This window comes from Theobroma cacao, chromosome 1 (genome assembly GCF_053813885.1).
Source record: "Theobroma cacao isolate CCN51 chromosome 1, ASM5381388v1, whole genome shotgun sequence".
NCBI lineage: Eukaryota > Viridiplantae > Streptophyta > Magnoliopsida > Malvales > Malvaceae > Theobroma > Theobroma cacao.
Genome location: NC_142639.1, coordinates 11,272,563 through 11,416,741, shown reverse-complemented (window position 1 = coordinate 11,416,741; position 144,179 = coordinate 11,272,563). Strand labels below are relative to the sequence as shown.

Genomic DNA, 144,179 nt, shown 5'->3' with positions numbered 1-144,179 from the left:
TTGTTTGTTTGTCCTCTTTGAACCTGGTAACAAAGCTCGAGGGTCACTCTCATCTTTATCCACCAATGTCCTTATCCATAAACTATTTCTCTCATTTTCAAGCCTCCATATCTATCTATTTAACATAGCTAAGTCTTTTGTCCTCAAATTAACCCAACCAAGTTCGCCAAACTCTTCATATGTGCAAATTGATCCCAGTCAACATAATGAATTTTCCTCCCATCTATAAACCCACACTATAAGAATCTCTTTTAAATTTGTTTCAACTCTTAACCCACTCCTATTGCATTCTAAACAACGACATGAAAAAGATTGGCAAGCTAGCAATAACTATCTTGACAAGTGTAACTTTACCCCTTAAAGACAATGGACTACCCTTCCATCCTATTAATCTATGTTCAAACACCTCCATAAATCTCCATATTTCTCTCGAGTTCATCTTCACCTCTACTAGTAATCCTAAATACCTAGAAGGGAACCTTTCAATCTTACACCTAATCTTACTAACCCACTCAACCACTCTCCTCTCCTCTAAGTTGACTCCAAAAAGACTATTTTTTGGGAAGTTAATACGAAGACTTAAGACCAACTAAAAGCTTTATAGGATTCTTATCTCATTCTTAATTTACTCCTATTCCGGTTTGCTCATAATGTTGTGTCATCCACAAACTGCAAGTGTGAGACAACAAGTCCCCTACACACAACTTCAATTCCTCTACACATTCCCACCCTAAATGCCTCACTCATAAGTACACTAAATGCTTTTGCAAGACAGTTAAACAAAAAAGAAGATAACAGGCATCCTTATTTAAGCCTTCTCCGTATCCTAAATTGTCTAGTAGTAGCCCCATTAACTAGAACTACGATTCTAGCTGTTGAGATACCCACTCTAATCCAACTTCTCTATTTTCCTCCAAACCCATTTTGCTTAGCACAAAGTCTAGAAAATTTCAACTAACAATGTCATAGGCTTTCCCAAAATTAACCTTAAAAAATAGCCTCCTTTCTTTCTCCCTCCTTGTGACATCAATCACTTCATTTGCTATAAGCGTGCAGTCAACGAGTTGCCATCTTTTGATGAAAACAAATTGTAGGTTACGTATCACTTCTCCTTTAACCAACCTTAGCCTATTTGTGAGAACTTTGGCAATGATTTTATAAATACTACCCACCAAGCTTATAAGTCAAAAATCTCTAATGCTTTTGGGGAAGTTACACTTAAGAATTAGAGAAATACAAAGGGTGTTGAAAAAACCCTCAATATTCATGATTTGAAAAAATTTTACAATCAAACTCATGAGCTCATCTTTGATCACTCTCCACTATCTTTTGAAAAAGTTCAAGTTAAAACCATCTAGCTTTGGAGCTTTATTCCCATTATAAGAATCTATGGCTTCACTCACTTCAACTTTCGTGATTTCTCTCTTTAACGTTTCGACTCTACCTCTTTCTAAGATCTTAAAAGCACCACTCATCTTCCTAACTTTAACCACTTTGTCTTTCCTATCAATCATCCCAAAGTAGCTTGCAATGTTGTCCTTAATCTGTTATGCATCCTTTAAAGTTTAATTCTTTATGTTGAGGCTTGGGAAGAAATTGGATCTCCTTTTTGTATATGTGATTGTATGGAATAACCTAGTGTTCCCGTCGCCCTTCACGTACCAATTCACCTCTAATTGATGACATTCTTTTTCTACATCTTTATGAATTTTCCACAGCTCTCTTCTTTTCATTCTTACCATATCCTTCCAATCTTAGGTTCTATCACCTCTAATTAAAACTCCCTCAACTATTTGAGTGTTCTTTTCAATGTCCTCCACTTTTCTTTGTGAGTCTCCTAGCTCCCTATACTGCCATTCCCTAATAATTGGTTTAACTTCCTTGAATTTCCCTCAAATTCCTCTTGAATTCATCCTATCTTCTCTTACTCCTTCCCAATCTCTTTCAAACATAGAATCAAAAGACCTTTCATCAAACCAATGATTAAAAAATCTAAAGGTTTTTGGCCCCTAATCCATCTTCATTGACCCTAAGCATATTAGATTGTAATTTGACAAAGAAGTTAATAATCTTCTTTGTAGCAAGTCTTTGAGCTTATTTAGAATTTTCTCTACCACTAAAAATCAATCCAACCTACTAAAAGTCTCTTCTTCCCTAAAATTTCTATCAGTGAACTCTCCTACACTCATTGGCAAATCAACTAACTCCATTTCTTCAATAAAGTTCCTAAATTGGTCTCTAGCATGCACATTATAGCTTCTCTAATTCTCCCATTCCTATTCATCGTAACATTAAAGTCCCTTCCAAGGCACCATAGGCCTTTTATAGATTCCATAATTCCTTTGATTGCTTCTCAAAGTGTTTGCCTATCACTGTCCACATTTAAAATTTTGTTTCTTCACTAACCCAGCAGAAAGAATGAATCGCCTAGAAACAAAACTTTGCTCAATGTCAAAAAAATCATTACTCCATACTATGAGTAAATTTCTTGAGGTTCCTATTGCAACTACCACCATATTCTGATTGCTACCCTTTCCCCAAATTAATCTGACCACCATCCCATGAACATTTTCTAATTTTATTTCTTGAAAAAACAACATATCTGGCTTTTTCCTCTCTATTAATTACTTAACCACTCTTTTTTCTCTCTATTCCTTAACCCTTTAATGTTCTAAGAAATTAACTTCATTAAAAGAATTAAAATCATAAACAAGGAAAATAGACTAACTTTAAAGAATTAATATCACAAACAAGGAAAATAGACTAACTTTACTACTTTAGAGTGTCATTGGTGTGACAAATGTCAATCACCCTAGTCCGCACCCTCTAACTCCACTAACCTTTGAATTATTGATTCTTTATCCTCAAAAAAAAAAAAAAAAAACAAGTCACAACCTATTCGACAATTCGCCAATCTCTTCTATGTTATTCCTTATTACTAGGTTTCTTTTTTGAATATCTAAGTATGAAATTAAGCCATCATCTTTAAATTTTTGCTGTACATTTCTAGCTCCCTTTTTTTTTTCTTCTTCAAGCTTTTCTTTACTTCTTCTTCAAGCTTTTCTTGGTTTTACTTGACTTTGGTGATTTCATTCTTACTTTTCTTGGTGTCTTGCCTTTCTTTGTCTTGTTTTAGCCCTTACTAGAATTCCCATGACTACTTAACATGTCTGGTGAGAATATTACTTCATTTCTTGTCATCTGAACTCACAACAAGACCAAGACCATTACCCGATGAACCTTTTTCACCACTATTTAGAGAACTTAATACACCCATGATGTTGTTGTCCTTGATTCCCTTAGCCTCTTCAATACCATTAGTCTTGGTTAGTTCAACTAACCCTTCCTCCTTGCTAGTATCTTTCTTGCCAGACTCCATTCCTGTCTTAACGAAGTCACCCTATTGACTCATTAGATAAGTCCCTTTACTAACCCCTGCAACATTAACCTTTTCCAAGGACATGCTCGTACCTTTATAAAGACATTCTTTCTTGCCTCGTTCCATTAATGGGCTTCCCAATGCAGAAAATGAGGCTAGACATCTATTTAAAAAATTAAAGCCCTCAACTGGGTACATTGGCTCGTCAAATGGAAAAGTAAAACCATCCACTAGGCTTTCAACAACAAGGCCCACATTTTGAATTTGTTTATCTTTAGTTGAGGTCACTGGGACATCAATAAGGCTAGTGTCCATGCCAACCGAAGATGGGCTAAGCAAAGGCTCGATCTTTCTATCAAAATCCTTAATGATCTTAGCCCACGTTTTCCTTTTTAGCATATTGTTCAGCTTTTTGTTCTATCATTTGTCATTTCTTTAGTCCCTAGGTTTTCTGCTCCCTTTTCTTTACTCTGACCAATTTTTTCTTCTCGATTTGACATTAGGTCTCCCCTACTCTAACCATCCAATACCCTAGGCATCAAACGTTCCCCCTTTGCCCTGTCATGACAAAGTTCTTACCTTTTAGCTTCACTTTTAATTTGAAAATTCCTAGCACATTGACAAATGTCGTGCACTTATTAAGAACCATGCCCTTTGTCTTTTCCAATTCGAACGGTGCTGCTTCCGCTGTGATCAAATCTACTTCAGTGATCCCCTAATTGATCCCTATTTCATGTGAATTTTCCTTCCTTAGAACATTAATTTTTTATAATAAGATAAAATAAAGTCGCAAAGCATATTGGATATCTCTAAAAAACACCATAGCAATTATGAATTAATTATTTGGCTTAAGAGGCATGGATTAATATTTCATATGTTATTTTATATTCAAATTTTGATTGTTATTAATATAATTATCACTCTAATTTGGATAATTGTTTTTAAAAAATAATAAATCTTTTTTAATTATATTAATTTTTATAATAAGATAAAAGCAAAATCGTAAGATATATATCAGATATCTTCGAAGAATACATTAGCAGTTAAAAATCAATATTAAGGTTAAATCTTTAAAAAGTCCTTGTACTATATCCATTTATACAACTACTCTCATTTTTAATTGCATTTAAACGAACTCTTAAACTTTTACTTTAAGCCATACAAGTTCTTAATCTAACCATATATTAATCATCATCAAATCAAACATCGGATGGCATTTTCTATCAACGTAACATATAACATAGCTTGATAATATAACCATGTGATAATTGATGTTGCATTTTCTCCTTTGTTTTTTTTTTCTCACCCCTTTTCAAAAATATATACTTTAGAAGAGGCTCTATAACCATTCTCATTTTCTTCTTCCTCTTTCTTTCTATCTTTCATGGATCTGCTCATAATCTAGTTACCATGCTACTTATTGTCAATGCCTTTTATCACCAACCAAACCTAGAAATTGAAAAATAAAAATTAAAAATCTATTTTTCAATTTCTCATGCCTTTCTTTACGTTTTAATCGATTTAATTTTTTTAAAAAAATTCACATTTCTCTATTTTTTCTCAAAAATAAAAAATTGCTCTTTCTCTCTCTTCCCTTTGCACTTCCATCTATTATTTTCACCAAATCTCAAAAACAAAAATTAGATCTAGAATTTTTAGTTCCCAATTGAAGGAAAGAATAGAAGTAGAGGAATAAAAAACTGATACTTTTTTTTGTGATACTAATGTCGATAGATAGTGACTATTGATGTGAATGGCCAACAGTGGAGGCAACGATTATGGTTCACCAAATTTTGGATTCTAAGTTCCAATTTTGTCATGTGGCCACATCAACTAGACATGTTATATTTTATGTGGATAAAAAATGATAATTGGTATTGAGTCAACTTACATTTTCTTTAAGTTAGAAGGTTTGTTTGACCTAAACTAAAAATTCAAAACTCCTTTAAATGTAATAAAAGGTGAGAGTCTGATTATGTCAATTTCAAAACCTCAAGTTTGAATATTGAGGAGGGAAATGTAGATTATGAGATCAAGATGGGAGTGCTTTACCTTTAATTAGAATTCAAAATTAGATGTAGAAAAAATAAAAAAGGTATACTTAATAAAAACCTTTTATTTAAAGGTGTTGGGATATTTCGATATTTTAATAAATAAAATTAAATTTACTTAGGCTTTTGTATATAGACCAATATATGGGTTAAGAATTTAGCATGGATAAGACCATGCTCCAAAATATTTTTTCCTGGGCCAACTTTTCCTGAGAAAAATAGAACTTTGGTCGGTCTTGGGATTTTACTTAAAAATCATAATTAATTTTTTTTATAATACTATAAAGGTGTGTTTGGTATATGGAATGGAATAGAGAGAAAATAGAATAACTATTCCGTAAATATAGAATAAGGAAGGAATAACTATTAAGTAATTTGGTTTATGGGAATAGAATATAACAAGAATTGCTATTATAACTTATTTCAATGTTTGGTTGGCAAGAATAGTTTTAAGAATAACCAAAGAATAAGAAATCAATGACCAAAATACCTTTTAAATATTTAAATAATACTATTAAATAATATAAAATAAAACAATAACTAAAATAATTAGGTAACATTTGGTACCTTACAATACAAAGTGATTATAGGTAATGTAATTGCAAGCAATGTAATTACAGGAAAAATAATATTACAGTGTTTGGTATATAAGCAAAGTAATGATTAAAATACAAGAAAGATAACAATACAATATTTGGTTTACAAGTACTTTGTTTGTTGGGAATGTAATGTCAATTTTCAGAATTACTCTTATTTATTAAAATGCAAGTTTAATATACTTGTATTTTTGTTGTTGTTAATTTTTATATAATATCATCTCTTAAATATGCTTTTAATTGCATATATTTTATTTGCATTTCTTATTATAATCTTATATATTTTATTTTCATTTCTTAATATAATTTTCTATATTTAATATTTTATTTTAATTTTATTTTTCTTTAAAATAAAATATAAATTTTATTGATAGCTACCATCCACTATCCAACAAAGAATGACCACTGCTATTAACAAAGAAACATTCCTCGAAATCTATATTATAAAATCAATTGCAATATTACAAAATATTTTAAATAAAGTAATATCTTTAATAACATTGCAGAGTGTAATGCAATATGATCGCATTGGTTTTGGAATGCATTCACATTCCAGCCAATTGCTATAATATGATTGCATTGCAATCTTCTATTATAGTAGTTTGTTGCAAAACAAATATTGCAATATAATATAATTGGACACATTGCAGGAAATATATTCTCACTTTTCTCATACCAAATGGTACCTTTAAAAAATCCTACTCTAGTAAGTAGTAACTAAAACAATGATTGTTTCAGTTTCTATTGTCATCAAAACAATAATAAAACAAATCTATATTATTAATCAGGGAGCAAAGCATAATATTCTAGATGTATTACCCTTTTTTCAAATTCCTCATTTTATAATATGTTGACTAACTTCATTTTATTAGTCTTTTCTTTTTTGTCCTTTGACAAATGGAAAGTTACACTTCTTGTCATGGTTTTTCTAGGTTGAATATATGTGATGGCAATCAATTTTTTTAGGTAAAATATCCAAACCTCTAACTTTTGAGTATAATTCCATGTAGATCCATTAGCTTTTGAAATGTATAATGAGACTCAAAAGTGCAAATACCGTTAATAGAAAATATGAAAAAAACTAAAATACCTTTTCTTCTTTCTTTCTTATTTTTTTCTCTCAAATAATGTGGCCGGCTATCGATGCTCCCATTCACCAACTGACCATCCCACGACCAAATCTCACCATCCATGGCCAAATCTGATTAGATCTAGTGCGTTCCCTCTAGGGAGCGTGATTTGGCTATGCTCTTTTAAGGGAGCACTGATTGCACTCCTATAATGCTCTTTGAGGAGTACGAGATCGTTACTCCCCATAGGAACGTTGTCAAATCGCACTCGCGGACCGATCACATTGATTGAGAGCAAAAAAAAGAGAGAAAGGATTTTTTTAATAAAAAACATTTTAAAATAAAAATTATAATTTATATATTGTGTAATTTTTGAAATTAATGAAAAGTAAAATTATTTGAAAAATATTGCCATATCAGCAAACTAACAGCAACATTATTTGAAAAATATTGCCATATCAGCAAACTAACAGAAACATTAACTAAACACTAACAAGTGGACTTATGTATCCAGTGAAAGATAATCTTTTGTGACGAATTGTCCATTTTCTATACTAATGGGCTTATGTGGAATTTTGCTTAAAATTTAAGAGGGTTTGAATATTTTACCTTTTTTTTTTTCTCTCCTTAGGATATTTCTATCTCTCCATCTCTCTATGTTCAAACATTTATACTATCTATGAAAATATATGTATCACAAAGATAATACAATGATGAGTAGAGTATCGATCTCACAAGGAAGTAAATTAATTTTTACTCTTAATTACTAAAATTACACACCCTAATTTTATCTAAACACTAAAAATTGAATTAAAAAGTAAAAATTTAAGAAAAAAAACTAAAACTGCTCTAAATTTACTCAGCAAAATTACTTTTCTAAACTTGATTAACTCTTAGACCTAAGATTATGATATCCATGAATACGTCATCTGATTATTGTCTCTCTTTCTTAACTCAGTTTAATGGATTAAGTTATTAATCTAGAGTCTTAAATTATCTATAAGTCTCTGTCGAGTTTCGTATAAAAATATCTCTCCCAATTAACTTAGTATGTGTCTATGCAAATTAAATTAAAGACAGATTTATTAAGTTTGTGCTCTAATACTGGCTACATATGGCTTATAGGTGTATGTTTATCCTATATGCAAGTCAAACCACCTAATCAATTAAGTGTATTCAATCATATGCTATTTTATTCACGGTCTACCTAAATCTCTTTTGTCAAGGTTTAGCCTAGGTTTTCAATTCAATCTAATTTGTGGCCAATCAACTAAAAGCATTAAGAACAAAATAGAATAAACAATTTAAACCCATCAAATAGAAGCAAAAGAGAGATAAATAAATTAGACTACGTATTAAGTTAAATCATAATCTTAGATTAATAATTTAGTTTCTCATCAAGTCACACATCACCATCAAATTAAATTTAAACACTTAGATCAAACTAAGAAAAATAAGAAAATAACAAAAAAATGATAAAACCCAAGATTTATAATCTTAATCTTCCAAATCTTCTTGAATCCCTCAAATTTTTCTCAGCTTTAATGACTTTGTGGCTTGACTCTCAGCAATCAATCTGATGTCTTGCTCTCTCTCTAAAAGTCCTCCAAAAGGTTCTTTTTATAAGATTTTAAAGTTAGGCCAAGTTACATGAAGAAAGAAGTAAATTTCAACTAGGATTTCCTTATCAGACTAGATGAGCTGCGGCTTTGACCCATTAATTAATAGAAATCGTAATTGTTTTAAGATTGCTATAGTGCTCCAACTTTAATAAGATTTTTTACCATCTATCAAGCCGAATTAGGTGAAGTGGTAAGCATGAAAATTATAGCTTTTTCTCTTAGCTTTTCAATGGTCCAAGAATTATCTCATTTGGAGTTCTGTATGAGTTATAGTTGAAATATCGAAATATATGCAGTGAAAGTCTGCACCTTGAAATTGCTCTCATTCTTTCATTAAACCTACAAAAGCACAAATAAATCAATAACAACATATCTTAATCACATTAACACCAAATTAAGCATAAAATTAAGTAAGATTAGATTAACTCACCTAAATTAACTAACCTAAAATAATTAAATAAATCTACTAATTTCTATGCATTATTACAAGAACTAAGCTAAATTAATATCAAAATTAAGCCCAAATAACTCCATATCATAGAGTTATTAATTTAACACCAAATTCTATTAAAAATAAATCATAAAACTTTGTATGGACTGTTAACAAAACCTGAATCTAGTTTAACCAAATCTAACATTAATATTTCATGATTCATGTAATCTTCCATTTGCAAGTTATTTTCAATTTTTTCTTGACTATACACAATAAATCATTCACTCAATTCCATTTGTTTTCTTTACTTCACCAAATGTAGAAAAATCGAGATACACAATGGGATTCCTTTAAAAGGAGAATGAGTGAGGAAGAGATAAAAAAAAACCATACATGAGGTTGCTTTAGAGAGAGGAGTGAGGAAGAGAAGGAAAAAAGAACCATAGATGAGGTTGCTTAGCTTGCTTTAGAGAGAGAAAGAATGAGGAAAGGAAAAATAAAAAATGGGGTTGCTTTAGAGAGGAGTGAGCAAAAGAAAGAAAAAAGAATGGGTTTGAAATTATACAAGAAGATAGTTTTTGACATTGTAAGGGGGTAATTTCATAAAATCATTTTTGCTTATTCCTGAATGGCTTGGAATAGACATTATTGAGGGATGCCTTGGTAATGTTTATTCCAATCCCTCAAGGAATGGCCATTCCCATGAACCAATAGCATGTTTGGTTGGGGGAATGGCTAAGCCATTCCCCCTTTATTCCCAAGGAATTTTTATTCCTTTGTTTGGTTGAAAAATGATCCAAGGAATAGCCATTCCTATGGAATGGCTATTCTTCAAAATCCTTCAAAACCAAGGAATAGCTAATACCACCCTCCCCTATGGTATTAGCTATTCCATGGTTGAGGAATAAATTTAAAAATTAATAAAGACAAAAATACCCCTTACAAGTTTAAAAATTTACAACTTTATTAGTATAAAATATTATTTTTCTCTCTCTCCTCTTTCTCTCACTTGATTCCAATTTTTAATAAAATATTAATATTAAATTATAAATAAAATATTAATATTTAAATTATCAATTATTAATAAAATAAATTATAAATTATTCCTATTTAAAAACAAAATAAATTAAAAATAAATAAACATAATATCATTTAAATTAGATAAACAATATTAATAATTAAATCATCAATTATTAATATTTAAATAAATTACCAATTATTAATATTTAAAAAATAAAATAAAAAATTAATCATAATAAAATTTAAATTAAATAAAATATTAATATTTAAATTATCTATTATTAATATTTTAAATAAATAATCAATTATTAATTTTCAAAAATAAAATAAAATAAAATAATTGATCATCATAATATTTAAATTAAATAAAATATTAATATTTTAAAAAATAAATAAATATTAATATTGAAATTATCAATTATTAATATTTTAAATAAATTATCAATTATTAATATTTTAAAAATAAAATAAAATAAAAATTAATCATAATAATATTTAAATTAAATAAATGTTAATATTTAAATGATTTATTATTAATATTTTAATTAAATTCTAGATTATTAATATTTAAAAAATCTAATAAAAATAAAATGTCACATAAATAATAAAAGGGTGTTTTTGTCTTTTTATTTTCTATTCCTTTCTTATTCCAAAATTATTGTTACCAACCAAACACTACAATAAGTCATAATAATTATTCATGTTCTATTCCCTTTGTCATACCAAACTAAGTAATAACTATTCTATTCTATTCCCATCTCATTCTATTCTCACATAATAACTATTCTATTTCATTCCTGTCTATTCCGCCAACCAAACGTACCACAAATGAATAATTTGGCTGGTAATAGGAATAAGAGGGGAATGGTATGTCATTCCCCTCAATCAAGCATGCTGTAAGGGTATCAAACTTTATTTGGGCCTAAATTCCTTCCCTAATGATTTTAAGAGTATATTCCCTCAAGTCTACTTGATACATTTAAATTTTACTCTTGTAGTGCTTTCCATAAAAATCAAAACTAATTGATTAGGAAATGGAGTTCCATTTATCAACTAGATTAATTGTGAAGGTGTGCAAATTCAAACCAAAATTGAAGAGTCGAATCAAACGAAATCGAAGTGAATTTGGTATTTTTTTTGTTTGGCTAGTTCAAATTTGGTTAATTAAGTTTGGTTTAAATGATTTAATCAGTTCGATTTTTTATTTTGAATTTTTTCAATCGAAGTAACTGAACTAATCGAATTGAGTAATACTTAAAGATGATAAGTAAGTATTAAGTTCAAAAACAAAACAAAATTCTTCATTCTTTATTATTCAAATAAAAAAACAAAACAAAATAAAATCTATACAATTAAAAAAACAAAACAAAAACAATCTCAACATGGGATCTTGTAAAAAAAATACCAAATCTTCACATTTTTTCCCTCCATCTTCAAGAGTTCGGTTTTAGATAACTGACCTAAACTGATCGAAGTAGTTCTGTATTCAGTTTTTCAGTTAGTAAACTACTTCGGTTCAATTTTGGTTTTCTTAGAGGAGGATTTCGATGTTTTTAAATTTAGGATTTCCAAAATTGATTTCACTAACCTAACCATTTGCACACCCCTAATTAACTAGATCTTAGAGTTCAACTTTGATTATAAAGGTTGACATTTATATTTACAATAAGAAAACAAAGCTAGTATAAAAAAATTGCCACATATTTATATAATAGAATATAAAAAAAGAAATAAAAAATAAAATAATTTGATTGCCATTTTAATCGAGCGGAAATTTATTGGGCCCATACCAAAACAAAAGGTGTCCAAAACCCAACTAAATGTTGGGTTGGGTGCTAGGGCCGCAGGCAGCTTGAGCCTGAGATTCATCCCAAAATCTCGTCAATCACCGTTGAAAAAAGGATCAGAGGCTGAAATTCAAAGTTCGATTAAGTCTCTTTCAGTGGACGGGTTGTTGAGCAACGAACAGTAGCAGTGTTAACTCGGCTGCCCCTATGCATCCAACAACGAACAGCCACGTCGTTCTAAGTGGGGTCTACCGAAAAGCAGAAACATCTAATACCGTTTGATTGACAAACTCTACATCAGATTAGCGGTTGAGACGAAGATAATACGTACTCCTCGAAGATAAAACAAAGATTCTATTATTCCTTGCTCTGTTTTCTTTTGATCTTCAGGCTCAGTCTTTGTCTCCTGCTCTTCGTTTTCTCCCTTTTTGTCTTTCTTTTCAGTATCGATTTTCCTGGTATGTTATTTTTTCGCTTAGATTATCTTTTAGAAAATCATATGCTAATTATTTTCTAGAAATTTCAGATATATTAGTAAACTTTGTAATGTTTCTGTTTGATTGTCTGGAAAGTGTGGAAACGAAGAGGAATTTTGAAAAAAAAAAAGAAGGATCGTATGATATACTCTTAGTTTTCTTTTTCTTTTATATAATCTGAGAGCTGAGTAAATGTTAACGCTGTGATTTTTTCTGGTATGTAATGTTTTAGTAGTTGACTTTAAGGGGAAATGGAGAAGGGAAATATTTCAGCTCTGTTTAGTTGTTGCTTTTGTTAATTTGTTTGTGTCTTTCTTAAGGATTGCTAAAAAGTCAAAATAAAGAATAAAAAGAAAAATTAATTTTGATGAAAAAATTAGCATATAGTTAGGATGTAACAGCTTTTCAAGTATGTTGTTTCTTTTAAGGGAAAAATCATGGATTCGCTTATTGGCAGAAGTTCAATTTTTAATGTTTAATTCCTCAAAATGTTAGTAGTGCTTGCTTTTGTATGCAAACGCTGTTTTTACTTTTCGCTTTGAGGAGCAAAATGTAAGTAGCAAAAGTGACATTTAAATGCTGTTTTAGGTGAACCACTCAACCTAAATGCTTATGATTATTGATAGGTAAAGGTCATACAAATAGTTTCACTTTTGAGATTGAAAGCTTCACTAAGCACAATCTAACCTGCACCTTGGAATCAAAACATTTAAGAGATTCAAAACGAATCCTTAGATTCTAACTTACAAAAATTTTCTCAGCAGCGGAGAATAAGGTTTATCATGTTTCGTGGCGTCAGCTGGCTTTCGTGAGTTATATCCAAGTTAAAAATAGTTGAATTTTTGCTTTGCAGCAGCGTAGATGGGTACCAAATTCAATGCCATTCGGGTTACACTTCTCCTTGTGCTCCTTCTGTCTCCTGCAGTATTTTCTGTGCCAAATGAAGGAATGGTCAGAATTGGATTGATAAAGAAGAAACTTGATCAAATCAACAGGGTTGCTGGAGACATTGACTCTAAGGAAGGGAAACTGTCAAGGACTCCTTTAAGGAAGTATCATCTCCAAGGAAATCTTGGGGCTTCTGATGACTCTGAAATTGTTGCACTAAAGAACTACATGGATGCTCAGTATTTTGGAGAGATTGGAATCGGCACACCTTCACAGACTTTCACTGTGATATTTGACACAGGAAGTTCCAATCTTTGGGTGCCTTCTTCAAAGTGTTATTTCTCTGTAAGTTCCAAATCTTGTTCTTCTTTATTTATATATTTTTTGGGTGGGAGTGAGCCTTTCTTTCTATCTTAATTTACTGAATTTTATTGTGAGCCCTAAATCCTAAACCCTAACCCAAACAAGAGTGAAAATATCTTTAAAACCATTTAACCTCTATTTTGAGATGCAGAAGAGTACCAGATGGGAGATGTTGAAAATAAGAATATTTACGCTTTTGCATTTGGATGCAGGTTGCTTGTTATTTTCACTCCAAGTACAAGTCCAGTCAGTCTAGTACCTACCAAAAGAATGGTATGTTTATCTACATTGTTAGGCCTGCAAATGAGATTATTCAAGCAATATCTGCTTGAACTCATTTGTTTAAACTTTTATGAACTTGGAACTCTTATTGAGCTTAAACATTTGAGACTGAGTTTGGTTAGTTAAGAAAATCTCAAGTTGTTCTCAAATAATTTATTAAAATAGTATGAGCTGAAGATCATTTCTGAACTTTGAATTTTATTATGAGTTTGATCACATCTTATAACTGGTTTATAGCACACTCCAAGCTTGTATATGAGTTCAAACTTGAACGAGATAATCATAATTAAAGACCTAAAATCTCAGAAAGAATTTAAGAAGTTGCAATTAGATTTAGAAGATTTATGCAAATATTAAAATTAGCAAATATTATGAGTAAATGTAAGAAATATTATGGTGGACCAGTTAAAGCTGTTATAAAATTTGCTAACTTAGCTAAAGCTCTTCAACTTTGTTTTCTAAATCATAATCAGCTTTGTTCGCACACTGAATATAATACGCTGAGAACTTTTGTACCTAAGCTAAATTCATTAGTTGTAATTTTGATTTAACTCTTGTAAAATAAAATTACTAAGTATTTAAATCCAAGCGCGTTTTGAGCAAACTCATAAGCAATTTTTGTTCATCTGTAACCTTAAATATTGCATGTAATATTGATTTGTATGCACATTAATGAAAACTTCATGGTCATCTTCCCATGACTGGTGCGTGCCTGTTCTATATGAATAAAATAGACTTATGGCTAAAAGAAACCTGCAAGCTGAGTTCCAAGTATGAAAGCATGGAAATAGTTTTCAATCTGTCCTTAAGTCATTATTTAGGGCATCTGTTAGTGAATGAACTTTATGAAACATCAGAAACAGAGTTTTAAAATCAGCTATCCCTGAACCACCTAACATGTCTTGACTCTTACAATAGTCACTGTTTCATTTTTTATGCAGGGACATCTGCTGCGATCCAATATGGAACAGGAGCAATTTCAGGTTTTTTTAGCCAGGATTCTGTCAAAGTTGGTGATCTTGTTGTGAATAATCAGGTAGTCCGAGTGCTATATTCACTGTGGTGGTCTTTAATTTGGTACCCTTTTTAGAATTCCCTTTATTAATTCCACTAATGCCAGGATTTTATTGAGGCAACCAGAGAGCCTGGCATCACATTCTTGGCTGCCAAGTTTGATGGCATATTTGGCCTTGGATTTCAAGAGATCTCAGTTGGGGGTGCTGTGCCTGTCTGGTAAATCTTGTGTCTACACCTTCAACATACTAGGAAATAGGAATTACTTTCAGGATAACCACTTCAAATTGCTCATTGTTTGCAACTAACATTGTCTATGGTTGAAATTGGTTTTTCTGTTTCCTATAATTTTTTTTAAATCAATATATGTGCAATACTTGTAGGTACAATATGGTTAATCAAGGCCTTGTTAAGGAACCAGTTTTTTCATTTTGGTTGAACCGCAAAATTGAAGGTGAAGAAGGAGGAGAAATTGTGTTTGGCGGAATTGATTCTAATCATTATAAAGGAGAGCACACATATGTTCCGGTGACTCAAAAAGGCTACTGGCAGGTTGGAGATGCAATTGGTTATACAGCCGGTTTCTACAATGGTTGACATAACTTCACTTCTTTTCTGATTTGTTTGTCTGTTTTGCCTACTTGCAGTTTGATATGGGTGATGTTCTGGTTGGAGGTGCAACAACTGGTACCCACACATAACTTGTTTTAAATCTTTCTTATGTGGACAAATACATTAACCTCAATGGGTTTTGCGAATTTGTTGCCTATGGTATTGAGACATGAGCATACCCTTTTTCAGGATTCTGTTCCAGTGGTTGTGCAGCAATTGCTGATTCTGGAACATCTTTGCTGGCAGGCCCTACGGTAAAGGAAAATCACTTCTCAATTTTTCTAATCTTTTTCTTGTAATGGAGGAGAAATTCCAAATTAATCTGAGTGTATGAACTAGATATGATTTGACAACACTGCCTCTGGAAAAATAAATAGCTCATATATGATTTCTATGCATTGCTTGATCTCTTGAAGCTCTCTATTGTTTCCTTTCTAAAGCAGTTTTACAGTGATGCTGAAAGGCTTTGCCACAGCAATATGTGGGTACAGGATCCTCCTACCTGTATGATATAGAGTTGCCAATGGTTTTATTTTTGGTAAATTTGGCACATTTAGGTATTTTTCTAGAAATAGACAACCATTTTCCTCCACCCACCACTCCCCTCCCCTTACCCAAAAGAACAGAAAAAAAAAAAAAAAAGAATCTTATTTTATATTCAAAATGGGCCTATCTTAGCAAAAGCAACATGCAGGCTTTGAACTCCCTGCATTAGCCTTGTCCTTTCTCTCTTTTGATGAATTTATACAAATTTTGATACATCAGATGTTTGCTAGAAAGTGATCCAAAACTCATCAACTTATACCTGTCTTACCATGTAAACCTGTTATCTGTTTGAAATTCATCGTCTATTGCTTGGACATAGCTTTACCTTGCTATAATTTTGCTATCGTGTGGTGGTACAAAAGTAGCAGATTTTAATTGATATAATAATATCATTTCCACATTTGCAGACTATCATTACTCAGATTAATCATGCCATTGGGGCTTCTGGTGTTGTTAGCCAAGAATGCAAGGCAATAGTTTCACAATATGGGAAAATGATACTGGAATTGCTGGTGTCTGAGGTAAGTTGTGTCTCCTTTCTTTCGCTTTTTCAATTTTGTGCAGATCACACCCTTTTCTTGAAGAGAAATAAAACTTTTCCCCCCTGCTGTCTATCCTTTGCAACCAATGCAAAAACCTTTGAGATTGAGTTAATTAAACTGCTCAGAAATAAGATACATTCTATAGATCAATTTTATTCTTTTCACAGTTATTCACCTTGGAACTCCTTGCTAGTTACTGATAGCTGCTTTGATTATTGGTGTTTTACAGACACAACCACAAAAGATCTGCTCTCAAATTGGTTTCTGTACTTTTGATGGGACTCGAGGTGTCAGGTCAGATTTAACCTGCCTTCTTATTGCTACTACTGTTAAAATGTGGCACAACTACAAAGATATATCTTCTGACATCTAAAATTTAATCAATTAATATCTGTACAGCACACGAATTGAGAGTGTAGCAGATGAGATTGTGGGCAAATCATCTGATGGTGTCCATGATGCTATGTGTACTGCTTGTGAGATGGCTGTGGTCTGGATGCAAAATAAGCTCAGGAGAAATGAGACAGAAGAACAGATCTTGGATTATGTGAATGAGGTGAATTATCATTCTTATGCATCTTGGAAAATTGCCTTACTGTATGCTTATTCTTCTGTTGTAACTGCAGCTTTGTGAAAGACTGCCCAGTCCAAATGGAGAATCAGTAGTTGACTGTAGCAGTCTTTCTTCCATGCCCGGTGTTTCATTTACTATTGGTGGTAAAGTTTTTGACCTTGCACCTGAGGAGGTATAGTTCTTTCAAAAGTATTTTGGTTTCATAAGGTTAAGTTTTGGTTTTTCATGCAATTCATTGATCACATGCCAGTAGGACTGGAGCAATAATTTTGTTTTTGTCTTGCCTAGGGAGGCAGAGATGGCCATAAATATAAGTAAAATATAGGTCATCCAATCAATATAATTATATCTTTTTCCAGGCTCTAAAAGAAAATTTTGTTGAAGCTACTATATTGATGGTTTAAAACTGGAGTTTGTAAAGCTTGAAACTCTCCCATAACCTTAACACCTGAAAGAGTAGGAGGGGAAGTATAAATCTCTGCCTCCTGCAATCATTCCTCTTTTTTTTTTTTATTCATTATTGTATATGATTCAAAAAGTTGTCTTTGCCAGACGTATAACTGAGACTATCCAGCTATAAGTGGGTGGAAAGCTAATGATCTAACTGAAATTGGTTTCTAGTAAAGCAAAGAAATACAAGGTCCCAAAAAAACAGGGCTTCACACCACATAGATCTGATTGTTTAAAAACATGTAAAGAAAACGTAGTGCCAGAAAAGAAAACGTGTGCATGAACAACTGTAATTTGAGGGTGGAGACCTAAACCTTCTAAGGCAAGGAGAAACATGGGCTTTGGCTGAAGGAAGAAAGTTTCTTTGCTTAGAATCAGGAAAATTCGAAGAAACTAATAATCGTGCCTGTATTTTTGTTTTCTTTTCTCATTATTCTAATGTCTGCTTCGTCCTTTTCCTTTTCCTCCTCTCCTTGTTCATCTGTATCCTTGGTGGTCTTGTGCATCAGTATGTTCTTAAAGTGGGAGAGGGAGCTGTAGCACAATGCATTAGTGGATTTACCGCTTTGGATGTGCCCCCACCTCGTGGACCTCTCTGGTACTTTTTTTTTCTCCCATCATCATCCGTTATAAGCCATCTATGAAGGGGAAACCTGTAGATTGTTGGTCTTTTAGTCTTGCTTGCCAGTGACATGGAGAGAGTAAGATACGACATTTTCTTATGAAGCTCAAATTCTTAACGATTCTGCTTTGTTCTATACAGGATTTTGGGAGATGTTTTCATGGGTCGCTATCACACGGTATTCGACTATGGGAACATGACAGTTGGGTTTGCTGAAGCAGCTTAAATGCTTATATTCTACTATACATGCCTTATCTATCTGCAATGACAGTTTGTAATATAGGTACATTATGTTATCATTAAGATAGAACTTAACCCGAAGAAGACCTTGGCTTTGAACTTGTATTGTAAATAGAATGCTTCATGAATATCGGTTGGCTTGTAGACATTAAACTCATATTTTAATTAAATAGTTTAGCATTTCCTAATGTTATACCAAAATGTCAAGCCTTCAGGTGGTTTCGTGGCCCTTTGGGCATTTGCAAACAAAAACTGCAGCACCTCCGATTATCGGCTAACCCTCATGATCCTGCATGGCAAAGATATCTCAATAATTAAAACGTGGAATTGATTCTTAGTTTTAGTTAAGAGGAAATTGTAAAAAATAACTTTCCTAGTAAGGTCATTTCAAAAATGATCGTTAATATAATTTTAACTGTTTTTAGATAATTTTTTGTACGGTTTGATAAGAATACCTTTTAAGTCAATTAACCCAAATGACGGCGCGTCTCGGTTTCTTTCTTTCTACTGTCTCGTCATTTCTTCAATTAAAAATTTTAAAATTAAATATTGATTTAACTATCCCTCCGTCTAACTCTCCAACAGCATCGCGGTATATATCTCGCTGTCTAGCTCTCCAACGACATCATGGTATATATCTCGCCGTTTAGCTCTCCAACGCCATCGAGGTTTATATCAGTAGCCAACTTTCTCACGATCCCAAAGTGCAGAGATGATATCAAGATATTTGTTATGAGTTCTTGGGTTTATTTAGGTTCATAGAATTTAAGAGTTTTTTAGGGTTATTCATACTTGTATAGTAGCAATAATATTATATTTTGGTTGATCTACCAAGCAATCGGACTATGATGCTTAAATTTCGAGAAAAAAAAAGAGAAGAGAAAGCTTCTCCCTTGAGCTTTTCTTTAAGCTCTTTTTTTTTGAAAATTTTGTTCTTTAAAAAAAACTGCTTTTTATTAAGAATTTCTCGAAAAATGATATTTGGCCTGGCTTTTGTTTTTAAGAGATAGATAAAATGAAAAGATGAAACGCCAGGGCGAACAGGTACTGAATAACCAATTCATCACCAAGAGTCATCATTCATGCCTATAAATAAAGGGAACCATTAACCATTTGAATCAAATTCAATTATCTAAAACAATCTTAGATAATTGTAATTGTAAAATGGCGTCCAAAAATCCAAGCGTGCAGAATGGGGAAAGGGCATCCTTCAAGGAGGAGGAAATGCCCCTGAGGGAGCAGTTGGAGATATTCCAGCAAGAAGTGCACGCCCTCATCGACAAGCTGATGGCCAGGACTTTTGAGCTGGAGGCTGACATCCTGGCCAACGAAAAGATTCTCGACGAGATATATGAAATAGTAGATAAACTTAGGAAGAAATGAACTACGGTTCATTTTTTTTTTATATCATCTCCTTTCTCTTCTTCTATTTCGAAGAATCTAATTATTAACAAAATTTTAAGAATTTTTCATTGAGCAGATATTTTCTTATGTTTTTTCTTATTTTCTTCGTTTAAGTTATATTATGCTGAATAACTGTGTAAGTGGATGTTAGGCATTGCGTGACCTATTATTAGGTATTGAGAGACTAGGTTATACGCACTACGTAAAATGTGCAATGCATATCTTCTGTTGAGACATTGCTTAGTGGTTTGTATGTATATGGTGACGTGTTGTTATGTTATTGCATGACGTTGGGGTAGTACGTGGATGGTTATGTTGGCATAACGAGACTGGCAGTGCATGACTAACTTGTGCAATTTATCTCTTGTTTTGAGGCTTTTGGTCACTAGTTTTTAGGTATTGCGTGACTAGTTTTTATATATTGCGTGACTTGTTGATATGTGTTGCATGACATTGGGCCATTACGTGAATGGTTATGTTGGCATAATGTGAGTGGATATTACACATTGAGTGACTTATTCTTAGGTATTGCGAGATTGGTGCTGCATGATTTCTACAATTCACCTCTTGCTTTGAGGCTTTTGTTCACTACTTTTTACGGTTTGCATGACTGATTTTTATGTATTGCGTGACATTGAGCTAGTACGTGACTGGTCCAATGTCATTGAGTGACTTATTCTTAGGTATAGCGAGACTGGCAATGTGTGATTGACTTGTGCAATTTATATCTTATTTTGAGGGTTTTGGTCACTAGTTTTTATGGATTGCGTGACTGATTTTTATATATTCCGTGACCTGTTGTTATGTATTACGTGACATTAGGCCATTACATGACCGGTGATGTTGGCATAAGGTGAGTGGATATTACGTATTGAGTGACTTATTATTAGGTATTGCGAGATTGGCGCTGCATGACTTATGCAATTCATAACTTGCTTTGACGCTTTTGTTCACTACTTTTTATGCATTGCATGAATGTGTATTAGACATTGCGACACTTATTTTCTGTTAAATTTCAATGGCCGGCCAAATGTGATTTAAGCATTGCGTAGGTGGTTTTTATGCATTGAGGGGTAATTTTTTATAAATTGATTGATTCTGACACTTATTTTCTATTAAATTTCAAAGACCTGCCAAATGTGAAGCTTATGATTACATACGGTGGTCATTGGGTTGATGACAGTTACAAAGGTGGTGAGACACAAGTGAGGGGTGTTGGGAGTGATTTGTCATTTTCGGGCCTACTGAAGCTGGTTGAAGAGGTTGTTGAGTTCAATTCACATAATAATGAAATTGAGCTACATGTATTGCCGAGTCATGAGGCAGGGCTTTCGTGCGCAGTTATCAGGGATGATGAAGATGTAGCAAGTATTCTGTGAGATGAGAAGGCAGTTGTTGTGTTTGTGACAGTTAAAGCACAAAATGCAAACGATATTCCACATGAACATGGTATCCAACATAGTAATCACCTACAACAGAATTTTAATTATTCTGACATACCACACCATGCATTTCCTAACAAACAACCATGGCAATCACGTTTGATGTATCCTCATGAGTTTGAGCAGCACGACACACACATGAGGTGACTGCAAATGATGTGTGCACAATTTTGATCGGAATGTGGATCGAATGAAATACTTGGTACTTTGCAACAAATGCAATGATTGGTCGAAAATGCAGTGGGTCCATCGTCATTCGTAAAGGACACTGTGATGGTTGTGAGTGATTACGAAGCATCTGATCAGATTGAAGATGATGTTGAAGAGGGTGACACGACGAATTGGAATGATGAGTTGCATGATGACTATGAAGATGATTACGTTGGCAGACATGATGACTGTTCATAGGACAACAAGGTTGAGCACACCGACATTCCTGATTCCAATCATGCAAATGGCAGTACAGGTTATACCACAACTGTTGTGTTAGAAGAAGTTGAGTTAGACGACCATGCCACAACTGTTGAATTAGAAGATGTTGAGGGTGCCGACCCTATTTATGACAACGCCATCGCACTTGAGAACGACATTCGTTCGCTTGATGACAGTGATCAAGAGAAAGTAAATATAGGGGTATGTCGTTAATGGATTATTCCCAGGGTAGATACGATATCCTTCCAAATAGTTGCGAGTGAGGAATCTGAATCAATTAATGACCACTTATATCGAGGAAAAGTGTTTCCATCGAAGGTCAAATTGAAACGAGCTTTGAGCATGTTGGCACTAAAAGAGCATTTTGAGGTTAGAGTTAAAAAGTCATGTCATGCTCGTTTTGAGGTTGGTTGTAAGGAAAAGGTATGCAAGTTTGCTTTGCGTGCAATGAAGTTGCCTGAGGGAGAATATTGGCAAGTTCGGACGTTCTAGAAGGTACACACGTGTACTGTTGATGGTTTGCAATGTGGGTATCGAACTACGAGTGCGAGGTTAATTGGTGAGCTTATCTCCACCAAGGTGTAAGGAAATTATGTAACCCTATTGAGACCAAAGGAAATAATGAAATAGATGAATCGCAAATGGGGATTGCAATGCCTATATGGTAAGGCTTGGCAAGCGAAGGAGTATGCAAAGAGTATTGTGTTCGGTCCCTCGGAAGAGTCATTCGAACTTATCCCTTAGTATTTTCATATGTTGGAACGTGAAAATCTCGGTACTGTCACAACTGTCACTACGGATGGGGAACAACGATTCAAATATTGTTTCTGGGTGTTCGGATCATGTATCCGGGGTTCAGTACTGTAATGCAGCCTGTAGTTGCTATCAATGCAACACATCTGAAAGGCAGATTTAAAGGTATTCTGTTTGTTACAGTATGCAAAAATGCGAATGAGCATATATATCCCGTTGCATTTGGCATTGGCCATGTGGAAGACGAAGAGTCTTGGTTGTGGTTTCTAAACCAATTGCGTCGTGTGATTGGATGTCCTAAAAATACAGTGTTCATTTCTGATCAACATCTCGGCATTAAAAATGCAGTTGAGAAAGTGTACAAGGATGCTCATAACGGTCTATGCAATTACCACTTAGGGAACAATGTTAAAAACAGGTTCAAGTGCGAAGATTTTGTCGCGATTTTCTCCTTGGCCGCCAACTGCTATAGGGTCACCAATTTTAACAAACATATGAATAAGTTGAAACATCTTTGCAAATCTGCTTATGACAGCCTTATGAGATTAGGCCCTGAGAGATGGGCACGTGCTCGGTCACTAGTAAGGCGATACAAGCTAATGACATCCAACATTAGGGAGTGTATTAACTCTTGCCTGAGGCATGCAAGAAAATTGACAATAACGGTCTTGATCGAGTGCATCAAAGGCATGTTTCAATGTTGGTTTCATGATCGGTACAATGAGGCATCGAATTTGACCACGCCCCTCAACCCTTGGGCTACCGATATGTTGAACACATGGTTCAATGAATCATGTCACTTTTCCATACAACCAATCGATCAGGTGGAGTTTCAAGTTATAAACGGACTAAGGATACAGTGGTCAACCTTTCGACCAAGACGTGTTCATACGGTGAGTTCAAGACTGATCTATTCCCATGCACGCATGCCATGGTAGCAATAAGGTATGAGTTTTCATGTTTCGTTATTTTGTGCATGATGAATTGAATTTTTACATTGTTTGACAACAGTGATTTCATTGCCTTGGCAGTAAGTGTAAATGTACAGCCATTGAATTCTGCTTGGACTATTACAAGACTCGGTCTTTGGTGGAGGGATATGCGATTCCCATTCGCTTGATTGAGCATCCTAGTGAGTGGGACATCACCCATGACGTTCAACAAGTTATTGTTTTGCCGCCAACTAGGGGAGGTCAAGTCGGAAGACCTAAGAGGAAAAGGATTTCATTAGCTGGGGAAGGTAGTCGATGACGTAGATGTTCACAATGCAAAAGCTATGGTCATAATAGACAAAACTGCCAGAATCCGTTTGCTGGTCCATCGACAAACGGGGAAACATCATCTACTCAGCCGATGGCTCGACGACGATGATGAGCCAAGGCATGTGCAATTTGTAGACAACTTGGGCACACATGAAACCGCTGTCCAATACGGACTACAAACTCTGATAACGTTATAGGTGTCGTACTTGAAGTTAATGGCCCTTCAAACGTTAGTAGTTAGGGATTGTTTTGAATTGGCCATTGACATTTGCATTGAATAATACTATTTAAACTTGAGTTTGACAGAGTCTAGAGATGATACTTTGACTTCTAAAAATAGCAAACAATAAGATATAGAGTATATGGCTCTTCAGATGATATTGTGGGTGAAGCAAATGCGTTGTACTTATTCATAATTTCTTTATCTTTGTAAACAATTAAATTGAAGCACAAAATATTTAATAATATTTGCACTGATTAATTTTTGCCTCCTGCTTCATTTTTTCTCGCAAAAAAATATGTATAATGATAGCATTGTTTGTTTATACAGCTAGAGTCGAAGGGTTTATGGTTTTTAGTCAAGAAGCGGAGTAAACCCTATTCATGCAATTCCATAATAATGACTGAGAACTAGTCACAATTTGAATTTAGCCACAGAATGCCCATCGACTAAGCACGCAAAGCCTTATGGAATGTGTGACTAGTTGATAACGTATTGTGTGACATATGCATCTATTTGCATATGCATACTAATGAACTCTGGAATGTAAATTGTGTAATCTTTCTACATAATATATGAATGAAAAATAAACAAAGTTACATAGTGGATTCAACAATTGTAAAGCCAATAGCTTCGTTACTGTTTTGGTTTAAGCCAACTAAACCATCACATGAAGGGCATAAGATACACAAATGACAATCATTCAAGCGAAACAAACTCAAATAAAAGCATGCCAAGCAGCAATAGTTCAATGTACCCAATACATCAAAAAACATTAGAGTCATTCCATACAAATATCTTTAAATACATGCACAATCTTATGCAGAGATAGACATCGTATTGAACATTTCAAACACTGAGTAATAGAGAATACAGTGAGAACTCATGATGGTGGTGGAAATTGAGAGCGAAATAGATCCTTCAAGTGTTTTTGGAGCTGAACATCTCATGATTCTGCGCCTCCAACAATTCCATTCGGGCATTCAACTTAGAGTCCATTGTTTTCATAAATGAGAGGAGTCTAGTGAAAGCTTGCTCAACATCAAATGTGGTGGAAATATGTGCACTAGATCGAGCAATAGACGGGCCCGTAGGATACGCATTCGGTTGACCTTCATTCCCATCGTCATCAAATTGAAGGTTCTCGACTGCCCCCTTCCTAACCCAAGTGTTGTTTTGAAGTCAAAACCTAGCTGTTTAATACTATGCTCATCGATATGATCGAACAAAGCATGGTTTTTGGGCGGATCACAACGGGTGTCAACTTTGAAGTAGTCTATGATCTCACTGATCACCATGCCATAAAGTAGCCTTTTAATGCCACCTTGAATGGTCCGGATAATGTCATCCATGATGAATTTAGCTAGGTCACTACGGCAGTTTAATTCGATGTTATGTAAGAACCAAAGCCCTCTGTGGTGACATTCAAGTACTTCGAGCGGTGAGGACGGATAGTGTGAGCGATGATGAGGTGCAAGACTTGATCAAAGATACTTAGCCTTGTCCAATTAGCACTGCCACTCTCATTTGGTGGAGGGTAGATAAACGCCGACCCAAGGTTCCCATAACCACTAACACAATGGAGCTTTTCTTAGAGGGAAGTAAGGTGAAGGACTCGTTCTATTAGCTCATGCGTAACAAGGATTCGTGGTCCCATGACGTGGGTGACAAACGAATCGTCATGGTTCATTACCTGAGCTGTTTCCAACTCAGCATATTTTTGTGTTACATTAAAGTAAAAAATTCGAATTAAATTCTCATAGTATTTCCTATTCAATTGTAAATAATGTGTCCACCTTAGATTTTCAAAGTTCGAAAGGTATGGGAAATCAATATACTTTAAATAATCAAAGTCAATTATACGTCCGAACATTACCTTGCGATCAGCGAAATTGGCATTGAATTTCTCAACGTGCGATCGATGGGTGAAATTTTACAAAAAAGAACTCAATACCAAGGCTGACCATGTTTTCGCACCAACAGAGTCATCTTCACCACTATTGTGAGTCACCTTTGGGTGTTTAGTTCTAGGACTCATTTTCCAAAATTAGAAAATTTTGGAAGGAGAGGAGGCTTCGAGACAAAACGAATCGACAGAGATGTCAAAGAGGATGACCCTAAATGATTTAATCGACCCAATCAAAATTTATGAATTTTATACACATTTAAAGAATTTAAATTTTATTTAAAATTTGTTATTTTTATTTTAATGTGATAATTATTACTTAAGCGTTTTAATATTGAAAACTAAGATTTTATTTTAAAATCTATAATTTTATTCAACTTATACCTTTTTTATTAAAGTCATATTGAAACCGGTATTGTTTTCTCTCCTGGTATCCTTAATACCCTAGACCCTAACCCATAATAACTCTAAAATCTCTTAAACCTTTCTCTAGTTGTAAGTTCAACCATTAAAGCTGAACCGTCTTGCACTATCTCAAGCAATGGTCGTATCTTTGAGCAAGGCCAATGTCGGTCACAATCGCGACCAAATTATGGGTGATGATGAATACTCAAGGCTACGATCAAAGAAGAAATGGAAACTATCTCTTCAACTGCCTATCGCATCAATTGGTTTTTCAACTAACTAGGTAATGATCTGTCCTTGTCCTCACGGTTTAGGGACAACACACATGCTACTAGGTATAGGGTAATAGAGAATGCCATCACATCATGTGGGATAGTGGTAGATTGGGAAAGCTTGAAGGAAAACATATACCTTGAAAATGACCTATATAAATTTTTTGACATGGGTAAACTTGAGGGTCTAACTACCTTTCCATATATTGATTATAGCCCAACTCTTGTTAGGGAATTTTGCTCCAGCATACGTTGGAGCCAAAATGAATTTGATAAGCGTAGTGATTTTTACCCATGTGTTTTAAACATGTATTTGGAAGGAATAAAGTTTACAGTGATTGTATTTGATATTGGAAAGCTCCTGAAAATGGAGTACAGAGAGGGATAAAACAGAAGTCCCCTATTTTATAACCCCTTCCTCATGTAGGTCGACGTGACAGGTAGAAAAGAACCATATAGGACAAATTCATGTTCTACTCGTCATTTGAAATCTGCACCCTATAGGCTGATACATAATTTTCTCACGTCCACATTACAGGGAAGGATCAGTCGTTTAAGACATGCTAGTGTTGAGGATCTGTGGATGATGGAATCAATTGAGACCTATTTGGCCTGAATATTACAAAATATATGATCATCAGAATGAGAGAAGCTGCCATAGGGGATGAGATGACCCTTCCATACAGGAACATCATATCGGCTCTAGTTAATAAGAAAGGGATATAGAGCAATATGTATCTAGCTAATTGGACCAGTGGTAGGCCTCATAATCTCTCTATTGGATGGCTCGTGAAAAGAGGATATGGCTTGAGTCTTCATGAGCCATTAAACTTTGTCGAAGGCAGCCCAGTTCATCCTACCAATGATACTCCATCCAGTCAACCATCTAGAGTTATTCCATGTCTTGTTTCCAATGATGTGATGTATAATATGTTTGTGAGGATTGATGAGAAACTCAGTAACCAAACTGCTAGAATGCAAACATTGGAATTGAGGATATAGAATGTTGAGAATCTTCTAATGCAAAGAACAAATACAGCTGTTCGGGTAGCAGAAGCGCGACTGAAAGAAACAGTCTTGAGATGAGTTTCTCCAACATGAACCTTAGAGAAAAAGAAAGTCAGTTGTCATTAATTCTGGCTAAGTCAACCATAGCAGATGAACATTCATATTTGAGAGTTGTGGGTTAACTGGATTAAGGATACTGTAGTTTGTATTTCTCAAAATTTGTGGTATTTTGTTTTCTTTAAATTCACTCAACATGTGCTTTAACTTTCATGTGTTTAGGGTAACTTTTGGTCGAGGGTTTAGGGTGTTCAACTCGATATTTTGTTATGATGGTGCTTGGGGTTTGGTTATGGTTTGATATTGTCCATGATAATTGGCTTACCTTTCTTCGAATAACATGACACACAATAAGTGAGTCACAAGATTCAAGATCAACTAGTCACGCGCTTCCATAATAAGTGGTAACGCCACTCCATATATACTACTCATGTGACTCCATTTCAACTAGTAACGTAATTCCATAATAACCAATCACGCGACTCCTTTTTTCTACCCATGCGATCTTAGAATAAATACTCATGCCATTCCATAATAACTAGTAACGCCACTTCATATATATTACTCACGCGAGTCAATATCAACTAGTTATACGATTTCACAAAAACTAGTCACGCGCTTCCATAATAACTAGTAACGTCACTCCATATTTACTACTCACATGAGTCAATATCAACTACTCATGCGATTCTAAATCTTAACGGTTCACGCGATCCATATTTACTACTCATGTGATTCCAAGTCGATTAGTCACGTAATTCCATTTTAACTATTGACGTGATTCAAAATTTAGTACTCGCGTGACTCCATATCAAATACTTTCGAGAATCAATATCAACTGGTGACGCGATTCCATCTCCACCATTCACATAATTCAATATCAACTGGTTACAACCCTATGTCACGCAATGCAACTCAACATGTCATATAGGGTATAAAGTAAAGAAGTAAAAGGGGTTGGTGTGACACCCAGTACCTTCGTATTGTGAAACCACGACCTTCATAGACCCATAACTAGAAGTAGAAATAACAACACGAACCAAGGGTAATTTCGTTATTTCTCATGGTGAGCTCCTGGAAGTAGATTTCTAATGTTATTACGGTCTAAGTAAGCCTAAGGAATAAATGAATGATGGTAAAATAAATGAAAAAGATAGAAACATTGATAATTTTCATAATATGGGCAAAATGGTCATTTTACATTTCGGGTCTAAATTTTTACATTTTCGTGAACTAAAGTATTTTTAGACAATTATGAACTTTGTCTTAGTGTCAAAAGAGTAAAAAGGTTGCACAAAGAATGGGAGGAAGACAAAGTGACATTGTTAAGGGCATTTTGGTAATTTATATAAGGAATTGGATAAACTTTATATATAAATATCTAAGTTCCAGCAACTTCCAACAGCTTCTTCTTTCATCCATCTTTTCTCTCCATTTCACGTTTTCTTCACCCTCCATGGGAAGAAAACCTTGAATCCTCCATAAATCTCTCATCAAAAGTCCAAGTTTCATGCTTTTGCCCACTCATTCATAAGGTTTTCATGCTCTTCCACTTTTATACCTCAACAGCCTTTAAAAGTCTTTCTTTAGTATATTCACTCACTAGCTAGACGTGTAGAGAGAGAGAGAGAGAGTGAGTGATTTCCCTTATTAGCTTGAAGAATTTTGAAAGATAATTCAACTACAAAGACCATCAAGGTGAGTATGAGTTAAAGTTAATCTCTTTAGTTGTTGATAATGTCTAGTAATTAGATTTGTGAGTGTTTTATTGTTCAAATTGTTTATTTATTTTTAGTGTGACTAGAGTAGTGCAAATAATAGCCATTTATTAATAGTTAGAAGTTAGTTAAGGATGACTAGTAGAACTTGATTTAAGAAACAGCTTTCGGAATGGTATTAATGCCTAGTTGGGTTGATGGTGATGTTGTTTTGTGTGATAGGTTCCAATGAAACCCCATACCTCTATTTGGAACATTAATCAAAGTTAGAGCCCACCGAAACATCGACAAAAATTGGTGAGTGAACTTGCATTTCAAAATATTTTGGGACGTGCCTACATGTTTAAATAAATCATTTGAAAGTTTCATTTGTTTTTGCCTTAAAAAAAATACTTGGAGAACAAACCCTTGATGAAATGTTTCTATCTTGTGTAATGTGCAATATGAATAGTTCATGCGTTATCACATTAAATTGATATGTATATTATGCTTTGGATGCTCCTTTTGTGTGATAATGATGACCCAGCTATGTACGGTGTGAGAGTGCACATGAGCTGATGATGACTCAACTATGTGCGGTGTGAGAGTGCACATGAGCTGATGATGACCCAACTATGTGCGATGTGGGAGTGCACATGAGTTGATGATGACCTGGCTATGTGCGAGTAGAGAGTGCACATGATGATGATATTGCATTGTGCGTGTAGGGATTGCACATGAGCTGAGTGTGGCGGGATGGTATACATGATGATGTATGTATATATATATATATATGTTAAAGAAAGTTTATGAAAATATTTGTGATTGTGTTGTATGTTGGCATTGTTAATTGCTCCCAAATTGCTTTTCATTTCAGCAAGAAAATGACTTTTCGATGTAACAAGACCCCTTCAACTAATTGCTTTGTTTCTCGTTGCAGCGAGATTCATTTTTGCTACAACAAGAAACTCTCGGGTAGGCAACCTTAATCCATGCTCTGAATTTCACTGCAGTGAGAATGGATTCTCACTACAGCGAAATTAAATCTCGCTACAGTGAGAATGGATTCTCGCTGTAGCGAAATTGAATCTCGCTACAGTGAGAAACTCTCAGGTGGTTCCAAAATTCTAGTGCAGTGCTTTTACTTTGGCACAGATTTTGACCACCTTCCAGTCAGAACTGAGCAAAGTGGTAAAATTAAAGTGGTAGCCCAGCCTCTTAGCTTTTTAATGACCTAAAACATGTCAATTGGATTTTTGTAATGGGAGATATGCTTGAAAAACCAAAACATATGCAAACTAAGAATGTCTTATCGCTGCAGCGAGAAAACCCTCTGTTTGCTTATCTTACTTGGTCATTGCTGAAACTTTCATTCTATTCAACTTCATGGTTTATCATGGATCTTGTAACATCAAGGGATTAAACATTCAAAGTTTGAAATGAGGGGTTTTAACCAAAAATTTGATTAAATTGCATGGTTTTATCGTAAGTGCATCATGTTTTCTAAAACATTCCTTATCGTTGCTTGTTTCCTTCTTATGTTCACTCACTGAGTTTACACTCACTCTTTTAAATTGCATGTTTTCAGATCCGTAGCTAGTTGGGACCGAGATTAAGGAGACCACTCGTATTCACCCCTTGTTAGGAATATGGCATTCGGTAGCTGTGCCTTTACTTAAGTCACTTCGTTGGTCATCAAGAATTTTGCATGTGGATTTACACTCGATGTAAATCGCTAAGATTTAGGCTATAAACAATAGATGTATATGTGATATGATGATGCCATTATGAGATGGCAATGAATGACAGTATTTTGGATTAGTACAAATATAAATTTTTGGTTGTCTTGTTTATTATCGAAATACGTATAGTTGAGAATAAAGATTTGTGGTTTGAAATGATGGTGGGAATAATGAAACAGAATTTCATAAATAGGCTTGCTTGGGCTTAGTGGGCTATGCCCATTGGGCCCTTCCGCCGATCATGGCCTGAAATTTAGGCTGTGATAGTTGGCATATGCAAATGCATGAACGCTGTCATGTAAATTGTGTAAAATACTAACGGACTTTATGATATGAATAAGAAAAGAACAATGTTGTTCTTATTAGACCCGTATGCTTATCACATGAATTTTATACAAAGAATAATATGTAAATGATACAACAAAGAATAATATGGAAATGATATAGAATAATGTTATTTACAGATTAAAAAAGAATAAACAAATTAAAAAATTTTACAACTTATGCTATTTGCAAAAATCTCAAGGGTAAACTTTTTTTGAATGCCTTTTATCGCGTTTGCCTTCAGCGTTTGATCCTTTGACCCGATCAACCACTGCAACGAGGCAATAACCCAATCCTCGCAACTGTACGAATCTTGTTGTATCGAGGTCTTTTCAGTTAACTTATACCTCATCTACGTCAAAGGTCACTTTTAACAACTCGAGCTGACAAAGTACCCTACCTGGTGGCATATAATGGGAAACAATGATGTTAGTGGACTTATATGTTTATCATGCAAGCTAGACTTCAGTGCTTTTGTTCGACTGTATGATGAGTCCACTAACATCATAGTCTATTTCAGCAAGTTGATGTGCATTACCACCCAGTGGTCGTCGAAATAGCATGGTACGAGAATTGAGTCAACCTCATGCCATGGCAAACCCCATGGAGGTCTCCCACCTCTTGCATACTGAAGCACATCGTCTGGCATTATCGCCTCACTCGGCTTAAATGTCTTCTCGGTGGGGGAAGGTTGCATTTCTTTTCTTAGCCCTAGCAAAATAAGCTGTCAATTATATTATACACAATAATTAGATGCAATTAAGTAATACATACCCCATACATTTGAATAATTATAACTTCGTAAAATATAATATACTTACATAGAAGGTGGCGTCAACGATGCATATTCTCTACTTGTAGTGTTGTGGATGGTGCTTGCGCACCCACTTACACAACATGCTGATGCATGCATCAATCTGTTGGTTGCCCATCAACTTTTTCGGCATCTCCAATCGCTAAAAAAAATCAAGGCCCTCATACACTTCAATGCCTAGAATGTTAACTCTGCATATTTATAATAGAGTTAAATTAAAATTATAGTGATAGTCATTTTTAAAGTGACCTTACTACGAAGGTCATTTCCCATAATTTTCTCTTTATAATAATACGTATATCAAAAGGTCTATGTAATAAATACCCTATAACCGTTAACCCTAATATCGTCTACTGTTTCATTTTACTTGGCTTGCTCGTTTTTTATAAAGGACTCATATATGTCCTTCAAATCGTCCTTCGTTTTGCATTGGACTAATAGCGGGTTAACGTATGGGCTTCAAAGGTATTTGCTGGCCAAGCTCACATGTGCATCTTCGGGGCTTAGGTCGAGGTGGAGCCTCAAGAGAAGATGTGATCTCACCATGCGGGGGGGGGGGCCTCTGCTGGAGTTGGGACAGAAGCAAGATGCGTGAAAGTTATAGTTCGACTACTCGTAGGATGAGGCCCCTCTTCGACCTCAGATGGAGGAGATAGAGCCTCGAGAAAAGGCATGCGATGAGAATGCTAGGTTGCCTCTACTGGAGATGGGATAGGAGTAGGATGATGTTCGATCGGGCCAGTGGGAAGTGAGCTTTGAGCCGATGCACTTGATTGATTTATGCCACATGTATCATCAAGATCAACCCTAGTACCGCTGCCCTCTTTGTCTTGCTCACCATCATTTTCACCCATCAATCGACCTTAAACGATTAAAAAAATCAAACACATTAGAACAGTGTATACATTGCACATGTTATAACTCACGCATGAATAACATAAAAGCTCATACCTCAAAATGGCCGATCAGTCGACAAACAATCTGATCCTCCAACCCTTACAGTGAGTGTTGGATATGCTCATGAAGTGACTGCATCTACATCTGCATCGTTCGTTGGATCTCCAACTACATTGACTGATGGATCTCCAACTGCATTGCATGCATCTGCATCTGCATATTCGTTTACAATGATTTGAGGTCTTTTTTCCACTGTGTCAGCATCTTTTGTAGCTCTCACTTAATGTTTGTAGTCATTTACGGACGCAGCGGTTGGTTACGCGGTTCAACATGAGGGGCAGCACCTGAAGCAGGAGAAGGGGCAACAGTAAAAGCAAGATAAAGAGCAGTAGGAGTAGCAGCATGATGAGTAGCAGGAGAAGCACCATGAAGAGCTGTAAGAGGAGAATCAGGTGCCTCAGCAGCACCTGAGAATGAACCTCCTCTTTTGTGGTGCGTCTTCGCTTAACAACTCTAGTAAAAGACTTTTCCCTTTGCGGTCCATTATTTTCCTCCTTTGCTGGGGACCAAATTCTGGCCGACCCTCCAACTTTCATAATGGAATGTATTGCTGCCCCTCGGAGATATTGACCTCAATGCCCGCCCAGTATGCGCTCAACATCTCTTTTGCCATTGGCTCCAACGTCCTCACTGTGCACAACTGCACCAAAACATACATTCCCATTAGGTATAACCCTCGCTACCTTATGACAATAAAAAAAAATTATTAAAATAAAAAAAAATATGGTTTCTTTACTCACCTTGCCCTCTCTCTCCAAACTTGCAATATTTGAGTGGAAGCCTGTAGGCCTCTCGTCACATTGCCATTTAAGCATTCTTGGCCAAACCTGTCCAGGCTATCACTGCCTTCAGAACAAGCTTCTGATTTTAGGTATTACTTCCAATGCCCAAAACTGCACATCAATTGTGTAACATTTTTACTCACCTCATAAATTCTTATGCAAAAAGAATAATGATAATGATAAGCATTAGGGTATGGCAAACTACCTGAAACGCCCATATGAATCCGTAGAGGTGGTAGCACTTCCTCTCTGCTACGCTCACAGCAGGAGGTTCGAAACCCCTCATCAAGTAATCCACAATCAGACTCCGAACATATGTGTCCCATGGAAATGTATTCCACTCGTCGATGTTCTCGACCAGCGATAACAACCATGGAACCACTAATCGTCTGTAGTCTTGACTGAATAAAACATTGGTCTCGATCAAGACGAGGGCCATCTTGGTCGCGTCTCCCTCCTGCTAAAATTGTTTTCCCTTGAACGTATCTAAAACCTGTTGGATCTTCACCTCTTCTCTTTCCCCGATCCCCAATATCGTAGGTGAATTTCTCTAGGGAGGGCCTCATACTGATTGACAATAAGGGTCGGCAAGGGACCAAACTTCAGTCTTGTCACCAAACAAAACTCCCTTTTAGAAAATCGGGCCTTCGTTTTCCCTATTGTAAACCATAACTCTGCCTCGATGGCGTCAGGTTCATTGATTATAAGCAGCATTAGGTTGTGCATGAGACTGATGCAGAATAAACTTTTGTCTGATTCGACATCCATCATGTGCCCAAAGCATGTTCTCTTAAAGTTTTCCAACTCGTTTACTTGACACAGTATCTCACATATCACGTGCAGATGTGACCACTTACAGTGGATGTCAATGCCCACGTTGAACCCCCACCAGTGCCTCGGTACACAAAGTAAAGACTCCATGTTATTCTGCTCTGTTCCTGTGCTGGCCATCTGCAACATAAAACAAATAACATTCTCATTTTAGTCATGTTAATACCATCATTGTTGATTAACAAAAAAATCTAGAGGAACTTTTTAGAAATAACCATCCTCAGAAGCTCACTCAAAAAATAACTCTCACAATATTTTTAATTGTTTTTAGACAACCATGAAACAGAATAATTAATTCAAGTGTGGAGCATGGATTATTAAGTAAATCAAAATATACACATTAAAGCACTACAGTTAACCCAAATAATACAAAATGAACCCAATGTCGGTCATGTAATGCCATGCAGATAAATTTCATGCAGTTATGACACTCGTGTAATTTCCTACAACAAGAGTCAAGCAATGCCTAATCAATTAGTCACGCAATTACTAACATTAAATCACGTAATGATTTATAAACAAGTCACGCAATTCTAAGAACAACTAATCAAATCACGCACACACTAACTGACGCCATGCCTGAACAATATTCACGTAACAACCTAGAAACTAGTCATGCAAAGACCTATCAATCAGTCACACAAAGTTAAACCCTTATGCAATCACGCAAAACTTACGTGACCTCAGGCCAAAATCCACTCATGCAAAAGGTGTCAACCACGTAAGCAAGCCCTCAGTCACGCAATATCTAAACCCTCAACCCAATTCCTAACAAAGGGTCATGGCACATACATATCAACCAATCACGCATGGCCAGTCACCTTTCCACCCCAACAACACCAACAATACCACCTTAATGTTTATATTCAAAAATTTCAAACAAAAATATCAATATGAACAAGCAATATGTATAGATTTATACTAAAAAACCTAAACCCTAAACATGAAGAATAACCATTTCTCCACATGGTTCAAAATAAAATAAAAAATTCATAAAAAAAATATTATACCTTTCTCAGCGTAATGTCAACTTCCTCTCACTGCTCAATATGTGAACTACCTTTATGCGAATAATAACCACTCCAAAATTCTCCTACCACTCCGAAAATGCTCGAAAGTTAAGCTGGCGAGGAATGCTTTTGATAGAATTGCTTCTGAGGATATGTACGATCTCTCGATGAAAACCGAGGAGTTATGGTCCATATAAACATACTTGACCTGTTAATAAGTTTCGGGTCGAGATGCGGAGCCAAACGAATGAGTGCGAATGTGTCAGTTTCATTAAGGACAATGTTGTCTAATTTTTTTTCTCTTGGCTAAAAACAATTAAAATTATAGGGAGGGTCATTCTCAGAAACGCTTTATGCATGAGGCCCATTTACAAAATGAACTCCTAAAATCATCTATCTAATTTTGTTCATTAAATTCTACTCTTCAGATATTATGGCTATCACAAATGGAGGTAAAAAAAATAGAAATTAGAAACTGCAAGAAAAAAAATTTTCCCCAAAAAAGATTTTAAAAGGTTAACAACAATTTCTTTGACTAACTTGATTGAATCTCTTCAATCTTTATTTCAAATTTCGCATTGAACACTGTCCTAAAATTCTCTCTGCATCACACAATTTTTAGTTCTCCTCCATCTCTTTTTCTCAAACACAATTGGAATGTTTTTTCAACTCAATATTTTGATAGAATACAACTACTAAATTCAAAATTTGACCTATTAGGATCAATGATTAACATCAGGTCAGTATAATTGACCACAACCTTAAGTCAATAACTTTAGAAAAAAAAGCTTGACGGTTTTAACGATTGGATAGACATTAACAAATTTTGAAAATAAAGAGATTTAATTTATACAAATTATAATAAAGGATTTAAATCTAAATTTTAATAAAATAAAAGAACTAAATTCAAAATTTGGAAAAAAATTTTGAGTTGGATGGACCAACTCAGCAACCGATACCATAATTAGCATGTATCCTAACGTCATCATATTGAAAATTTGATAAGTTGTTATTAGATTATGACCGACCGAACAAAATGGACAATTAATCATTTCTTCTACATTCAACTTAAGTTATTATCAAAATACGTATTGAGATTCTTAATTTTACATGACTACCAAGTTTTCAAATTATCCCCATCCTTTGATAGACGTCAGATTTCTAAGCAAAAAAGTCAGCATATAGATATAGCTAGGACAATGATGTTTTTCCCCTCGAGTTAATTGATCATCCATTATGGATTGTGAAATTGTCCCCATTGCTATTATCAAACATTAACAAGTGTAATTATTTCCGCAAGTTCGGCTTAAATCTCTCTCCATTGTTAGTTTTCTTTTCCAATTTTTTTATTCCTTCTTCTTCTTCTTCTATCTTTTGTGTCTTGGTACGTTTTTTTCTTTGACCGGTGTTTGGTTTTCCTTGTCACCCTTCCAAAGATGGAGAGGTCCATCTCCCTCGTTTTCCTTTCATTGTTCTTGTTCTTCAATCATAGTTTCTTCTTTCAGGCTCATGCTTCCGAAGCTATTACTCCTCCAAATGAGAAGGTTCGGTTTAAGCTGATCCACAGGCATTCACCTGAGCTTGGAGAAGACCATGGAACGACCCTGGGGCCCCCAACCAGTACAAGAGAGCGCATAAAACAGCTCGTCCACAGCGACAATGCTCGGCTACATACAATCTCGCAAAGGCTAGGCCCAAGAAGGATGACTTTCGAGATGAAGATGATGGGAAGCAGCAATCTGGTAGAGCTCCCAATGCGATCGGCCGCTGATATAGGGACAGGGCAATACTTTGTTTCGTTCAGGGTAGGAAGCCCTCCAAAGAAGTTCATTATGATAGCGGATACAGGGAGCAGTCTTACCTGGATGAGATGCAGTTACAAGTGCAAGAATTTTTCCATGGACAGGACCAAACTTCATGAGAGGATATTTTACGCTAATCAGTCACGTACCTTTAAGCCAATTCCATGCTCCTCTGACGTTTGCAAGGTTGAGCTCTCACAATCTTTCTCTTTGGCCCTTTGTCCTACGCCAATGGCTCCCTGTGCCTATGATTACAGGTAGATCTTCTATGTCGCCTTTAATTCCTTTCTATTTGCTATTAACCCCTGCATAAATCTTTCAAAATGCTGCCAATTAATTGTTGTTCGCTTTGCATTCCTTTCTTAATTTCCCTTTTTAAACCCATAGGCATCCTGGTTCTATAAGATATGATTTAGATGGAATTAACTAAGATAAAAAAAAATACTAGCTAGATAGGATCATATGATGCATGCGATTTGATGTATAATGAGAGTAAAATGCAATTTTTATTCTGTCTTATTTGGTGTAATGATTAATAATATGATTGATGTAAGATAGAATGAATTTCTCAATATATATTGTCATGAAAATTACCTATCTGTATACTATAAAAATTTGTAAAAGAAAATTTAATCAAGAAATTTTTAGAGAAAATTCTTTTCGTCATGAAAATTACCCAATGTTCCTCTGGCTAATAAATAACGTTACGTTGTTGGTAGATATGCAGATGGCACCAGAGTGGTCGGAATCTTTGGAAATGATACTGTTAAAGTCCGCCTTAGCGGCGGCCAAAAGATAAAAGTGACGGACGTAATGGTCGGGTGTAGCGAGGCAATACGGGGAAATTTCCATGACATTGATGGAGTGATGGGGTTAGGTTTTGACCAGCACTCTTTTGCAGTGAAAGCAGCTAAGGAGTTTGGAGACAAGTTTTCATACTGCTTGGTTGATCATCTGAGCCCTAGTAATCTTGTCAACTTTCTTGTCTTCGGAGGAGTTACTAGTTCTCCATTGCCAAACATGCAATTCACGCAGTTGATCCTTGGAATAGTAAATCCATATTATGCAGTAAATGTTTCTGGCATCTCAGTAAATGGTAAAATGCTGGATATCCCATCATATATATGGGATGTTAAGGGTGACGGTGGGGTTATTATGGACTCAGGTTCAAGCTTAACATACCTGGTGAAACCTTTATTTGATGAAGTCATAGCTGCTTTTCAGGCCCCTTTAAGCAAATTCAAGAAACTGGAACTGAACTTGGGGCCCGATTATTGTTTCAGTGCTGCAGGATTTGAGGAGTCATTGATGCCAAAACTGGCATTCCATTTTGCTGATGGAGCTAAGTTGGTGCCGCCAGTGAAAAGTTATCTCATCGATGCTGAAGAAGCGGTGAAGTGTCTGGGCTTTTCATCCACGAGTTGGCCTGGACCTTCCGTGATTGGCAATATTTTGCAGCAAAATCATTTGTGGGAATTTGATCTTTTAAATAGCAGGTTGGGTTTTGCTGCTTCAAGCTGTACATTTGACTGATCATATAAATAAAACTATAGTCCTTCAGAGTTACTCTTTTAAAGCCAATTTGGGAATTATCCTAGAGTTGGAGTACTCTATTTATTGGAAGTCTTGTCTGCAGCTTTCAGGTGTATCATTATCATGGATGTATATTCAGTGAAGTGAAGTGAAGTACTTACCATATGGATTTTATGTAATCGTTGAACCCTTTTCTTTTCTTTTCCATTTTTTTCTGGATCAAATCATTTCCATTTCAAGAGAAGCTTAGTTTAAAAGAAATAATAATGATACACATAAAAACACACGTATATGTGTAAAGGAGAAACATATCAGGTTTGTCCTTTGTTGACGAAAAGACATGCAATCAAATCACAAGGGCAATAGAAATTTAAAACTTTTTCACTAAGTAAATTCAAATTTTTGTTATTTAATAGATATAAAACCTAATTAGAGGAGAAAAATCATTATACCTTAAGATCTTGGAGTCGTAATCACAAGGTTTTTACACAATAACAGTTCTTTGCATTGAGTTCGGATCGCAGCAAATCACAAGTTGTCTAAATGTTCAGTCTCTAATAGTGATTCACAAGAATGTCTCTTACCATTATGCTAAAGCAGATTCAGTAAGTTTATACTTGTAGAGCCTAGTGCTAGCTAGGGGAGATCAGGCTTCCAAGGTTCCCTCTTCACAAGGAGTCCAAACACAGCCAAGAATATGGAGGAATACCAATTAGCTGTAAGTTATCAACTTCTCTTAGTGCTAATGTCTGTAATTCATTAGATTCTTAATATGTTAACAACAAATATAAATATAATTTAAGATAAATTAAGATTAGATGAATTAAAGTGTTTTACATTCATCATCAATTCTCAAATAGATTAATTCATAGTTATAAATCAAGATTGACATTGAGTAATACATCATAACTATCTAAGTGTCAAGAAGAATGACAGTGGTTTGACTCAACATATTTGTGCATAGTTTTACTGTGTAATTAATATATCGACAAGAAATAAAACATGTTGTAGTGTCTATACCATATTATTGTTTTGCCATTTTTGTTCTTGTAGCTAGTCTTTTAACTCCTTAATGAAATTTGAAAAAAATCATTTTTCAGATTTTCATTCTACCTTGACCAAGGATTTTCTCGAGTTAAGATATTCCAAGAAATAATTGAATATTCTCTCTAGTATCACTTAGGATAATAAATCTTTTATTGATCATTCAGCTACCTTCATATGCTTTATGTTGCACCCAATGTCCATCTCTCTATGAGCATCCTTGATTAAGACCACTTTAAATAGTACAAAGTATAATAGTCCACAAATAAGGCAACCTGATGATTTGAAATCAAAGGATCACTTATACGATTGTCACATGATAAATTATTCCATAGATACTTGAGTAATAATACCAAATAAAATTCTCATTGTGGGTCATGTTTAATGAATTTGTTCATGTAACAAGTATTTGCATGTTAGTTCATGCATCCCATATTTCAATTTATGAGATCAATTACACACTTTATAAATGAGGAACATAACATTATGCTAGTCCCTCGGTTTTATCAATATCTAGTTCTTTACAAAATATTATCTAGGAACTTTTAAGAAATCTAATTTCATGCAATAATGATTTCATAATTATAACACTTTACAATTCATTTTGCATAACATATATAATTCCATGGATTTTATTTAGTCGGTTATATACAAGTTTTACAAAAGAAAAATAATGTCTTTTATTAAAAGTAAATACTTAAAATACATAATCTCTATACAACCAAATAAGATGATAAGCCTTTGAACTTTTATTACGTTCAATTAAGCTCTTATACTTTTATTTTAAACTAAATAAAATATTTTTCTTATATTGTGAGTCAAATAAGTCATTATGATTAGTGATTGACTTAATTTAAATATTATTTATCATTCTATACCGTGTGACACTGACGTAACATGCTAACATGTCATAATTAACAATGATGTGGCATGCTAACATATCATATTTACTAATAATGTGATATGCTAATTTAGTACAATAACATGACTATGTGGCATTTTTCACCTCCACATTATCGCTATATTAGTGTTATGTGGATATAGAATGATAAGTGACATTTTGATAAATGACAATTAGTCAATCATTAGTAATAAAAACTTGTTTGACTTAAAATAAAAGAACAAGAATTTATTTGAATATTTTAAATAGTTTAGGAGCTTATTTGAGTATTATGTCTTATAATTTTATATTAAATGTTGTAGTTAACGATCAATGTACTACATTTCAACAAATAGAGTACGATATTATTTAATATAATAATCTTTCCAAATGTCCTTAGGATTCTCTTTAGCAAAATTCATAGCAATACTTACCAAGTCAAATTAATGTAAAATTAATAAAAAGTGTGACAAATTTTTATTAAGTGTCATATCTTGATTTTTTGGATTTAAAAATTAGAGTCTATTTGATAACCGTAAAATAAGCTGTTGAGGGAAAAAATTTTTTGTGTAAAATATTTTTTAGGAAAATTTAATATTTTTTGTTGTTTGAATAAACTGTCAAAAATATTTTTCATTATTTGGATCATCTTTTGAAAAATATTTTCCCTATCGTAAAATTATAAAAATGATATAATGTTATGAATAAATATGTGAATGTCCATAATATTATGACTCAAGAAGTGCAGACCAAGTCAAACAGCCTAAAAGGTAAGTTACAAGAAATGTAATATGATTTGAACTCCTAGATAGAATTAAATTAGGACTATGATTCAAGGGGTTGTTAGCCTATAAATAGACCCATTCACTTCATTTGTAAATATACACTTCAATAATATCTCTTTTCTCCCCTAAATACTTTCTTTCTTCTCTTTAAATATTCTTTCAAATTATTTTTATTTGTTATTTTAAGATTTATTTCATAACACGTTATCAGCACGATTCTCTGATCTCTCAAGTTTTGAAATTATTTTGTTTTCATCATCTTCAAGCTTTAAATGGATTTCAACGATTTGGTTTTGATTTATAGTTTTAGCAAATCAGGTAAGTGTTGTTATTATTTTGTTTTCATCATCTCCAAGCTTTGAAAGAATTTCAATGGTTGATCTTTAATTATTTTGGTTGTAATAAATCAAGTAAGTGACTTGATATCTCTTTAATATTTTTATTTTCTAAAAATCAACTTTAATATGAATTTTACTATCATATAGTATATATTATATTCTGTCCCTTGATTGGAAAGTGAATTTTCTATAATATAACTACTAATGAAAAATTACAATATCTATTCCTTGAAGTGAATGTGACAAACAAGCTATTAATAAAAAAAATTATAAATTTATCTATTCCCTAAAGTGAATGCGACATCATTTAATACTTATGGTCATTGTCATGAATCTATCTATTCCCTGAAGTAAATGCCACATTATTTAATAGTTATGATCATGGATATGGAAGAGGTCGTTATAATAATTTACACTATCACTTTTTTAATTCTAATAATAATTTTACCACCATAAGTGGATAATAATTTTACTATAAGAATCTAAGAATAATTTTATTATTAGAAGTGGATGGATAATTTTACTATTAGAATCTAAGGATAATTTTTCCACTAAAAGTGGATGGATAATTTTTTCACTAAAAGTGGATGGATAATTTTACCACTAGAAGTGGATGAATGCTGTAACCCACTGACTCACCAGAAGTGAATAATCCATAAAAAAAAAAAAAGTGGATGAATACTTTTAACCCACTAGAAGTGGATGAATAATGAAAAGAAAAAAAAAGAAGAATATAGTAAACATATTGTCATTGACGTGGCATGAAAGACCATTGGTTACGTACCTGTTGTACATCTTGAATTGAATCAAGCATCACCGAAAACTATAACATCTTGTGATGATTTTAATCATGGCCATGTTGATATAGCACATCAAGATATTTATCCATCTTGAAAGAGGACTTGATTATATGATTGGTAACAGAAATATTCATGGTTGATTTTCTTGTCTTGTAGAAGGAATTGATCATTTAATTAGTAATGGGAATATCCGAGAATTAACTTAATAGTAATTGATATGTTTTAGTATAACTATATTATGAAGATGCTTTAATATGTTCTTATTATATTTAAAGGATATGTTTTTATTATGTATTTTAATTATATATTTAATGTTATTTCATTTTAACTTCTAAATTTCTTATTGTATATATGTTCTTATTTAATGTTAGTTCCTCTATTACTTGTAAATATGGATATTCGTATTGTTGGATCCAAGATCTATGATGTAAATATATATCTAGTAGATATTGCTATAACACACTATATTTAAAGAAAAGAAGTATTTTTCCTACTTAACAACAAAAAGAAAAAAAAATCAATGTCAATTCAATATCTGGTAGTACAAAATTAATTGAAGGCTCTAAAAGAGCTAACATTTTACTACCTAGAGGAATAAAGTAATAGAGGATGTGTTATTTTCTATTAAGTCTCACAGAAGTTTATTAAGATATTTGTTTGAATAGATATCATATTGAGACAACGAATGAAGGAGACACTTAATACCTCTATATTGCAATTCTCTCAAGTAGAAAGTGTGTGTTGAAAAAAATTACTCGTTTTGTTCTCAGAATTAAACTATACAAATATTAGAATAATTGAAACTCATAGTAAACCAAAAGTTTACTAATGATGTTGATGTTTGGCATGACCGGTTGGACCATCTCAGATCAATAATGATGCAAAAGAAACTGATTGAAAATTTATATGATCATTCATTGAAAAACCAAAAGATTTTTCAATCTAATGAATTTTATGTGCTGCTTGGTCTGAAGGTAAATTATAAGGCTATCACCAGCTAAAGTTGAAACTGAATTCCCTATGTTTTTTTAATAATATTCAAGGTTATATGTGGATTCATACATCCACCATGTGAACCATTTAGATATTTTACGATTTTAATCGATGCATCGACTAGATGGTCACATGTGTGCTTATTATAGCTTGCAATTTGGCATTTGCAACCATTCATTTGCAAGCACATTTTCTTGGTTATGTAATTAAGATTATTTGTCTTGATAATGCTGGTGGATTTATATCTCAAGCCTTTAATATTGCATATTAGTTGGAATAACTATTGAACAGCCTATTGCTTATGCTTATACATAAATGGTTTAACAGAATTATTTATTAAATGCTTCCAACTGATTGCAAGCTTATGAAATTCAAACTCCCAATGTTGACTTGAAGGCATGTCATTTTGGATGCAGCAGTATTTGTATGCATCAGGCCAAACGAGTTATTATAAATTCTCCCTATACAATTGGTTTATGGTCAGGAACCAAATATTTCCTATATAAGAATTCTTTGAATGTGCGGTATATGTTTCAATTGCTCTACCACAACGCACAAAGATGGGTCCTCAAAAGAGGTTAGGAATATATGTTGGATACAAATCTCCATTTATAATTAAATATTTAGAACTATCGATAGGAGATTTATTCATGACAAAGTTTGTCAATTGTTATTTTGATGAAACAATTTTTTCAACATTAATGAGAGAAAATAAGCAGCTGAAAGAGGAAATTTCTTAAAGTAAATTATCATTATCTAGTTTTAATCATCACATAAAGCAATATGAAGTTGAAGTTCAAAAGATAATTATTTTACAAAATATAGTAAATTAGTTGCCAGACGTATTTACTGACCTAAAGGGAATAACTAAATCTTATATACCAACTGCAAATGCTCCTATTAGCATTGATATTCCTGTAGGACAAGGCACGCCAGAAGCGTGGAAACCAATTGATTCCAAAGGTAAATCCTCAAAAAAGAAAAGGAGCAAATATTTGAGATGGTCAGAAAGAGGAAGTAGAAAACTCTAGAAGAGACTCTTGACATAATTGAGAAAAATTTCAGAAGAAATTCAAGTACCTGAAATTAGTGAAAATAAAGATATCTTAATAAATTATTGCATGATGAGAAAAGATGGAATCGGTAAATAAACATCGATGATATTTTGTATATAATATAGAGCTCACTATTATGAAAGAAAAATGAAGATTTTGAACTTATATAAATGATTGGCCAATGTGGAAAGATGCAATCAAAGTGGAATTGAATTTAATTGCAAAACGTGAAGTTTTTGGACCTATAGTTCGTACATCAAATGATGTAAAACTAATGAGATATAAATAGGTATTTGTGCAAATACGAAATGAGAAAAATGAGATTATGAGATATAAAGCACGACTTATCACACAATGTTTTACCCAAAGATTTGGTATTAAATATTAAAAAAGATATTCTCTGTGATGGACACAATAACAATTCTATATTAATTAGTCTGACAATAAATGAGAAAATGAAAATGCGTCTAATGAGTGTAGCTACTGCCTATTCATATGGCTCATTTGATATCAATATCTAAATGAAAATCCTTGAAGGATTTAAGTTGCTTGAAGCACAAAATTTGAACTCTCAAGAAATTCACTCGACTAAATTAAATAAATCTTTATATGGATTAAAGCAATTCAGACACATGTGGTATAATCGCCTTAGTGCAAATTTTTTAAAAAAAGGCTATAGTAATAGTCCTATATGCCCATGCATTTTATAAAAGGGATTTAGATATGAATTTATTATAATTGTTGTTTAAGTTGATGGCCTGAACATTATTGGAACTCTTGAAGAGTTATTAAAACCGTGGATTACTTAAAGAGAGAATTTAAGATGAAAGATCTTGGAAAAACAAAGTTTTGTTTGAGTCTTTAGATTAAACACTTGACAAATGGAATATTTGTCCATTAATCTAATTTTATAGCAAAAAGTGCTAAAACGATTTTATATGGAGTTAGCATATCCATTGAGTTCACCAATGGTTGTAAGGTTATGAGATGTGAAAAAAAGACATTTTTCGATCTCGTGATATAATAAAAAACTTCATGGTCCTAAAGTACCATATCTTATTGAAATTGGAGCATTAATGTATCTTGCTAGCAATACATGACTTGATATAGCAATTGTTGTGAATTTATTAGCAAGATATAATTCTTTTCCAACTCGAAGACATTGGAATGAAATTAAACATATACTTTGATATCTTCGAGGAACAATGGATATGGATTATATAATTCAAATGCATCAAAATAAATTTTAATTAGTTATGCAAATACAGAATATTTATTTGATCCACATAAAGCTCGGTCCCGGATATGTTATTTGTTCACATATGGAGGTATGGCTATTTTATGGCATTTTATAAAGCAAACTGTTGTTGCTACTTCTTCTAGCTATGCAGAAATTTTAGCAATTCATGAGCAAGTTATGAATGTGTTTGGTTAATATTTGTAACATGACATATTCGAGAAATGTGCGGCATGTCAACCAAGAAGAAAATTCCAATAACGTTATATGAGGATAATACTACTTGCATAGCACAGTTAAAGAAATGATACATTAAAGGCGATCAAACAAAACATATTTCGCCAAAAATTCTTCTTCACTCATGATCTCTAAGAAAAATGTGAAATTATTGTTTAACAAATTCAGTCAAGTGACAATCTAGCAGATTTGTTCACCAAAGCCCTTTTTATTGTAACAGTTAAAAAGTTGAAATGTATCATTTTAAAGATCTCTATAATGCAGTCATCAGGGGAGTAAAATATGCATTGTACCTTTTTCTTTCATCAAGGTTTTTCCCACTAGGTTTTTCTTGATAAGGTTTTTAATGAGGTAGTAATTCAAAATCGTATTCTTGAAAAGAATTATGTACTCTTTTTCCTTCACTAGGATTTTTTTCCTATGAGATTTTTTCCTAGTAAGGTTTTAACGAGGCATATTCTTAATACAATTGGACATTCAAGGGGGAGTGTTATGAATAAATATGTGAATGTCCATTATATTATGACTCAGGAGGTGCAAACCAAGTCAAACAGCTTAAAAGGTAAGATATAAGAAATGTAATATGATTTGAACTCTTATATAGAATTAGATTAAGATTATTATTCAAGGGGTTGTTAGCCTATAAATAGATCATTTCACTTCATTTGTAAATATACACTTCAATAAGATCTCTTTTCTCCCCCTAAATACTTTCTTTCTTTTCTTTAATTACTCTTTCAAGTTATCTTTATTTGTTCTTTTAAGATTTATTTCATAACATATAAAAACTAATTCTCTAAGTCTGAAAATATTAATAGTCATTAATTATCTATAATCTCTAAAACTTAATTTTCAACATTAAAAATAAGATAAAATACCTCTACCTCCTTAAATTTTGCCCATGTCCATTGATATTTGAAATAAATATTTTGGTCAAAACGTGTGAATAATGTTAATGACAAACATGAAATATCTAAAATGCCCATCACATTTAGATTACAATGCCTTATTATTTTAAAGGAAATAAAAGGATGCTATCTTGGGATCTTATTATTTTGAAAGAAAAAAAATATGGATATTTCAAACCATGTCATTTTGAGGCTTTTAGATCATAATGTCTTATTATTTAAAAAAAATAAAAAGTTTTTAGGTCACAGTGTCTTATTTTTTTAGCGTGGTAGAAATTATCTTACGTTCCTCAAACAAGTAAAACAATTTTCACAGTAAACAGGACTTTTACCCGTTGACTCGTAGAACTTGTTTCCTTAAGATTTCATTTTCAGTAATTCAAATGCCATTATGTCCTGAAAATATTTTCGGAAAAAATTTTTACTTCAAAATAAACGCACCCTAAATAGAATTTGGATTGGTATTGGACCAAACTGTGTAATTGGGTCGAATCAACAAAAGGCCCAACCAAAGTTTAACAAAATGGGCTCCCCTTATATCACTTCGACTCCCACCCAACCCAAAAGAAAGGTAGAAAATTAAAAGAAAAGAGCAGCAAGTAAACGCTGCAAGAAAGAGAGGAACTTTGCATTCGTTCACTTCTCCGTTCCTGGGGAGGGTTTTTGTTCCTCATTTCTCTCTATCTATTCTAACAAAAAGGGATTAATTGCAGAGCTTTGTTTCGTTTTTCCCGATCGAAATAATCCGGTAATCATCTCTCTCTCTGAGCTCTCTATTGCTTTCATAATCTAATTTCTTTTTCTTTCTTTCAGGAATTTTCATTCTTTATGTTCTTTAAACTATTTCAGTTAATACAACAAAAAGTGGGTTTACAGTTTATTACGGAGTCGGTTCGATCCTTGATCACATTTCCATGCCGTGTCCGGAAAAAATATATTTTTTTTTACTTTTTCTGCCTTTATCAACTGTGTCGGATACGTATCCCGGAGTGTCTGTATGAATGCGGATACGACACCTGTGCACAAGGTGGTGTCTGGTGTCTCTGGAGGCAGTGGCAAAGTTAGCTTTTTTTTTAGCTACTGCTTGTGAACACTGGAGATATTTATACTGTAAATAGAGACTTATACAGCTTATTGACCAATAAGTATTATGTTGTTGTTCAATTGTGGTTATCATGTTTCAAATTGGAAACTTTGGGCAATCCTTATGTCACTTGAACAATTTGAATTTTGCATTGATGAGTTTTGCACAAACAGGGTGTGCAGTAATGGCGACTGAAAACGTGAATAATGAAGTTAGTGTGGGAGAAATTGAGGAGTTAGAGACTTCAAATGGCATTGAGAAATTAGAGATTTCGAATGGCAATGATGAGGTCTCTGAAAATTCTTCATCAATGCAAAAAGATGAAGATGGGGGAATAGGTGATGAATTTGTTGTTGGATAATTCTATAGCTTTTCTTACTGTATGCATACTGCTGCTTGTCTCGATCATTTATGTATTTTTCATATTCAGTAAATGCTGCAATGGCATTTTAATGTTTTCTGCGTGATTCTCTTCCACAAGAGGTTCTCCAAGTAACTTTTTAAGTTGCTCTGCCAAATTATATAAACTTATTTCAAATGCTAGTTAAATGATACTGAGCAACTCATATAAAGGGGATTTGCAGGTTTTAAGAGACTAAGATCCTTTCTGTGTGTGGTAATTAAGAATGATTGCATTTTCTTTGTAAATGTGATGCTTTTGTCTATTCTTCCCAAACTGACGGTTATATTGTACTCATCTAGTTAATAAATCATTAGTATAGTCTTTTGTGTGAGCTTTTCATACTCTGATAGAAAACATAAAATAACAACATTTTCACTATGTACATTAACATTGGCACAATCTACAGATTTGTTGGAAAAGAAGAGTGAGGGAAGCTTCTGGTTGATTTTATTTTGTTTGTGGGGAGTGCAGGTTTGAAAGAGGATAAGTTCTATCTTGGCAATATGGGTTTGTAGCGTAGGAACTTAGCTGTATAATTGCTCTTCTAAATGTTAATATTTGAAAGTTATTATTATGTTGTAAGATTAACACAGGATCATCTATCATGTGACTGAGAATGGTAGATGCCTAAATTGTGATTATGCTTCTATATCTTTCCAACCTCCAATTCCCGATCCATTTGGTTTTGATTTAAGGTATTTTTCTTCGAATAAGATGATAGTGCTTCGCTCGAAGGCTTAATGTTTCAATGGTATTTTTCTGATTGTAGTTTTGAGTTTTAAGGGAGCTTAGTTATGATGCTTTTTTAATTTAAATGTCATGTTGTAAAGGTGATTTAACTACTTTGTTTTATAAAATTCAACTGCTCTGTTTTTTGCTAATATATGCATTTTTCTGCATTTTTTAAAACTGTTTCCTAGCAGAAGTTGCAAAGAAGAAAAAGAAGAAAAATAAAAGCAAGTGAGGACCTGATTCTAGCTTTATTAAGTTGTTTTCTTATGAAGATGTTCAGTTGAGAGTTATACAATATTATGTTCTGTAACTCACAGGAAAAAGAAGGAGCCACTGAAGCAGACTAATCCACCGTCTATTCCTGTTGTTGAGCTTTTCCCATCTAGGGAGTTTCCAGACGGTGAAATTCAACAGTACAAAGATGAGTGAGTCATGCCATTTTATTGAAGCTACTTTTAATTGCAAGTATTCATTATATTTAATTCCCGAAGTTGAGATAAAGGAATCTGTTCAGTGCATGTTCTTTTTCTTCTAAATTATAATAAAATACAAAGGTTAGGTTGTGACACAAGGGCTTCCTAGGGGGCACATGCATCTTCTTTTGTCTTTGCTGATATAAATGTAAAAATTTATGCTGTATAAGGTGATCTCTTTTAAATTTGTCTGTGTGAAGCTTGAATATTTATTGTTGGTATTGGTTTATCAGTAATTTGTGGAGGACTACCTCTGAGGAGAAGAGAGAATTGGAGCGCCTTGAAAAGCCAAAATATACTGCTGTCCGCCAAGCAGCTGAAGTCCATCGTCAGGTCTATATATTTCTTATAAATATATATTTTTCTGCTTGATAAGAAATTTTTATATTATTCAATGTGGGCAAGTTTGGCTTTGGGGATTTTTGCTATTGGTTTTTGGTCTTAACCTGTATTGCTTACACATTCTTAGGTTCGGAAATATATCAAAAGCATTTTGAAACCTGGACTGTTAATGACTGACCTGTGTGAGACCTTGGAGAACACAGTTCGCAAGCTAATTTCAGAGAATGGTTTGCAAGCAGGGATTGCATTTCCTACTGGATGCTCTCTCAACTGGTTAGCTTTATGTTTGACATTTGATGCATTTACTATTTACACTTACCTTTAATTGGCTGTATCTATACTCACCTCTTTCCTGGGTCAGGGTTGCTGCTCACTGGACTCCCAATTCTGGAGATAAGACTGTGCTTCAGTATGATGATGTGATGAAGTTGGATTTTGGAACTCATATTGATGGTAATACCATAGTTGCTCCATCTTGTTCTTCTTTGGTCCGGTCTATTTGCTGTATAGCTACATAATTTCCTCTGTGGTTACGATATTACATACTTTTGAACTGGGGTTGTTATCAAACATGAGTTATTGGTTTTGCAGGATATATAGTTGATTGTGCCTTCACAGTGGCATTTAATCCTATGTATGATCCGCTTCTTGAAGCTTCCCGTGAAGCAACCAATACAGGCATCAAGGTACTGGATCCATTAGCCTATTGAAGAGAGTATGGCTATTGGTCTTGGTTTTGACTTTCTTGTGATTAAATATATTTCCCTTAGTAGGTTATTCTTGAACATGTTTTTTTTTTTTTTTAATTTTAGGAAGTTGCTGATGGATGAAAAGAAATTTCAGCCATTTTTTGTCTGTCAAATTTTATCTCTTCTAGTCTCAGTTAATTCAAGTCCTAAATGAATCCTGGAACTTGATGTCTCCTAGAAACTACCACCTTCTGTGATAGGTCATATCTACATGTACATAACTTACCATTATATCATTCTTTTCATTAAAAGTTTGGGACCTGTAATTAAGTTTGATGTATACAGTATATAAATGTTGTTGTGTATTGTTCTGCACACTGTTTCTGTTAGCTCAGCATGTTTGAGAGGAGAGAACTAGTAAGAAAAGAGAAGCTAGAATAATCTTGTCTGATATGGTTGAAAAGAAATCAAACGGGACTTAAAATTGGAAGCATTAGGTTGAAGGTGCACTGAAATCTTTCACTTAAATGTGTACAGAAATATATGGTGATCAAAAAATGTCCCAAGAGGAAAGGATTTTTCCTTGTTATACTTTGTGCTTGCTTCCCTTCTCTTTCTTGTATCGGTGGAAGACAGCCGGTTCTGATGTACCTTTTTTGCCCTACCAACCTTTCCTTCCCTCTGAACCATCAAGCCCAATAAAAGAAATATCCTGTTCTTCCTTTCTTAATGATTCCACATTTAAACTATCATCTCTTTTTTGTTCTTGTTGAATTTGTTGTGATATATTGATGTATGTGTGGAGTTATGGTTGTAGTCTACGATCTTTGAGGTTCTTTTATCTACACTAGTATTTACTAATTTCATTGAAATATATACCAAAGAGATCGTGTCTTTGATGGTCATTTAATTGGTCAGGAATCTGGTATTGATGTCCGTCTTTGTGATGTTGGTGCTGCAATTCAAGAGGTGATGGAATCATATGAGGTTGAAATAAATGGGAAGGTGTTTCAAGGTATGAAATTCTGGAGAAAGTTTGAATATTTAAATACAATTTATTGTGGGAAAATTGCTGTTACTCAGCTTTTAGTCTGTGCATGTGCTTGAGATAACTGACAAGTTAGATAGTTTATCCTTGTTCAAAGAATGTAGGTTTGTTTTATCACCACTGCAAATTTAGTTTTTGTTAATTATTATCATCATTAAGTACAAATAAGTGGGCTTTTATTGAGTGGTGTCAACACAGAAAATGTCTGCAAGATGAAATTTGTGATAATTCTAATTTCCTTGGATACATACCTATGAGTAAACGAAAACAATATATAGGTGGTTTTGCATTTAAGTGACATCAAAAACCTTCATGAGTATATATATAATGGACATTAATTACAACTGGTAATTGCATTTGATTGACATGATTTTAATATGGTTTTCAGCAAGCTTTTCTCATTTTGGACTGCCAATTGCATATATCACCATTTGTTTGAACCTTCCTCCTTTTCTGGAAGCAACATATGGTTGGAGTTGCTGAAATTTTTTTGAAACAGATATGATCTAATAGCTAAATGAAAATTATTTAAACATACACCGAGAGTCCTTTGGATATCTGTCTTTGTATAAACTTTTTATAAGGTGATTTGTATGTCATTGGCAGTCAAAAGTATCCGAAACTTGAATGGACACAGCATTGGGCCCTATCAGATACATGCTGGAAAATCAGTTCCTATTGTGAAAGGAGGGGAGCAAACAAAAATGGAAGAGGGTGAATTTTTTGCCATTGAAACCTTTGCTTCTACAGGTAATGATTCTCATCTGATAGGGAACTGAATCGTTTGCATAATAGATGGCAGTTGGTGTATATCATGACCTTTGGTGTAACCGGTCATTCATTTTTGTGCAGGGAAAGGGTATGTTAGAGAAGATTTAGAGTGCAGCCATTATATGAAAAATTTTGATGTTGGACACATTCCTCTGAGGTTGCCTAGAGCTAAGCAGCTGTTAGCTACAATAAACAAGAACTTTTCTACATTGGCCTTCTGTAGACGGTATTTAGATCGCTTGGGAGAGACCAAATATCTGATGGCACTGAAAAATTTATGTGATGCTGGCATTGTTCAGGTATCTTCTTGCCATTGGTCTTCAACTGTCTTTTTTTGAAATTTTTGGAGTTGCACTTTGTTTCAAGTCCTTATTGAAAACTTTTTGATGGCCTTCCTTTCTATATACGGTATGCATTTGTCCAACTTTCTAAATAGATGTCCACCCTACTCTGATTTCAATATTTCAAGGCTTTCTGGTGTAAATTGGGCTTCTATGTGGACTGGAGTCACTGGATAGTCTTATCATGACTTTACTATCATTTAGCTTTATGGCAGTGATTTGGGTCCATCCATATAGAGATGAATGTGTTTCAGAGAAAGCAAGTTCTAATGGTGACGCTGAAAACAAATAAGTATGAATGAGTAATAGGTGTTAAACAAGCAACAGCTGACTTGGCCTTCATGCAGTTTTCTATTTAACTAATAGTAATTAATTTAGTGAACATTTAGGACAGATTCCTCAGAAATCAGTCCACAATATGATGCTGATGCTGGTGGCACATACACATACATTGTTCTATTCCAAAACACATTCAATATTGTCTTGTAATTTTCAATGTGGTTTGTGCTTTATAATTTACATAATGGGAATTCTGAAACCCACTTTTGATCAGGGCTGGTGTGACAGGTTCATTTGTGTTGCTGAGTAGTTTTTGAACTATACTATGCTTTGTCGGTTCATGATTCTACATGATATATGTTTAAATTGGAGTCGATATTGAGTTGGTTTTTGTGCCATGCAGAACAGATACAAAATTATTGATCACGAAGGGCTAAAGAACCTATCTTTTATAGTGTTAAACTTCAGTATTCTTGTTTTTTCTTAATTCATGATGTGGTCTGAAATGCGAGTTGAGACTATTGAACTTTGTACTTTTTCTTGCAGCCGTATCCTCCTCTGTGTGATGTTAAGGGTAGCTATGTCTCTCAGTTTGAACATACCATCTTACTGCGGCCAACCTGCAAAGAAGTTATATCTAGAGGTGATGACTATTAAGGGGAAAAAGCAAAAGGTTTTGTCAGTAATCATCTCCTTGCATATTTCTTTCCGTTGGGTATGAGTTAGTGGAAGCTTTAACTGTACTACAATTTACTGTAATTTTAGCAACTCTACTTTTGTGTTTTGAAGCCCCGAAGTAGTGGATTCTATGTTTGTCACTTCTGTGCTCTTTGGTGTGCCACGTTTGAAAGATGAGATATTGAGTTAGGCAATACTTGGTAGGAAGAATAAGATGGAAAAACAGTGAGTGTCAAAGGCTAGGAGAGAAGTGAATAGCAGAGCAATAGACATGGATTGGACGTTTTCCTTTCAATACTGAAAAAGATTTGTGGGAGGGAAAGCTAGGTAATGAGAAAAGATACCAAATTTTTAACCCTTTTACTCTTTATTTTTTTTAATCTAATGATAATCTGTAACGAGTATAAAATGATGGTAACTTGCCCAAAATTGCTAGCTAGGATTGACTCTTATCTTTTTAAAATTTAATTTAGTTCAAAAATAAAGTGTAAAATATTTTTTAATATTAATATTGAAATAACCCTAATAAGTAGTATTTGAATATAAGCTCATACAAGCTTAGTCTTCCTTTCTTCTTCTTTTTTGGTTCATATAATTAAAAATAATTAACGGTTTATAAATCTTGCCTTTTTTTTATATGATTAGATCTAAGTTTAAATTTTTTAAATTAAAAATCTCAAATTCTAATGTTTTACGTCCGACGACGTAGTCATAAGAAGATTTCCAAGTCCAAAGAAGCAAACAATATTTAATTACTTCTGGCTAAATCTTTTGAAGTCCGGAAAGCTGTATCAGTAAGAAAGGAACAAATCCATTATGCAAAACCAACCTGACGGGTGTGAGCACTAATCCGTTGACCCAAACCCTCGAAAAACACCCAATGGATGGCTGTTCAGTTTTGACCTTTGTGGAGGACGAACTGCAAATTGCGACTCTCAGAATTCTTTGTACAGCAAAAGAGAAGAGTTTAGTCTAATATTGGGGGTGACGGGTGACTCGTGAGTAAATCTGCTGAGGAAATCTAAATACCAACGGCTAAACCAACCAACACACTGACACTGTGGGCCGACCCTTATCACATCATTCATTCATTCAACTCTATCTGCTTTAAATCATCCTCCCTTTCTTTCTTCCTCACAGACTACATAAAAACCTCGGACGCAATCTCAAAAACAAAGAACCAATTTGTCCCCGGTTTACAGAAAGATCAACACCACCCATCACCAAAATTTAGCAATGCCACCCCCAACAGCAACTCTCTCTGTTGCTTCTTCTTCTTCTTCTCTATCTCTATTCCCATTTTCTTCTTACTCTTGTTCGAAGCAACCCCAATTACGCTTCTGCCCCTCCCCCACCCCCACCAGGCTCACCCATTTCACTCCCCTCACCACACCCAACTACCCAATTGGCAAACTCATGACACCCTCCGCCGTTTCCATCGAGAAAGAAACTATGATATCCGAGCGGCCCCACACTTTCCTCCGTGAAACTGACGGCAAAGATGACGGCTCCATCAGGGCCCGCTTCCAGCGCATGATAATGGAGGTGCAGGACAGCGTGTGCGGCGCCCTGGAGGCTCTCGATGGAACCGGGAAGTTCAAGGAGGACTCGTGGACGAGGCCTGGAGGCGGTGGAGGAATCAGCAGAGTGTTGCAAGACGGTGCTGTTTTCGAAAAGGCTGGTGTTAATATCTCTGTTGTTTATGGAGTTATGCCCCCTGAAGCATACCGAGCTGCCAAGGCTGCTGCTACTGATCTGAAGCCCGGTCCGGTTCCCTTTTTCGCCGCCGGAATCAGCTCGGTAATTACTCGCTCTCAAGTTTCTTATTTTGTTTTCAAATTTTGGTTCAGTGCCGTTGAAAGAAGAAAGTGCCGATAATTATCATTTTGGGTTTTCATTTTTTTTCAGGTTTTGCATCCGAAGAATCCGTTTGCTCCTACATTGCACTTTAATTATCGGTATTTTGAAACTGATGCTTCTAAAGGTACTTAATTTCTTCTTAGTTATTATTATTAAATTATTGAACCTTGCTTGCTAATATGGTAATTTAAATGATAATTGATATGTCGCCCCAGCATCCTGATTTGTCAACAAAGGGACAGGAAGAATCTATGTAATGATTTCTCTATGTATGTTGATTTTTTTTACTTCCCAAAATTAGCAGAATGATATATAATTAGAACTTGGAAGTTTATGGTGTTACCTGATTCCTAGAGATTGGTTCCATTAGCTAGACATATGTTATCGTCAGCATAAAATCAAGCAAATATAATGCATTTCCTCTCATTGGCAATTCAGTGTCAATGGCTGTTATGCTGTATGGTCCACTTTGGTACTTGTTCTTCATAAACAAAAAGGAATATTTTCTTGACGATTTCAATTTGCATTGCTTTTCCTGAGTTGCTTTCTCAATACTCTGAGATTATGCATTGCATTAGTCTTCTAAGATAAGCAAAGCGGTATAAGTTCTAGTTGGTGACTCATCTTGAAAATGTGCAGATGCTCCTGGAGCACCTAGGCAATGGTGGTTTGGTGGTGGAACTGATTTGACTCCAGCTTACATCTTTGAGGAGGATGTCAAGCACTTCCATTCAGTAAGTTGGATTTTTCTTCTTTCTTTCTGTTTGTTTGTTTGTTGTTGTTGTTGTTGTTGTGTGTGTTTTTTTTCCTTAAATCATATATCTTTCTTGGTCTTGTGGCAAATGCTTTTTCTATTCTACCCTACATTAAAAGTTCAGGCATCTGCATTTAGCATGATTAAAAATACTGCTAGTTTCACTTTGAGAAAGTAAAAGATTGATCTTATCAAAGAAATTTGAAGAAATTTGAGAATTTGAACAGAGCTTTTTTTTAACATGTTATTAAATAACTATTTACAGATTTACTAGAAAGCACAAGGATGAAATCCTTTTAAGAGCTGTAACCTGTGTTTCTTTTACATATTAATATAGATTCATTAAAAAGTTGGAGATTGATGTTTTCTACTGCCAGTGCATTTTACATGTCAGCCGCAAAGATAACTGCAAAAATAATAACTATACCTGTGAGTGTGTGTGCAGAACATTAATTCTATCTTGTAAAATATTTTTTGAGGAATGAAATGTTTTGCTGAATGTTCTTTTGCTAACATTGACCTTCTTGTGTAGATACAAAAAAGGGCCTGTGATAAATTTGATTCATCCTTTTATCCCCGATTCAAAAAATGGTGTGATGACTATTTTTACATTAAGGTATGATCTTGCTAGATTTTTTTTTTATTTTTGTTTTTATATTTCTTATTTACTTTCTTTCAGTTTTAGGATTATGTGTTATAGCATCTGAATTAATAAAAATGGGCTATCTTGCCACTCAATGCATTGAAGCTGTGATTGTCAACCCTTTTCTTTTGGGATCTATGATGCTATTAATGTTTGAGGCTGGAAGCAAGTATTAATGCACCTAGGTGCTAAGGTGCAATGTAAATCAACTAAAGCTCCTCGCATGCTTTGGGTGAGACATCTTAGATTACGCACATGCCTTTTGCACTCAGGCATGCATTTTTTAAGGTGAAAGGCACATAACAAGCTTGGTTGGCTTGAATGTCTCCTTGGATTCTTAAATTTGTAATTTCTTTTATTCACTATACATTTCATACATGCTATCTCAACAAGAATAAAAAATGGGGTACTATAGTTCATGCACAACTTTTTGTTGAAAGTGGAAATGGAAAATAATTATGATAATGCTTATTTTTGAAATACATTAGGTAATGTAATGAAGCAAAGTCTTGAATGTTCATTTACAAATCATTTTTTTTTTTTGATTTAGGAGAAGGGGAGGTTCAAACCTCGCTCCTTGTGCAGGGGGATCATGCACTAACTATTGAGCCAAATGTTTGGGTTCTATAAATCATATTTTTAAGCTTATTAAATATAATAAATATAATTTTCTTATATATGTATATAAATTTTTATAAATTAGAGCCTTACATCACTAGGTTGAGTGCTTCTTTTCCTTTTGTGCCTTGTGCCTTGGGCATTGGGCAATGTAAGATTCTAGAGTGCATCCTATGCCTTTTGACAACATTGATGGTTATTGGTCAGCATTCTGGATGATGGATGCATATAGGTTTTGTCCACAAATAGCTCTTTATGAATAGATTACTATGAAATATAATAATGATTGAGAATTCTGGTCTGCAGCGCTTTAGAGCACTCATCTGCTCATATAATAAGGATATAGTGCTTACATATTTCTAACAGAATTGAATTACCTCTCAATCCAGCTTTCATAAATTCACCTTCCGCCTGCTTTAACTAACTCATCTCATTCATAGACATAATAATCAATATTATTTATATAGTATCCTATGTATTAACAATTTGTAAAATAGTAGTAAAGCCCGGTTATAACTTATAAGTGCTTGCATAATACCCCATGGTGCGCTTGCCATTTTGAACTCAATAAATGTGTTTCTCCAAGTATGTTCAAATGATTTACCAAATAGCCATTTGTTTTGCCTAGTCTTAGTTTGATTAATGTCACTTTTATGTTTACCATAGTGATGTTTTTGAATTCTCTCTGTCCCATTACATGTAATGTTTTCCTTTTCTTGATATCTGACAATAAATATTGTTTGCTGTGATTTAAGGCTTTTTATTTCTTTATTTTGCAGTGATAATAAAAAGCCATTGAACTTTAGTATTATTTTAAGAATTCTAGATTTGTTTATTTCTCATATTGGATTTAACATAATAATTAAAAGACAATTAAACTTTAGTATTATATATTGGAAACTCAACATAAAAGTATATGAAGTTGGATTTATCTCTGTCTAAAAGTGTGCATCCTTTGAAACATTCATCCAGAGATAAGATAGAGGGGGTGTTATTCAGGGTGGAAGCTTGGTAGTTTTGAGTAACATCAGTAATCTACCATGATGATCATACATTTTCGAGAAGCTTTCTTTACGTCATCATTTCTTGTTGACGTTTTTCTACATTTATTTATAGGAGGATTAAATTGTTAAACTTTTATGTTTACTTTGAATGCTTTATGCAGCATCGAGGTGAGAGACGAGGGCTTGGGGGAATATTTTTTGATGATCTAAATGACTATGATCAAGAGATGCTTCTTTCATTTGCCACTGGTAATTCATCTAGACTGAGATCACTCTTTTTGAGTGTTGGCTGCCTACAAATAGCAATTGCAGTGGACTACACTTTTTATAATGAAACCATTTACTATTGATTTGCAGAATGTGCAAATTCTGTGATTCCTGCATACATACCAATTGTCAAGAAAAGGAAGGATACACCTTTTAATGAGAGCCACAAGGCATGGCAACAATTGCGAAGGGGTCGCTATGTAGAATTCAACTTGGTACTGAATCCAGTTATAATTAAATTAGACAGATTTGACATCTTAGATTTCTCTAAATCAGACCGTTAAATTATATTTGATTTGTTAACGACAGGTTTATGATCGAGGAACAACATTTGGACTGAAGACAGGAGGTCGAATTGAAAGTATTCTTGTTTCTCTCCCTTTAACTGCACGATGGGAATATGATCATGTAAGCTTTGTGCCCTAAGTAAAAGTTCTTTGAATCATTCTGCATAAATGTTCAATGTGATATGTTACCAATATAACGTATCTGAACTGATAATGAGAGGGTGTTTTTTTTTTTTTTTACTTTGTTTGACATGCAGAAACCAGAAGAGGGAAGCGAAGAGTGGAAACTATTAGATGCCTGCATCAATCCTAAGGAATGGATTTGATCTTAATGCATCAACCCTAAGGAATGCGTCTGATACTTACCCTTTTGACTTTCTTTGTATCATTTTGAAATTTCCCATTCGGTCCTACACTTTTTAGTTTTTGTTTTTCCTGTTCTCGTTTCTTCTTAAGAAGGGAGTGTCATCCGGCGGCAGAAGTTGTAAGTTAGCTTGGTGGTTTTGTCGTATTAAGGTGAAAGGGGAGTCTTCGTTGTAAATCATGATTCTCATTCCTGTAATACACATATTGTTTAGAGGCCAACAGTGCTAATAATATTGTGAATCTGATAATATCTCGCTCTTCACGTTGAGATGGAATTTTTATCCTGTTGTGTTAATACTTGCAAGAAAAGTGTGCACCTGCAACTCGTAGCTGCATTTTTGGATACCCTTCATTTTTCTTATCATATGAGTTCAACCCTTGGGAACGTGCCCTTCATCACAATCTGGTGTACCACGATGCAATTACGAGACAAATTTAACAGAACATTCTGGAAAGGGAAGCCCCCTCCCCTCCCAACATAATGTAGAATCATAACTTTGACGAATATCAACAACAGAAACATACCAGTAAGGAGCTTTATCCACAATAAGTTTGTGAAAAGGGCTACTTACAGAAAATCTTTATCAATAGTAAATGCTTTAATTAATTAGTTGTAAGGTCACTGCGTCTTCCACTTTGTTCACAGTTCCAAAAAAAAAAAGGGTCCAAGATTATAAACATTCTTCAGATTTTTTACCTACAGAAAATGCATATCCACAGAAACTTTGATGAGCACCTAACCAGTAAAGGTTACTGGTACGATTCCAAAAACTGCTGGGAAATTTACAAAATAGGCCAATCAAGGAAATTTTCTCCTTGAGAGCTCCCCAAAAAAGATGAAGTGACTCCTATTGCTGTGTTGAATTTTCACTTGGCCAATCAAGGAACTTGTATCCTTGAAGCGAAGGTGGCAGGTATGTCTGAGTTGATGAAGAGGGATTATCTGGTGGATATATATAATCCTTTCCATATCCAAGTTCCTTCATTAGCTTGGTTGGTGCATTCCTCAAATGAAGCGGCACTCCCTCATTCTGTCCTACAGATTCCCTAACAACCTTCTGTGCAGTTTCAATGGCCCGATACACAGAGATAGATTTTGGAGCCAAAGCCAAGTAAGCAACACATTGCACAAGAATCACATTACACTCGGGCATGCCCAAGAAATGACAAGCTTGATAACAAGAAACAGCCTGATTTAAGGCTAATGGATCAGCCAACCCAACATCCTCACTGGCAAACCTTATTAGCCTACGCGCAATGTAAAGAGGCTCTTCACCTCCTTCCAGCATTCTCGCCAACCAATAAATTGCAGCATCTGCATCACTTCCCCTCATTGACTTGTGGAGCGCACTGATCAAATTGTAATGCTCTTCCCCTGCTTTGTCATATGCAAGATGCTTGCATTGAAGAGCCTCCTTAGCATCATCCACCGTAATAACTGCTTCAAACGAACCAATCTCAGTTTCCTCACTTGTCAACAAATTGAAATCCCTATGCGGCTCTACTCCCACACCTTTTAGTTGATTATCAGCCACTCCGGCAGCTGCTGTTGTGGCAGAAATTTCCAAAGCATTCAATGCCACACGAGCATCACCGTCACAATTCATAGACAAAAATTCAATAGCAGCATCCTTAGCTTCAACCCTCATCCCTACGCTCTGAGACAATCCCTTCTCTCTATCATTAACTGCTCTCCTCAAAAGAGTTTCAACATGGTGGGGTTTTAAAGGATTCAATGTAAGAACCCTACACCTAGACAACAATGGCGTAATCAAATGAAACGAAGGATTCTCTGTAGTCGCCCCCATAAACACAATACTCCCATCTTCAATCACGGGCAAAAAAGAATCCTGTTGTGATTTATTAAACCTATGAACTTCATCAACAAAAAGCACAGTCCTCTTGTTATTCTTAGCTCTCATTTTCCTAGCTTCCTCAACAGCGTCTCTAACATCCTTAACCCCACAGGTCACAGGAGACAAGGAAACAAATCGATAAAAAGACCGTTCTTGCGAAGAATTAACAATGGATTTAGCAATGGAAGTCTTACCAGTACCAGGAGGACCCCAAAAAATAATAGAAGGAATTCTGTTACGGTCAATAGCTGAACGGAGAAGAGAATTGTTACCCAGAATGTGTTCTTGACCAACTACGTCGAAAATAGTACGAGGACGCATCCGTTCGGACAAAGGCTCATGGATTTTAATGGTTTTGTATTGTTGAGTGATTGCTTTGGGATGTTGCAATTTGCGGCGTTTATTATGGACAGGAGATGGGGTGGTGGAATCTTCTTCTAGGTCTTGTTGGGTCAAAATTTGGATGCTTGGAGCTGTGGCTGTGGGTTCAGGAGAAGGAGGGGAATTGGGAAGTTTGGTGTGAAGATGAAAGAAGCGGTCGAGTTTGGGTTGGAAAGGAGGAGGAGTCGGGTTGGGGTTGGGGTTGGGGTTGGGGTTGGAGGATTTGTGAGAAAGAATCCATTCGGTGGCTTTGAGAGTGGATTTGCCACCGGTGGCAGCAAGGGCTTGTGCTGCTAATTCACTCGGAAACCCCATGCTCAGAAGCTGCTGCATCTCCATTTTCTTTTTTTTTTTTCCCACCAAAAGAGTGTTGCAACTGGGAATATGGCGCAGCAGTGGAACTGTAAAAGGAACTTTATTGGTCTCTTGTTTTCCTTGTTGTCTTCTTTTCCTTTTGGGTTACACACCAGTGGGCAGGCTAGGCTAGGCTAGGCTAGGTGAGGCCCTCAAGTCTGTTCCAAAGCCATCTTCCCTTATGCGGATTGGCCCAAATGCGGAATTGCATTCTTGTGACAGAGATTAAAAACTTTTCCTTTCCTTCTTACCAAACAACGGATTAATTCTCAATTTCAGAACAGAGCATTGGAAATTTAAATCACCATCCCATTTTAAGTTCGTTTTTTAAACATTGATTTGATTAATTAAATGGTTTTACATTAGAGAGTGCCAAAAAAGAGCCAAAGAAGTGAAATTGAAACAAATTCCAAGGCCTTACAAGATAGGATGCTTACTATGTACACATCAATATTTTATAGCATTTTGATTCCAACTTTAATACTACAAAATCCATGTGTTATCACTTTTCTGGTCTGATTTCAATGCATTGAGCAGGTGTTGTACCCCTCCAGCAGTTTCTTTTCCTTTCCCCACAAAGTTAAATACAAACCGACAACTATGAGTAGAGCTCCCACTACGCTATAAAGGAGATGAAATGAAAAATAGACATCGTCATCAGCAATAAAAGGAGAAGGGAAAAGTATGCTAAAAGACACAAAAGAAAAGATAAAAAAGTAACAAAGTAGATAACATGATAACATTTCAAAGGGATTCATTGATCGGCATTGGTTTACCCTTATAAAATCTAGGTCTACATCAAAGCATGACCCATCCATTTAAATTTATTTATTGTTAAAATACAAAAATATTTATGCTAATTATTTTATATTTTTAAATATATTTTTAAAATTAAATTTAAATAAAAATATTTTTTTTCATTAATACAATTATATTTTGGGTCGGGCTCGAGATTCAAAATCTTATACAAGATCAGGCTTGGGGCCTGAGGTAGCTCAACATGTGGACAAGCCTTCTTGAATGCAATAATCTTAATAAAGAGTTTTGCTACAAAGCTAAGTGTTCATGAGTATTACAAGACAATTTGTGAAGTATATAAATATGAATTTATATTTGATACATTGTATATTAACTCTTACTTACCAATACAGCATCATTTTATAAATATGTAAAGGTAAAAAAATTTTAAAATAAATATTATTAAAATTATGAGTATTTATTTTTTTTAAAATTTTTAATTTTTAAATTTATTATGTTCACTAATAGTATATGAAATCTATACACTAACAATGTATCAAATATAAACCTTATAAATATTTATATAAATATTTTCACAATAAATTTAGTAATTAATAGATAATTTGATGATTTTCAAGTGAATATTTTAACTTTACCAATTTATTTTCGTCCATAAAACCTCTAAAATAAAATAAGAATCGGTACCGTCCCAAAAACAATGCATCTCCCAAAACAAGCAGTCCCATTATTGTGGCAATAACTGTGCCCAGAGGTCGAAAGGCTGTCATGAAAACTAGACCTTTTGTTTTTCCCACTAATGCTTGCAGAAAAAATGTAAGTCCGAATATCACAATCCCCTGCAATAATCTCATCTTCATTGGATTACAGATACGTATAAAAATGATTGGTATGCTTAGTTTTAATATTTCTGATCATAAAAGAAATATGAAGCTTCTTACACTATAGAGGATAGCAACAAGACTCATGTCCCAGGACAATCTCCAGGATGAAGCTTTATGGTCTACAGCAGCTGTCATGATTGCTGAGACTAAAGTCCCTGATAAGCATGTCAATGATGTAAGAGTTATTGGAGCTGGATACTTCTTCACAGTGACAGTCTGCATTGAATGATACTCGGTTAATAAAAAGAAAAATGGAAAATGATGACCAAATGTCATATATAAAACAAGAATAAAAGTAATTTTCTTCTTGATTGAAGTGTAAAAGGAAAAGAATCAATGGATATTGAATCTCAATCACCTGTAAAACAAGAAATGCCGATAGTGAAAGGTAAGAAAGCAGGAGCATGAGAGAGCCTTTGATCCAGTCCTTGTTAAATTGCAGTTTTGAAGAGGCTTGAGTGTGATGGGAGTGTGGTGAAATCAGAGCACAACCCTTGTACAGTGTCATAAGTGTTGCACCAGCTAAGGCAACAACACTGCCTCCAACCTTTGCTCGGGCACTATGCTTGGACATGTCTAAGGCCTCCATCCTGTTTATTGTAATTAACCAAACAAAAACTTACATATTTATGTTTGTTGATTAATGTATGATTAGTTGTTTACTAATTTTTCCTTTATAGTATATATATACACATTTTGTGATTGTAATATTGTAATTGTAATATTTAGTAAATTATTAGAATTACAGTTGCTATATATAATTAAATCTATATGGCATAAAACTAAACTTTGCTTAAAGTTCCTTTAGTAACTAGGTAATAGGTTAAGTCCCACCTTATATGGATTTGCCTGATGGTAATGAAGATGAGTGAAAATGAGATATTAATACTTATTTCATTACAAGAAATCAACTCCTTTAAGTTCTGCAAATTGAACTATAGTTTTACCGATTACGTGTTTATCCTTCGCATAAGCTTGCAGTGATAAAAAGTTGTACTGATAAGATTTCACCTTAATTGTGAAGCTAAAATTACCTGCATAAAACTGCCAATACAAAGGTCATTGATGGAATTAAGTTGGCCAGGGCAGATGCAACCGCTGGTGATGTGTCTTTCAGCCCTATATAAAACAATGTCCTTCCCAGCACAGCTCTGAGAAGTGAGATGCATACAATTGATTGAAACAAGAGCAATGTCAAGTCAATACTTCAGTAACTGCAAAATTCTTCAGTAAATTGGATTTACATTTACAAAAGTAACTCTCTTTTGGCCTCTCAGTTGTAGAACATTATCATCGCATCTCTCACAAACCAGCAGCAAATCAGCAATAAATAGGACAACAGATCAGCAACAAGAATAGCGCCAATCCTGGAAGATTGATGCACCATTCAGCACATCATTGATCCTATAATCTCTCCCTACTGTTGGACAAAGTTTCCTTATATAACATAATTTGCAACCAATTTAAACAGAGGAAAACCGACTAAGTTCTCAAGCAGAAAAATACTAGAAATTCGTACACTCGTTTTTTCTTCCTCCTCTGCCTACTGTCACTCTTAACCTCACTCTCTCTGCCTCTCTTTTCTAAAGTTCTTCATCAATATTAATGGTGGAACTAATAGTTAGGTCAGGCAAAAAAAATAAAAACATAGAAATTAACTCACCCAAGGATTCCCAGGAAGAAAATATCTCTCAGGATTGCCATGCTGATTTTTCTATCATGCTTTCTGCAAGAGAGATAGGCATTAATTAATTACTAGTATACGGAAGTGAAACTGAATTTCAAAGAGTAATTAAAAGAACTATCCATGAAACAAAACTCATAAGAGGTGGCTAAAAAGGATAATTTTCTCGGTGAGGATTGGTTAGTAACGTAACTGATTAATTTGTTCTGTTAAAATGTTTCGCTCTTGTTCCATTCACTTTTTTGATTCTTTTGTGCTTTTCTTTTCTTGAAAATGCTAGGATTACTCATTGAAAAAAGATAAATCCTTAAGAACAAGCAGTGATCGAGGCCGAGAAAGAAGAAAAAAAGACCTTTCAAATAGCAATGCAAGAACAGCTGTGGTGAGAGTTCCGAACACAGGACCATAAACCACAAGCACGTAACTGCTCATGCCATTATCAAGAGAGACCTTGGAGATTATGTTGTATCCTGCAAAGCAAATATTGCAGAATATGCAGATTGCATACGGTTTCAACCCTTCAAACCTTAGCTCTCCCTTTCTCTTTATCCCTCCCGCGGTTTCGCCCTGCTGCTGTGTTTCCATTTTCATTGATGTTAACATGCATTTTCTTTCAGGTGATCATGATCTGCTTTTAACTAGACACAGAGGCACAGTAGCTCTGATATTTCACCTTCCGTCAATAATTGAATCTACCTTACGTTGCAAAGTGGTTCATGACTCAGGTGTCAAGAAACCTTCATAATAAGCAGAATCACTGAATCAAATTATATTGGGCCACTTACTGAATTGGACTTATAATTCCTCATGAATAAATGCTTATTCATTGTTTTGGGTATATCCAAGATATGAATTATCCAAATAAAGATATTCCCGTAACCTCAATACTCAACATTTCTTATACTTGTTACTGAGTATTTAACTTCAATGGGGCATCTATTATTATATAACCTACGGTAGATACGAAAGAAAGTCACCGAACAGATTCCGACAGAGGCTTTTCTCCTTTTGGAGTAACGCAAACTTGAATAAGCAGACAGATTCTAATGCGCCACATGCGACAATATATACGTGAAAGCATGTTTCCTGGAATTTCCTTTTGGGTTACTTAGCTTTTCTTTGACAAGATTGAACTCATCTTGATTGGTAAACAAGTGAGCTTGGTGAGAAAGACTACTTCAATCATCAGACCTAAAAATATTAAAGTGGGAGAGAGGTGTTTTTGTGGTGATTTTTCCTTTGGTCTATGGATATAAGCAAGTATTGTTTCTTGTACGTGTCTGATTTAGTAGTGATCATGGTGTGATTTATTGCTAAGGTTGCATCATGAACAATAATTTCTTCCTCAAGTCTTGTTCGCTGTCCACATTAATCATTTAATAATATGGTTGTATGTATCCAACCCAAATAATTTGTTTTAATTTGGACCACCATATTTCTACATGGTTGTATGCATCCAACCCAAATTGGTTTTGATATATACGACTCTAATTTATTAACATATTACAAAGAAGGTGGTCCATGAGTTTGCCAAATAAAACTCAAATATATGGTTCCGAACCACATTTTAATTTCAAAATTTTATTTAATAATAAAATTAAAATAAAAAGCTAGCAAGAGGGAAAAGGAAATTATTATTATTTGAAAGTAAGGTCACTTTTATTTGAAATTAAAATTATTATTGTTTTATATGTCAATCTTCATAACTTGTTTTAATTCAAAACTATTATTTTATATAACAATCATACATACTGCTTTGCTGCTCTTTCTTTTTTTGACATTGTTAGTCTTCAAGCTCCTAGTAAGTTTCTTTGGAGATTAAGTACCAATTCACTTGCCACCCAAAAAAAAAAAAATTGATAAAGAAATAAAATGCATCAGTTATTGTTTCCTATTCGTAACTCTAAGCACGAAACATTGGAGCATACGAGTCTTTACCGTGATTGGATTGGGCTAGAGCTGTCTGGTTCTAGAGATGTGCTGGTTTTAAAGTTCAAAAGGAGAGTGCTGTAAGACTTGAAAAATTGGATAGCAGAATTTTTCCCAGCAGGATATGACAATGCTGAATGAAATTCAGGTTGCCTTTACTTGTTGGCATATTTGGAAGAGTAGATGTATAGTTGTGCTGGGGCGAAAAGAGTTGAACGTTCATGCAACAATCTACAGAATCAAAGCAGCTGTTTCTGAGCTTCTTAGCGTTCAAGCTAAAGTGACGGATACCGAGAGAGAGAGAGAGGAAGAGGCGGCACATGGGAATGAGAGAATATGAAAAAATTCTCATTACAGAAAAGTTGCTTTACAACTATATTTATATACAGGGTCTCTGTTGATCAAAGGAAAGATAAAGAATAACTGTAACTAATCTAACTCATAATTAAATTTTAACTAACTTTTAAACTTTAAAATTCTATTATTGAAACGGTACACTTTGTTACTGTTTGTGGAAGGCATTTTTTGAAACGGTGCGCATTATCTGTCTTCTTAAGCCTTCTCCCCTTCAGACCCGACCTGCTGTTCTCTGTACAAGTTTCTACTAGCAGGTTTTATTCAATCAGTTGTGTCTAATACTCCCTCTCAAGAGGAGGAGTGAATATTATGAACACTCATCTTGCCCTACAACTTGTAGAACTGTCTTGGCTGCAGGGCTTTGGTGAAGATATTTGCTATCTGTGATTGAGTTGAAATATGTATGGGCTTTATTATCCCAGCCAACACCTTTTCACGGAGGAAGTGGCAATCCATTCCTATGTGTGTTGTCCTCTCGTGAAATACTGGATTCTTACTAATGTATATTGCAGATTGACTATCAAAGAAGAGACTTATTGCTTCCTTGTGAGAGATTCTAAAATTTGCCAAAAGGTTTTGCAACCAAATAATTTCACAACAGGTAGAAGCCATAGACCTGTATTCTGCTTCTGCTGAACTTCTAGCCACTACAGTTTGCTTATTTGATTTCCAACTTACAAGAGAATCACCAATGAAAAGACTAAAGCCTGTGATTGATTTTCGCGAGTCAGGGCATCCTGCCCAATCACTGTCAGAGTAGGCTGAAATTTTCATGTTAGACTTTGACTTCATTAGAATGCCTTGGCTTGGTGCCCTTTTAAGATATCTTATGACTCTGTAAGCTGCCATGAAATGTTCATTGCTAGGTTTGTCCATGAACTGGGACAAAACTTGCACTGCATAGGAGATGTCCGGTCTAGTAAAGGTTAAATACAACAATTTACCAACCAGTTGCTTGTATTTGGTAGCATCATGCAATTCTTGCCCATCTTTGGTCTTGCTCAATTTATAATTATAGTCAATGGGAGTACTTACAGGTTTTGATCCAAGCAGGCCATGCTCTTCTAAAAGGTCCAGGATGTATTTTCTTTGGCATATGGATATGCCTTCTGGAGATTGAGCAATTTCAAGCCCCAAGAAAAATTTGACTTTACCAAGATCTTTGAGTTTAAATTGTGAACTAAAAAATCCTTTGACATTAGATGCTATCTGAGCTGAGGTACTCCCTATCAAAATATCATCAGCATAGACTAAAATTGCCACAAAGTCCCCACTGTTTGTTTTCATTGTAAATAATGAATAGTCTGATGTTGACTGTGTGAAACCAAACTGTAGGATAGAAGCAGTAAGTTTAGCATTCCATTGTCTAGATGCTTGTTTGAGTCCATATATGGACTTATGAAGCTTGCAGACTAATTTTGGACTTGTTTGATACTCCCTCTAGACAGAATACCCTTGTGGTAGTTCCATGTAAACTTCCTCTTCTAGTTCCCTATTCAGAAAAGCATTGTTGATATCAAGTTGTGATAGGTGCCAATTGTTTGCAGTAGCTAAGGCAAAGAAAACCCTTACTGTTGTTTGTTTTGCTACAAGACTAAAAGTCTCTTGATAATCAAAGCCCACAATTTGACTGAACCCTTTTGCCATCAGTTGTGCTTTGTACCTTTTAACTTCCCTTGCAGCATTTACTTTCACCTTGTATATCCATTTACAACCCACAGCATGACAATTAGAAGGCAGTGGAACAATGCTCCAAGTACCATTGTCTTCCAAGGCCTTCAACTTAACAGCCATAGCATCTCTCCAATGAGGATAATTAATAGCTTGATGGTAAGAGCTTGGCTCATGAACAGATGACAATGAAGCAGTAAAGATTCTTTGTGCAGGTGATAGTTTGTCACAAGATAAGTATTTGGTAATTGGATGTGCAGTGGCTGTATTTGAATGAGATGGTAGGTCTGTATAATATTCTTCCAAGTATTTGGGAGTATGTTTAAGTCTGGCACTCTTTCTAATTGGTTGTGCTGTGTCAATTGTTGTGTCAGGCTCAAGTGAATTGATATTGCTGGCTGCAGGTTCACTGTCAGGTAATGAATTAATAGGTAATTCATCTACATTAGAAGTGGAAGTTTCTGGTATCTCTGATATAGTTTCAAACAAATGTGTTTCTATTGGCTCTTGGACTGGATGAGGATAATGAGATGAATTAGAATCAAAATAGTCAAAATAATCAGCATGTACACCAAGTTTTTGATCAAATGCAGGATGAGAGGTATCATGTTGTGATGAATGAAAAGGAAAAATATCCTCATGGAAAACAACATTTCTGGATATTAGAGTCTTTTGTGTACAAAGATCATATACCCTATACCCTTTGATGCCATTAGGATATCCTAGGAATATACATTTGGTAGCTCTCTTATCTAACTTTTTCCTATTCTGTGCCAGTGTGGATACAAAACACAAGCATCCAAAAACCTTAAAATGATCATATGTTGGTGGTTTAAGATAAAACAGCTCATTTGGTGACTTATTCTTGAAATTTTAGTAGGTACCTTATTGATAATATGTACTACAGTGAGCACTGCATCCCCCCAGAAGTGTACTGGAACCTTAGACTGATGCATCAGGGCTCTTGCAACCATTAGGATGTGTTGATGTTTCCTCTCAACAATTCCATTTTGTTGAGGGGTAACAACACATGACAAATGGTGGATTATATCTGTTTTGGCAAAGAAATCTGTAAGTTTAAATTCTTGGCCATTATTTGACCTTAAACACTTGATTTCAAGATTAAATTGCCTTTGAACCATAGCATTAAAAGAAGGTATAATTGTTGAAACTTCTGACTTATTCCTCATTAGAAAATCCAGGTAAAACGAGAAAAATCATTTACAATGGTAAGAAAGAAACGATGACCATTTAAAGTGAGAGTCTCATATGGACCTCAAATGTCCACATGAATTAGTTTAAAAGAAGTTTTTGTGCTTTGAGAGTGAATTGGAAAGGGAAGCTTTCTTTGTTTTGCCAATGGGCAGACTTCACAGAATAATTCATTTGAACTTTTAACACTTAGAAATTGCTGGTGGATTACATTGATCCTTTCTATAGGAGCATGACCAAGTCTGAAATGCCATAAATCAAAGGTTCTATTCACTGCATTCTAGTTACTAACAAAAGAAGTAACAGGAAACTTAACAATTCTGTCAAAACAGTAATTTGATAAATCTTGAACTCCTTTTTTAAACTCCATGAGGTATAATCCTGATGAGCCCTTAGTAACCCCAATCACTTTCCATGAGGGAATATCTTGGACAATACAGTACATGTCAGTGAAAAGAACATTGATCCTTTTTGAATTGGTCAACTGACTCACAGAAATTAAGTTGAATTTGAAGCTCGGAACACACAACAAGTTCTTTAGAATGAATGATGAGGTCAATTTAACTGCACCTATATGACTAACAACTGCCCTTTTGTTGGTTGGGAGATGGACAAAACAATCCTTAACTGGTTTTGCATAGATAGAGTCATCTAAGGAATGTGAGATATGATCAGTTGCACCTGAGTCTACTATCCAGTAATTTTGTTTTATCATGTAGATATTTGTATTTCTAAAGCTAGAAGGCATGTTGTTAGTGGTATTGAAACAATGATGGCCTGAAATGATACCTAAGAAAGCTAAGTTTACCAATGATTGTTTTCCCTGCTGGCTGTTCGAGGAAATGCCCTTACCATCACTACTAATTAAACCATTCTCATTGAGAATTTCCATAAGCTTGTTGACTTGTTGTGTTAGGATAGACATTTGGGATATGTTGCTTGAACCACTGAGTTCTTCTTCTTACTCTGCTTGGAATTCATCAACTAAGATTTCAGTAGATGCTGTAACATTGTTGACTACTGTTTTACCCTTTTTGATATTGGCCTTTCCCTTTGTAAATTTAAAATCATCCGAAAAGCCTATAAGTTTGTAACATTTTTCTTTGTTGTGCCCTTTCTTCCCACAGTGGCTGCAGACAAGATCATTTTTCAGTTTCTTCTTTGAATCTGTTGTGGTGAGCATTGTAGAGGACTCAAGAACAGGCTGTGATTGAAATAATAAGTTTTTCTGTGTTTCCTCCCTCAACATAAAATTATAAACTCTATCAAGGGTTGGAATTGGGTCCATGAGTATGATCTGAGATCGTATTACTGAGAAGGATTCATTCAGTCCGTTGAGAAACCTAAACACCATGTCTTTGTGATATTGATCAATATACCTTTTAAAACAGTCTGCATTGCATCTTCCACATTCACAATGTGGTAGGGGACGATAACTCCTTATCTCTTCCCGAACCGCCTTCAACTCAATGAAGTATGAGTCCACTGATCTTGTTCCTTGGGTAATATTCCCCAAGGTATACTGCAGATTACACAGCCTTGTGTCATCTAGTTGAGCATAGTTAAGTTTCAAGGTATTCCACATCTTCATTGTAGAATCCATGTAGAATATGGTAGAGGCTATTGGGGGTGAAACTGAGTCTAAGAGCTAGGCAACTATTAGGTTGTTACAACGTGTCCAAACAGGATACAGAGGGTCTGTGGTGGCTGGTTTAGGAATAGATCCATTGATGAAACCAGTCTTGTTCCTGATTGAAAGGGCCAATAAGAAAGATCTACTCCATGCCACATAGTTGTTAGTGGTACGTTTGGGATTGATATGACTAAATGAGGGTGATCTGAATGGTGAAGATAATATAGAGACTGCGGGTCTCCAATAGGTGAAATTTGTGATGAGGTCTGAGACCTTGATTGAGTTGATTCAGATTCATCAGACATGGTTAATCAAGCACCAGATGAAAGAACAGTGTAATCCAGAAATCAGTAATAAGAAGATAAACTTACTGAGAAGGAAAGGGTATGACCAGAAAATGACAAGAACGAGTCGTCTGGTGATCAAAAGAAAACAATCACTCTTAGGACTCTGTACCTGCTCTGATACCATGACGAATACCGAGAGAGAGAGAGAGGAAAAGGCGGCGCATGGGAATGAGAGAATATGAAGAAATTCTCATTATAGAAAAGTTGTTTTACAATTATATTTATATACAAGGTCTCTGTTGACCAGAGGAAAGATAAAGAATAACTGTAACTAATCTAACTAATAATTAAACTTTAACTAACTTTTAAACTTTAAAATTCTATTAATGAAACGGTGCACTTTGTTGCTGTTTGTGGAAGGCATTTATTGAAACAGTGCGCATCATCTGTCTTCTTAAGCCTTCTCCCTTTTAGACCTCGACCTGCTTTTTAAGCCTTCTCCCTTTTAGACCCTGACCTGCTGTTCTCTATACAAGTTTCTACTAGAAGGTTTTATTCAATCAGTTGTGTCTAATACTAAGTTTTCTAAAGATAATAAAAGTTGTCCTGGGGATAAATGGTCTCTTCTTGAGCAAGAATGGATACAAGTTAATTGTGATGGTGCTTTCGAGGGTTCAACCTGTAAGGCAAACTGCTGGAGTTATAGCTAGAGATGAAAAAGGGCAGGTAGTGGCTAGTGTAGTTGTAAAGGGGGTTCTTATGATAGGGAGAGGAAGTGTTGCAAACAAGTAAGAGGACGTGCCAGAGGAGGCAGAGAGGAAGATTGAAGCAGTTCCTGAAGTAATAAGTGTTGTGGCAGGTGGAAGACAATAAGAAAAGACTTAAAGAGACTTAGAGAGTACAAGATAATTAGAGAGAGAATTTAGAGAGAGAAGCTCTCAAGTTGAGAATGTGTTAGGAGGGGCCAAGAAGAGTCCTCCCAAATGAATTGTGAGGCTCTATATATAGTGCTAAAAGTGACGGTTACATAAGAATAGGCTTTAATACGCCTAATGAATGATATTATTATGAAGAATATTAATGTAAGTAACCGTTACTATAATTGGATGTAGTAAGACTTGTTCTCAAGTAAAGGTAATATAAAAGAAGTGTACAAGAATAGGTACAAGAGAATAAGTTGTACGAGAATAAGTATAAGAGAATAAGCTGTACATGAATAAGTATACGAGAACAAGGTAAGAGGGTGAAACACTTGTACTTCAGGAAAGGGTTAAGAGAAAGACCTCTTAACTACCTCCATATCTAAGCCACCAAGCCAAACTCTCTAAAACATCCCAAGATGAAAGTAACCCATGAACCCTGCCACTTATTCTGAGCTACTTTCACTGTCATCCAAGTGAAGCGGTTATTCTATTCAAAGTGGTTGTTCTACTTGTATTAGTTATTCCATATAGAGTAATACTTTACTTTTTCTAATTGTTCTGCTTTAAGTAGTACTTGAAGTAGCGCTTCACTTGTTCTAGTTATTCTACGTGAAGTAACACTTCACTTGTTCTGGTTGTTCTCTATACAATATTATGTTGTAACATAATTCTTTAGAGTAACAGTATTAATCAAAATCTAGTATCTACATTTTGCCCCCTGCATAAGAATTCATTGTTAAAAATAATTCTTATGTATTAATTTAAAGTATAATTTTTTTTTGTACTATAACGTATTGTATTGTATTACTTTGAACAGTAATGCCTTGGGCAGTACTACTTTAGACAGTAACACCTTAGCCAGTAATGCTTTAGGTAGTAACACGTTACTACCTTGTGTAAGGTGCAATATCAAATTTTTTTTTTTTTTGTAATGTTAAAATCTTTTGTAATATTTGATTGATTATGCAATAAAATTTAATATCTTTCGTAATATTTGATTGTATTTTTTTTTATGTCAATATCTTTTGTAATATTTTATTGATTATGCAATAATATTTAATATCTTTTTCATAAAAAAATCTTGATTCTATTTGTAATATTTTATTGATTATGTAATAATATTGAATATCTTTTTCATAAAAAACCTTGATTCTATGTGACTTATAAATATCAAGTTATTATGAATAATTTTCTTCATTCATATTCAGAGTAAAACAAAAAACTTTCAGAGCAAAGTCGATTCTTTTGCGAATCTTTTCAAATAAGTAAGTTTTTCTTCTTCTTGTAATCTTTTTTTTTAATTTTGTTTTCAATTAATTAAATTTAATCGAATTTCTCTTACTTGTTGCCCCCTGCATGAATTTTTATTTTTTTTGAGAAAAAGAAATTTTTCATGCATAAGATGAGATTTTATATATATATATATATATATATGTTCAAAATATAATTATTAAACAAACAAAATTGAGAATATTTTTTTTTGTTTTTTTATTAGAATAATTAAGATCCTTATGAAATTGGATTATTGTAGATAAATTTTAATTGAGTTTAACATTTTAATACTTTTTTTTTTATGAATATTTTGACTCAAAAATAATGTTTTAAATATATATATATATATATATATATATATATATATATATTTGTACTTGTACCTTTAGATGAGAGCCTTCTAATTCACCGGAGGAAAATAAAAGAGACTTAGCCTTCGATGGAATTTTTTTTTTTTTTAATACATAAGAAGACAAAAAGATGAAGAAGTCAAACTAAAGTTGAAAAAGATAAGTAAACAAACTATTCTTTTGTTTGCCCGCCATACATACTTGTGTTATTATTATTTTTTATTTAATTGATACTTTTTTTTTTCTTACCTTGAAATTCACAACTGCAGTGGTACTTTGTTTTAGAGTTTTCTTTTGAAACTCACGGCACAAGCAAAAGTGTAAAGGAGAATTAATTTTTTTTTTATTTTGTTGTGTAGCCTTAGAAAAAGTTAATAAAAAATAAATAAATAAAAGTTAAAATAAAAAAAGCAAACGACTAACTTATCAAATCTTTCTTTTTTTTTTTTTTGTTTTGTTGACAGCAAAAGCTGCAAGTTGTAGTTTTTTTTTTTTATATATATATATAAAGAAGAGGGCTTTGTACTTTGGAGTAATTTGTCGGCACCAAAGGCTGAAAGTTGCAGGTTTTATATATATATATATATATATATATATATATATATATGTAAAGAAGGGCTTTTCTAACATTGAAAGGCGCAAAGCTGCAGTCTCCCTTTTTGTTTTTTATAATATTGTTTTTGAAACATGCTACACTTTACCTTTTTATTTTAGAAAGTTTTTGCTTGGTAGCTCGCAGTATGTGCCGCGAGTTTTTTCAATTGGAGCTCGCGGTTCATGCCGCGAGCTTTTTTAATTGGAGCTCGCGGTTCATGCCGCGAGCTTTTTTAAGTAGAGCTCGCGGTATGTGCCGCGAACTCTTTTAAGTAGAGCTCGCGGCATAAACCGCGAACTCTTTTAAGTAGAGCTCGCGGTATAAACCGCGAGCTCTTTTAAGTGAGGTTTTTTTTTTTTAATTTAATATTATTTTTATATTTTATCTTGAATGTTTTTGTTTGTTTTTGGATCGTACAGCTTTTAATCATAAGCTTCTTGATTTAATATATATTTTTTTAAGTATAATTTATTATTTTATTTTTTATGAATAATGTTTAATAAAAATATTACAATAAAGAAAACAAGAACAAGCTAAAGTGAAGGAAGCCTCATGTCAGCTTTTGATAGAGAAAAAACACTAGAATAATGAAACAACTAATAAATAAGCACGTAAAAGCTAGTTTGTCTTAAAGCTGCATGCTCTTTCTTGTTTTTTTTTTTTTTTTTTTTAATATAATTTGACTTTAACTTTGACTTTTGTAGTGTCTTTTATTTTAGTGCTTTGTAATGTTTGAGAGCTCCTTTGTACTTGAGAGCTAGCGCAAGTCGCGAGCTCTTTTAAGGCCACGAGCTTTTTTAAAGTGAAGCTCGCGGCATGTGCCTCGAGCTTTCAAGTTTGTAATTATTATATATTTTTTAAATATTATGTATATATATATATATATTTAGTTTTATTTATTTGTTATTATTATTATTATTATTATTATTTAAAGCTGTAAAATTTTTTTTTTAAGTTTTACTTATTTATTACATATATTTATTTATATTGCATATAAAAATAATAATAATATAAAAATCTATAATTTTGATAAGTTTTATTGTTTTATTTTATGGTTGTGATTTTTTTTTATGCATAATAAATAAGTAAAAATAAAAAAATTATTACGTATGTATACTTATCTCTTTTTTCATGATCATGTTTGTAGGCAGCTTTTTCCATCATCCTCTATGCCTAGGACGCGTGTCCCTCCGAAGATCAATTATGGTGAGCCTGGAAGAGTTGCAACAAGGAGGAAAACCACTGCACATAAAAGGAAGAATAGTGATTCCAAATTAGTTGCTCCCAAGAAAATTAGAGTAGGAAAGAGTGGTGAAGTTCCTCCTGTTCCTGAAAATTGGGAAGATGAAATTATTAGAGAAAGAGGAGAAGATCGTTTTTGGGAAGAAGTTCGTGCTAGACAGGTTGACGAACATCCCTCTGAGTCTGTTGGATATGATTGGAATCGTTTATGCTCAGAAGCACCTCCTCATAGAAGAAGTGGTATTCCAGGACCATCTATTCTGAAATTCAGGTTTGAACGCGGTGAGTTTCCCTTTTCTGCTACTAAGTTAGGCTCCAATTCTCAATTTGTTCATGGTTGGGATGAATGGGTAACTAAGGTATTGAAGAATCCTTCTTATGTTAAACTTCTCTCTTCTGCTGGGATACTTGATGCTATACGTATCACTTCTAAGCTCAATATTCGTAGAGAAAAAAGGATAGATGTGTGGCGTGCTATTCTTGCGAGGTGGAGCACGTTTTCTCATACTATGATTACTGCATGGGGGGAATTTACCTTCACTCTAGAAGATGTATGTGTTCTCTTGGAACTTCCTTGTATAGGAAAGGATGATTTTCACTCTATTAAGCTTTCTGAAGAAGAGGTATGTACTCGAGACTTTTTCTTTGATCTACTTAAGAGTCTGAGTAAAACTTCGAAGGTTGCACGATTTTCCAATTGGATAGGGGTTTTTTATAAAAAGTTCAATGCTAAAGGAATTGAGATTGATTCTCCTGAGTACCCAGACCATAAGTATGAGCTAGTAGCTTTAATAATTTTTTGGTTGGCACGGCACGTACTCCCAGGGTGTCCAGATGATGGTATCTCTTCAGCAGTTGTTCCTTTAGCAATAAAAATTGTTAAGGGAATACGCTTTCCTCTTGCTCCACTATATTTAGGATCCCTATATAAGAGATTAGACTTATACCAACTCAAAATTATTGAGTCAGCTGGGCGTTACAAGGTTTTGACTTATGTGGATGTTTCCTTCGTTCAGATGTGCTTGTGGGAAAGGTTTGGTACTTGCGCTCCCATGCCTAATGCATATCCTTTTGCATCTTTTTCTGTGAATAACCTTTTATCCAGAAACAACTATAGAGCTTGGGCATGGCATGATCGACTACAAAGGGGTAATGTTCTTGAAGTGATGGATGTTACAAAAGAATTCAATCCCAGACCTTATGTGCAGCCTATAAATGGATTTGGTGATCCTGCAATTTATTATGACCTTCATCCTCTACAGTCTGGAAGAATGAGCTCACGAGGTATTAACTTTTGTATATGGGTTCATAGTTCCCATTTGCCTTCTATGATTGAGAGTTCTAGTTCTGGTGGAGATAGAAACTTTCGTTCTGTTGAAGTGTATTCTCCTTATAGAGTGGCACGTCAATTTGGATTTGATCAACCAGCTCCACCTGACTCTTCTTCGCCTATCAGCTTTTCTTCTTGCGTTTCTTCATTTCTCATGACAAGACTTTCACTTCATTCAGATAAACTTAAGAGTTGTACTATCCCAGCTTTTGATAGAGTTGGTATCCATACTTCTGGATGGTTTGCTTATTGGGGAGAATGTCTTGGAGAATGGAGATCTTTTACTGTGCCCTTAACTAATCCCACAGCTCGTCTCTACACTCCTCATGTAAGTAACAATGATGTATCCTTGCGCTTGATTCCTCTTAGAAAGAAGAAATGCATGACTGAAGAAGAAGATACTACAGTTCCTGCTCCTATTCGTCAAACAAAAGATAAGCATGCCTATCGAAAAGTAAGTTCATTTTTTTATTATTATTTTTTTTTCTATATATATATATATATTTTATTTCCTCATTTTCATCAATTTTTTTTTTTTAGGGAGAATCAACTACAATAGTAGAACTCAATTCAGTTGAAGAGGAAGAAACTTCTGAAGTAGAGACTGAAGAAGAATCATGTGACTCTGAACGTAGTGATGAATCTGATGATGAATCCATTGATGTTGATAAAGCTGAAATTGAGGGTGGGCCAACCCCTTTTGATGATTTCATTGATTTTGATGTTTTATTTCCAAATCATGTTCATAGTTCTACCATGAACCAGGTATAAACATATTACTATGTTACTCTAATTGATGTTGTTCCATTCCCCTCTTTTTTTTTTTTAAATTAAGATCGTTCTTACTCCCCAGGCTATTCGAGATGAGGTTGTTTCTGACACTGAGACTATTCCTGCTGGTGAAGTTGTTCCTGAGGTTACTCCAAATATTGAGGTTATTGAAGATGTTAGAATTGATACTGATAATGTTAGAGCTATTCCAATGACTCCTCGTGCTTATTCCTCCCCAGTGCCAGAACATAGAGATACAAGTAGTGTTTCTGGCACTCAAATAGCACATACTGAACAAAGTAGTAAAAAAGTTGACTTCCATGGTTTTCAAGTTTCACTGGAATATGTGACATACTTAGAACAGGTTTTCAACATAGAGGGAGAGTTTTGGAGTACCTCATTTGTAAAGAACGTAGACGTCATTTGCTTAATGATGGACGTATTGGGTAGAGCTTTAGTCATTTCTCATGCTCCATTGATGAGTACTTCACCAGAGGAATTGCAACAGATGTTACAAGATTTCGATGATGCTTGTAACTTTGGATTCAAGCTTGAATGCCTCAATGATTGTAGATCAAAAGCCAAGATTTTTCTCAACAAGTCTTCATTGGAAGATGAGTTAGAAGACATTGCAGCGAAGATAACTTCATTAAAAAAACGTGAAGCTGAAGTACGAGAACAATTAGATGTATTTGCCAATAATAACTCTTCTCTATGGAATATGTAATTGGCTAGTCTTTTACTTTTCTTTGACTCTTTTTGAAACTCATTTCAGTACTTTTTGATATATCACATTTCTTTTTCTTTTACAATAATAATAATGTTTCGCTTGTTGTGTACTTATTCACTTTTTGTATCATTATATGCGGCCAAAAGATAATTCTCAACTTTTCATCAAGGAGATTAACTCTAACTTGACGTGAAAGAGATTATTTCATCCCTTCAAATAAGCAAGCATAAGAGCTGCGGCCAATTTGTGAGTAATAAGGTAAGGCCAAAGATGAGCGATAAAGCTTGCGGCCAATAACATACTATCATTACAGCCAAATTATGAGTGATAAAGCTAGCGGCTGAAATGTTAATGATTAATTATGGTCAAATATTGAGCGATACAGCTTGCGACCAATAATATTATTGTAGCCAAGATATAAGAAATGAAGCTAGCGGATAAATTATAAATAGTAAAACACAGCCAATATAAAAGCGGTGAAGTTGCGGCTGAAATGCCTTTCATTGCGAAAAAGTAAATCATGTATTTCGCATACAACAAAGAGTGGAGTTAGAACCTCATACATGATACTTTTTTATATATTGAAAATTGATCGGTGCAGTGATGGCGTTGTTCTTCGGATTTATCAATTTGCAATATCCACTTTCATTCACCTCATGAACAATATATGGTCCTTCCCATTTTGGATAAAATTTAGAAGATGGTGTTCCTCTTCTAATATGCTCAGCTGCGCGTAACACTAGATCTCCCTCTTCAAAATTCCTCCTCTTCACTAGCTTGTCATAAGCTCTACTCAACCTTCTTTGATAGACTGATAAATTCTTCTTTGCTCTATCTCTTCTTTCTTCCAATGCTTCCAATTCTAACATCCGTAAATTATCATTATCAAGTTCAGCGTCTAGAGCTAATCTTGCAGACGGAACTAGAATTTCAGCAGGTAGCATTGCTTCTGTTCCATATACTAGTGAAAAAGGAGTTGCCTTCGTAGGTTCACGCTTGGAAGTCCTATATGCCCATAATGCTACTGGAAGTGCATCATACCACATCTTTGGTTCTTCATGCACCATTCTACTAAGCACTTTAAGTAAAGTCTTGTTAGTAGCTTCAGCTTAACCATTTCCTTTCGGGTAGTAAGGAGTAGACTTCACATGATCCACATCGTAAAGAGCAAGTAATTCCCTTACATTGGCATTAATGAACGGAGTACCATTATCAGAAAGAATACATCTAGGTATGCCGAACCTGCAAATGATATTTTCCTTGATGAAATTTGCCACAGCCGGCCCAGTCGCATTCTTCAAAGAAATAGCTTCCACCCATTTAGTAAAGCACTCTGTTGCTGCTAATATCCAAGTATATCCTTTAGAAGGAGGATTGATAGGTCCAATCAAATCAAACGCCCAAGTATGGAATGGCCATGGAGTAATGATGCTATGAAGTCGTACAGCTGGAGCATGTATAGCATTCCCATAAATCTGACACGGATAACACTTCCTTGCGTAATTCACTGTATCTGCTTCCATAGTAGGCCAATAATACCCAAGATCCAAAAGCTTCTGATAAAGTTTTCTTCCACCTTCATGCTCCCCACTACTACCTGCATGCATTTCTGCTAACAATGGATTGACATCAGCTGGGGAAACACATTTCAATGATGTTCCTGCAAATGAGAGCCTAAACAAGTCATTTCCTTTAAGAAAAAAACGTTGAGCTCTTCTCTTGAGTTGTCTTGCATCTTGAAAGTTAGCTGGTAAAATTCCATTTTGGAAAAGATCAATATAAGGCCTACGCCAATCACCGGCACTTCCCACAAAATTACACTCTTGTACATCTGGTGGTTCAGAACATCTAATGCAAGCCTTTTGAAGCTGTAAAGCATCTTTGGACATAGATGGCCAAAAATATCCTGCTCTTTGGATTAAGCGATGTAAATGTGGTCATTCCTCACCACACCATTGTTCGTGGGCTATTCTCAATCTTTCTTTTGCCTCTTCCTCAGAAACGCATCTTGCTAGAACTCCATTACTTCCTTTGTGGTAAAGTATACCATGAATCAAAATGTAGTGCTTTAAGCCTGGAATAGCAGTAGAACTAGGGTTAAGCAGCTCTTCTATGATGGATTTTCGCCAATCCTCTTCGTCATAAATTGGAGGTAGTAATAGCTCACTGGATGGACATGAGATAGTCCTCTTAAGTACAACTATAGGAATACTTCGTTCTTTCTCCGGAATACAAACTTTAGAAGCCAAAGTAGCAAGAGCATCTGCATAACGGTTCGTTGTTCTCGGAGTATGTTCACATCTCACCGTTTGAAATTTCTCTAACAAAGACTGAACAAGAGTCCTGTAAGAAGCAAGTATTGGTTCTTTCAAAGAAAACTCACCATTAGTCTGCTTTACAATAAGATTAGAATCCCCATGGATGCAAAGATTGCTTATTCCAATTGTTGCTGTCGCATACAACCCCAAAACTAGTGCTTCATACTCAGCTTGATTGTTTGTGCATGGGAAATCTAGCTTGAAAGCTAACGAGATAGGTTCTCTACTTGACCCAAAAGAGTTTAACTCTAAACATGAAATCAAGAAATTCCCATCTTCACTTGGTGCTTCCAAGACACGAAGACCTTTTCTCTCCAAAGAGATGTGACCTCTACTCAAATGAGAGACAACTAATTCAGAACTTTGTACTGCAGAGTTATCTTCTCTATTCGGAGGAATAAGAACTATTCCGGCACCTCCTCCAAAACTATTTGAAGAACCATCAAAGTATAAACTCCACTCCCCTTCTTCAATATTTACTGCGCACACTTCTTCATGAAATTCAGCTGGAATGGCATCAGGAATAATCTCTTCAAACTGAGATGGAAAATATGCCAACAAATCTGAAAGTGCTTGAGACTTTATAGCTTTTGGCTGAACAACTGATACATCAAATTCTCCCAATAAAAGAAGCCACTTTGCTACTCTTCCAGATAGAACTGGCTTAGAAAGTAAAAACTTGATGGGATCTGACTTTGTCACGATTATGAGCTTGTGTGCCAAGAAATAGTGCCGAAGCTTTTGAGTTGTATAGACTAAAGCAAGACAGTGCTTTTCCATAGGTGGATAATTCAACTCACTTCCGTGTAAGCATCTACTAATGTAGTACACAGGTTTTTCTTCTCCATCCATTTCCTGAACAAGTAAAGCACCAATTGAGTATGGAGTAGAAGTCAAATACAACATCATTGGCTTTCCTTTGATAGGCATGATCATCGTTACAGGAGAAGTAAGAATCTTTTTAATCTTCTCAAATGCTTGTTGTTGTGGTTCACCCCATATGAATGGAACACCTTTCTTAAGCAAGGCTTGAAAAGGCACAATGATTTCTCCTAAAGCTGGAATGAATCTCCTAATATAAGAGACTTTTCCCAACAAGCTTTTGAGTTGTTTTTGATTCATCGGAGATGGCATGGATTGAATAGCTTTTATTTTTGTAGGATCAACATCTATACCTTTTCTGTGAACCATAAAACCCAAAAATCTTCCAGCTGTTACTCCAAATGCACACTTTAAAGGATTCATGCGAAGATTATACTTTCTACACCGTTCAAATACTTTTTTCAGATCTTCAAAGTGATTAAAAGCCTTCTTGGATTTCACTACTATATCATCCACATAATCTTCCATAAAATCATGCATCATGTCATGGAAGATAGCTGTCATGGCACGTTGATAAGTTGCACTTGCATTCTTTAATCCAAATGGCATTACAGTGTAGTAAAAATTTCCAAATGGAGTTCTAAAAGCTGTTTTCTCTGCATCTTCTCGTGCCATCTTTATTTGATTGTATCCACTAAACCCATCCATGAAGGAAAACATCTCATGACCAGCTGTAGCATCCACTAAAGTATCAATATTAGGAAGAGGAAAATCATCTTTTGGGCATGCCTTGTTCAAATCTCTGAAATCTACACACACCCGAATTGTTCCATTCTTCTTTTTCACCGGAACTACATTTGCTAGCCATGTAGGATAATGTATGGGTTTGATGAATCCAACCTTGAGAAGCTTATTAATCTCCTCCTTTATCTGGCCCTCTATCTCATGATGAAATACACGAGCATGTTGTTTCACTGGCTTGCTTTATGGAGAAATGTGTAACTCGTGAGTAATGAGATTCTCATCCAGTCCAGGCATCTGCTCATAAGTCCAAGCAAACACATCTTGGAATTTTCTTAACAACTCAATTAGCACAACCTTTTGTTCACCAGAAAGACTCTTGCTTATGAAGAGTGGCTTACTTGTCTCTCCTTCTTCTGCCATATTTATTTCTTCCAACTCATCCCCTTGAGGCTTGGGTTGATCTGAAAGTTGTTCTTCCGTGGATAATACTTCCTGTACTTTTTCCTTTTCTGCTTCTACTTGAAAACATGATGGTGATGTATCCGGTGGCTTCCAAAGTTTGGGATCAAGAGAAGATGTTTCCCCAGACCCCGCGTCCCATCATAAGCAATACACAATTTTTCCATCTTCACGTGCATAGGAAGTTACCCCATTAGACATCTTTTCTTCATTTACTTCTTTGTATGTGGAAGTGTTTTCCCTTCTTCTCTTCCCACCTCGTTCCTTTTTCTTGTCATTACTCTCTGTCTTATTCGCATACTTCTCCCATCGTGGAAATGGAACACCGATAGGTCTAACAATAGCTGTTTCTCCATCTGTAGCTAGATCTTCAAAGAAAGAAGCCTCTATATAACTCACCTCATGCCGTTCAAACGGGGCTTTAGTGGCTGGAATGAAAACCTCCTTCCCCTTCCAATATCCCTTAATACATTGATGACGTGAAGAAGGGATGATATTATGCATATGCAAAAACTTTCTTCCAATTAAAGCATGATAAGCCACATTTGCATCAATAACATGGAAACATGTCTGATCTTGAATCGGCCCCATCTTAAAATTCACTGTCACTTGCCCCAAAGTTATAATCTCCTTGTTATCAAAAGAAGTGATAGCCATAGGACGACGTAAACTCTTCAAATCCATGTTTACAGCTTTCAAAGTGGATAGAGGTATGAGATTCACAGAAGAACCATCATCAATGAATGTTCTCCTAATAGGATATCCATTGATAGTACTTTCCACATAAAGGGGTTTATTATGATAAGGATGAGGTGTACACATGTCTGCCTCTGTAAACACAATAGCGTTCTTATATGCACCAACCATCTTCCCCATAGGTCGTCCTATTAAGTTACATTCTCCATACTGTTCTCCAGCTATCTGAACTAGGGATATAGCTGCTTCTTTCCTTGCTTCTTCTGAAAACCCAAGTTGGTCAAAGAAATGCCGGAAGCTAGGTGTCTTCATGAGTGAATTAGCAATTGAAGAAGTAACCCTAGTAGCTTCATTTGCATCATTGAATTGGGTGTTTGAAGAGGAAGGGTCATCATGGTGAGCATGAATTATTGCACTTACTTGTCCGCGAGGATTTGGATGAATGGGAAGAGGGTTATTTTGGACTCTGTTATTTCCAATCAACACTTCTCCTGCTTGCACCCGTCGGTGGAACATTCTTCGAAGGTTTCTGCATTCAGCAAGTGGATGACCGACTGTCCGATGATAATCACAGTACCTTGGATTAGCCTTTTCCTCCGCTGTTGGTGGTCGTGGAGTGTAAGGTAAGTTTATTTGTCCATCCCTAACCCATTCTTGGAAAAGAGCTCTCACTCTATCTAAAGGTACTAAAAACGGTGGAGAAGAGTCATTCTCCTCATCTAGCCCTCTCCTAGGGACATCTCTTCGAGGACATAAATTTGCTCGAGTTGACCCCTTCTTTCTCTACCTCCTCCTTGGATGGCATTCACCGTTGGGTTATTCCTTCTACCAAAGCGAGTGAGTCCCTTTTGTCTAAAAACTGTATTATTGGTCCTTCGTGCAGCTTCCACTAGTGTAGCGAAGGTTGGAAGAGGTAGATTCTCCAAGTGTAACCTGTATTCATCAAACATCCCCTGAATACACACTTTTACCAACTCTTTCTCATCATGAGATTCTTGTATGTCCAACACTCTTTCTCTAAAACGTTGGATATACTCCATTAAATCCTCCCTAGACTTTTGAAACTCTCTTCCAAGATCAACGAGAGTAACTTTCTCTTGAGTAGAAAAGAACTTTTCCCCAAACATCCTACACATCTGATTCCAAGATTGAACAGAACCAGGAGTAAGGTTAACATACCATGTATAAGCCTTCTCAGTGAGAGACTTGGAGAATTCTTTCAACTTCAGGTCATCATCCAATCCAGCTACTCCAAGAGTCTCCACAAATTTCATGACATGTTCGCGTGCATCACCAGTCTTTCCATTAAATTGTTTGAACTTAGGGCTAGTATAGTCTTTAGGATATGGTTTTGCAGCTACACTAGCCGGGTAAGGCAACTTGAGATCAAACTCAGAAAAATTCAAACTCTTGTTCTTCTGATCTAACAACTTTTGGAGCTCTTCCAGTGTTACAAATCCTTGAGTACGAATAGGTGGGATTACTGCAGTAGAAGTAGTAGTTGGAGTAACTGCAATAGTGGTGTTGGTAGGGTTAGGGTTTGCAGCAACTACTACATCAACTGCACCTTCTCCATTGCCTCCATTCTCCTCAATGTTTGTAACTAGATGAATGACTCCAGCAGGTGCACTCTCATTAGGATGCACGGATTGAGCTTGAAAAGTGGTGACAGTAGAGGATGCAAATTGAGATATAGTGTCCATCATTCGCTTATTATTGTCCTCCAAAATTTGCATCCTCTCTTGGGAAGTTTGAATCATTCTCATCAGATCTTGAATGTAGGAAGGAACAGGCGCATCCTGGTTGCCAATGGAACTCTCCATCTTTTTCGAAAACAAGAAATTTCAGCAGTAAAAGTCTTACTTAATGCAATCACTCCTTTCCCAGTGGAGTCGCCAAAATGTAAAGGGGGTTCTTGTGATAGGGAGAGGAAGTGTTGCAAACAAGTAAGAGGACGTGCCAGAAGAGGCAGAGAGGAAGATTGAAGCAGTTCCTGAAGTAATAAGTGTTGTGGCAGGTGGAAGACAATAAGAAAAGACTTAAAGAGACTTAGAGAGTACAAGATAATTAGAGAGAGAATTTAGAGAGAGAAGCTCTCAAGTTGAGAATGTGTTAGGAGGGGCCAAGAAAAGTCCTCCCAAATGAATTGTGAGGCTCTATATATAGTGCTAAAAGTGACGGTTACATAAGAATAGGCTTTAATACGCCTAATGAATGATATTATTATGAAGAATATTAATGTAAGTAACCGTTACTATAATTGGATGTAGTAAGACTTGTTCTCAAGTAAAGGTAATATAAAAGAGGTGTACAAGAATAGGTACAAGAGAATAAGTTGTACGAGAATAAGTATAAGAGAATAAGCTGTACATGAATAAGTATACGAGAACAAGGTAAGAGGGTGAAACACTTGTACTTCAGGAAAGGGTTAAGAGAAAGACCTCTTAACTACCTCCATATCTAAGCCACCAAGCCAAACTCTCTGAAACATCCCAAGATGAAAGTAACCCATGAACCCTGCCACTTATTCTGAGCTACTTTCACTGTCATCCAAGTGAAGCGGTTATTCTATTCAAAGTGGTTGTTCTACTTGTATTAGTTATTCCATATAGAGTAATACTTTACTTTTTCTAATTGTTCTGCTTTAAGTAGTACTTGAAGTAGCGCTTCACTTGTTCTAGTTATTCTACGTGAAGTAACACTTCACTTGTTCTGGTTGTTCTCTATACAATATTATGTTGTAATATAATTCTTTAGAGTAACAGTATTAATCAAAATCTAGTATCTACAGTAGTCAAATCAGTTGAAGCAGGTTGTGCAATGGTTGCGGAAGTAGTTTTGGCTCTGAAGGAGGGGCCTTGCTGGATGTCAAAGAGAAATTTACTAGTGTGATTTTTGTACATGATGTCGAATAGCTGTGGAGGTCGGAAGATTGCTCTCATAAGATTCTTGATTGTGTATTATTTAGCGGGCTACTAATTTAGTAGCTGATTGGGGTGCTAAGCAGTCTAGTAAGGGGATGTGCTCTGATGATTGGGTCAATCTACCTGTATCCTCCATGGTGTTCATATCTTGAATAAGGACGGTCTACCCTCGCCCCATGTTCAGTGACTTGTTTTTGGTGTTACTCAGAATGGTTACAACTTAAAGTTTCTTTGTTTGGTTCTTATACTGAACTTGTTTGAAATAAATTTCTCTTTGTTCTTGGCCAAAACAAAATCCAGTTAGTGCAAAAGATAAGGGGAGTACAATTGCAAAATTATACAATAACAGATAGTCTTTTACGTGCTTCAAGATTCCAATCCAAAAATTGTCAAAATATTAAATTTTTATTGCTTATTAAAATAGGAACTAACTTTAGAATTGAATTTTATAACGGAGAAATCTTTTCTCTAGATTGGGCCGATGGATATCAAATATCCTAAAATATACCTTAATTTAAATCCGAAAAAGAAAAAAAAACAACAGTTAAATAAACAACGAATTAATGTAGCATAGTGGCTAGTGCAGACTGGACCTAAAGTGGCTAGTGATGGCACATAATTTTCACCGCTTTTCAACTCCTCTCTCCCGCCGTCTTTCTTCTTCTTCATTCAGTACCGACGCCACCACCACCACCACCAAAGGCAAAGTTCCTCTTCTTTACAAAAGCCCAGAATTTAACCAAGACACCCAAAAGGAAGCTGTAACACTCCAAGTCCTTTCATGGGGCAGAGGGGCATCAGGCCAACTAGGCGGCGGCATTGAAGAAATCAGAATATACCCATCACCGGTAGCCAATCTCCTCTTTCCACCTGCCTCGTTTTCTCTCTCCCCAACCCCAGGTAAAATCTTTAATCAACGGCAGAACCAAATCCAAAAGGGAGAAACTTTGCCTTCAGTTGGGATTTCTTGTGGGTTGTTCCATTCGGGTTTGGTTGTTGATGGAAAGTTGTGGATGTGGGGAAAAGGTGATGGAGGTCGTCTTGGTTTTGGCCATGAAAATCCTGCTTTTTTGCCTACTTTGAATCCTTACCTGGATTCTGTTTCCTCTGTTGCTCTCGGTGGACTTCACTCTGTAGCTCTTACTTCCCTTGGAGAGGTGTTTACTTGGTCAGTATTCTGTCCGCCTACATTTGGCTTTCTTATTATTTACTTTTATTTTGCTCTCTTCCTTAATATTGATCTAAATCTAGCTATTATTGATGAAAAGAAAATTGCTTTATGTTATGTCTCCATTGATTGAATGTTTAGACTAAGATTGAAACATTAAATGAAAATTCAAAGTTAATATACTGAAGGTTATTGTTGACTGTTGAAACTCGAATTGGAGTGAATTTTTACTTATACTTATAGGTGAGTGGAAGGAATGAAGTTTAGTGAAGAGGAAATATGGGATTGAAGAGAGAGTTAATGAAATTGGGTAGAGAAAATGAATTTTATAATTTTGATTTTGGAATGTATAAAAATTACTACATTGTCATAGTTAAATGATTATATAGGAATTTTTTTAAAGTTTCAAAGATATATATGGATCAATGAGGGCAATATTCATTGTGAAAAACTAACTCGTGATTTCTTAGATTGATGCTGGAGAGGTGTTATGAATGAACACTGTTTGAATGATTTGTGTTAGAACTCGCATATTAGAGATAAAAATTAAACATCAATTTAATTAAATAGAATAGTTTTATAAAAACTAATTCTACACCATAGGTTTGCATATGTGTTTTGTACACTTTTTTTTTGTTTAAGTTATGGAGAGAAAGAGGGCGATAAGGATAAGGGATGTTAATTTGAATTGTAAGTTGGAAAATATTTTAATAAAGTGGGCATGAGAAGAGATTATGCAAGACTGTTGTTTCCATCTTCTAGGTAAAAGGAAATACAAAATTGCAGAATGACTGTTGTAATACTGCTTATTGTTATGTTTCCATTATTATTTTTAGGGATTTTATGGTTGATTTTGTTTCTTCCACTTGGCTGAAAATGAATTTTCAGCTATATACTTGTTATTATTGATAAAAAAAAGATTTGACTGGGTGCTTTTTGTCAAGAGTGTTAGAAAGGTAGAAGGAAGAAGACAATTTTGAGCTAATGCTTTGTAGGTATTAGTTTTGTCAAGTGAATATTATTACTTCTTGTGTAGATTGGAAGTTAGATTGTAAAAGACTTTGTATGGGATGGAAGTGGCATTTTTTTTTTTTTTTGCTTAATTAGTAGTATGCATATTGACTAGTCCATGTTGGTCTCTTCACTTGAAATTAATTCTGTCAAAACCACTAATGCAAAATATTTTTCTGTTAAAATGAAGTTTGCAGGGGTTATGGGGGTTTTGGTGCACTCGGGCATCACGTTTATCATAGAGAACTTATCCCAAGATTGTTAGAAGGCAATTGGAGTGAAAACATACGTCATATTTCAACTAGTGGGACACATACTGCTGCTATCACTGAATCAGGTTTTCTCAATGTTGACTTATGAGATTGCTTTTGAGTTTCTTTATATTTTAGGTCAGCTCCTTTTAGATTCTTTTTAGAGCCTGTTCCTCTTTTTGGTCATATTAATCGTAATGATGCATGAATTTCCTGGTCCATAAATGAAAAAAAAAAAAAAAAAGAATAGGTGGCACATTCATAATTTCCATTGAAAGGAGTGAAAAAGAAGGAGAAAGCTCTTAATATCAGGCATACAGATGTATAATAAATACACAAAGTTTGCTCTAATGGGGATATTTGATGCAGGGGAAAGTTAAAGAAACCATGTTTCTACAATGAGTTTTTCAACCAGATAACTGTATGAAAGTCTGTTGGTCTTTAAATACTAGTACTAGCAAAAAATACATTGCACCTGAATGTATGGCATGGTGAATGTCGTCATAAACACAGATATTTAATTCATTTCAATAGTTAATACATTTCTAATTTAGCATTTACTTTTTGGAAGAAAATTACTTTTTGCCTAAGTCATAGTAACAAATTTCATATTACAAACCTGGAAATTCATAATTCAGTGCATTTTATCATTTCTCAAACAGCATACTGCATATGCTGTGCTTGCTCAGTGTATCCTTGTACTCCTAATTACTTGGTTAAAGAATTAAGGAGAACTTTATTTCTGCACCATCAAACTACATCTGACATGCTCAATACATCCATTCCCCTGTATGTGGGAACTGTCTTATTGGGATCTAGAAAGCTGATAATGAAAGAAGTGTAATAGGAGTGGAAAAGGCTATCATACTTGCTATTTTAGAATGTTAATACGTACCCTGCAGCAATTTTGCTGAATAAAGGGGTAAATATAGGATTAAGGAGGGTTTATAGGTTAAGTTAATGATAACTATAAGAAAAACTTTGAAGAAGAATGTCACAAACAATGGATGACGAAAAGATGGATTAGGAAAATCAATTTATCTTACTGGATGCAGAAAAATATAGCAAATGGGTGTTATAATGTTATGCTATATATATATATATATATATAGATATATATTCATATTTTGTTTCTTTTCCATATCTGAATCTGGCTGCTATTCATTGAATTAGGAGACTTATACACTTGGGGCCGAGAGGAAGGGGATGGTAGATTGGGCCTTGGTCCTGGTCGGGGCCCAAATGAGGGAGGTGGACTTAGTATCCCTTCCAAAGTGAAAGAATTACCTACTCCTATTGCTGCAGTTTCCTGTGGCGGTTTCTTCACAATGGCATTGACGGAGGAGGGACAGCTTTGGAACTGGGGTGGTAATGTGTCTCTTCCTGTCTCTATATTTTACATTTCTTTGTGTTGTTTCTATGGGTATTTGATTATTTTTATTCTAAAGAAGCTGTGAGCACCAAAAGGTAGATTACAAAGACAATCCATTTGGTCCATGCATACCATACTAAGATAAACATTAATCAAGAAGCAACATTGTAGCTTAAATAATATAGCATGACAGTAGAATATCTTCTAAAACTCCCTTAGACACGTGTCATTGTTTGGCAAACATACTACAGGCAATATGGTTAGCTTGTAACCAGCTCAGAGTTAGGATTATTATAGAGAATGAGGGGAAAAGTGTGATCAACCGATCATCGCATAATGAAATCTTACTGAACTGGGAACATGTATTGAGCCAGTTAGGGGTGGCTTAAGGGGTATGCTAACTGATGAAAGGGGGTAAAGAAGAAAAAGAGACGGATAATAGAAAGAAGAGAGAAGAAGTTAGGTGTCTGACAGTAATCAGCATAAAAGATGAGAGCTGAAGAGCAGGGCATAGGAGAGGAAAAGAAGATAAAAAAGCCAAAGAGAGGGCCAAAAAATGAGAGAGCTCATCATCCTTAAGTTTATACTAAAGGTGGAAGAATGAAAGAGCTTTGTTTAGTTGGGTTCATCAAATTTTTCCTTCCTTACCTTGCTTTTCATTTTCTCTTTTTACTTTGTAATGGAGATAACTTTATATTAATTTCCTGTTAACTTGTTTTTATTTTCGAATAGTTTGACTAATCTCATTTTCACCAGTTCCATGACTAACTCCCTTCCTGGAATATTTTCCTTGCATGTCTTGCTCAGCAAATTCCAACTATGAGCTTGGAACAGGTGATAAGGTTGGTGGTTGGAAACCTAAACCACTTCCTACCCTTGAAAGTACTCGTATCATTCAGATAGCAAGTGGTGGATATCACTCTCTTGCATTAACATGTAAAACCAGTACCATGAGTCCTTTTCTTTTTCAAAAGGTCTTTTCCTTTTTGTTATAATACTATATATATTGATTTATTCCTGCTTTATTATTTCAGGCGAAGGTAAAGTACTTTCGTGGGGCCATGGTGGACATGGTCAGTTGGGTCATTCTTCTATACAGAATCAGAAAATTCCTGTAATGATTGAAGCTTTGGCTGACAAGCATGTTGTCGATATTGCCTGTGGAGGTTCATCTTCAGCAGCTATAACCGGTAAGACAAGTTATTCATTTTTGGTAATATTCAGTATTAGATATGTCATAATTTGAGTTTCAAGCTTGTAAACAACACAGATTTTTCAGTCCTATAACCATTTATCCATGAAAAAGTGTTCCATACATCTTTTCATATTTACATAGGCATAGAGGTCATTACAGATATTAGGTCAACCTTTAAGTATCCCTTATCCAGTGTTGAATAGTCAAAGATATTGCTTTTTTTGTTCAGCATTTTAGACAAATGTCATAGAAGTGCTATAGGGTCAAGAAATCATTCTTAATGTTATTTCCTTGTAGCTTTTAATAACTTAAAGGAATCCACCACGCAATTTTTGATTATATGGAAAGAGGTTTGATCAAACTTGATTTGGCTCTAGACTCTAGGGTATCTGCCTGCCTCATTGGTAATCATGACATCAGATACAAATCCGGACCTCAGCTTTTGTTATTAAGTTGCTAGTCTGTGGATGAATAATAATTGTTGACTAGATACCAAAATCTTAAAACATAAGAATTTTTGAATGTTAACATCTAACTGTAAATTCAAACTGGGGCTCTTGTGGTTTGGCAGGGATGATGGATGTGACTAAAAACTATGATGAACTTCCCATGATGGTGTGTTTTCAATTTGTTTGTAGACAAGTCAACATCAATCAAACCCCTAACTCATTCCCTAGAAAAAGGTGGAGAAAAAATCTAACTGGATTGGTGGATGTAGGTCGGAGTTGCTATATCCATCTGAAAACCTATTGCTAAGATTGGAGGGTCTGGTTCAAATTTGCTACCTCTCTCTCTCTGTCTCACACACACACACAGAGGCACACACATAGATCCACACACAGTAGCATGATGAAACCTAGGTTTTCTACACAACATTCACAACCAGCCACTGTGCTAAAGCTAAGGCGACACTCATAGTTGGATATTCCTTTTTCCAGTTTTCTTATAAATCAAATAGGTACTTTTTACTGATTTCTTGGTTCTAAACAGAAGAAGGAAAGTTGTACATGTGGGGGAATGCGAAAGATTCTCAACTGGGAGTTCCTGGGCTACCGGAGGTTCAACCAAGTCCTGTTGAAGTGAATTTTCTAACGGAGGATGATGGATTGGGACCCCACAATGTGCTATCTGTTGCAGTCGGTGCTTGTCATGCCATGTGTTTAGTCTTGAGATCACACTGTTAAAGATGATCTGATGCAGGTAAGACCTCTTCAGCTAAAAAACTTGAGGAATGAATCTTTTGCAAGAGAGCTGCAATATTGTTTTGGGGGGACAAAAAGAGTTCCAAGGTTGAGTGCATGCCAAAATGTTTCTGAATGAGGTAATTGGGCAACAGCACTAAAGAAGGTGACATGGATCTGCAATTGCTAGAGGTTGCTGCCTCTGGCTGGCATGTTACATATTGAGTCATCTGATATTTGCTGCCTGATGGCCAGTATAAACTGCTGTTGCACGGGTTGGGTGTTCAGTTAAAACAAATTGGTGAGAGTAAAAGCTGCTTTCAGTATTTAAGCCGTTGTCACTATGAGCTTATGAGGTCTGCTCATCATTTCTGTTCAGTCTCATGTGCATCTGTTGTGTCAGTAATATCCTTTAGACGCTATGTAACATCTCAGTGACACGGAGGTGTATTTTTGCTTGCTGCTAATTTAATCTCCCCTTACTTAACAAAATGACTTCTCATTTCATTCTTACAACTTAACTACTGAATGCCAAATATATTTCATGCTTCATTTGATTCCATGGTAGCTCAGCTAATTGTTCCGTGAGGATAAATTTTCCACAGAAGTTGAGCTTAGATGGGAGCCTGAGCTTGCCTAGAACGCCAATAGGAAAATTCATTAGTCAAAGGAGTTAAATGAAGTCAAATTCAAGCAGCTAGCATTTGTTGTGAAACTTGCAGGCTTTGCTGGAACACAATTATAACTGCAGGAAGCCAAGTGTCAGCAAGCCAAATTGGACCAGTTAAGTGTCCCTTTTTATCAACAAAGCAAGGCTACATCCGGAGAGTTCATACCTCATGGTCAATGCACCATTCAATAAATCATAATCCAATTTCCTTTGAATCAATGCACCAACACTTGTTCCAGAAGCCGTGGGCTTTTAGCAATATGAAAGGCATTTTATTCTTTTTAAAGTAAAAAATATGCAAAGTTTTTTGCATCAAAAGATTCATTTGCGGTGAAGGTGGTCCGTCCAACTGTCTTTCGGCGCTGTGGATCCTCAGCCGTTAAAAACTGCAGGGTGCTTAACGTTTCATAACTTTTGCCTGTACACTTGGTGGAATTTAGAAAACAACCATAGCTTAGAATGTCGGCGACCTCAACATGATTACCTGAATAATCTAAACATTCTAAGTTCACAAGTTCCCAAACCATTAGAGGGATCAATGAGCTAACACTTAACGCAGATATCCAGAGCTGATCTGACCGGCATGTTACTGTACGCTTTGTTTATTTTTTGGATACAAGAGAGTAATTTAGCTCCAACCTTGAATCTCATTCCATTCAGCTAATCCCAACCCTTTATCAATGGAGCTTATCACATCCTGCTTTTCACTTCGTTTTCAAAAATTAAAAAAAGGAAAGAAATCAAGGTTTAACCAACTATACTAAGAAAAAAAGGGTGCATAGTAACCTGCTCTGTTTCAATTAAGGGTAATTTGATACCACAAGAAATGAAGGATCTCAAAATTTTCGAAAGGTTTTATTGCTAATCTTCTTTGGTACATTTAGAGCTGTAGACTAACACCTTTTTGTGTGTAGCCTACTATCTAGATATGAAGAAAATGTAGCGACAGGATTCAAAGGTGATCATCTTTGAAAGAATCTCCATCTGAATTATAATCAGCGGTTGCTATCACAATATTTTCTGGCAGTAAATCGTCAGACCAAAAAACTATGGGACTCTCAAGGTTCTCGATATTTAGCTTCTTCCACTGTTTTTCCATATGTGCAGTTTCTGATGCTGGTATAGAGTGCAATTCCTCCAGAGATGGAACATTCACGTGGGAAACAAAATCTAGATTGTTCATGCTTCCCATGTTCCCATACTTTTGAATACCAAAATATTTGTAGCATTGAGAGTTAGTATTTTCCTCAGAAAGTGTTTGTGCAGCTGCTTTCTCCAGTATCGTCTGCATATATTTTCCTTGAGCATCAATCCTCATTTGAAGGTGTTTCTGAACCTGGTACAGCGTAAACAGAATAAGGATTGCCAAAATATGAATATGCATGGTTTGGCTGAAAAGTTTTCTCCTCTGTTTCTTTCTTACCTCAAGCTCTTCATTCAATATACCTCCTCCTTCCATTTGCAATCTAACTCCTCCTGTTTGTTGCACACTCCTGAAAGTTGATTTCAAGTTACATATATGTAACAGGCCAGAGAAAGAAACATCATTAATAGAGTTTTATTTCTTTGATCAAAAGAAGGATTTGAATTTCACATACTGATCACTTAAACAGCAAGCTCTTATACCAGTAGCAGTTTTGGAGAAGTAAAACTCTGAAACTGCCAAATAATATATAGGTCAAAAGTTGTAAGGAACTGATATTTTTCTATTAATAATATGAAGAATAGAAATGAAATTGGAAGCATAGGAAGGTAATTCACCTTTCCTGCTGTCGCTAACTGACTGGTCATTGAAATCTTTTTGTGGTTGTCTCCCAAGCCTGAATTTCTTTACATAGTTGAAGAACCAAAATCAGAAAACAGCAGAAATGATCAAGTAGCACACAAAGATAGAATAATGGTGGCAAAGAACACCTGGAGATGGCTCTTTAGATGGTAAAGAGTGAGACCCTTAACTCCCATGATTTTCAAGATGGTCTTTGGTGTGGCCTCTACATTTCAAAGAGAAATAAAACAAAAGATTTAGCTACAACATAAACAAGGAGAGGAATCACCTGAAACAATAACAAGAATTAACATCAAGCAGATTGATTGGGAAGTAATATGAATGGGGAGTACTGTCTGGTCCTCCAAGCTGGGTAACAGCCTCTACAAATCGTTCATGCAACTCAACCGTCCACCGGAGACGAGGCTTTGGATCTGTTGTGAGGACAAGTCCAGAGTCCCCTTGAACACAAGTTCGATCATAAGTGTTAAATGTTGGCTTCTTGGAATGGAACATTCTTTTCTTTGTTTTCTTGGGCTGTTGAGATTTTCATGGCAATCAATGTACACTATATATAGTGGAAACTGAGGTGTGAAATGAGGTCTGGTTTCTTGTAAAGTCTAAAGAGTGAATGGTCATTCTCTAAATCCTTGGAGAATAAAAGCCAAATAAGAAAAGAACAAAAGCCACCGACTATTCAGACCATCTTTATCAAAAGAGTGCGTCTTTTATGTACATTATTAACTTTAACCATGACCATTGCAATGCTGCCAATTAGAAGTTTAATTTGATCCACCATTAGGGAGACCTTTTCTACCTTGCATTTCAGAAGTGAAGTGACAATCATTGCAATTTGCCGTTTCGTTAATTCTAAAGACAAATTATGCTACTTCAGTCTTATGTTCCATGTAACTTTTTTTTTTCTTGCTTTCTGAATTAAAAAATAGTATAATCCTAATCCACAATTTCCCAGCATTGAACCAATAGAATATGTATTCAGGTATCACTGTTAAAAACTTTTAACATGCTTCATAAGATTGAATAGAAATTAAGAAAGTGCTATTTCATCGGTAATTGAATTAAGATATAATATCTAAAAGTATTTCTAAATTATTTAAAAAATTTAATTAAGCTCTTATTCTTTTATTGTTCAATCAAGTTTTTATATTTTTATTTTTGAGTCAAATAAATCTTTATAATTAATGGTTGCCTAATGATTATTAGTTAAAATATTATTTGTTATTTTATGTCACATAGCGTAGAAATGACATGTTGACATATCATAATTGATGATGACGTACCGTACTGATATGACCACGTGGTATTTTTCATCTTCTACATCAACGCCATATGATATAAAAATGATAAGTAATATTTTGACTAATTGCAATTAGTTAGCCATTAGTTATAAAGGACTATTTGATATAAAATAAAAATCTAGAGATTTAATTGAGCATAACAGAAAAATAAAAATTTACTTAAATTTTTTTAATAATTTTAAAAAAATTTCATACATTATGTCTTGAATTAAATATGTCAAATGGTTGTGTATGAGCATTTGACGTAATATAATAAGTGCACATATTCTTTTAATTTGGTAAAGTTATTTTGGTAATTAACATTTTATTATAGTAAATTAGTTTAGAATCTTTTTGTCGTGACGTGCGGGTCCGGGAACCCGTCCGCCAGACGCGGGGCGAAAATTAAAATCGCAAGGTGTGGGAGTCGCCACCAATCTGTTTTATCTAGGTGTGATTGATCACCTATTAACCCGATTCTTAATCGACGAAGTCCTAAATTAATTTTAGGTCCGTCGAAAGAACAAGAACTGGTCTACGTTTTAGAGGTGGGTTCGGGAGTGCGGTTACGCACGGAGAAGGGTTAGCACCTCCGTGACGCCCGTTCTACGAACGGTACCATTTAATCTTAAGTTATCTTAATATAGCCTTTTCTTAGTTTCATCCCTATTTTATTAATTAAATTTTTATTGAATTGTCAGACTGAGTTTTTCACTTGATCTTACGTATGCATATGATGCAAGCGTAGAATGATGTCGTGACTTGTTTATTTTAAATGATGGAGTCGGTAATCTTTTATTGGAAAATTATTCGAAGACCATCCCAACGCTTTGGTGAAGTCTCGAAATTCTCCTCACCTAGAGATATCCCCGGAAGAACTCGTCTCTACGAGCTCCTCGGGGAAATCCCATCATCGGGATTCCCGCGCCATATGCAAAGTAAGAGTGGCGTGCAATGACAGTGTAAAATGATGGTATCTATATGCACGCGTTTATTGATTGTTTAAAAAAATTTATTATTTTTATATATACTTTATTTTTTGGTTATTTAAATCCATGTTTGTTGTTGGTCAATTTTTACTTGTTTACAAAGCTTATCTAAATAATTAATTAATTAACTTTTAAATGATTAATTTAACTTTGTTTAGTAATATTTATTTGAATTAACAAAATCTTTCTACATATATTATTTTCTAATAATGACTATTTGACTTAATGGGTTTTGAAATTTAGAGTTCAGATTTATCCCGACGCTTCGGTGAAAATCCGTCTCGAAATTCGTACCCGAAAAACATCCGCCCGAAAGAGGCAACTCTTTGCCCCCTTTTTGGCGGTAATATTCAAATATTTTTTTCCAATTATATTATTCATTATTATTATTTTTTTATTTTTTTATTTTTATTATCTTTTAATTTTCATATTTTATATTTTATATTTTTTTTTATCTTAATATAATATATATATAGATATTTGCATCATAAATTACTATTATTATTATTTTATTATTATTATTTTTTTTTTAGCCTCCAAATATATTTATAATATTAACATTTTTTATTATTTGTCATTGTTTTTATTTACATATATATTTTAATTTTTAATTTTATGAATTTTTTTTTTTTTTTATTTTTAATATTAAGTATAAATATTTCTTTCCTAAAAAAATGTATTTTTATTAAAATGGGCTAGACCCAACACCATGAAGCCCAACAAAACAAAAAAACAACAAAAAAAGGAAAATGGGTCATACCTTGTTGGGCTGGACGGATGGCCCAAGTGGTCTGGGCTGCGCGGAAGTCTGCCTGGCCCGCTTCCTTGGTCCGCTTGGGCTTCTCTTAAACGCACCGTTTTGGGCTCAGGAGACTCCCTCAAACGACGTCGTTTAGGCGCCGACCCTTGGAATCCTTCACTTCACTGAAACGGCGCCGTTTAGGCGTACTTACTTTGGGTATAAAATCCCTTTTCGGCTTTTTTTATTCATTTTCTCACTTTTTTTCTCTCTCTAGCCAACCTCCCCCTCTGCCTTCTCTCTAAAACTTTCCCTCTCCCCGCCGGCGCCGACGTCTTCCCTTCTCTTCTCGTCGACCTCCCTCTCTCTTCTCTCTACTTGCCGGCCGATCTCTCTCTTCTCTCTTCCGAACGAAAGATCGGGCACTCCCTTTCTTCGGTCGGCGGTGACCCAAACGGGCCTGAGTTTTCTCCCGCCGGTGGTCGGCACTCCCCAGATCCCTTTCCTTTCACCACTCACCGATCTCTCTCCCCCAAACCGATACAAATCCCCGGTTGAAACCCCGATCGGATTTTTTCCTTTCTTTTTTTTTGATTTTTTTGATTTTTGCTTTTTGTGGTTCACTGCTGGTTGATTTTTGCTTTTTTTTTTGTTGTTCCTTGTGGCTAACTGCTGTCTCTCTCTCTTTTTTGCAGGGTTTTTAAAGAGCCGGGTTGTCCAATTTTTTGGACAACCCGGCGAGGGGGGTTCTGCCACCCCCTGGAGTTGGTGGTCAGAGCCCCCCACTTCACGCGTAGTGGGTGGGGGATGGGAAGGTGACGGGATGGCTGGGCGTACGCCCAGCCATCCCGATTTTTTTTTTTTTTTTATATTATTTTTTTTTATATATATATTTTTATTTATTGTTAATTTAATTTAATTTAATTTAATTTAATTTAAATTTTTTATTTTATTTGAGTGTCTACAGTTGCCCCTCTTTGTACATTCTTGAGAATCAAGGATAGTGCAAAGACGTAGACACCACATTTGGCTTATCTCGAAGCCAGTTGGTTTAATCAAATTGATCTAGAATCGACTCTTCTCAAAATAAGTTCGATTTCAAACAAAAATGAAATTTCTAGACTTGATCTGGGCTTGACCCATGTTAGAATAAATTTAATTAGAATTCTTAAACTTAATCTTAGCTCGTCCTATCTCACAACGAGTTCAAACTAAAAATTGAAATTCCTAGACTTAATCTAGGTTCGACCTATCTCGCAACAGGTTCGATCTAAAAATTAAAATTCCTAGACTTAATCTAGGCTCGACCTATCTCACAATAGGTTCGTTTTAAAAATTGAAACTCCTAGATTTAATCTAAGCTTGACCTATCTCACAATAGGTTCGATTTGAAATTCCTGGACTTAATCTAGGCTTGACCCATCTCACAACAGGTTTGATTTAAACAATTGAAGTTCCTAGACTTAATCTAGGCTCTACCTATCTCGCAACAGGTTCGATCTAAAGAAAATTAAAATTCCTAGACTTAATCTAGGCTCGACCTATCTCACAACAGGTTCGATTTAAACAAAATTAAAAATTTCTAGACTTAATCTAGGCTCGACCTATCTCGCAACAGGTTCGATCTAAAGAAAATTAAAATTCCTAGACTTAATCTAGGCTCGACCTATCTCACAACAGGTTCGATTTAAACAAAATTAAAAATTTCTAGACTTAATCTAGGCTCGACCTATCTCACAACAGGTTCGATCTAAAAATTGAAATTCCTTTAATGCTAACTTAATTGGAATAACATGAAATGAAAAGACTCAAATCCTTCTATTGAAGTTTTACAATCTCAACCCTTTAGGTCGAGTGACTTTCTACTTTCGACGCTTGGGACATGAATTAATTTTGATTCTTGTCGAGTGCGTGGCTAGGCATGTATGCATGTATGCATGATTGACATGATCGAATGCTTTTCATATTTACGATTCATTAAGGTTCCAAGACCATCCTCTTGCTTCATCCGATTTTTCGCTGCAACTTTCGATCTTCTTTGCCTGTTTTCTTTCCTTCTGTAGAATTCAGGTAACTCCAGACTTTCCCTTAAGTAACCTCTCCTTTGACATTTGACTTTGCCTTAGGTTCAGGGCTCTGCCATTCCTTTTTTCATCCTTAAGTCTTTTGCTGAACAATGAGTGTAATTTCTTGCTTAATTAGTTTATTTCTTTTACCAATCATCATTCATTTTCATGACAATCATTATGTGAATCATGGGATGGTAAATAACGAAAGAGTTGAAATAAAGAGACGAAGAAAAACTTTATATATGAGGAATCAAATAGTTCAAGGTAAACAGAATTTACAGGGCAGACATTAGATCTTTTAAATAATGAACACCCAGACCACTAAGAGAAAACAATCTGATATTCGACTTCAAGAATTGTCCTTGATTGATGCTTTGATCAAATCTGTAGGTTGCAGATTCCTTAGCTTCCCCTTCTTTGTGAAATTGTGGAGCTCCATCCATGGTGTATTTAGGCTAACATCCCCAAATTCCATTCTATCTTCCTGTTTTTCGGCCTCAAGCAGCCCTTTTTCGGGTTTTCGGCATGAGCCTCTTCCGTTTTTTTTTTTTTTTTTTTTTTTTAGGCATAGTACTTCTTCACCGCATCCGCATTTATTGGATTAGGCAGATCTCCCCCATCCATGTCAGCCAAAATCAAAGCTCCTCCTGAAAAAGCCTTCTTTACCACGTATGGCCCTTCCCAATTCGGCATCCATTTTCTCCGAAAATCAGTTTGATTAGGGAGTATTCTCTTGAGAACCAACTCTCCTTCTCGGAACTGCCTGGGATGAACTTTTTTCTCGTATGCTCGCATCATCCTTCGTTGGTACATCTGACCATGACAAAGAGCCGCCAGCCTTTTCTCCTCGATCAGATTCAACTGTTCGTAGCGGGAGCGGACCCACTCAGCATCTTTCAATTCCGTTTCCATCAACACCCTCAATGATGGGATTTCTACTTCAACAGGTAGAACTGCTTCTGCACCGTATACTAATGAGTACGGAGTTGCCCCGGTGGAGGTACGCAAAGAAGTTCGATATGCATGTAAGGCAAAAGGAAGTTTCTCATGCCAGTCTTTATAAGCTTCAGTCATCTTTTCGACAATCTTTTTTATATTTTTGTTGGCTGCCTCTACCGCTCCGTTCATCTTCGGACGGTAAGTTGTCGAGTTATGATGCTTGATCTTGAATTTAGCGCAAACATCCTTCACCATCGCACCATTCAAATTGCTTGCGTTATCCGTTATGATCCTTTCTGGAAGTACATACCGACATATGATCTCCTTTTGGATGAACCTACACACCACCTTTTGTGTCACATTGGCATAGGAAGCTGCTTCTACCCATTTCGTGAAATAATCGATGGCCACCAATATGAATCGATGTCCATTAGAGGCTTTTGGCGTAATAAGTCCAATCACATCCATTCCCCACATTGAAAATGGCCAAGGTGCTGTGAAAACATGCAATGGGGCTGGTGGAGCATGGATCCTATCAGCGTATACTTGACACTTGTGGCATTTTCGAGCAAAGTTTATGCAGTCTGATTCCAATGTCAACCAATAATAACCAGCTCTCATAATTTGTCTAGCCAACATATGTCCATTAGCATGAGCTCCACAAGTTCCTTCATGGACTTCTTTCATTATTTTGTTGGCTTCCGCAACATCCACACATCTCAAGAGTACTTGGTCTCGACTCCTTTTGTAGAGCACTTCTCCGCTAAGGAAGAAACCCATTGCTAATCTTCGAAGAGTTCGCTTGTCATTATCGGTGACATTCTCAGGATATGCCTGGTACTTGATGTATTGCCTGATATCATGATACCACGGCCTACCATCAACCTCTTCTTCAACATTTAGGCAGTGTGCGGAGACTTCACGAACTTCTAAATCAAAAGGGCGTACATCGGTCGCCTCTTTTATTTTGAACATCGCTGCGAGGGTGGCCAAAGCATCAGCAATCTGATTCTCTTCTCGAGGTAAATGGTTGAAGCTGATTTCTTTGAATTGTTTGCTTAATTCTGTAACCAGCTTTTTATATGGAACTAGTTTAGGGTCTCTAGTTTCCCATTCACCTTTCATTTGACATATCACTAAAGCCGAATCTCCGTAAACATCTATCGCGTCAACCTTCATCTCAATTGCTGCTTGTAATCCCATTACCAACGCCTCATACTCCGCCATATTGTTGGTACAATTGAAATTCAATCTCGTCGTGGCTGGATAGTACTTTCCGTTTGGAGAAATCAACACTGCCCCAATTCCATGCCCCAAAGCATTGGATGCCCCATCAAAATACACCTTCCATGGATTAAGTTCATTGGGACCAACTTTTTCTACATGCAAAACGGCCATCAAATCTTCATCTGGAAAATCGAAACTTACAGATTCATAATCTTCATTAGCTCGATCTGCAAGGAAATCGGCGATGGCGCTCCCTTTGATTGATTTTTGGGACACATACACAATGTCATACTCAGACAATAGCACTTGCCATCGAGCTATTCTTCCGGACAGGCAGGGTTTTTCAAAAATGTACTTGATGGGATCTAATTTCGCCACCAACCATGTTGTGTGATACAACATATACTGCCGGAGCCTCTGAGCGGTCCATGCTAGTGCACAACACATCTTTTCGAGCGCAGAATATTTGGACTCATACTCCATGAATTTCTTGCTCAAGTAATATACGGCTCGTTCTTTCTTCCCAGTTTCATCATGTTGTCCCAATACACATCCCATAGAATTCTTGTTCACAGTCAAATACAGAATGAGAGGTTTTCCGACCGTCGGTGGCATCAACACCGGTGGATTTGTGAGATATTCTTTGATTTTATCAAAGGCTATTTGACATTCTTCATTCCATTCTCCTGGGTCTCGTTTCCGAAGCAGCTTGAAGATTGGATCACATTTGCAGGTGAGCTGGGATATAAATCGAGCAATGTAATTCAGCCTCCCTAAAAATCCTCTCACTTCTTTTTGCGTTTTGGGAGGTGGTAGCTCTTGAATAGCTCGTATTTTATCCGGGTCCACTTCGATTCCTTTTTCACTGACTATGAATCCCAACAATTTCCCAGAGGTTACACCGAAAGTGCATTTTGCAGGATTCAACTTGAGCTGGAACTTCCGCAATCTCTCGAACAGTTTCTTGAGATTGACAGTATGATCCCTTTCTGTATGAGATTTTGCAATCATGTCATCCACGTATACCTCTATCTCTTTATGCATCATATCGTGGAACAAAGCTACCATTGCCCTTTGGTAAGTGGCGCCTGCATTCTTCAATCCAAATGGCATTACTTTGTAACAAAATGTTCCCCACATGGTCACGAACGTTGTTTTTTCCATATCTTCGGGTGCCATCTTAATCTGATTGTAACCAGAAAAGCCATCCATGAAAGAGAACAAAGCATGTTTTGCCGTGTTGTCCACAAGAGTATCAATATGTGGCAAAGGGAAGCTATCCTTCGGACTCGCTCTGTTCAAATCCCTATAGTCGACGCACATTCGAACTTTTCCATCCTTCTTAGGAACTGGAACTATATTAGCTACCCATTCAGGGTACTTAGCCACCTCCAAAAATCCAGCATCGAATTGCCTTTTTACTTCCTCTTTAATCTTCAGTAACATCTCTGGCTTCATCCTTCTCAACTTCTGCTTAATAGGCTTGCAATCTGGTTCCAAAGGTAACTTGTGAACAACCATGTCAGTATTAAGACCTGGCATGTCCTGATATGACCAAGCAAACACGTCCACATATTCATGGAGCAATTCTTCCAGCTTTTGCCGTTCATCGGATGACAGCGAGGTGCCAATCTTAACCTCTTTCTTCTCTTCCCCACTTCCGAGGTCAATCATTTCCGTGAGTTCCTGATGAGGTAAAATCTCCTTTTCTTCCTGTTCCAACATTCTCGACAAATCAGGGGGTAAGCTGTAGTCATCCACCTCCTCTTCATTTTTCAATTCATCAATGTTCGGAATTATCTCAAAATCGATATTCAAATCGTTGTCTAGATTGTCTTCGTGTTCATTATTTAAAGACCTGCAAACAGGTAAAGTTGGACGGGTGTATGGGCAAGTATTTATTGGCTAAAAGAATAGATGAAAGGAAATATGCAAAAAGATTGATGAATTATGAAACACATTATGCATTGTCATTTATTCAAATGATGGAGGTAACAGAAAGCCCTACTTAAACAGGAAATTAATCTTAACACCCTTGGGCATAGGCATTTAGATAAATTGTTCATTACATTTTGGAATACTTAAAGATGATGGGCAGTTCCGTGGCTGTCCAATTGCTTAGCTCCTCTCCTGGCAGTACTGGATACACCATAGGGATCTTCCCATCAGGTTCTTCATCTCTGATCATATGAATTGATAGCTCACCAAACATCCGTGGAACCTGATTGACCATTGATGGCGCTTCGGGATGGATGAAACCCGCAGAGCGAAAAGTCTCGTATAGGTGTGGGATTGTCCGTTCCCCGAATTCTTCTTCTTTTCCATCAGGTTGAGCCATCCTTTTAATCTTCTTTTGAGCTGTCAGTTTCCTCCTCTCTTCTTTGGTAGGCTTGTACCCCAAACCAAACCTTTCTTCGTTCTTCATTGGAGTCAGAGGACGGTTAATTCCTTGTAAATTCTTGCCTAACCCCAAACCAGCACGGCATCCTTTACCCACAGTCTGCTTAACTCCCATTTTAGTGGCTACTGACAAACGAGGGGTTGGTATCACTTTCCTTTCCCCCACATAAGTAGCATTAACAAATTCAAAAGATCTGAAAGAGCATTCTGGGACTTCTTCTGTTGCCTCTACATAGGGAGCAGATGATGGTTGAATAGCCAGTATGTCTTCTTCCGCACATACACTTATCAGTTGGCCTTCAGCTATGAACTTAACCTTTTGGTGAAGGGAAGATGGTATGGCTCCAGCCATATGAATCCATGGACGCCCTAACAAGCAATTGTAGGACGGGGCGATGTCCATGACTTGAAATTGGACCTCAAAAATGCAAGGGCCAATTTTTATCGGTAGTTCAATGTCCCCTACCACCTCCCTTGTGGTCCCGTCGAAAGCCCTTACAACCATGCGGCTGGTTCTCATATACGACACATCTACTGGCAACTTGGTTAAAGTAGAGCGAGGCATGACATTTAAAGCGGAACCATTATCGACCAAAACCCTAGGTACGGCATGGTCCTTGCATTTGATGGTGATGTGCAGCGCTTTGTTACCTCCTCGACCACCCGATGGTATTTCTTCATCATTAAAGGCAATGAAGTTTCCCACTGTAATGTTCCCCACGATGTGGTCTAACTTTTCCACTGATATATCTTGTGCCACATAAGCTTGGTTCAAGACTTTGAGCAGTGCGTTCCTGTGTGCTTCCGAATTCAACAGTAAAGACAACAACGAGATGCGAGCGGGCATCTTGGTTAATTGTTCTACCACACTGTATTCACTGTGTTTGATAAACTTGAGAAATTCACCCGCTTCTTTCTCGGTGACAGGATTTTTGACCTCACTGTTCGGGGCAACTACGGATTCGTCAACTTGGTCCTTGGCAACGGTATCTGCTTTCTTTAGGCCTCCCTCTCCCTGTGATGGTTTTCCTTTTCCAACTTTTTCTGCTACCTCAGGGGAATAACATCGCCCGCTTCGCGTTATACCCCCCACACCAGTTAGGTCTTCAAAAGATGCTTGGGGGGCGGATGAAGCTGTGCCCAAAATATTGCACTCATAATTCCATGGGACAGCCTTATCGCTCTTGTAAGGGAATGGGCTGGGGACTTCGATGGTGATACCATTTCGGATCATAGTTGGGGACGTATCATTCATCGGGCTTCTGTTTTCTTCATAGAAGATGGTGAGAGGTTTAGGTTTGTTTGCTCCGAATGAACTTGATGCCACTTCAGCTGGGGTGTCTCCATTTATGGTTCCGACCAAATTCTCTTCAGCTCCTTCATAAAACTCAATTATCGATGAGTCCATCAATTCTTGCAACTTACGGCGAAAGCCATCACAATTTTGAATGGAATGCCCAATTGCCCCCATATGAAATTTGCAAGAATAAGCGAGATCATGCCCCAATTCTTTTGTGTCGATGGGTTCTGGAGTGATGACATTTATCTTGGACAACGCCTCAAACACTTTATCCATCGGCGTTTGAATCTCATCAATACCCTTTTTCACCCTTCGAATCATCCCTTCATGTATGGCATTCACAGTCGGTCTTCCATGATTAGGTAACGGGTTCCCATCAACACTCGAACTGTCTTTTTTGGCAAAATTTAAAAGCCCTGCCTTAACGAGCGCTTGGACCTTGTGTTTTAAAGCAGTGCAATTCTCGGTGGAGTGCCCTTGAATTCCAAAATGGTAATCACAATGCGCATTCGGATCATACCATTTCGGGAAAGGTGGTCGAAGTGGTTCTAAAGGGGTTCGAGCAAGGAGTCGATTTTCTATGAGTTGTGGCAGCAATGTGGTGTAAGGGACTGGAATAGGATCAAATTTTGGTCTTTCTGGGGTAGTTTTAGGTCCTCTTTGACCATGGCCAGGATTATTGGTTGAGGTTATCGGCCTTGGTGGTGGAGTTTGTGGAAGAACATTGGTTTGAAATGTTGGTTGCGGGACGGGTTGGTACACATATGGGTTTTGTGTGACGTTGCCTATGTGCGGATAGAAGGGTTGGTATGGAGGGTACGGGTAATATGGGTTAAAGTTGTGGGCTTGTTGGCTGTCGTGAGCGACTGCTTGCACATCCCCTTCTTTCTTCTTGGGCGTACTCCCTTTCTTTGAGCTGGCAACTTCATGCCCTTCAATTTTTCCGCTTTTGATAGCTCCTTCTATTATTTCTCCCGATAAGACCAGATCTGCAAAGTTTTTCGTGGCATTGCCGATCAAGCGCTCATAGAATGGAGCTCGGAGGGTATTTATGAATAAAACAGTCATCTCCTTATCAGTGAGAGGCGGCTGAACTTGCGCTGCTGTATCTCTCCACCTTTGGGCATATTCCTTGAAGTTCTCGCTTTGCTTCTTCTCCATGGTTTGTAATGACAAACGATCAGGGGCTAATTCAGCCACATGCTTGTATTGGGCTATGAAGGCTCTTGCTAAGTCTTTCCAAGTCTTGATACGGTTTCGATCTAGCTGTACGTACCATCGAGCAGCTGACCCGGTTAAGCTGTCTTGGAAAAAATGGATCAGTAACTTATCATCGTGAGACTGTGCCGCCATCTTCCGACAATACATAGTAATATGTGCCATGGGACATTTTGTTCCGTCGTATTTTTCAAATTCCGGAACCTTGAACTTGGCAGGGATCAATACATCCGGCACTAAGCATAGCTCGGTTGCGTCCATGGTACCAAACCTATCAACTCCCTCGATAGCACGAAGACGTTCTTCCAACAGATCATACTTTTTCTGGTCTTTTTCATTTTCCCCTGTTTGTGACGAGTCCTTTCTTAGTTTTTCTTGCTCCTTCGGATCGTCTAAATCTGGGACATTTATTGGTTCAGCAGGATTTATCCCAGAATATGGCCCAAATTGCCCCTGAATCGGTTGATGGCCTAGCGGGGGAGGTGCATTGTAATAGACTGGTGGGATCACTTGAGGGTGGACCCTTTGAGAGGTTTGGGCATGTGGTGGAGTGAACCCTGGGGGATAGGGTGGATCTTCCCTTTGGATTCCACTGTCTTGTGCTGGTGGGTTTTCTGACGGAGCTGGCTCTTCGATCGCTCTTTTTCCTTTACTGAGACTCATCATCAATTCCATCATCTTTGCTAACTGTTCTCTCATTTCTTCCTGAGCTCTTTCCATTCTGTCCATTCGCTCTCTTTGTTCTTCTTCCATGATCCTTGCTCGTTGACGCGTATTATGAACACGTTGATCACTTGGCTTAGGTGGTCGAGCTATTTTGGAACCTTATTATTGATCATAAACATGAATTAGATGCGTATTTGATGCATGAGTGAACCCATTATCTTTATTTTTAAATGAAAATACTTATTGCCATGAAATGATGGTTTATGCATGTATGAATGATTATGTGCTAAAAGTATTCATCACATGACACCCAACAACAAAAGTCATCCATTGCATAAGATATTTGTCTTAGATTACAACTCAAAGGCCATCTAGAAATATTCGCCAATCTTATTATAATGGCTATACACCTCATCTAAATACTTGATCAACTGTTGCTCTTGTTTTCCCACTGGAAAGATCTGGCTTCTTAATATGTCCGTCTTCCAAGCCATGCTTCTCGCCTTGTAAGCCACCTCCCTCATTTGCCAAACCAAGTAATCCATCTGGTTGTACTTCTCTGTATAAGCTTGTCTGTAAGATTCACCCCATTCTTGGATTCTGGTGCTCTGTTGCTTGAGGCGTTCATATTCCTGTTGATAAGTCGTCATGACCCCTTCGAGTTCTTCATACTCCTGTCTTAGTAATTGGATGGACTCTTGTTGGAATCGCACTTGTCTTCTTAACCCATCATTGTGCGTTTGAAGTTCATTGCCTCGATTTTCTCTTACCTGTATTTCCCTTTGAAGTTCACTGGTTGTGGCAGAAAACTTATCATTCAGGCTTTCGTACTTCCCTTCCATTTTCCGGACTTTCTTTCTTTGCTCACTTACTTCTCTTTTCATTTTCTCACACTCTTTTTGGAGGTCTTCATACCGTTGCTTCCAACTGGCATTTTCAGCTTCGGACTTCTTTCGAGCCAACTCACTTTCCAGCAAAGCGTCTCGTGGTTCTGGATCAACTGGGCCACGTAGTGCATCTTTTTTCGGATATACCACATCCTTAACTCGTTGGTCATGCCATATCTGATATCCGGTAGTCACTTCATCGGTGTACCTCCCTTGATCAACTCGGCTAGTTTTCTTCCAAGCTTGCGCAATTTCCTCGATCCTTTTCAGAAAACCCGGCTCTCCATAAGCAAACTCTAAAGTATTAAGTCGGTGTGTCATCGGTACAAACTGTTCTGACCCAAATTGTCTTCTCACCATAATTGGGGCGTAACTGATGGCTCCCCATGGCCCCATTAACGGTACCCAGGGTTCGTTTCCACATTTGTACAAGACCGGGTGATGCGGCATCCACGGAGCTCTCCATGTCACTTCCACACTCATGAGTTCCCGAAATCTAGAGATCCATTGCTCCTTAGTCCTATTTTCTGGCCATTCACTCTCACAAAATTCTCTAATAGGGGCGGTTTGCGGATGAAATGGCTTCTTGAACTTATCGACCTTACATTCAAAGTGGCTCACTATCCAGATGGAAAGAAGCTGTGCACATCCCACAAATCGTCCCTCACCTCTTCTTCTGCAGTAATTCAGTGATCTGAGAGTTTCCGCTAGAATAGAAGGCGAAGGATTGGCCTTGTTGACGACTTGCTCGAAGAAGTCTATAATTCCGACTTCTATATGTCCCAAAACTTTGGGGAAGATCACTAGCCCATAAATTGCCAAGGCCATCACAAGCTGTCCTTGCTCGGTGTCCCGTTGCTTCATGATATAACCACGTAGAAAACTCCACGGGATACATTCATTGTCCCCTTTTTTCCTTAGGTTCTGATCAACTTCCGCCGAAGTAATACCCATCATCTTGGCTAACTTTCGCCTGTGTCCGGTCTTCTGTCCCCTCCAATATATCATGTCCGGATTATCGAGATCGATTTGCAGGAGAGCCGAGTATTCTTCGATTGTGGGGACCATATCCACCTTATTGAACACGAAGCATCTATACGACGGATCCCAAAATTGCACAATGGCCTTCAACAACTGTTCATCTACCTGGACCTTAAGGAGTCGAGCAATGTGACCATATTTCTTATCGAAATTTGCCCGAGTGGTAGCCCCCCACTTATCCCATATGTTGAGCAAATCGGTGAAGTCGTTCTGTTTGAGATCAAGGTGGACCCTATCAGGTAGTGATGAGAAGTGATCCTTTGACAAGCAATCTCCTTCACTTTGTTGGGTACTCGCCATATGCTGAGTTACTTGATAAATTCCATCGTAACTGGAGGATGGCCATGACGGCTCCATGTATGCAATCGGATCTACTCTGTTAATGGTTGTCAGGTGACAAATACTTTTCCTATTATGATGCAAATATGCATATGACAAAAATTCAAGTTAGCACTATAAACAAAAATTTCAAAAGATGAATGAAAGTAATTAATAACCTGATACCTTTATTATTCGCGGAGAAGAATTTAGAACAAGGGGATTATGAAAATTCCTTCATGTGTACCTAGTCAAAAGGTATATTCTCACGGGTGAAGCTCTACCTAAGCAAAGGCGACTCTCGGTATTCTACATGCTGAGTTTGGGTTGAAAATGGAGCTAAAGGTTCCCAAATCGCTCCTCACTGTCGTCCACACGGACTAGTAAGGCACCCCGGTCCTCACCCATCACAGGCTTCAAACGGACTAGGTTCGATTTGAGTGGGAGTCTTCACTAGCCCATGCGGAGGTTATCACCTCACGAGAGCGTAGCTACTTAACTCCCTCCTAATTAAGGATAAAGCCCGGGTGGAAGGCTTATGCATGAATGCAAGATGTGTAGTGTGTGAGAAGGAATATACCGACCTTGGATCAATAATTTCACATTCCCCTTATCCTAAATTTCCCGCAATTATTAAAATAGTGAAGTAATAATAACAAACAAATAAATAAATGCACTAAACAAAAATATGCAAAATTAATGCTAGGGAAAACAACAAATTATTTAAGGCTTAAGATAACTTATGATCAATTTATGGCTTGACTCTCGGTGTCCCCAGTGGAGTCGCCATCTGTCGTGACGTGCGGGTCCGGGAACCCGTCCGCCAGACGCGGGGCGAAAATTAAAATCGCAAGGTGTGGGAGTCGCCACCAATCTGTTTTATCTAGGTGTGATTGGTCACCTATTAACCCGATTCTTAATCGACGAAGTCCTAAATTAATTTTAGGTCCGTCGAAAGAACAAGAACTGGTCTACGTTTTAGAGGTGGGTTCGGGAGTGCGGTTACGCACGGAGAAGGGTTAGCACCTCCGTGACGCCCGTTCTACGAACGGTACCATTTAATCTTAAGTTATCTTAATATAACATTTTCTTAGTTTCATCCCTATTTTATTAATTAAATTTTTATTGAATTGTCAGACTGAGTTTTTCACTTGATCTTACGTATGCATATGATGCAAGCGTAGAATGATGTCGTGACTTGTTTATTTTAAATGATGGAGTCGGTAATCTTTTATTGGAAAATTATTCGAAGACCATCCCAACGCTTTGGTGAAGTCTCGAAATTCTCCTCACCTAGAGATATCCCCGGAAGAACTCGTCTCTACGAGCTCCTCGGGGAAATCCCATCATCGGGATTCCCGCGCCATATGCAAAGTAAGAGTGGCGTGCAATGACAGTGTAAAATGATGGTATCTATATGCACGCGTTTATTGATTGTTTAAAAAAATTTATTATTTTTATATATACTTTATTTTTTGGTTATTTAAATCCATGTTTGTTGTTGGTCAATTTTTACTTGTTTACAAAGCTTATCTAAATAATTAATTAATTAACTTTTAAATGATTAATTTAACTTTGTTTAGTAATATTTATTTGAATTAACAAAATCTTTCTACATATATTATTTTCTAATAATGACTATTTGACTTAATGGGTTTTGAAATTTAGAGTTCAGATTTATCCCGACGCTTCGGTGAAAATCCGTCTCGAAATTCGTACCCGGAAAACATCCGCCCGAAAGAGGCAACTCTTTGCCCCCTTTTTGGCGGTAATATTCAAATATTTTTTTCCAATTATATTATTCATTATTATTATTTTTTTATTTTTTTATTTTTATTATCTTTTAATTTTCATATTTTATATTTTTTATTTTTTTTATCTTAATATAATATATATATAGATATTTGCATCATAAATTACTATTATTATTATTTTATTATTATTTTTTTTTTTTAGCCTCCAAATATATTTATAATATTAACATTTTTTATTATTTGTCATTGTTTTTATTTACATATATATTTTAATTTTTAATTTTATGAATTTTTTTTTTTTTTTTATTTTTAATATTAAGTATAAATATTTCTTTCCTAAAAAAATGTATTTTTATTAAAATGGGCTAGACCCAACACCATGAAGCCCAACAAAACAAAAAAACAACAAAAAAAGGAAAATGGGTCATACCTTGTTGGGCTGGACGGATGGCCCAAGTGGTCTGGGCTGCGCGGAAGTCTGCCTGGCCCGCTTCCTTGGTCCGCTTGGGCTTCTCTTAAACGCACCGTTTTGGGCTCAGGAGACTCCCTCAAACGACGTCGTTTAGGCGCCGACCCTTGGAATCCTTCACTTCACTGAAACGGCGCCGTTTAGGCGTACTTACTTTGGGTATAAAATCCCTTTTCGGCTTTTTTTATTCATTTTCTCACTTTTTTTCTCTCTCTAGCCAACCTCCCCCTCTGCCTTCTCTCTAAAACTTTCCCTCTCCCCGCCGGCGCCGGCGTCTTCCCTTCTCTTCTCGTCGACCTCCCTCTCTCTTCTCTCTACTTGCCGGCCGATCTCTCTCTTCTCTCTTCCGAACGAAAGATCGGGCACTCCCTTTCTTCGGTCGGCGGTGACCCAAACGGGCCTGAGTTTTCTCCCGCCGGTGGTCGGCACTCCCCAGATCCCTTTCCTTTCACCACTCACCGATCTCTCTCCCCCAAACCGATACAAATCCCCGGTTGAAACCCCGATCGGATTTTTTCCTTTCTTTTTTTTTTGATTTTTTTGATTTTTGCTTTTTGTGGTTCACTGCTGGTTGATTTTTGCTTTTTTTTTTGTTGTTCCTTGTGGCTAACTGCTGTCTCTCTCTCTTTTTTGCAGGGTTTTTAAAGAGCCGGGTTGTCCAATTTTTTGGACAACCCGGCGAGGGGGGTTCTGCCACCCCCTGGAGTTGGTGGTCAGAGCCCCCCACTTCACGCGTAGTGGGTGGGGGATGGGAAGGCGACGGGATGGCTGGGCGTACGCCCAGCCATCCCGATTTTTTTTTTTTTTTATATTATTTTTTTTATATATATATTTTTATTTATTGTTAATTTAATTTAATTTAATTTAATTTAATTTAAATTTTTTATTTTATTTGAGTGTCTACACTTTTGGATGTCCATAAATATATTCTTATATTCAGGATTGAGAGAGTATTGATTTGAGAGTTGAAAGATATCTTAAGAAAGTGGGAGAGAAGGTTCTTGAGTATAATGGGTATTGGGTATGAGAGATTGTGAGAGACTTTGAAAACGATTAGTGATCCAGCTGGTGAAAGTTTTTGGAATATTTTTACAAGAAAATTAAATATTTGTGTCTGGTTTTTCGCTTTTACTTACTTGGTTGTGTATTTATTATAGCAAGTGATATCAAAGTCAGGTCAATGGCAAATATGAGTGGATTTGGGACTGTCAAGTTTGAGATTGAGCCTTTTGCTGAAAGAAAAAACAAAAACTTTAAAGGCATGCTTGGTTGGGGGGAATGGAATAGCTATTTCTCTCTTATTTTCATTCTTGAGATAAAATTGCATTTGCTTTAATGGAATGACTATTCTTCAGAATAATCATTTCAAGAGAAACCTGAATAGTCATTACCAAGGCCCTCCTTGGTAATAGCTATTCCAAATTGTTGGGAATAAGAAAAAAAAGTTGATTAGACAAATATATCTTTTATAATTTAGAAAATTATCTTATAAAAAATACTAAACTTATTTTTTTCTCTCTTCCTCACTCCTCTCTCTAAAGCACAAAAGACACAAAATTTTTTACTTCATTTTTAAAAAAAAGGAAATGATTATATTTAAATATTATTTAATATATTAATATTATTTCACTATAATAAATATTATAAAGCATATTATTTAATATTATTATTTGAATATAATAAATGTAACAAAGAATATTATTTAGTATTATTTAAATTTAATAAAGAATATATTTTATCTTTTAATATTAAATATTATTTAATTATAATAAAAGGTTTAATTATCTTCTAATACAAAATATTATTAAATTATAATAAAAATATGTTTGTATTTTGGTGAAAATATTATTTAATTATAGTAAAAGTTATTTTGATTTTATTGCTCTGAATATTTTTATTTTTTAACAAAATAAATTCTTTAATTTTAATAAAGAGTATTTATTTCTCATCATAGTTTTTTTTAATTAAAAAATCTTTAAATTTTAATAAAGGGTATTTTTATCATTTACCCATTATTCCTTAACCATTCTTAAAATTATTCCTGCCAATCAAATAATGGAATAAGTAATAATAACAATTTCTATCCTATTTCATTCCCATGAACTAATCTACATAATAGCTATTCTTCCTCTATTCTATTCTCTTGGAATGATTATTCTATTTCTATTCTATTCTTTCCAGTGAACCAAGCATGCCATAAGATGTTTCAGAGTATTGTGATTGATGTGTTAGTCCAATAAAGACCAGGAGATGCTTTTTAAACAAAGAAATTCAATGAAAAGTGTCAAGAAAATATAAGAGATGCTTTTTAAACAAAGAAATTAAATGAAAAGTGCCAAGAAAATATAATTAAGACTAAATTATTTTGTTTTGTAGTGATTAGAAAATAAAATATATATATAGAAGAGTATTTGACTAAATATGTACAGAGATCTAATAAAAAGAAAATATTAATCTAACACTTCACTCAAGTTGGACTAGGAAGATTCTGAATGCGTGCATAAAAAATGAAAATCAAGAGGTTTTGTTAATAAATCCATAAGTTGGTTTGTGTTGGAAATGGAACAAGAAAGAATGATGTCAGCCTGGAGTTTCTCATGAACGAGATGGCAATCAACTTCAATGTGTTAAGTGTGCTCATGGTAGACAAATTTAGTTGCAATATGCAAGGCTACTGAATATCACAAAACAAAGGGACTAACCGCGAGAAGATACTTAAAAACACCAGCTTGATCAAATTTGTGTTTAATCTTAGTATGTTGTCCATAACATAAGCAATCAAAATCACAAAGATCAGAGTACGATAAGAGTTTTTTGGAATAAAATCTCATGTGAGAATTTACCATGTAAAAACTTTGGTGGGAATACAATTAATTAAATAAGTAGCAGCAAGAACACACTACTCCTAAAATTTTAAAGGAAGATTGAGTGAGATCTAAGAGCGCGAGAAACATTAAGAAGATGGAGATGTTTACTGTCAACCCCACCATTCTATTGTGGTGTATCAACACAACTATGCTAATGCTAATGAATGACACCAAATGAATTAAGAAAAATCTGAGCACCAGGGTTAAACACTTCCCTACCATTATGGGTACATATTAATCCAACGGTAACATTAAATTGAGTTTGAACCATTGCAAAATCGTGCTTAATGTAAGAAAGAGTCTAAGATATGTGTTGCACTAGGTAAGCCCAAGTTGAATGAATATAATCACCCACAAATGTGAGAAACTAATGCGCACCACATAAAATAGTAATAGAATAAGGACCCCCCAAAATCAAAATGTATTAAATCAAAGCATTTAGATATTTGGAGTTATGGATAATTCTGTCAAGTTGGAGGTTGAAATTTACATAAGGTTTGATGATTATGATGAGTCTATTGGAAGCTCAATTAAGGGAGATGGGTTGATGTCCTCGTATCAAGGCGGGAACAAGGATATGTGAATTCGTCAACAACAAAGCAAGCCACTTTTGCAAGCTTGGCGAAGTGGTGGAGCTATATATATATTAGCTCAAGTGGAGTGAATTAAATTTGAGTCAAGGTAAAGACCATTGGAATTTTTTTTTTTAACTCAAATTTACTTTGATAATGTTGCTTTGGCAGGTATATATCTTTTACTTTGGTAAATTAGTTTGAAGATTTTTTGGGTACGTATAAATATATTTATGTTTATACTTAAGGTTGAGATCAGAGTATTGTTTGTTTCAAGAGTTGAAAGACGTGTTTAGAAAGTTGTTGGATGAGTAGGAGGAATCGAAAGCGATTAACTATCGCAATCTTGAAAGTTTGTTAGTGAAAATTATGATATCTTTTCACAAGAAAAATATGTGTATTTTTTGTGTTTGAGTTTTCGCTTTCACCTGGGATTTTCTTAACGAGTTTCTGCTCAAAAAGTTGGTTCGCATCTCACTGTCTCCAAATAACAAAAACAATATCACACAGTTATCAGCCATGATATGCTCAAAAACACACGAGTCCACTAGTCTCCTCTTTGACCAGAGAATAAAAAACACACAAAGAAACAACTACACAAGTTGTTCTTCATTTTCTATTACCATAACTACGAGTTGCTTTCGCTTTGTGAGGTCGTACGCAATCACATACACTAACTTGTAATGATTTGCGTTGAACCCTTTTCTATTCATGCTTGTGGTCATTATGTCTAGCCATTACTACAGAAATTTGAGCAAAATAGTGCTCTGCTTTTGGAAACTTAATAAGTGATTTGATTATATTACTTGTAAAATAAATTTGTATGAGAACTCATGGTGTGTGATCGCCTTTCATCCGAGGTCCTAAAATCAAACTAATTTGTTCGAAGAAAATATAAAAATAAAAAGAATTAAGATATAATATTAATTAAACAGTCTATATATTAATAGAACCCTGCTTTAATTTGAGAGAATCAAGAGTTGGTGGAAAAATAATAAGAGTAGGAATATATCGTTGTAAACTTAATTTGATCTCGCCTTTTTATATCTTTTAATAATATTATTATTGGGTTAATCCAATCGTTGTATTTTATGTTCTATTTTTGTAGGTCATGTATGTCAAATATTAAGTTAATTAAAAATTTTAATTATTTAAAAGATACTATAAAATTTTTTATCATTAAATATGTTTTGAAAAAAAAAACAATATTCTCGATTAATACAATAAAAAATATCTAATTAATTTGAAATTCTACATGCATAACGAATAAGAAGAAATTGTTAAATTTAGCAATAAGTTTATTAAAATATTAATTGTATATAAAATTATGTGTAACATCATCACTCAAAGATTAATTAATATTGAAATACATATAAAATGCCGTGGGGCTAAGGACGGCGAGGACCTGCCCTTTTGTCGAAAAGCAAATGGGAGATGACAAGCCTAAAGAAATTAAAAAGGACGAAGCTACAAGTGTTTCTTTGCTAGCTCGGCATATTACCGTCCATCCAAATCACAATAAACGAAGCATTGAGAAGGTCAAGCTCAATGTCTTGAATCTCTGCGGGGTGAAGGGTCCCATATAATTTATATCATGCTTCTTTACAGTAAAAACCATGGCATTTTCTCTTTGTCTGCCTCAATTTTTCATTTTCTTCCTTATGAGATTATATATATATATATTCCCTTTAAATATTATAATATAGATTTTCATCATCTAAATTATATATATATTTCTATTTTATTAATTAGTTTGGTATATTTCAACTTTATCAATTTTAAATTTTTAACATGATTTAAACTAACCTAAAAAATCAGCAATGAGAATGAACATTTTTTAAGCGGCTTGAACTCAAAATGACTCATACTTAAAAGAGATAGAAACATTCAAATCAAGTTAGACTCTAATTGTAAATAATCCAACTTGAAACAATCTAAAACTCAAACAACCTAATTAACCGTACAACCAAAAATGAAATCTAAAATAACCTTATATTGAGAATAATTTTTGTATATTTTTTTCAAATTTTACTTGAGCCTAAATTTCAATTTAGATATATATAATAAACATATATATATATATATAATATTATATTATATTGAAATTTCATCTTTTGAGGAATAGGAACTCGCGGTGCTGAAAAAATTCTCTGTTGCTTCATGTTTTAAGGTGGAAGATGCAAAAATTCTCTATGACTTCAGCTTTTAAGGTAGATATAACTTAATCCTAAAGGTTTTATAAACTCATTTGACCTTATTAGATGTTTTTTATTTTTAAGATTGTTTGTTTATAATATTCAATATTGCAATTTGTAATTCAATCTATCTAATTAATGTGTTATTGTTAAAATTAGGCAAAAAAATTGAGCAATTAAGTTTTATAAGTTATTCTTGATAAATGATAAAATATTAATTAATAGTAAATCCATTACAAACAAAATAACAATAAAAATATGATCTTTTGAAGGATTGAAAAGATTTTCTTTTTATAGTTAATAGAAGGTTAGAGTTATAATAATATTAAAGTGCTTGAATTACCAAATTTTATAGTGTGGTGTTTTACAAGAAACTCCCATATTTTTCAGTGTTTTTCTTCTATGCAATTTACCCAAGAAATTTGATAAATTGGAAATTTTTAAAAAGGCATTTAATTCTATCAATTTAATAGTTTTATATTTGAAATTTTAATACCTATTAATTTTTTTCATATTAAATCATGTTTTAAACTCTTCAGTAATTCAATTTAATAAGAAATTATGATTTTTACACTACAAGAAAAACTAAACTTGGTTGTAAAGGGTTTCAATTTTCCACTTTTGAATCGACATTTTATATATAGAGATTACAAAGCTTTCTTGCATGTTTAGAAGAAATACAAAAAATCATGCACTTGTGTTGCTCGACAAACAACTTTTTCTTATTGATCAATAGTGAGAGACAAGTTTAATTCATTTGTAAAAATCAGACATTCCAACCAAGATGGCCCCTTAAAGATTAATTGTATATGAAATATGCGTTTCTCATAAATATGTGCAAATCTTGCATCTAAGCATTTTGTATAAAATTAAAAAGAAAATAATTTATAAGAAATGATTTTGCTTTTCTATATATTTTGTCAAAATACATTTAAGTTGTCTTTTATGTAGTTTTCCAAATAAAATTGAGATCAAGATGCATTCAAGGGTTTGGATCTGAAAGTGAAAAAAATTAACATTAACTTGTTCAAGTTTAAAAAGGTTACTGCACTCGAACATTTGATTCATTAATTAGTATATGATCTTTTTATTTAAAAAGTAAAATTCAAATTATCTTTTTCAAATTTAATAAAAAAAAACCTTAAAAGGATTCTGATTAATTGGCATTCGAGGTTTCTCATGGCCTTGTGGCTTAACCACTTTCTAAAAGCCCACTTAAAGCAATGGGCTAAGGCTTCAATGCTTGGGCATCACATTAATGATGAATTCGGGTTTTTATTTTTAAATAATTCCGAAAGGGGCATTCAAATTTTTTATCTTTGAAGTTTGTAGTATTCACGTACATTATTATTTTTATGTTTTCGTCCCTCCACTTATTAGGGATTCATACTATTTAGCGTATATTCCACTTATCTTGTGTCCTGCACAATGTGTGTAGGGATGCATGCTTTCAAAGTTTTGTTGCTGCTCTCTGACCCTCCTCAGCCCTCTTGTCTCCCTCTCCTTCTGTTGTCACTTTGCTTGTCTCTCACCCATATTTTTTGCCATTTTTGAAGAAAATTATTGTTGGTTTCTTTTGGACGAAATTGAATCAAGTTTCAACATGTACGGGCTCTACTCTTCTTTGTTTTTATTTTTCTTTTTCTGTTAATAAAGCTGCTTTTATTGTTTCCTGGGATGATCATAGTGAATCAACTATATATCCACATTTTCTTTCGAGTAACGTTTAAGTGTTCAACAATCTGACTATCTGATTACTCACCAAAAATAAATATTCACAAAATTGTTATTTAATAAACTATAATATTTGTAATTAAGTAGTCCAAGAAATTCGGACAAAATATCATTTCTTTTTTCTGTTATATATGGTATGGATCATAAAAACATTCTTCTTCTTCTTCTTCTGTTGTCTTTGATTCTTCTCAGTGCTGCAGCTATAACATGCCAACTTTTCCATTCGACCACTTTCTTTATTCTTTCTTTAAGAATAAATTCTTTTGCCCTTTATTACCAATGAAGTAGACCATACGTACCAAAATCTGTCTAACAGTAATTGAGATTGCATTGATAGTAATAATAAAGCAAGTTTCAAATCCAAAAAAAAATAATAATAATAATAAAAAGCAAGTTTCAAATGATGAAATGGCGAAATCCATCACCTAGGGTTGCTTGTCAAAAAATAATAATAATAACAACTTAGCATAAAGTACTAGATCATTCAAAAGATTTTCATTTATATTCGTGTAATAGAAAAAATAAATTCATCTAATTATAAGATATCACATATCTTTTGAAATTTATTTTAATTGGTTAATTGAACTTTTTTTTAAAAAAAATGAATCATATATCACCATGTGGACTTAATAACATTATTTAAACTAGTCATATAATTAATTGTTTTTAACTAATATCATACAATAGATACATAATTTTGTGTCAAAGACTCATAGTTCAATGAATCAAAATTCATCTATGAAAAAACTAATTTATTTTTAAATAAATTAAAATGGAGATAAAAATCAAATTTAGTCAATCAAATTTCAAAAACTTAGAGTTTGGCCAATCAAAATTCATCTATAAGTCACAATGCTTTATTTTTATTAAATTAAAATAATTTAGAGATAAAATAGAAAAGATTATGATCGTATAAAATTCTTTCACTTTAGCACTATAAATACATAGTGCTCCTTGAAACCATTTGACACACAATGGAGGACAAAAAAAAAATGATTTTGAAAATTCAAAACCTCTCCAAGATCTCAAGCTCTGAAGAATTGAAAAATTCTTAAGAACTAAAGAAATTCTTAAAAGCACTAATCAAGAATTTTAAAGAAGCCAATGGAGAAAATCAATTTTGTTCGTTCAAGATCAAGTATTTTTAGACCCTTGAAGTGGATTAGTTGAATAAAAGAATCAGAAGATTATTTTTCAAAATTAATAGAATTTTTATTTGTTGAAGACTAAATTTTCTTGTCTTATTTTCGACAATAAATTTGTGTAAATTTCTAGCATGCATAGGGACCATCCTGCCTCCTATCGATTTTCTTTGAACTTCAAGTTTTCAAGTTGCAATGCCTCCTAAGAAGAACTCTGCCAACAAACCAATTCTCAAGCCCGCTCGAGTGAATCCTGCAGTCTACCCAAATTCATCATCAAGCACCGATATTCATACTCATCCTTCTAACACTAGGTGAAACACTAAAGTTGAGACTCTTCTAGTGCTTAACCAAAATCCTCTATACGACACTTCTTTCCCAACTTCTATTTTAGAAGAAGTTTATGCTTCTTGCATCCTCTCATGGATCAAGCACAAGTTGCCAATTATTGTTCAAGGAGTAAGATAGCTACATCAAGCAGACATTATGTCCCATTATCACCTCCCAGAGTTTATGTTCAAAAGCAAGTGAACTTCGGTGATGGCTATCATGACAATTGGTATAACATCCTTAGAAGAAGAAGTTGCATGTCTGGTGAAAACCAAAATCTCTTTCAACAAGCATCAAGGAGAAGGATGATCAAATTAACTCAACGATAAAGAAAATTAGCAATCTTACTAGAAAGAAACCAGTTGCTCTAGAGCAAAATCAACACCAAATCCTTCATTAAGATGGTGAGAACCACTTACCCAATTCAAACAATCCCCAACAGAAAGCCGATGAAGTGGTTACTACAAATCAACTCAAGGAATTCATCACATAAGCCATCAAGGACCAAGTTAAAAGCATCACTCAGCGTCCTTACACTTGTACAAAATCATACTTTTAAAAGATTGATTGTGTAAAGATTCTTAAGAATTATCAACCACAAAAATTCCAGCAATTCGATGGTATAGGAAACCCTTGCCAACATGTTGCACACTTTATGGAAACTGGCAACAACGCTACCACTGATGGAGATCTTATGGCAAAGCAGTTTATTTGCTCTGTAAAAGATAATGCCTTCGACTAATACATTAATCTTGAACCTGAAACGATTGACAGTTGTGAACAATTGGAGCCTGTATTCCTCAATCGCTTCTATAATACTTATCACATAGTTAGCATTATTGAATTCACAAGTTTATACCAATGGAAATATGAGCTTTTGAGTTATTATATCCAAAAGTGGATAAATTTGAGTTTCAACTACAAAGAGAGATTATCTGAGTCATCTGTCCTTGATATGTGCATCTAGGGGGGCATTAAAGCTAAGACCTTTGAAGAATTAACTACTCGTGCACATAACATGAAGTCAAGCACGTTAGTTGCTTGAAATTAAAAACCTCTTGTGCAAGAGTCAAAGAAGGGCTAAGACAAGCAAGAAATTTACAAAGGGGAAAAAACTTTGATTGATAAGGGTGAAACTAAACAATCTATGACTGTGAACACTAAGCCTCTCAAGATATCCACCAATCTAAAGAAATCTTAAGAAGCAAAGCTTGCTTCTTCTCAAGATAATAGTACAAGTTGGACCTCTTTGAAGGAAAGCAGAAGGCAATATCTCTTCCCTAAATTAGATATTCCAAATATGCTGAAAAACCTTTTGAAGTCTAAGTTCGTTCAGTTGCCAAAAATAAAGCGATTTGAATGAGGACCCAATCTATTACAAGTAATGTGCTATATTAGCCACCTTACTGAGAAATGCCCAATATTGAAAGACAAAATCATGGAAGTTTGCAATGATGGAAATTTTGAGTTTGAGAAAGAAGCTACATCAGTGAATTTGGAATCAATAACAAGTATGATTTCTTAACTCGATATATTCGGTAAAACCATTAAAATTTGGATCTTTGGACCCCATCATACTAACTCCTAATGTAATTGAAGTGATTGATCATCAAGACAATTAGGGCAATACTTATTTACAAACGAAAGAATATCAAGACAAGAAAGGATATATCTTATTTACCCATCGAAGAGGTTAAAAGAAAAATCTTATTAAGCCCAAGCAAATGTCAAGAAGATCTAAAATGGTGAGACAATTAACCAGAAGGCCAATGCCAAAAGGTGACTCAAAGAAAAACAATTCCACTTAGGCATGATAATTTCATAAAAATCAAGACTGCCAATTATATTTAATGAATTCATGCTGATTCAGTTTAGAAAGGAAGGTTTTGTTCTCTGACTTGTTACCAAGTTGATGGAGATATTGAGAATGAAGACATTATTGATAAAGTGGCATTCGAATTTGACCGCTACAAAGGTCAAGTTTTTATTATTGGGGTCTACTTCTCACAATCAGACTCTTATGTATTTATGAACAAAAGATCGATTGAATCTTGATAGATGCTGAATCTGCAGTCAATATACTCCTTTTGGAGACAATGAAAAAGCTTGGAGTTCCTCTAGATAAACTATCGCAAAAGTCACTTTATTATCTAAGGTTTCAATCAAAGAGATTAAAGGTCTTTTAGGAAATTTATACTCCAACTCTTCATTGATGATATGAAATCAAATCCATTATTTCATGTGACTGATGCTAAGATGACATGCAACATATTGTTAGGGCAACCATAGATACACAAAAATGGTATGGTCACATCAACACTCCATCACTGCTCACTACAATAAAATTGAGTTTTAATTGCACTTCTTTAGACAGCATTTTTTTTTTGTATAGTAAAATCTTAAAATGCACAACTCTTTAAACTTTTAATTTCACTTTTTTCACATGTAGTAAAAATATAAAAAAAATGTAGTTTTTGCCAGTTTATGCAATTTCTATAGTTACATTTTATTCATAATGCATCTAAAAATTTATATAGTATTGAAGTTATATCTACAAAAATATTCTAAAAAGCATAAAGAAGGCTATTAAAAATATTTTTAGTATCACATTTTAAAAATGTGTTGTCTTAAGTCAAATTTATTGTAATGACTTTAAGAATTATAGAAATAATCAAGTGAAAACAATTTTTGTAGATTCTAAGCCATTTACTACTGTAGAAGCACATCTTGGTGATGCTAAGTTCTATTTGGAGGGTATTTTGTAAAAGAAGTCCGACCTATACGTGGTCAGCAGAACAGCAGAAGGGAACTATGAAAGCAAAATAGAAAAAAATTATCTTCATCTACTAAGTGAGATGATGAAATTACTCAAGAATTAATGAATCTGACTCTTTTACTTGTTAGTTTAAAAAGTCAAGGGTTTCTAGATCTCCATTGAAATAATTCATAAGGTCATCAAAAGGACATTTTGTTGAATATGATGACCTTCCCTCTCAACAAGTTAATAGTTTTAACTTTAATGCTTACAAACTTCTAGTAAGGATTGGACACAAATAAGTGGATATTACAAAAATGCTATACGAATCAAGTGAACCAACCAAAGAAATTAGATAGGATTCGATCAAGGTTCGTAAAGTTTGGTAAAAGAAGATTGATCTTGTTGAAACTTCGAAATCTGAGCTTGGATTTTCTTGAGTCTAAAATAGACTTGATCTCTTTTGATGGAGATATTATTTAATTGATAAATTAATAATTTATTAATTTATATATTAATTAATAAAAAAATTAATTTATGAAAGTATTCTTTATTTATTTTTTTTAAATATTGAACTTAATACATGTATTGTGTATTGTGATTATACAAATATTACTTAATTACTAATTACAAATTATCATTATTCTAAGTATTTTTCTAATCAAAATAAGTTCATAAATGTAATTAATCTTATTAAATAGAAGTTGTGAATCTATCCATTTTTACAACAAACTAAAATTACATTCAATGTACATTTAATTAATATACTCATGAACATTAAGTCAAGCAAAAACATCTACAAATATACAGAATCATAAACGATAAAACTAAAACAATAACTTTTCATCTTAAAAGTGTAATGAAATCAACAATAATCTATGAAATGCGTAAAGTATTATGTGAATATAACATAAAAAATCTAAATTGCACCAAAAAATAATTGCAACAGTGAGTGTCAAAAAAGTTTAACTTACAAGTAAACCAAGCAACAATATCAAATGCGATCAAGAGGTCAACAGAGCATTTATCAGCCAATATCAAATTTCTCTTACAATATGAGAATACTCCAGCAAAATTTCTTAATGTACTAAAAAAGTCAGAGATGAGGTTCAAGCAGACATCAATTTAAAAAAAAAGCAAGTAACATTATAGTCATAATTTATAAAAACCTCTTAATTGAGTCAAGTGTATATATAATTTTGATGTATAAAGAGATTATTAATTTATATATCAAGTGAGACCTATGTGTTTTTTTAAAAATATATTATCTTATAAATTTAATAAATTATTAATTTATCATATTAATCTCAAGTCGGGATTGGTAAAAAATATTATTTAATTGAGATTATTAATTTATCGAGATTTTACTATATAAATTTTAATAATAACAATTCTACTATTATGAAATTCTAATAAGAAACTTTATGTGAATCTCTAGTGGCGGAATCAAGTTTTCAAGTTTGCAGGAACAAAAACAATATCTTCAATGTTTATAGAGACAAAACCATAAAATTTTTTAAAAAATAAAGATAAATTATAAAATTAAAAAAAAAGAAAAAATTATAAAATTTGAAAACATTGGGCGGGGCCCTACTAACCCCCCTCCCTCAGCCTCTGTGGATCCCGTAAAGTACCCCACTTAATTGATATTATTTGTAAGTGATGAGGGGACTTGTAAATGTGGTGGACTGGCAGCCCTCGCTCATATTTCTATCATTTTAAGAAATATCCAGCAATCATTGCGGGGCTGTGTCTATATATATATTACAAAATTTTAATTATTTATACTTCAAACAGAATATCAAATTTAAAAAAAAAGAAAAAAACAGAATATCAAATTTAATCATTAATTAGTTACCTATAAAATCAAGGAGAGTTAGTTTATAGAACCAAGGAGAAGTTAGTTCAATTGATAAATTTGTTTGCCTAATTGATTTCGGATTTGGAAGTTATGGATGACATTATTTGAACTAATCTTGAATATATACAATATCATATGTTTTAATATTAAACAACCTCCAAGTATCTTGATTATTTTGTAAAGAAGAAATGAACTGCTTATGAAGTTTGTTTATAAATACAAATAACCGAATAAGTATAACAAACTTGGACACCACATTATCCTAATCACAAAAAGCTTGAGAAAATTTTATCTTGGTAAATACTGTAGACACTAAATTAAAAATATAATAAACAAAAAATGATGAAAAAAAGGGGGAGAGAGGTACGACTGGCAGGGTGCGGACGCACCCTGCCAGGCACCTCTCTCACCTGCCAGACGCGAAGAATTCGTGTCTGGCAGGATAGTGGAACTTGCCCCTGGGTGCCCAGGGACAAGGCAATGGGGCGTGCCCCCTCCAGAACCCGAGAATCGGGTATAAAGGAGAGGGGGCACTGTAGCATTTCGCGGGGGAGAGGAACCTGCAACAAAAATCCCAGCAGCCACACAAAAATTCCACAAAAAGAAATCGAAGAGAGATATCCAAAAAAGAACCGAAAAGGAGAAAGCGTGTTCAGGGAGAGGGAAAAAGGGAGTCCGGCCAGAGAAGATCGATCGACGCCGCCAGATCTGTCGCCGGAAGGAAGAGCCGACCCAGGCGAGGAGCGATGCCACCGGTTGGGGAGGTCGACCGTAAGAGAACCCGTCGCGCCACCAGATCTGTCGCCGGTTGGGGAGAGCCGACTTGACCCACGCCGCAAGGAAGAGTTCGCCGACGCGAGAAGGGGCCCCGACCATCGACGTCACCAGATCTGTCGCCGGAAAGAAGAGTGTAGAGAGAAGTCAGAGAGTTTATAGGTAGAGAGAGAAAATGAAAGGGAGAAATGGGAAGAAAAGAAAAAATAGGGGGGTTTTATAATTAGTGCTTAAAGCTAAACGGTGTCGTTTTGGGGAATACGTTTGGGCAGTTCAAGGACATTCAAAACGACCGCGTTTTGGCTCAAGAAGGCTGAATACTTGGGGCATGCTCATGGGCTTTCTGCCGGACTGATGCGTACTGGGCTAAGTCGGGCTTGAATCTTGGGTAAGTTTTAAATCTTGGGCTTTTGTTTATGATAGTTATGATGATTTGCTTAATGTAGCATTTTGTTAGTAAAATAATGAGAACATAGTATAATAACACGGTAATATAGATTAAAAATATAAAAAAATAATAATAAATAAAAAATCAAAATCATTAAAATAGAAAACATAAAAAAATAGGTAAATAACAAAAACAACAATAATAAAATAATAATATAAATGAATAAAACAAACGATAGGCTAAGATATTAAATTAAGAAATTAAAAAATTATTATTAAATTAAGCATTAAAAATAATAAAATAGGTATGAGAATCAATATTGTAAAGTTAACTCTTTTAAAAATATGTATATATAATTAATAAAATGATTTGCCGATGATGGGATAATCGATCGAGATGCGAGAAGTCGCAATCCCGAGTTTATGTTCCCTAGGCTCGGAATCCGAATCAAGGCCCCACCAGTATGATGGGAGGGTCTCGATTTCAAGATTCCGAAATCCTTAGTAAATAAAGAGCTTGATTATACAAAAAATTACTTGATAAAATTACTTGATAAAAATAAATAATAAGTAATAAATAATGATAAAGTAATAACAATTCAAACATATGATAAATAATTAATTTACGAAAATATAATATACATGACATTAAATAAATAAATAAATAAATAATAATAAAAATAACTAATTTAAAATTAAATATTGAGCATTAAGTGGCATAAACTATAAGAAATGTGAAGATAAAGATAAAAAATAAAAATAATATATATATGAAGTAAGATCTTAGGCATTAGGTTTCAATAAAAGATTGCTTATGAAAAATATATAATAATAAAAATATAAAAAATATATATAACATAAAAATAATATAATAAAAAATATATAATTTTTATTCACTAAAATAATATAGAATTATAAGCAATTTGTCTAAGTATAAATGGAAAACATAAGAACTTAGAACAAAAAATGTAAAGATAAAGATAAAAAAATAATAATAATAAGAAATAAAAATAGGAAATATGATAATAAAATATATAATAAAATAAAAATAATTAATAATAACAAAAAATATAGATAATTGCATTAGCATAGCATATATGTATTGCATCATACATATCATTGCATATAAATATTTCTGTTTTCGAGTTTAAGCCCCGATGATGGGATCTTTCGGGGATCCTGCGAAGGCGGGTATTTCTCGAAAAGTTCCTTAGGTGAAAAGATGTCCTCGGGTCCCACCAGTATGATGGGAGGGCTCGAGAACCATCTTTAATAAAAGGCTTTTGCCCGAATTAGGTTCATTATGCACAAAAATATTATTTTAAAAAGAAAACGTACGATGACCCCGATGACGGGAATTATTCGTCGAATTTGCGAAGGCGAGTTTCTCGGATAATTCCTTAGGTGAGAGAATATCCCGAGTCCCACCAGTATGATGGGCGGATTCGGAAAATATCCTCGATAAAAGGTTATTTGTCCGGCATTTTTATCTCACATCATGCATTTCATCTCACCACCTACTTGCATTCCTTTTTAGGTTAAATAGGAAATAAAATAAAGAATAATAATTAAGGAAATCTAGTGAAATTAAAAATTAAAGCCCAATAGGATAATCTAAAATGGTACCGTTCATGGAACGGGTGTCCGAGGGGTGCTAATCCTTCCCCGGGCGTAACCGTACTCCCGAACCTAGATCCAGAAAATTGTAGACCAGTTTAAGGTTCTTTTCGGTGGGCTTAAAATTAATTTAAGTTTTCATCGATTAGAATCGAGTCAATAGGTGGCCAATCGCACCTAGTAAAAAAGATTGGTGGCGACTCCTAATTTAATTTTTAGTGAGTTTTCACGTTCACGTCTAGCGGTCGGGTTCCAGCTCGACCCGCACGTTACGACAAATACGACATGTGTCAAGGTTTGCAAATGATGCTGTCGACCAACTTGCTAAAAGAGGTGTGCAACGAACACAAGAATTATTGTGGGTCAACACTGATGCAGCAAGTGATAATGAAACACTGATGCTCACTAATGGGGAGTTGCAGGTTTTGATTTTCTGGTTTGATGGTTTGCTGTGATTTTGAAACACATTCGTTCTTTTGAGCTTTTGCTTTGTTGTCTCTTGGTGAACATCATGTACAGTACAGGAGATGAGTCTGGCTTAGGAGATTTGTACAGGGTTACATTTTGCTAACTTTTGCGTGATCAACCTTTCTTGAAACATCGTCAAGTGGTTGATTTGTACAGAGACTCTGACCCTTGTTCTGTTAATGAATATAACCATACTCTTTTTGCCTTTCAAAAAAAAAAAAAAAACTGAATAAGTATAGCTCAACCTTTGTTCAATTTTCTCTAATACTATAGGTTTAAAATTTTCCTTTAAAAGTTTTGATGTTTTTAATTAACTGAATATATAATAAAGGAAAATAAGTGAATTTGAAGCGAGATGGCCAACGCATTGGCTGGTTTAGACCCCATAGAGCACAGATAGAGACGGACAATTTAAGAAGGAATTGATGGGTTGGATCGCATGCATTGACAAAAGAAGCACGTCTGGACCACAACCACAACGTCACTGTTTCAAACTTGACAAACTTCAATAAATTCGTAATGTAATGTATTGTACACGGCACACCTCCCTCATTCACATTCATACCTTTCACGTAAACCATTAATGGCAAATGTATCCATACACCTTAAAAAAAACAGAAAGATAATCCTATAAGGCAAGGCATGACATGGCATGGCATGGCAGGCAGCTAAAAGCCTAAAATTAACCTGTGCTTTTAACTGCTTAATGTATCACTCATTTAGGAGTATAATAATGGAAGATAAAAAGAACAGAGAAAGATGGTACACACTATTACTATGACAATAATAGTACTCGTAATAAACTTACAATCTATTGCTTCATGCAATCAAACGTATAAAGATCGAGCTTATCTGATCTCAGTCCATGGAGCTATGATGGCTGAATACTGAACATTGCGATTCCGGCCTCGACGGCTGCCTTCCGGCACTAGCGGGGCAGGCTGATAACCCCACCGGCGGCAGCATGCAATTATAAGACAAGCATACCGACGCCGTGTCAGGTAAAGCCACACCATGGGGTAACGGGAATCCGGATAAATAATTATGTTGCAAATACAATGTCTTGGTGGTGCCACTATACACGCTCTTGACATACTCCTCAGGGACTGATCCGACCAGATGGTTATTATTCAGAAATAATGTCTCGACTCCAGCCAACACCGGGATTATTTCCCCCGTGATAAAGTTATGGCTCAAGTCCACGATGGATCCCTCACCGTAGGATGGAAACGTGGGGTCCATATTGATTGATGGGAGCCCTCCCGATAAATTGTTCCGTTGTAAAAACAATGAAGACAGCGTCGGATGAAAGAAGAGTGAAGTTGGGACGGGCCCACTAAATTTGTTCATGCTAACGTCGAGGTACACTAACTCGGATAGTGATTCCAGGCCGTTGAGTGGACCCCACATAGAGTTCTCGGACACTGACAAGTAACGGAGAGTTAACGGCAACTTCGGCAACGGTCCGCTGATACTGTTCTTCTTCAAATCCATGTGTAGTAGCTGCGCCGACACTGTCCTAGGTAACTTGCCTCTTAACTCGTTTGAACTCAGTATGAGAACTTTTAAAGATGGAAGCTTTGAGAGACCCGGCGGGATTGACCCAGTAAGTTGGTTTGAACTCAGATCGAGGGTGTGTAAGTATGGGAGACTAGAAAAGGAGGTTGGTATGGGTCCTGTTAAGCGGTTGTTGGTTAAGGAAATGACTCGGAGACTAGTGAGTTGACCCAGTTGGGGAGGGATGGGACCGGTGACGAGACCAGGGAAGAGGACGAGTTGGGTTAACTCCGTAAGATTAGACAGAGCAGGGGAGAGTGAGCCAGCGAGGCCAGGTGAATCGGAGAGGCCAGTGCCGAGCGATAGAATGGTGACACGATCGTCAAAAGAGCAGGTAACGCCAGTGAATGTGGAGCAAGGATCTGGTGCGGTGAAGTCCCAAGTGGAGAAGAATCTTGAGCCTGGAATGTCTGTCAGGCTGTCCTTGATGGCTGACAATGCCGCCAGATCAACTGCGCTGATCTTGGGTTGCTTCTGAAATGATAAAACAGCCGCATTGAGAGAAAACAGCACGAAAAGAAGAAGAAAAAGATGAGCTTGCTCAGCCATAAGGGAAATGTTGCTATGTACTAAGTTGATTCAATAAAACAAAAACACACCAAGCTTTTAAGTATAAGGAAGAGGGAGAGGGTGGGTTGGACGTGATTTTATTAAAGAATAGTAGAATATTTTATAGATGAAAGTTGAATCAAATGTGATATCCAATAGTAATAATTTAGTATGAAAAGAAAAGGCGAAAAAAAGAAGACAAGATAATAACAGTAATTGATGGAAGTGAGAGGAGAGAAGGAAAATGACAGAAGAGGAGGCGGAGAGGGAGGGAGTCAGAGAGAGGTCAATTTTATGTGTTTTTGTTGCAAAGTTAGTGGTTGAAATTTGGAAGGGACGCAGATGAGAGAAAAGAATGGAGATCTGAAACTAGAGATGCATAAGTTTATTTATTATAGTAAATAGGAATTGGACTTTATCTTACAGACTCAGACACGAAGGATGTTAAAGAATAACCTGTCCTACATATGTTGCCTTTAGAGCAGCTTTGACCCATAATCTTGTTCTGATGATTTTGATGTGTATTCCCCTTTTTAGCTTTTGCTTTTTCATACATCCTCTCACTCTCCATGCATGCTTGGATTCCCCTTTCTAAGCCACTCCAATAGCGCATTAACAAAAAGGATAACTTTAAAATAATTAATTAATATTGTGAACAGGTTTTTTATTACTAGAATAAGCAATTCAAATGAAAGTCGATGCTAATCAATGACGCCTTGTCTCTTAAATCTCAGGCTCTTAAATTCAAATCTTATTACGTATGAATTTCATTTAATTATATATTAAATTTTATCTAATCATATGTTAGTTTGGTCATTTATTATAGTTGATGTAATAATTTATATTTATTCGATTATTTAGCTATTCCATTGCAATTATAGTTTCTACTTGTTCATATAATCTCATTAAAATAAAACACTGACGACACCATGCTAGTATAAAATTGGAGTTCGAAATTTTTTTCATAGTCAAGCCTCATTTATTAATTCTAATATTCTATTTGCTCACAAAAGTTATGAGATTTGAATGGATCAACGCAATGTCAAATTATTCTCTTGATATTATGTTGAATTACTATAAATGTGCCTGTTGAATATGTTCCGGTATCTATACAAATATCTTCCTAGGGAAATTTTCCATTCACTATAATTTGTTATCTGCAAAATCGGTGCTACTAATTAATATATATCCAAAATGGATTAATTTCACAGACCAAGTGATAGTTAAAAATATTAAATTTAATATGGAACCCAATTTATACTAAAATCACAAGGCAAACAACATTTCATTTTAATTCAAATTAGGAATTGCAATGGGATAAGTACCTGCTATTTTTTAACTACTTATATGTGAATTCTATCGTTTGTCTAGGTATTTTAATACTATAAATACTCGAGTAATATTTAAAAGTTACTATCCAGACTTTACCCGAATTACATAAGCAACATACAACTCATTTTTCAAGTCATTTCAAGTCATGTATACTTGATTAATTGACCCAAACTCGAACCTAAACCTGAGCAAGACATCTAATATATGCAATTTACTAATAGCATAAGCCATCACTTTACTTTATAGGATAGGAAATTATATATTATACTTGGATTGGTATTTTTTTAATTATTTAATTTTAAGCAAGAAAGCTTTTACTTATATATAGATATTTTCATTTTATAGTAGAATTTGAGAAAGTAAAAGGTATATAATAAAAGTGACAACTAAAAGAAATTTTCAAAATAAGTAACGACTAAAAATAATTGATAACCAAACATGAAAATAGTAAACATATCTAAGTGAAGCCAGATTTTGTCTATCCTTCAATTTTTTTAAAAAAAAATTTCCAACATTCATATTACTTTTTTAAAAAATGATAATCTAATTCTATTACATGAATGTAGTTAATTAACCTCATCACAAAATGCTAGTTCAATTGATAGAATTGTTTGTTTTAATCATGAATGATTTTAAATTCAAGTCTTACTGATAATTTTTTATTAACATTAACTTCAAATTCACGATTTTTTTGGGATGTAACATATTTTTCCCATCAAATGAGTCAAAACTGAGAAATCTATCAGCTTCATATGTCATGTACAAAAAAACAAATTAGCTAATTAACCTCTCACGGTGAAAACTAGAGAAAGGCTTACAGCTTTGTATTCAAACGTTACTCTTTTGTTTGTTTTTTACAAATAATAGTTATATATATATATATAGCAGTCGCATGGAGGCAATCTCACCAATGGTCTATTTTAAGATCAACATGCGAATTAATTTACAATAGTTGAACTTTAAAATGAGTGGCAAATGAGAGAGCCGTGTGAGATTTTTGTTAAAACCCAAAATCCGACTTATAGACAAACAACACTCCAACTGTTATTTTGTGTCTTTATTCTTTAGGCAATGTTTGATATTATTTTGAAGATCATTGTGGTAATTTTATAATTATGGTAATCTTATTACGGGTGATTTAAATTTTCATATTTGATTATTAATTTTTTTATATATAGTGGAAATAAGATAACTTATTACGTCATTTTAGACCAAGCAACTCCTATAACATCAACTAGTAAATAAGAGTTATTAATCATTAAAAATTTAGAGATCATCATGTTGATATCATATAAATTCAAATATAATTTTTTTAATTTTATCAAAATAACCATAATATTTAATTAAAAATAACAATAAATCCAACATTGCATAAAAATTAAAATTTGTAAATTGTTAAGGTTTTATTTCTTGGATATAAGTAAAATTAAATGATTTAATCACAAATATGGAAAGATATATTTATCAATTGGTATAAATTAAATTCTAAAACATATTAATTACATAAAAAATCTTTGATATGAATTAGAAAATGAAACTAAATTTATTAAAATGATAATGAACTCGTTTGGTAAATAAAAAAAAATTGTATAACATAAAAAAAAAAAACCCAAAGAAAAGCATGTTATATATTTTTGAGTTAGAAACAAAGAATATTGTTTTGAAAAAGATAAACATTTACTATATAAAAATAATCATAATTTTGTGAGAAATGAATCTTTTTACTCACACATTAAAATTTGATCATATTGTTTTTAAGAAAAAAGAAAGAAACGAGTATGGTAAGAGTAGGGGATATAACAAGATCGAAGAAACAGAGAGCGGATGCACATGGCCACATGTGGCACATCAACGTTACTTTGGTGAGCAAAGCAGAGCATTGGCAGGGAAAGAACCTTAGTGGGGCTGGCAAAAGCATGCAGCCAAAAGTCTGATGTTAAAAGAAAGCATTCTTTCAACATATATAAGTTTCCTTTTATCGTGTGTTGGTCTGCTGATTCATCAGTGCCCATCAAGTCATGAACCATTATTTTGGGACCCCGTTTGGCCACAATTGGACTTGGCCGAGGGGTAACCCCAATTTAAGTTTATATTGTAATTGTAACGGTTCAGCTTCTTCATATGCTAGCGCTGGCCTTAATTATATTCTCAACTGGCAAGTTTTAAATTAGTATGCAATGCATCCACAGCCACCTATCCCAACTCCCAACCGCGAAAGGCACTGTTAATAATAATAATAAATTTAACTATTTATATAGTATGCATTTTACTATCCGTGTGCGTGGTAGAGAGACTAAAAATTCAAATTAAAGATAGGCAAAAAACTTGACAATTCATCAAGATGCATGCGGAACACATATTTCCTAATGCTATATTTGATGATTTTGTACACGATACGAGAAAACACGATATTAAACATGTTTAGATTTAATATTAACGTATTTCATATCTAATCGTATTTGACATGATTTTAACCTTACTTAAATAATTTTAAACAATTATTATAATAAGTTTTTTAAATTTTATAAAAATAATAATGTAATTATGCTATGCCCAAACCCTAATTTTGAACTTTTGTTTTGTTATATTTGATGTTATTATTATTTTATTTTTTTATAAATATTTTTATAATTATTGATTTTAAATTTAAATAATAAAATTATATTTAACTGTAAATATTTTTATTTAATCATGTCAAACGTAGTAATCGTGTCGTGTCGTATATTGACACATTTAATAAATGTGTTAATCGTGTTCTGTCGTGACATATGATTATTAAACGTATATGTGTACGTGTTTTAGATTTAAGATACAAATATTATTCATGTCATGTTCGTGTTTAACCTTAACGTGTTTCATATTTAATTATGTATGATATGTTTAAAATACGAAAACATGAATTACCAAGTCTACCCAATGCCATATAATTTTTCCAACATCAAATTAATGTTTATCAGTAGAGTTTAAATATTCATTTTAAATCTAACATTTACTAAACATTTCATTTCAAGATTCATTTTATTTTCTTTTTCAAATTAATATGCAATCTTGAAATAAAACATTTAAAAAATATTAATCTTAAAATAAGTATTTAGGTAAGTTTTTCTCTCACGACGCACATTAAAGAAAACTTGCTATCTTACACCAAAGCTCAAAAAACCTTAACTATTGTTGCATGGAGGCAGACTCATCTAGAGTCCCCTTAACGAATGTTGATGGAAGCTTGAGGAGAGAAGTTATTAGAGTAAGAATTAAAAGAGGAAGGTTAAGGCTGGAAAGCAATGAGAAGTGTGGCAATCCAAATGACCGATACGACAGTTGTTTAATTTTTTACTTACGTAAGTATACGTATCGCAAAGATAATATAGAGATGAGTAGAATGTCGATCCCACAGAGAATTGAATTAATCCTTATTGTTAACTACTAAAATTATCACACCTTAATTTTATCTAAACAATTAAAATTAAAAAAGAAAATTTAAATTAATAAACTAAAAACTAAAACTAATATATCAGCAAATTTTGCTTCTAGTGATTAATAGACCTAAGATTATGATATCCCTTAATACTTTATCTGAATATTCTCTCTCTCTCTCTTAACTTAGTTTAATGGATTAAGCTGCTAACCTAAAGTCTTAAATTATTTACAAGTCTATGTCGAGTTTCTTATAAAAATATCTCTCCCAATTAATTTACTATATGTCTATGCAAATTATATTGAAGAAATATTCATTAAATTTATACTCTAATTTTGACTATGTATGGCTTATAGGTGCATGTCTACCTTATATGCAAATCAAACCACCTAATTAACTAAGTGTATTTGATCATACGCTATTCTATTTAAGGTCTACCTAAATCTCCTTCGTCAAAGTTTAACCTAAGTTTTCAATTCAATATAATTGGTGATCATGCAATTAGAAGCATGAAGAACAGAATAAAATAAACAACTTAAATCCATCAAATATAAGCAAAAGAGAGATAAATAAATCAGACTACATATTTAGTTCAATCATAATTTTAGATAACAAACTTAGTACCCCATCAAATCAAACATCATCATCGAATAAAATCAAAACATTAAGAACAAAACCAAGAAAGTAAAAGACTAAAAGAAAATATAGAAAAACTCAAGAATTGTATTCTTGATCTTCAAATCTCCTTGAATCCTTCAAATTCTTCTTAGCTTCAATGACTCTGTGGCTTGACTCTCAGCTGTTAATCTGGTGTTTCTTCCTTTTCCTTTAAGTCCTCCGAAAGGTTGTTTTTATAGGCTTTGAAGTTAGCCAAGTTGAGTGAAAAAAGAAGTTAATTTTAGTTGGGATTTCCTCATCAAACTATGTAAGTCGCAACCTTACCCAATTAATTGATAGAAATCGTAATTGCTCTAGGACTACAGTAGTGTATTAATTTTGACAAGATTTTTGACCACCTTCTAGGCTGAACTGGGCAAATTGGTAAACGTAAAAGTTGTATATTTTTCTCTTATCTTTCCAATAGTCTAAGAATTGCTTCATTTGAATCTTTGTAAAAAAAGTTATGACCAAAATATCAAAATATGTGCATTGAAAGTTTACACCTTAAAATTGCTCTTCTTCTTCCATTAAAATTCTTCTTTCATCAAATACTTACAAAAGCATAAAAAAATCAATAACAACTTATCTTAACCTCATTAACACCAAATTAAGTATAAAATTAACCATGATTAGATTGACTCACCTAAAATAACTAATTTAAAATCATTAAATAAAACATACTAATTTCGATGCATTACTACAAAAACTAACCAAAATTATTATCAAAATTAAACCCAAATAACTCTATATCATAGAGTTATCAATGACCAGAACCCACTAGTGCAAGATGAGGTGCCAAGTTCAAAATACCGTAACGTTTTAATGCATGATGACAAGGAAAACATGTCAAATAACGTGGATTCAGAAGAAGAGGGCTAGTTCATGGAAGAACTCGAGTCGGATGATGATGAGTTTGGAGTAAATATAGAAGGACCGTATATTAGACTGACCAAAGAAGAAAAGTAAAAGATCAGGAAGCCCTGAAGAAAAACCCTAATTGTGAAGCTATTAACGAGACACATAAGTTATACTTACTTGTGCAATAAAGTGAAGTAGCTATGGTCCTTAGAAGGAGACTTTTAAGCCATTTATTTGGACAACGGGTATTATTCTTCAAGTTTTCCAAAAAATTCGACTGTAATCATGTTTTATCAAAAGGTCCTTGGATTATTGTCGATCATTATCTCACCATCTAAAGATAGACATTGGGCTTTAGATCAAATAAAGCCTTCATTGCTCAATAGCAGCGTGGATTAGATTACCAGGAATGCCTCTGAAGTTCTATGATAGGAATGTATTGACAAAAATCAGAAATATATTAACGAAAATGTTGAAGGTAGATTGGACCACCACTTTTGTGTACGAGAGGTAAATTTGCTAGAATATGCATAGAACTTGATCTATCTAAACCCCTAGTGGCCAAGGTTTACATAGCAGGAAAATGGCAAAAGATAAAGTATTAAGGATTGAGAATGCTATGTTTCCATTGTGGGAAATTTGGCCACAGTATAGAGCTATTTCCAATGAGACAAAAGGAACAAAAGGGATATTTGGAGGAACAAATGCAGAAGCTATCTAAGGAAAAGAAATATCCAGAAAAAGACTATGAATCATCGCGTTTTGGCTTGTTGATGGTTACAAAGAAAACCTATAAGAGAAACAATGTAGATAAAGTAAAGAGAGGCACCAGATCTAAACTGAGGATTTTGACACATGAAGGAAACTTTAAAGAGGCGCCCACACTTGGATCAAGATTCTATATATTGGCGAATGAAGAAAATAATTCTAGAGACAACGATTTTGTTCTTGAAACTTTGGAAAGGGAAGCCATGGAGTAAGGAATTAACAAGCTAGGGAGAAACATTGCTACTGTGACTAAAAATGATGTTTTGAAAGAATCCTTGCAGGCAACGGTAATTGCATCAAATAGAGACTTACCTTACTAAAAGCTAAGGGTAAATCAATGACCCCTAGGATTTTTAAAATAGATTCATCATAGACAAATATATCGAGCATGAAAGGGTTGCAAGTCAAGAAGAAATCTGCTCTATCAAATGAGACTAGTGCGATGGCCACTTAAAGACATCCCTATGCGTTAGTTAAGATGGTTTTAGCTAATAGGCCCCGACGAGAAACTACCCTAGTTTCTACATTTATTTCTTTACCACCTAAAAGAGTTTATGTAGATAATATAGGGGTCGGCATAAATGGAGTTGCAAGGGAAACAGTGAGTAGTGTAGTGGATGATGATAACCACACTAGAAAAATACGATTACCACATCATTGGATATGGAACTAGAGACAAGCGAGGGTGACATTATGCAAGATTAACCTTGCTAATGTGCTAATCTTATTATTTGGTATGTTAATTTGTATTAAACTCTATTTATTTTATTTATTATCTTATGTCATTTAACATATTAAGTTGGAATGTGAGAAGAGCTGCCTCTTGAAAAAGTGTCAAAAATGTGAAGAATTTAATCAAGCTACATAAGCTACATATAGTCATCGTATTGGAACCAAGAATTTCAAATGACATAGTAGATAAGATTTGCCATAAAATTGGACTTCCAAATTTCTTCAGAGTAAAAGCAAATGGGTTTTCAAAAGGAATTTGGATCCTATGAGATGCAAGAAAAATTGATTTGGAGATACCGGCATTCTCTTCAGAACTAATACACATTTTAAGGAAGATATCAAGCATTAATTGGCTACTGACAGTAATATATGGAAGCCCTACAACAAAAGAAAGGAAAAGATTATGAAAATCATTATGTCTAGCTAGCAAAGTTCATGATTTACCAAGGATGGTGGTAAGAGACTTCAATCAAGTCATTTCCCAAACAAAAAGAGAGGAAAGAGAAGTGTGAATTTAAGTCAATGTAATTAGATGAGTGAATGCATGAATCACTACAAACGTTTTGATTGGGGAGCATTGGGACCTAAGTTCACCTAGTGTAACAAAAAGATGGATTACATTACACTATAGTTCGCATAGATAGGGCATTAGTGAACGAATCATGGTGCGATCTCTTCTCGCATGCTCAAGTGTTAAATTTACCACAAACTAATTTAGACCATCATCCCATCCTAGTTCAGTGTTAAAGTATTCTACAAGAAGCTCAGCTTGATAAAGGGTTTAGATTTGAACTCTTTTAGATGTCTCACTCGAGGTTGAAGATTTTATTAGAAAAAATTAGAAAATAAAAGGAATAGATATTCTTGTAGCATTAAAAGGCTTATCACTCCCCCAAAGGACATGAAAACATGAAACGCATGGTAATATTTATAAAAGAAAGAGATGGGTCTGGACAAGGCTAAAAAAAATTCAATCTTAGCTAGACAAAGGCCATAGTGATTTTCTGCAAAACTTGGAGGTTTCACGGTGGAAGAATATAATTTAATTCTATACCAAGAAGAAACTATGTGGCAACAAAAAGTAAGGCTCAACTAGGTGAAACATGGGGATGCCACCACTAAATTTTATCACGTTGTGGTCAAAGGGAGACAAAAGAGGAATAAAATTTCAGCATTAAAAAAAATATGATGATACCTGGTGCTATGACCAAGGTGAAATAGAAAATTTGGTTTTGCAATATTACCGAGAATTATTCAAGGATGACAACATTTAGGCATCTCTCCAAAGAAATTCTCACTGGTGACTAGATGAAAGCAAAATCTCAAGAATTGAAACCTTTTACTCATGAAGAGGATAAGAAAGCTATATTTGGCATGAACCCAAACAAAAGTTCATCATATATGATGGATTTTCAATAGCATTCTTCCAAAAAAATTGGGCTACTACGGGGTCGGATATATATAGGATGGTACAAAAGGCATATAACTCTGGTTCTTTCCCAGTTGAACTGAATCATACTTTGATAACCCTTATCCCCAAGGTGGAAAGCCCTGAACGAATTACTTAATTCAAACTAACTATTTTAGGTTCTGTCATTATGAAGACCATCAATAAGGTATTAATTGATCGCTTGAGACCCTTATTGAGTGATACTATTGGTCAAAATCAATGTAGCTTTGTCTTGAAAGACAAGCCACAAATGATATTATAATTGCCCAAGAAACAATTTATACAATGTGAATGATGAGAAGGAAAAAAGGAGCAATGGCGATACAAATAGATATTGAGAAAGCCTGTGATAGATTGAAATGGAATTTTTTACAAGAAATACTAAAGGGTCATTCGACAAAGTAACCCTCTCTCACCATATTTTTTTGTTCTCTGTTTGGAAAAACTTTTACATTTGATTCAAAGTGTAGTGAACATGGTGGATTGACAGCCATTACTTTTGATAAAAAAGGGTCCTGCTCTTTCTTATATAAGCTTTGCGAATAATCTAATGCTTTTCGGTGTTGCTTTAACAAAACAAGCGAGGGTCATGATGTAAATTCTTAATCAATTTTGTAAAGCATCATGGCAAAAAGTTAGCCTTTCAAAATCAAGAATATTGGTTTCTTTAAACATTAATAGCACAAAAACCAATCTACTAAGTGAAGGGATTCGAATCATGTTAAGACGAAGCATACGCAACGGAATATTAAAAATTTTAATCCCCTAACCTATGGATCACTTTAATTGAAACTAATCTCGAAAAACCACAAGAGAAAGATTTTGACATACTTAAAAGTTTGATGTTTACTTTCTTTCGTGGAATCCTCTTTGGATCTTTTTTTTTTGTACTTTTGTACACTAACTAGGACTTATCAAATCATAACAGCACAATTGTCCTACCTCTAATGGTGATCCACACAATGATTTGCCAAAATCTCTTCACTAAGAGTGCATGAATCCCTAAGCTAAAGTTTATGCTAACAAACTCTTAACTTTAAGCTCCCCTGTGTTTCTCTCATTTTGGCTATGATCCTATCTCAACATATGAGAAAATAAAACAAAACTCCTCTGTATGTTGCTAAAGGATTCTTTTATAGAATGAATTGACCTACTTCATATCCAACAAGAATTAGAAAATGTCTTGGACTAATTGGGTCTTTGTTTAATACTCTATCAAATTATATTTGATTTAGTCTAATATTTAATTAGATTAAGCCTTTATAAAATCAATTAGATCACATCCAATTGAACTCAAATTAATTTCAACAATTCACCTTATATGTGTGACTCATTAAGTGCCTAACATGTTGGCAGTAAATATAAATTAATTTAATTAAGAATTTATATTTATATTTATAGATCATGAGTGTTATCTAGTAATACATTATGACCATCTAAATGTTAGGAGAGTCAATATGGTTTGATTAGCCTTTTAGTGTACAATATCTCAGTGTAATTCGATCTTTTCATCATATATCCCAAATAGATAGAAAGCCTGGCTCAGTGTCTACTTTCTAACTTATCCAAATTATTCCTGCAACTTTTATATTGACCTATCAAGATTACCTTGGCCAAGGACTTTTAGTCAATATCAGTCAGGAGTAAATGAGATATGTCCCTTTCAAATCATTTGGGGTGATGAATCCTCTTTAGACTACTTAGCTTCGCATACTTCATGCCATTCTTAAAAACACTTTGTTTAGGCATCTAGTCGCCTTCAAATCCGTAGAGATGAAATCAAAGCATGACAATTCACATATAAGATGACCTGGTATCACAAGTCTAAGGATTACTTACACTATTGACACATGAGAGTATTTTTATAAACACTTGAGTAAAATACCAAATGAAACTTTCATAGTCGGTCATGT

The 144,179-nt window shown here is 34.8% G+C and overlaps 11 protein-coding genes across 15 annotated transcripts; 5 read left to right on the top strand and 6 right to left on the bottom strand.

Moving 5' to 3' along the window:
- The first annotated feature begins 12,273 nt into the window (after window positions 1-12,273).
- On the top strand, window positions 12,274-18,768 carry LOC18612296 (aspartic proteinase A1-like). The gene is made up of 14 exons (XM_007049023.3): window positions 12,274-12,416; window positions 13,288-13,667; window positions 13,898-13,958; window positions 14,909-15,003; window positions 15,088-15,200; window positions 15,365-15,533; window positions 15,629-15,668; window positions 15,783-15,847; window positions 16,547-16,660; window positions 16,911-16,975; window positions 17,081-17,237; window positions 17,308-17,427; window positions 18,215-18,303; window positions 18,469-18,768. The coding sequence occupies exons 2-14, from the start codon at window positions 13,296-13,298 to the stop codon at window positions 18,551-18,553; spliced, it is 1,545 nt and encodes a 514-aa protein (XP_007049085.2). The 5' UTR covers window positions 12,274-12,416; window positions 13,288-13,295; the 3' UTR covers window positions 18,554-18,768.
- Window positions 18,769-37,321: 18,553 nt separating this feature from the next.
- LOC18612295 (aspartic proteinase NANA, chloroplast-like) lies at window positions 37,322-39,220 on the top strand. The gene is made up of 2 exons (XM_007049021.3): window positions 37,322-37,944; window positions 38,407-39,220. Exons 1-2 carry the CDS (start codon window positions 37,322-37,324, stop codon window positions 39,218-39,220), a joined length of 1,437 nt encoding a protein of 478 aa, XP_007049083.2.
- Window positions 39,221-48,065: 8,845 nt separating this feature from the next.
- Window positions 48,066-54,477, top strand: LOC18612294 (methionine aminopeptidase 2B-like). 2 transcript variants are annotated; one of them, XM_018114020.2, is made up of 12 exons: window positions 48,066-48,245; window positions 48,755-48,919; window positions 49,908-49,944; window positions 50,034-50,141; window positions 50,423-50,522; window positions 50,659-50,804; window positions 50,893-50,984; window positions 51,123-51,217; window positions 52,139-52,235; window positions 52,875-53,018; window positions 53,121-53,338; window positions 54,206-54,477. In XM_018114020.2, the coding sequence occupies exons 2-12, from the start codon at window positions 48,766-48,768 to the stop codon at window positions 54,314-54,316; spliced, it is 1,302 nt and encodes a 433-aa protein (XP_017969509.2). In that variant the 5' UTR covers window positions 48,066-48,245; window positions 48,755-48,765; the 3' UTR covers window positions 54,317-54,477. The 2 variants fall into 2 exon arrangements, with proteins under 2 accessions (XP_017969509.2, XP_088666703.1); XM_088810577.1 differs by lacking the exon at window positions 48,066-48,245 and having other exon boundaries at window positions 48,721-48,919.
- A 960-nt stretch (window positions 54,478-55,437) lies between these two features.
- On the top strand, window positions 55,438-60,384 carry LIN2 (Coproporphyrinogen III oxidase). The gene is made up of 8 exons (XM_007049016.3): window positions 55,438-56,137; window positions 56,246-56,321; window positions 56,837-56,931; window positions 57,484-57,567; window positions 59,378-59,465; window positions 59,574-59,698; window positions 59,793-59,891; window positions 60,028-60,384. The coding sequence occupies exons 1-8, from the start codon at window positions 55,574-55,576 to the stop codon at window positions 60,094-60,096; spliced, it is 1,200 nt and encodes a 399-aa protein (XP_007049078.3). The 5' UTR covers window positions 55,438-55,573; the 3' UTR covers window positions 60,097-60,384.
- A 413-nt stretch (window positions 60,385-60,797) lies between these two features.
- Window positions 60,798-62,773, bottom strand: LOC18612292 (AAA-type ATPase family protein). Its single transcript, XM_018127002.2, has one exon. The coding sequence runs from the start codon at window positions 62,710-62,712 to the stop codon at window positions 60,985-60,987; it is 1,728 nt and encodes a 575-aa protein (XP_017982491.2). The 5' UTR covers window positions 62,713-62,773; the 3' UTR covers window positions 60,798-60,984.
- A 299-nt stretch (window positions 62,774-63,072) lies between these two features.
- On the bottom strand, window positions 63,073-67,285 carry LOC18612291 (WAT1-related protein At5g07050-like). 3 transcript variants are annotated; one of them, XM_018116317.2, is made up of 7 exons: window positions 66,404-67,285; window positions 66,031-66,093; window positions 65,402-65,518; window positions 64,726-64,957; window positions 64,425-64,583; window positions 64,171-64,322; window positions 63,091-63,348 (listed from the first exon to the last, which is right to left on the bottom strand). In XM_018116317.2, the coding sequence occupies exons 1-7, from the start codon at window positions 66,652-66,654 to the stop codon at window positions 63,249-63,251; spliced, it is 1,074 nt and encodes a 357-aa protein (XP_017971806.2). In that variant the 5' UTR covers window positions 66,655-67,285; the 3' UTR covers window positions 63,091-63,248. The 3 variants fall into 3 exon arrangements, with proteins under 3 accessions (XP_088660714.1, XP_017971806.2, XP_088660718.1); XM_088804592.1 differs by having other exon boundaries at window positions 63,302-63,348; window positions 64,265-64,322; window positions 66,404-67,283; XM_088804588.1 differs by lacking the exon at window positions 64,171-64,322 and having other exon boundaries at window positions 63,073-63,348; window positions 66,404-67,284.
- A 4,896-nt stretch (window positions 67,286-72,181) lies between these two features.
- On the bottom strand, window positions 72,182-72,823 carry LOC148764527 (uncharacterized). The gene has a single exon (XM_088805177.1). The coding sequence runs from the start codon at window positions 72,821-72,823 to the stop codon at window positions 72,182-72,184; it is 642 nt and encodes a 213-aa protein (XP_088661303.1).
- A 16,050-nt stretch (window positions 72,824-88,873) lies between these two features.
- Window positions 88,874-94,986, top strand: RUG3 (Regulator of chromosome condensation (RCC1) family protein). Its single transcript, XM_007049011.3, has 6 exons — window positions 88,874-89,484; window positions 90,693-90,832; window positions 91,920-92,114; window positions 92,926-93,054; window positions 93,153-93,308; window positions 94,304-94,986. Exons 1-6 carry the CDS (start codon window positions 88,925-88,927, stop codon window positions 94,495-94,497), a joined length of 1,374 nt encoding a protein of 457 aa, XP_007049073.3. The 5' UTR covers window positions 88,874-88,924; the 3' UTR covers window positions 94,498-94,986.
- A 1,005-nt stretch (window positions 94,987-95,991) lies between these two features.
- LOC18612288 (myb family transcription factor IPN2-like) lies at window positions 95,992-97,526 on the bottom strand. 2 transcript variants are annotated; one of them, XM_018115979.2, is made up of 6 exons: window positions 97,283-97,526; window positions 97,079-97,155; window positions 96,926-96,992; window positions 96,763-96,817; window positions 96,588-96,657; window positions 95,992-96,500 (listed from the first exon to the last, which is right to left on the bottom strand). In XM_018115979.2, exons 1-6 carry the CDS (start codon window positions 97,443-97,445, stop codon window positions 96,117-96,119), a joined length of 816 nt encoding a protein of 271 aa, XP_017971468.2. In that variant the 5' UTR covers window positions 97,446-97,526; the 3' UTR covers window positions 95,992-96,116. The 2 variants fall into 2 exon arrangements, with proteins under 2 accessions (XP_017971468.2, XP_007049072.3); XM_007049010.3 differs by having other exon boundaries at window positions 96,763-96,823; window positions 97,283-97,525.
- A 5,043-nt stretch (window positions 97,527-102,569) lies between these two features.
- On the bottom strand, window positions 102,570-128,575 carry LOC148764526 (uncharacterized). Its single transcript, XM_088805105.1, has 4 exons — window positions 128,260-128,575; window positions 108,806-109,605; window positions 106,610-107,605; window positions 102,570-105,954 (listed from the first exon to the last, which is right to left on the bottom strand). Exons 1-4 carry the CDS (start codon window positions 128,573-128,575, stop codon window positions 102,586-102,588), a joined length of 5,481 nt encoding a protein of 1,826 aa, XP_088661231.1. The 3' UTR covers window positions 102,570-102,585.
- Window positions 128,576-131,430: 2,855 nt separating this feature from the next.
- LOC18612286 (Leucine-rich repeat (LRR) family protein) lies at window positions 131,431-133,327 on the bottom strand. Its single transcript, XM_007049008.3, has one exon. The coding sequence runs from the start codon at window positions 133,049-133,051 to the stop codon at window positions 131,804-131,806; it is 1,248 nt and encodes a 415-aa protein (XP_007049070.3). The 5' UTR covers window positions 133,052-133,327; the 3' UTR covers window positions 131,431-131,803.
- Window positions 133,328-144,179: the final 10,852 nt, after the last annotated feature.

Excerpts from the sequence above, each read along its gene's own strand:
- LOC148764526 (XM_088805105.1), bottom strand. The coding sequence starts at position 128,575 with ATGGTCGGGGCCCCTTCTCGCGTCGGCGAACTCTTCCTTGCGGCGTGG. Across the intron at positions 109,606-128,259 it reads TGCTGGGATTTTTGTTGCAG|TCTATTACAATGCACCTCCC; the intron begins GTTCCTCTCCCC and ends TGATCCCACCAG. Across the intron at positions 107,606-108,805 it reads AAGGGCATGAAGTTGCCAGC|GGAGAGGGAGGCCTAAAGAA; the intron begins TCAAAGAAAGGG and ends AAACCATCACAG.
- RUG3 (XM_007049011.3), top strand. The coding sequence starts at position 88,925 with ATGGCACATAATTTTCACCGCTTTTCAACTCCTCTCTCCCGCCGTCTT. Across the intron at positions 90,833-91,919 it reads TGCTGCTATCACTGAATCAG|GAGACTTATACACTTGGGGC; the intron begins GTTTTCTCAATG and ends TCATTGAATTAG. Across the intron at positions 92,115-92,925 it reads ACAGCTTTGGAACTGGGGTG|CAAATTCCAACTATGAGCTT; the intron begins GTAATGTGTCTC and ends TGTCTTGCTCAG.
- LOC18612286 (XM_007049008.3), bottom strand. The coding sequence starts at position 133,051 with ATGGCTGAGCAAGCTCATCTTTTTCTTCTTCTTTTCGTGCTGTTTTCT.
- LOC18612291 (XM_018116317.2), bottom strand. The coding sequence starts at position 66,654 with ATGTTAACATCAATGAAAATGGAAACACAGCAGCAGGGCGAAACCGCG. Across the intron at positions 66,094-66,403 it reads CTTGCATTGCTATTTGAAAG|AAAGCATGATAGAAAAATCA; the intron begins GTCTTTTTTTCT and ends TCTCTCTTGCAG. Across the intron at positions 64,323-64,424 it reads TTGTTGCTATCCTCTATAGT|GGGATTGTGATATTCGGACT; the intron begins GTAAGAAGCTTC and ends AGATTATTGCAG.
- LOC148764527 (XM_088805177.1), bottom strand. The coding sequence starts at position 72,823 with ATGGATTCTACAATGAAGATGTGGAATACCTTGAAACTTAACTATGCT.
- LIN2 (XM_007049016.3), top strand. The coding sequence starts at position 55,574 with ATGCCACCCCCAACAGCAACTCTCTCTGTTGCTTCTTCTTCTTCTTCT. Across the intron at positions 56,932-57,483 it reads ATGTCAAGCACTTCCATTCA|ATACAAAAAAGGGCCTGTGA; the intron begins GTAAGTTGGATT and ends CTTCTTGTGTAG. Across the intron at positions 57,568-59,377 it reads ATGACTATTTTTACATTAAG|CATCGAGGTGAGAGACGAGG; the intron begins GTATGATCTTGC and ends TGCTTTATGCAG.
- LOC18612292 (XM_018127002.2), bottom strand. The coding sequence starts at position 62,712 with ATGGAGATGCAGCAGCTTCTGAGCATGGGGTTTCCGAGTGAATTAGCA.
- LOC18612295 (XM_007049021.3), top strand. The coding sequence starts at position 37,322 with ATGGAGAGGTCCATCTCCCTCGTTTTCCTTTCATTGTTCTTGTTCTTC. Across the intron at positions 37,945-38,406 it reads CCCTGTGCCTATGATTACAG|ATATGCAGATGGCACCAGAG; the intron begins GTAGATCTTCTA and ends CGTTGTTGGTAG.
- LOC18612294 (XM_088810577.1), top strand. The coding sequence starts at position 48,736 with ATGAGTTTTGCACAAACAGGGTGTGCAGTAATGGCGACTGAAAACGTG. Across the intron at positions 50,985-51,122 it reads TTTTGGAACTCATATTGATG|GATATATAGTTGATTGTGCC; the intron begins GTAATACCATAG and ends TTGGTTTTGCAG. Across the intron at positions 53,339-54,205 it reads GTGATGCTGGCATTGTTCAG|CCGTATCCTCCTCTGTGTGA; the intron begins GTATCTTCTTGC and ends TTTTTCTTGCAG.
- LOC18612288 (XM_007049010.3), bottom strand. The coding sequence starts at position 97,445 with ATGTTCCATTCCAAGAAGCCAACATTTAACACTTATGATCGAACTTGT. Across the intron at positions 96,658-96,762 it reads GCTTGCTGTTTAAGTGATCA|GAGTGTGCAACAAACAGGAG; the intron begins GTATGTGAAATT and ends ATCAACTTTCAG. Across the intron at positions 96,501-96,587 it reads TATTGAATGAAGAGCTTGAG|GTTCAGAAACACCTTCAAAT; the intron begins GTAAGAAAGAAA and ends ACGCTGTACCAG.
- LOC18612296 (XM_007049023.3), top strand. The coding sequence starts at position 13,296 with ATGGGTACCAAATTCAATGCCATTCGGGTTACACTTCTCCTTGTGCTC. Across the intron at positions 15,669-15,782 it reads GGTTGGAGGTGCAACAACTG|GATTCTGTTCCAGTGGTTGT; the intron begins GTACCCACACAT and ends ACCCTTTTTCAG. Across the intron at positions 15,848-16,546 it reads CTTTGCTGGCAGGCCCTACG|ACTATCATTACTCAGATTAA; the intron begins GTAAAGGAAAAT and ends CCACATTTGCAG.